This window comes from Emys orbicularis, chromosome 19, assembly GCF_028017835.1.
Source record: "Emys orbicularis isolate rEmyOrb1 chromosome 19, rEmyOrb1.hap1, whole genome shotgun sequence".
NCBI classification, from domain to species: Eukaryota; Metazoa; Chordata; order Testudines; family Emydidae; genus Emys; species Emys orbicularis.
In genome coordinates, this window is record NC_088701.1 from 3,085,470 (window position 1) to 3,221,547 (window position 136,078).

The 136,078-nt window shown below is 61.6% G+C and overlaps 8 protein-coding genes across 9 annotated transcripts; 4 read left to right on the plus strand and 4 right to left on the minus strand.

Annotated features, from left to right (window-relative positions):
* Positions 1–1,028: 1,028 nt before the first annotated feature.
* Positions 1,029–9,752, minus strand: TRIR (telomerase RNA component interacting RNase). The gene is made up of 3 exons (XM_065419421.1): positions 9,474–9,752; positions 4,459–4,536; positions 1,029–3,050 (listed from the first exon to the last, which is right to left on the minus strand). The coding sequence occupies exons 1-3, from the start codon at positions 9,750–9,752 to the stop codon at positions 2,943–2,945; spliced, it is 465 nt and encodes a 154-aa protein (XP_065275493.1). The 3' UTR covers positions 1,029–2,942.
* Positions 9,753–10,334: 582 nt separating this feature from the next.
* Positions 10,335–19,149, plus strand: GET3 (guided entry of tail-anchored proteins factor 3, ATPase). Its single transcript, XM_065419506.1, has 7 exons — positions 10,335–10,513; positions 11,354–11,501; positions 12,074–12,222; positions 14,037–14,187; positions 14,571–14,678; positions 18,228–18,425; positions 18,930–19,149. Exons 1-7 carry the CDS (start codon positions 10,350–10,352, stop codon positions 19,059–19,061), a joined length of 1,050 nt encoding a protein of 349 aa, XP_065275578.1. The 5' UTR covers positions 10,335–10,349; the 3' UTR covers positions 19,062–19,149.
* A 7,460-nt stretch (positions 19,150–26,609) lies between these two features.
* BEST2 (bestrophin 2) lies at positions 26,610–31,523 on the plus strand. Its single transcript, XM_065419619.1, is given in 10 exon segments — positions 26,610–26,761; positions 27,055–27,149; positions 27,597–27,830; positions 28,701–28,855; positions 29,377–29,454; positions 29,805–29,957; positions 30,216–30,296; positions 30,474–30,628; positions 30,943–31,456; positions 31,458–31,523. Coding segments are annotated over 10 exon segments (1,683 nt in total).
* A 6,944-nt stretch (positions 31,524–38,467) lies between these two features.
* HOOK2 (hook microtubule tethering protein 2) lies at positions 38,468–58,793 on the minus strand. Of its 2 annotated transcripts, XM_065419305.1 has the most exons (23): positions 58,718–58,793; positions 54,908–54,993; positions 54,427–54,499; positions 53,919–53,969; positions 53,268–53,400; positions 52,703–52,770; positions 52,363–52,425; positions 52,104–52,184; positions 49,178–49,326; positions 48,533–48,673; positions 47,507–47,708; positions 47,203–47,313; positions 46,908–46,995; positions 44,773–44,842; positions 43,857–43,994; positions 43,576–43,663; positions 42,766–42,771; positions 41,308–41,342; positions 41,037–41,119; positions 40,640–40,743; positions 40,023–40,130; positions 38,859–38,930; positions 38,468–38,635 (listed from the first exon to the last, which is right to left on the minus strand). In XM_065419305.1, exons 1-23 carry the CDS (start codon positions 58,760–58,762, stop codon positions 38,468–38,470), a joined length of 2,163 nt encoding a protein of 720 aa, XP_065275377.1. In that variant the 5' UTR covers positions 58,763–58,793. The 2 variants fall into 2 exon arrangements, with proteins under 2 accessions (XP_065275377.1, XP_065275376.1); XM_065419304.1 differs by lacking the exons at positions 42,766–42,771; positions 58,718–58,793 and having other exon boundaries at positions 54,908–55,155.
* Positions 58,794–84,729: 25,936 nt separating this feature from the next.
* Positions 84,730–86,319, plus strand: JUNB (JunB proto-oncogene, AP-1 transcription factor subunit). The gene has a single exon (XM_065419273.1). The coding sequence runs from the start codon at positions 84,730–84,732 to the stop codon at positions 85,684–85,686; it is 957 nt and encodes a 318-aa protein (XP_065275345.1). The 3' UTR covers positions 85,687–86,319.
* A 6,723-nt stretch (positions 86,320–93,042) lies between these two features.
* PRDX2 (peroxiredoxin 2) lies at positions 93,043–100,066 on the minus strand. The gene is made up of 6 exons (XM_065419274.1): positions 99,950–100,066; positions 97,385–97,490; positions 95,937–96,090; positions 94,528–94,650; positions 93,762–93,892; positions 93,043–93,266 (listed from the first exon to the last, which is right to left on the minus strand). The coding sequence occupies exons 1-6, from the start codon at positions 100,058–100,060 to the stop codon at positions 93,181–93,183; spliced, it is 711 nt and encodes a 236-aa protein (XP_065275346.1). The 5' UTR covers positions 100,061–100,066; the 3' UTR covers positions 93,043–93,180.
* Positions 100,067–101,321: 1,255 nt separating this feature from the next.
* Positions 101,322–106,016, plus strand: RNASEH2A (ribonuclease H2 subunit A). The gene is made up of 8 exons (XM_065419276.1): positions 101,322–101,451; positions 102,000–102,071; positions 102,452–102,578; positions 102,868–102,955; positions 103,262–103,399; positions 103,798–103,885; positions 104,548–104,671; positions 105,593–106,016. The coding sequence occupies exons 1-8, from the start codon at positions 101,325–101,327 to the stop codon at positions 105,726–105,728; spliced, it is 900 nt and encodes a 299-aa protein (XP_065275348.1). The 5' UTR covers positions 101,322–101,324; the 3' UTR covers positions 105,729–106,016.
* A 1,745-nt stretch (positions 106,017–107,761) lies between these two features.
* RTBDN (retbindin) lies at positions 107,762–112,401 on the minus strand. The gene is made up of 5 exons (XM_065419275.1): positions 112,239–112,401; positions 111,720–111,819; positions 110,824–110,952; positions 108,817–108,925; positions 107,762–108,022 (listed from the first exon to the last, which is right to left on the minus strand). Exons 1-5 carry the CDS (start codon positions 112,399–112,401, stop codon positions 107,762–107,764), a joined length of 762 nt encoding a protein of 253 aa, XP_065275347.1.
* Positions 112,402–136,078: the final 23,677 nt, after the last annotated feature.

Below are 136,078 nucleotides of genomic sequence, written 5' to 3' on the forward strand. Positions count from 1 at the left end.
TTCCTCTAGCACTTGCTGATCCTTAGTTTGCTGAGTGTGGTTTGAGGGCTGGCCAGCACTCACCGTTCCTGGGACCATACTGATTTACATGTCCCTGGAGAAGGTAAAGGAGAGTGAATTTACCCTGACTCCCCTCTTGAGTCAAACTCTCCATATTTAGCTCCTTTCCCCCTTGCAAGACAGGCACTATGGGCCAGGAGCTAGAGCACGAGACGAGCAGTCAGGAAACCGGTTCAAACCCTAGCTCTGCTAGTGCCATTGGACAAGTCCTTTCCCAGCCCACGCCGAGGTTCAGTCGTAAGTTCTTCAGGGCCAGGACTGTCTGGCCATGTACAAACAGGGCCCTTGGTCTTGGTTGAGGTCTCAAGGCTACATGTCTACACTGCTGTTAACCTGGGGGAGCGGAGCCTGGGTGTGTCCCCCCCAGCACTGAACCACATCCTCACGGTTTCTGCACGCGCCTGTGTGTCTAGGGGCATAGCCCTGCGTTCTCTGGGCTGAGATGCTCTGGGATTCCTTCCCAGTCGGTTATGGGAGAAACGCCCTTTTCAGGGCAGAGAATTGGGGCAAGAGCACTGGAGGACAAGCAGCACCTGAGTACTTCAGCCTACCTCCTCACTGCAAAGCCTGTGGGTTCCTGTCTGGGTTCTAATCCCCCTCCCCAGCTGAGTTAGCTAACCTGGCCTTAAAACACCCTCAAACCCACCTCAGACACTCCTATGGGACAGAAATGGGGTTTGGGAGGATTCTAGGTTAATGGTGCAGTGTAGACATAACCCCTGGTTACTTCCATAGCTCCTTCTACCCAATGAGCTCAAAGCACTTACCTCAGCCCTCCCCCAGGAGGTAGGTACCACCCTCTTTCTCCAGCTAGGGAAGCCATGCTGTAGTCAACAGCTTACAGTGCTCCATTTACAGCAGCTCTACGTGTTAATGGCTTTATTGGCAGCAGACAGCTAATTACACAGGCAAAAGAGACAGAAAACAGAGCGACACTTCCTGGGAAACAGACCTACCGACACGGCAGTATGTACAACAGGAGTTTATTTTAAAAAGCCAGTCTTAAGAAAAAATTGTCAGTGGTTCTGAGCTTGGCCCGTAAGATTGTTACAAAGAGTGATGAATCGGGTGGACAGCCACAGAGGACAGGTCACAGCAGCTCCAAGGCCCAGCTGTCTACTTAAAGCCTTACCTAGGTAGGATATCCGCTACAAGCCACAAGAGTCATGTCATTCATCTCTACTGATTAGGGGATCCAGCTTCCCCCTCCCACGCTGACAGAGAGAAGATACGGGAAACCACACCCTTCCCCCAGCTCCTCATGGCAAGGGCCATCCATGGGGAAAATCTGGCTCCCAAAATATTCCAGGATTAATTGGCAGCTGCACCTCTCTCTCCTCAAAGCTGCTGCTAGGTCAGAGCATCTCCAGGTGCTCACTGTGAACAGGTGAGAAGAGCCACCTGAAGGCAAGTGGTTGAAAATGGCACAATGGGCCTGAGATTTAAACCCAACTTGATGCCCCACTTGCTGGGGAAATAAAGGCCAAAAGCAGAGGTCCTCAGGCTAAAGCAGTGGGTTACAAGCTGCAGGCCCTGCCTTTAAGCCATCACTTCATTACAGGTGGGTATTTAGTTTGAGATGGCCTCCACCTGCAGCCTTCACCACTGCCAACAGCTGGAGTTTAAGACTTCACAGCACCATAGAAACTCTCCTGCCCCCCAACTTTGAAGTAAGGATCTTATGAGTAGGGAGAAAGGCAGAGTTGAAATGACTTGGTCACAGCTGCAGTGAGCCAGGGGTTTGACTTCCAGCCAGGCCTACGGCTCATGTCACTCAGCCACTCTGATTTAGTGCAAGCCCCACCAGGAGGACATGGCCCAGTTGTGATCAGGCTGCTGTAAGAGGCCTTGCCACAGTTGATTTGAGTCTTCAGGAGCAAGTTTTTAACGCTTCAGTCTGTTTCCCCTCCCCGGGCACTCCCTGACCCTCATGAGACCACCCGCTGGTGCAAAGTTTCAAGCTGCTTAGCTTACAGGAGCAACCAGAGGCCTCCCTTTCACTTGGATAGTTCTGAGAAACACCCCTCCCATTACACAGGTAGCAATTGCGGGGTTGCAGTCGCAGGAGTTTGTTAGGCAGGCAGTGATCGGGCTGCCTGAAACCGCTGGAAGTTGTGTGAAGGAACTGGGGAGAGAAACCAGCATCGCAGAATAAATGCATGGAAACCCAGTAACGCTTGATTGGTCCTGAAAACGCTGAGAAGGGTAACAGAGCAAAGGTATTGCGAGGAACCAACTGGGAACCCTCCAACAAGGCTGCAGGGAATGTAGCACTGGCATCAAAGACACCCAACAAAGCAGGAGCAGCTTAAAAATATCCAAGGTCTTTAATGAGTAAATGCATCTGCGGCATCCACATTTACCTTTAATAATGGAGTTTGACGCCCGCCATCTACTGCCTACGGTTTCTACTCAAAGAAGTTAGCTAGTATGAAGCTCAACTTGCTGAGACGGCTGGAGTCCTCAGTGGGTGAGAGGGAAGAGCAGGGGTGGTGGGACAGGTTCTTGGTTGTGTACGGATGTGGAAGCGAGTTGTATCTCACACGCGAGAGCTGGTGGTTAGATTTTGCTTTGACAGCCGCGGAAATACACAACATTGTCGGGATTCCACTAGTTTGGATTCTTTTAAAAAAATAAAAGCTACAACTAATTCAGAGTCCGTACTTCCCAGAAGGAACCAACGAAAACAAAACTAAGTAAACGACAGACTAATGAAAGTCTCGGTGCGCCTGGGTATATAAAAAAACGTCTGTGGGAACCATCCATTGGAGCCAATGCTAGAAACAGCGGTGTTAAGTTCGCAGTGACTAGCTACCCTCCTTCGCTGTTTTAAATAAGTATGTACAACAGAGCGTCCTCACGGAAGTCAGCAGAAAGAAGGGCTATTTAACAAGGGGTCTCGTTTTGTCATCATCGCTACACTGGTGGGCTTTGTATTTTTTCACTTCTGCCATGTATTTGGCCCAGGCATCTCCTTTACTTGTCAAAACCTGCAGAGAGAGAGAAGGGGGGGGGGGGAGGGGGGCTTCAAAGGCTGTAACCAAGACACATGCACTGAGTGGATTTCATTTTCAAAGTGCTTTACACTAATTAGCTACCTGCCAACACCCTCGCCAGATAAAGCAGCCGGACACGGACAGGAAGACTTTTGCCCAAGGCCACAGCAAGTCAGTGGCAGGACTAGAACCCAGGAATCTTGACTCCCAACTCTGATCGCTAGGCCCCACCCACCCTGCCCAGAGCTGGGGACAGACCCCAAGAACGCTGATTCCCTGCCCCACCTCTGCTCTGAGCACCAGAGCCCCCTTCTCATGCCAGGAGTAGAACCCAGGAGACCTGGCACCAAACTTCTGTTCTAATCCCATACATCGCATGACTCTGTTATACTGAAGCCCCTTTCACCACTGATGGCTTAAAGGGCACACAAGTGACTCCCTGCAAATCTCCGCTGCGTAGGACATTGGTGTACAATTACCACAAGGGCTCTACAATGGCCCATCTGCCCTCAGCCGAGGGGTGGGATGGGAGCATGGCTACGTAGCACTGCAGATACTCTCTGCTTCCTAGGGCCCCAGGAAACAGTGTAACTTGGAGCGGCTCAGAGGCTCTTCTAACTGAGGGCTTGTCTGCACAGGGAAATAGCCCAGAACTGCCACGTTGGAAGTGGATTAATCTAAACACAAGCAGGCCCACTTGGAGTGTCCACATGGACAGAACGGCTTCGATACATGGGCAAATAACCCAGAATAGGTTCACGTAGACACTCTTATTCAGTGTCCCTTAACCCAGCCCCAGAATAGGGGAGCATAAAGGTGGCTCGAAGTCTCCTCCAAGCACAGGACCTGGGTCACTCAGAATTCATTTCACTCCAGAACCCGCTGCCCAGAAACGCGCCTTGATTGATCTTTCAAGAACGTTTACAATCTCTAATAATAAATATTATAGTAGAACCTGCATTTTACAACACCAATCTTACAAACAACCAGTTACACAAATCATCCCCCCCAACGTGGGATGGGGAAATCACGTAATGAAAGCGATGTCGACGAAGAACAAAGTGCTGTCAATGCACTGGAAACCGTTTTGCAGCAGTTTGAAGGACAAGGAAGCAAGCTATGCAGGGCACAATACTGCAACTTATGCATTAGAAACTACTGTCATTTTGAGATCATCAAATTTATGAACTCTTTGGTTCCCAGTTGGTTTGTAAAATAGAGGTTCTACGGTCATCCCTAGCTCTTCCCTCCAGAGATCTCAAAGCGCTTAAAGATCAGTATCACCCCATGTTACAGATGATGAAATGGAGGCACAAAGGGTCAACGCCAGGAACAGAAACCAGGTCTCCCAAGTTCCAGTCCAGTGCGCTATCCACTAGGCAACCCTGCCTCTGCCACTTACCTCCTCCTCGGTCTTTTGCTTCTTTGCTACCACTCCTGTCTTCAGGGCTAGTTTGTTGCCACCTCTCCGCTTGCCCACCTGGGTGAAGGGACAGAAGACTGCAACCGTTATACGAGCCCTGGCAGCTGCAAGGGTAATGTTGCCCACTATATAATGGAATAGGGAGTCCTTCAATTAGATCATCTTAACGCGTCACGCCTGTTCTTCAGAATAAAGCTGCCAAGCGTTACCTACAGCTTGCACTCCCCAACACAGCCACAGATGCCAGGAGAAGACAAACGCACTTCCAACAGCTGGCTACCGACACACCGTTTGGTTTAATCCAAATGCAAACAGATGGCAAGGGAATCGGAATCCTAACCCAGAGTTCCTCCCCATCCCAATACAACCCATTACAGCAGGGCTGTCCCTCAAGGAAACTTTCATTTTTCGAGCCTCATGCATCCCCTTCCACCACCTCAAATACGCCTTAAGTGGTTTCGCCTACAGACGTCGGCAGGCATCAATAGGGGACACTGAGCATTGCAAGCCTATCACACGAAGCTCTCTAAACCAATCTGCTGTTAAACTGCTGCCCCATGTGTAGTAGCAATGTGGATTTTCACAGACTTGAGGAAGTGCTCCGGGCACTCTAGAAATCTCTGCATTGAGTTTCTAAAGCTAGTGGGGTATTATTTTTATGCAATGATGTAAGTCGAGATTATGTGCATTCAGTAATTAGCTAAGTAGGAATCAGGGGAAGACAAACATTTTGCATAAGAATAATTCTCTCCAAGAGTCAGTCATTCCTTCATGGCCAACATCCAGGCAGTCAGGTTTCTGGGACTCCCAACCACAGCCTTGGGGAAACCCTGCTCCTGTTCCTGCTCACCGAAGTCTGAACCTGACTATTCAAAGGACTTTCGAGCAAGGCAAGATGCCAGGAAATCCCTGCTTCCTCCTACCCCAAAAAAGGAGATCCCAGCTCCCCGTTCCAGCCAAGCTGCAATAGCACTGCAAGCCTTGAGTGACACCCATCTCCCTCACTGCCAGTCCCAACATTGCTAGGAATGGGAGGCAGGGCTCGATAGCACAATGTGTGCGATTGGTGCTTCATAGCCAATTAATACACAAAAAAGTAAAGGTCAGGAAACCCTCCTCCACGGCCTTCGCACTTGGATTTTCAGTCTCTAAAATCCCTGTTGATCCTGAGCTGGAGCAGGCCGAGGGAAAATGGGTTTTTGCTGCTCAGTGCATACAGCTACCTGGCACACGGAAACTGAAGACCGTTTTTCTATGAAGGAAAGTGCCGTTAGCGCCACATAAGGGAGATCAGATTTGTGCCTCTATCATCATCCAGGTCTAGTTTTCAGAGATCTACTGTACTATGTTTGGACACTCACTGGCCTGCTCATGAAATCCCAAAATAGGGTTTAGTACCAGTAAATGTGCAAAATTCATCCCACGGGGTGGCTATATTCTATAAGGCAGTTAAACAGCTCTCGCTAACAGCCCTACAGTAAGGTGGCATTCAACATGAAGGGAATAGAAAAACATAGTACCACTGTAGGCTGTGGTGGCCGGGAGCTGCAGGGTCCCCCCACAGCTCCTTAACTGCTGCGGGCGGTGGGGGGACACCACAGCTGAGTGCCCCATTTTGTCATGGGTATTTTTGGTAGAAGTCATAGGTCACGGCTTCCGTGAATCTCTTTATTGCCCGTGATCTGTCTGTGACTTTTACTAAAAATGTCGGACACAAAAATCTTAGTCTTACTGCCTAGTCAATGTACTCTACTAGGGGGTTTCAAAGGGGCTGTGAGTGACCAGTACTGCAGGAAGGAAGGGGAGTATTAATAGCTGTGGAGGCCAGTTCTGAACGCTGGAGCCCAAAGAAGTTGAGGCTCTGCACCTGTTTAACATTTGCAAACACCACTGCAGTTTTCACCCACACCTATCACCACTTGTACAGCTGGTGCCAGAGACAACTGGGAAAGGCAATGGTTATTCTTTGCATTATTTTATCTCACCCAGTTTATTGTCCCCATCCAGCTCCCGACAACTGTTTCTGACCTTTGCTGTAGCTAGCATAGTTCAAACTCTTGTGGGGACAGGGCCTAAGGTGTATTTAGCCCCATCATAGTTTGATAAGTGACCTAGATATTGTAATGGAAGGGCAGGGGATTGGCTTTAGTATCATTGCAATCTTCAGAAGTTGCAGCTAATGCGCTCCCAAGCACAACAGGGGAACAGCGCCAATAATGGTTAATGAAGCACACTATTCAGTGCAAACCGGGATGCAAAAGAGTTCCTTTGACACATTACATCTTAATTGACTACTCTTCAGAGTAAAGATCCAGGGGTTTAAAAATATATATATCAGCAAGACTTCTCTATGAGATAATTCCACCTGCACGCCAGGAAGTGAAAACGTCATTGCTGGAGTAAGTTTCTTCTGTAGCCCTAAAAAACTCTCCTTGGAAAGCAGCTTCGTCCAGAGCCTCTATTTTATAAATACCGCAAGTATCGGCAATAGCTCATAGCATTTGTGGGCCCTTTACCGCTTCATTCTCACTCAGATCTGTGAAGCAAGAGTAAGGGACTTGCCCAAGGCCACAGAGTCGGCAGGGGAGCGGAGATTAGAACTCAGGAGCGCCTGGTTCCCAGTCCCACGCTGACAAACCTGCCACAACGTTCCATTCCGCAGCAGTGACTGTTGCGCACAAAACTCTAACTTCTCCAAGATCAACTGGCTTTCAAGGCAGTGAGGGGCAGCTATTACAGCAAGGGGCAGGTAACCAAGAACGACAGGTTTGCCCTCCAGGTCTAAAGGGGGTATGATCTAGTGGTTAGAGCAGAGGGCAGCAACTCTGGACTGGGGGGAGTGGGAGTCATGCCTACCAGGTTCTAATCCAGCTTTGCTACTAGCCCAGCAGTAGCTCTTCTGTTTCCCTAGCTCAAAATCAGGGATCATACTTACCTCTAAGGAGCGCTCAGAATTAGCTCCTTAGCACTGCAATGTTCTGAAGCACTATATAAACTCCAAGGATTTATTAGCCATCTGATAAGGGGGCAGCCTTGATGAAGTACAAGCTCTAGTAATTACTTCATTCCTTAATGGGCACTCAGAGCACACACCAGATCAGCTTGAGCCCAGCATTGGCCATTCAAGTTCTACAGAAGGAACTTTTTGAGGACTCCAGCAATTAACATTTTCCCCTCTGGTCCTGGCATGTGCGCACAGCCAACTAGTTGAAATTAATCCATGAAGCTGTGTGTGCGGGGGATGGAAAAGGATAACCTCTGAGAGATGCATCCACAGCTTCTCCAAGAGACATCCCAGAGACAAATCAGGTTCGAGGCACCTACCACCAGGCATTGGAGGGAGGAAGAAATGCCAGGGACAGGGAGAGGAGGAAAGACTTTTCATGTGGGATGGAGAAGTTGCCTTCAGCGAGGGGGTCTTGCCTCCTGGTGGGGGTGGAATAAGGACACCCAGTAAGGGGAAGGAGACCCCCGTTATGGAAAGGGAACAAGGATGGGAAATATGGGTTTCCTCACGTGCAGAGGGTTCTAAAGCAGCAGGGGGATCAGGAGCATGAGTGGGGGGAGAATACCACCCCACAAAGAGGGACAAGGGAGGGAAGGCTGCAGGCTCAGAGAATAAGGATGGGGAGGCTAGCAGGATAGGTGGTCCAGGGAGTAGATAAATATCCAGGGGAAAAGATGTGCTAGAGAAAGGGAAGAAGAGTGGAACCTCCAGTGATGGGGCAGGTGTCCTGGGAAGGAGGGGAGGGGGGTGAGGAAGGAATTATACAATAAAAGGAGATGCCTGGGATTTGGGCACAGACCCCCATGGGACGGGAAAGTTTGAGGTCCACAGGGCTGATAAAAGAGAGGGGGAGGGGGATGAGGCCCTGGAGGAGAAAGAAGGTAAAGGCCTGGGGTGGGGAGAGAGGAGGGAAGGCCCTGGGAATGAGAGGAGAGAGATGGAAGCAAGAGAACAGGTGCAAAGCCCCATAGTGGGTAAGAGAGGAAGATGAAAAGGAAGGAAAAAGGGGGTCGGGGTCTCCCAGGGAACACAGTGGGATTGGGAGTTTGAGGCCCCGGGGGAGACAGGAAGAATAAAAGTGGGGTGTAAGGGGGAGAGAATGGGGAGTTGGTGGGAGGTAGGGGGAGTAGTGGGGTGAGGCCCCAGGGAACATGGGGCAGCAGGATGGGGGTGTTGATATTAGGGAGAGGAGGGGGTGGGATTGGGAGGCGCTAGAGGAAGATAAGATTGTGGCTGGAGAGCGGAGTAAGAGGAAGGCCCCAGGGGGAGGGGAGCACAGTGTGGGAGAGACTCCAGAAGTGTGTGTGTGGGGGGGGATCGCGCTGAGGCCAGGGAGCGACGTGAGGGAGGCAGCGGCGGGGGGAGGGGGGGGCGCGGCGGAGGTGGATGGGATGGGAGAGGCCCCAGGGGGTGGAGGACGGAGACTGTGGAGCGGGGGGGGGGGGGGGCGCGGAGCCCAGAGAGGGGGGGGCGGAGGACGGAGACGGCGGAGCGGGGGGGGGGCGGAGGCCAGGGAGGGGGGACGGGGGTAGATGGGATGGGAGAGGCCCCAGGGGGTGGAGGACGGAGACTGTGGAGCGGGGGGGGGGGGGGCGGAGCCCAGGGAGGGGGGGGGCGGAGGACGGAGACGGTGGAGCGGGGGGGGGGCGGGGGGGGGGCGCGGCGGAGGTGGATGGGATGGGAGAGGCCCCAGGGGGTGGAGGACGGAGACTGTGGAGCGGGGGGGGGGGGGCGCGGAGCCCAGGGAGGGGGGGGCGGAGGACGGAGACGGCGGATCGGGAGGGGGGCGGAGGCCAGGGAGGGGGGACGGGGGTAGATGGGATGGGAGAGGCCCCAGGGGGTGGAGGACGGAGACTGTGGAGCGGGGGGGGGGGGGGGCGGAGCCCAGGGAGGGGGGGCGGAGGACGGAGACTGTGGAGCGGGGAGGGGCGGAGGCCGGGGGGGAGGCGGGGGGGCGAGGGGGGGAAGCGGGGCCCCGGGTCCTTACGAAGCTGAGCGCGCTCCCGCTCCTCTTCTTCCCCTCCGGCGGCCGCTGCTGCTCAGTCCCGGAGTCCCCCGGGGCCGCCCCTGCCGCCGGCTCCTCCCCAGGCCCCACCGTCCCGGCGGCCGCTGCCTCCTGCCCCCCCTGGGCCGGTGCCTCCCGCCCCCGCTGCTCCGCCTCCATCTTGCGCTTGAAGAGCTCCAGGAAGCTGCCGTCGTTGGCGAAGATGTTGACGCCGCCCGGGCCCTGCGGAGCCGCCGCCGCCCGTCCCCCTCGGGCCGCCATCTTGTCCGCGGAGACCGCCGCCGCGCCCCGGGGGGTGTCGGGAAAAGCCAGCGCCGGCCGCGGGGCACGACGGGACGAACCCCAGCCCCGGGGGGTGTCGGGAGAGCGAGCGCTTTGCTGGTGCAAGGCACGCTGGGAGTGCGAGAGCATCCCCGTAAGGGACGCTGGTCCCGCACGCGCTCAAGAGGAATGGCAGGCACCGGGACCAATGGGCGGCCAGATCGTGAACCTCGACTCCAATCAGGGGCCCTTTGGATGGAAGTGAGGCTGTCTGCGTCCCATAATCCAACGAACCAATCAGAGCCCCTCTCTTTAGCCCAATCACGTAAGGCGGATGTCGTAGGGACCAATCAGATGAGGCGAAGGGGCGGAACTTTTCAGGGCCAAATCAGGGTGGGCGGGCTTCTTGAGTGACCCAGTCAGATGATGAGGGGGCGTGGTCGGACTGTACCATTGGTGTGGATTACGGGGATAGTACAGAGAGTGTGACGGGGTAGGGCAGCACAGCTCCGTCTTCTCTAAGTGCGTGTTCATTCTGTGCTTCCTCCCTCCGCGAATGGTCTGGCCCAGTACCGAGTCACGTGAGTCGGTTCCAAGATGGCGGCGGCGGCGGGGTCCGGCTGGGGGCCGGAGGCGGACGAGTTCGAGGACGCCCCCGATGTGGAACCGCTAGAGCCGACGCTGAGTAACATCATCGAGCAGCGGAGCCTCAAGTGGATCTTCGTGGGGGGGAAGGGAGGAGTGGGCAAAACCACCTGCAGGTGAGGGGGTGGGTTAGACTGTTACAGCGGGGCGGAGGGCCTGAGAGCGTGCGTGGCTGTACCACTATGGGGGAAGAAGGGGTGGCAAGGCCATCTGGAGGGGTTGGGATGTACCATTATGTGGGGGGAAGAGGAGCGGTTGGGGGAGTGGCAAGGCCACCTGAAGGGGTTGGGAAGTACCATTATGTAGGGAGAAGGGGGAGTGGTTGGGATCTACCATTACTTTGGAGAGGGAGGGATGACGGTTGGGAGTGGCGAGGCCACTTGGAGGGGTTGGATGTACCATCATGCGGGGGGGGGGGGTTTGAGGCTGCCTGTAGACGAGGCCCCATTAGACTGTACCATGGTAGTATATAGGGAGAATTGACACCATCTGTAGGCTAGAAGGGTTGGGATGTACCATTGTGTACGGGAGGGGTGTGGGATTTACCACTAGTAAGGGGAGCAAGTGGTGAGATCATTTGTAGGGGTTGGGATGTACTATTATAGTGAGGTTGGATGTGCTGTTACTGTGGGGTGGGAGGAGAGTGTGGCCACCTGTAGATAAGGTTGGGTGGGATGTACCATATTTGCGGATGGGGGGACAACTTGTGAAGAGTGCTCGGGATATACCATTGCACCAAGGAACAGGTGGCTTCTACTGGTGCACCTGGTATGTACCATTATGCTGGGGGGGAGAATAGAAGAACAGACTATTTGTAGGGGAGCTGGAATCTACCATTGCACCTGTGGGGAAGAGGTGAGCACCCCCTGCCCCCATATCTCACGCCTCACCCCTCCAGCCCCATGGATTTTCCATAGCTGTTTCCCTTCTCATATCCATTGATTTGTCACCCACAGCTGCAGCCTGGCCGTGCAGCTGTCGAAGGTGCGTGAGAGCGTCCTCATCATCTCCACCGACCCAGCCCACAACATCTCCGATGCCTTCGACCAGAAATTCTCCAAGGTCCCCACAAAAGTCAAGGGCTATGACAACCTGTTTGCAATGGTGAGTTAGGGCTGGGGGAGGAGAGGAAGGGGTAAGAGGATGGGTTTCCAATGGCTCATTCTGCCGTGTGCAGGGCTGGAGCTGAGTCTCTCAGTGCTTGCAGTGACAGACCCAGGAGTCCTGCTTCCAAGTTGCCTGTTTTAACCACGCAATCAAGCTTCTTCTTAGAACTGGGAAGAGAGGGGAAGAGTCCTGACTCAGTTTCCCTTGGTCCAGCCTTTAGCCCCCACTTCCCTTCCAGAGCCAAGAGTTAGAGTCCTGGAGTCCTGACTCCTAGCGCCCCACCACCACCACTGGACCCCACTCCCAAAGCAGGGACTAAAACCCAGGAGTCCTGGCTCCCAGTCCTCCCTGCTTTAATCACCAGACCCCACTCCCCTTCCAGAGCAGAGAATAGAATCCAGCAGCCCCTGTTCTAACCCATCAGGCATTCTGAAATGTGTCTATCTCCCCTCTGTCATGCTCTCGTGTCGAAGGCAAGAGCTGGTGCTGAGCCAACGAGTCTCCTATCATTTGGACAGTGATGGCCACTCTTCCCTAAACCGTTGCCCCCTTCTCCTCCCTTTCCCCAGGAGATTGACCCCAGCCTGGGGGTGGCTGAGCTCCCGGATGAGTTCTTTGAGGAGGACAACATGCTGAGCATGGGGAAGAAGATGATGCAGGAGGCCATGAGCGCCTTCCCCGGCATCGATGAGGCCATGAGCTATGCGGAGGTGATGAGGTGAGCTCGGCAGCCTGGCACTGGCCCATGATACTTGCCTGAAGCGATCGGGACGCTTAGTTGATGTTGGGATAGCTCTGATAAAAAGGTGACAAGGGCAGGCCACCTATCATAGGGAAGGAGAGATTGGGATGTACCAGTACTATGGCAGGGGGAGGAGAAGGGCAGACCACCTGTTGTAGGGGAGGAGGGGTTGGGATGTACCATTAGGGGGGGAAAGGAGAAGGGGTTGGATATGCTGTAAAGGCAGGGGATGAGACCACCTATAGAGGAGGCTCACTAGAATGTACCATTACAGCACCGTGGGTGAGAATGAGACCATCTGTAGGTGAAAGAGGACTGTTTTCTGTATAGGTTCTCATACTCCACTTGTCACTGGTCCGAGCACCTTCCTGTAGTGCGTTAAGCAATGGGGCTGCACATCTGTCACATGGGGATGGGACGGGCGGGTAAGACCATCAGCAAGGAGGTGGGTGGGGTGTACCATTATAGTCAGAAGGTGGCTACCGGTCTTCAGGGTGGGTACGTTTCCCCACCACCACCCCCATGGCGTTGTGCTCGGGCCTGTGAGATCTGGGTTCAGCTGTTGGCAGGGTCAGAGGCACGACCTAATGGACAGGGCCTAAACTCAAGACCTCTGTTTGGTTCCCAGCTCTGCCCGAGGCGTCTGGGACTGTGGGCTAGTGGCTGTGGCTGACAGGGCCTCGGTTCCCCAGCTGTAAAGCGGAGCTAAGAGCATTTCCCTTGTCTGTCTCTTCTGTTTGCCCTGTGAGTTCTTCAGGGCACGGCTTGTCACACCGTACAGCGCCCGGCGCAGTGGGACCCCGATCTCTGCTGGGGCCTCTAGGCTCGATTATAATATCACAGTTATCGAGAACAATCCCAAAGATTTCTCAGCGAAGCATTTGGAAACGTAAACCGAGCAGAAGCAGAACCCGTTCCCTCCACAGCACATAGGTCACCTGGGACTCTTGAGTATGGGAGTGAAATTCTAGGTAGCCAATCCCAGTCCAGATCCACCCCCATCTGACAGCTGATTGGCCACGGGAGACAGGAGTTGGGTGGCTCATAGTTCTGGGAACAGGTGTCACAAAATCCACCCACTGCACTTGACACCACTGTGCCAATTTGTGCCAAGCATGGAATGGACCACAGAGGGTAGGGTGACCAGACAGCAAGTGTGAAAAATCAGGATGGGGGGGGGGGGGGGTAGGTAGGTAATGGGACCCTATATAAGAAAAAGACCCAAAAATCGGGACTGTCCCTATAAAATCGGGACATCTCATCACCCTAACAGAGGGTGAACTCCCCTCTAGGGCAGGGGTGCCACTGCTCTGCCTGTGGGGGGGCTATCTAGGGGACTTAGTTATCCAGGTGTGAGTTCATTACTGTGTGTGTGTGTGTGTGTGTGTGTGTGTGTGTGTGTGTGTGTTTGTTGAGAACGAGCCCCTCCCCTGCACGTGGAAGAGCACTCTAGGCTGTACCATTACAGTCAGAGAGGGGAACAAGACCAGTTTCAGGCAAGAGGGAGCTTTGGGATATACCATTTCAACAGGAGGCCTCTGGGATGTACCATTACCACCTCCAATGGTGTAGGGGGGAGGAAGGAGCCCTCTGGTATATACCACTACAGCCAGCCAGGGAGGGGGGAGACTGGTTTGGGTCATGTGTAGTCTGGTACCTTTCACCAGCAGTAGGGAGAAGGGACGGGGGGTACTCCAGATTATTGTGGGAATGAGATGAGGGGGGTTACGCTTCTGAGGCTAAGCCCCTGGCTCCCGGCCCTGGTGCTCATGTCTGTCTGGCACATACAGGCTGGTGAAGGGGATGAATTTCTCCGTGGTGGTGTTCGACACAGCCCCCACTGGGCACACGCTGCGACTGCTCAACTTCCCCACTATCGTGGAGCGGGGCCTGGGCCGCCTGATGCAGATTAAGAACCAGATCAGCCCCTTCATATCTCAGGTAAGTGGGGAAGGGAGCTGGGGAGCCAGTCGCTGGCTTGGGCTATTGCGTGGTTCTTCTCTGCAAGTAGCTTTCTTTCTAGATCTGGGTGGGGTTGGGCTAGACCGTGGACTGGGTGTGCAGCACTCGAGCGCGCTGGCCTGGGTCATGGTGTGTCACACTCAGCGGCTCTGATCTGGCCTGGGTCCTCATGGGTAAGGCTCTGTATCCCTCTGGCGTAAGTCAGGTTGGGCTTGGCTGGGGCTATGGGACACCCCGTCCTGGGGTCCAGGTGGCAGAGCGTGCCGTGGGACTGCATCCAGCCCAGGGTGTTGGGCTCAGAGCGCTAGCTACTGTCCGGTTCTCTTCGCTGAGCTGTGGCGTTGCATCCCATCCCTCTCCAGATGTGTAACATGCTTGGCCTGGGGGACATGAATGCCGACCAGCTGGCCTCCAAGCTGGAGGAGACCCTCCCCGTCATTCGGTCAGTGAGCGAGCAATTCAAAGACCCGGTAAGAACTCAACATGGGGGTAAGTGGCGGGTCCATCGTTGCCTCTTTTGGCTGAGGCCAGCCCCCACGCAGAATGCAGTGAAGACTGGAGGCACATCGTGCTTAGACACTGTCACAATTAGTATCTGTCTGTATTCCAGTAGCACCCAGAGGCCCCGAACCGGGCCCCATTGTGCTGGGACCTACACTTATAGATCCGAAGGCTAGAAGGAGCAGTGTGATCATCTAGGCCAGGGGGTCTCAAACTTCATTGCTCTATGACCCCCTTCTGACAACAAAAATTACTACCCGACCCCAGGAGGGGGGACTGAAGCCTGAGCCCGCCAGCCCGGGGAGGAGGGGGCCAAAGCTGAAGCCCTTGGGCTTGGGCTTTGACCCTGGGCCCCAGCAAATCTAAGCGAGCCCTGGGGACCCCATTAAAATGCGGTCTCGACCCACAGTTTGAGAACCGCTGATTAGTCTGACTTCTTGTAGGGCACCGGCCTGAATTCATTCCTGTCTGAACTAGAGCAGAAAAACAGCCAGTCAGGAGTTAAAAATTGCCAGTGACGGAGGATGCCCCAGAGCTCTTATTAAGTTCTTCCAATGGTAAATTACCCTCCATGCCCCCACCTTTCCATCTGAATTGGTCTAGCTTTAGCGACCAGCTGTTGGAGTTTGTTGGGCGGTTCAGTCTAGAAGACAAAGCTCTATTATCTGTTCCCCATGGAGGTACTTGCAGACTGTGATCAGGTCACCCCTTAAGCTAGCCACGTGAATTTAAAGCACACCAGCTGTTCCTGATGAACGCCATGTTTCTTGTTCCTGTGTAGCTGACCCCACTTTGAAATCTGTTGTGATGGGCTCAGATCCAATCTTCACAGCACCTGTGTGAGGAAGGGGGGAAGCACCCGCCCCATTTTCACATGAGGCCTGGAGAGGGTTAAATGATTTGCCCGGGGCTCTGTGGCAAAGCCGGGGGGAGGGAGTCTAGTTTCTGGAGTCCCAGGCCAGTCTACACCCAAAACTTAGACCTAGCTATGTCACACAAGGCTATGAAAACGTCACGCCCTGAGCATCGGAGTGAGATCAACATGGCCAGCCCAAGGGAAGGATTCTTCCATTGACCTAGCTACTGCCTCTCAGAGGTGGATTCCCTACGTCCAGGGGGGAAAACTCCTTCAAGTGTTAGTAGCCAGGGTTGGGTAGGGAGGGGAGGGATCTGACACCCAGACATCTCAGCAGGCCATTGGTGCTCTTGATGTTGGTTTTCCCCTCCCTTTGGACAGTGAAACTGGACGGGTCAGTTTGACCCTCTCGGTTGGTCAATTTCTAGCTCTCTGGCACTAGCCCAAGGCTGTTTGTGTTGCAAACAGGCTTTGGAGAAAGGTATTTGATACAAACTGGAGTCCGACAGAGTTGAAATGTTAATTGACAAGAAGCCCTGGGAGAAGACTCCGGGCCTGATTCCTGGTCCCTTGGTTCTTGCACATGGGGCAGGGATGAAGGACACGGCTTCCGGTCACTTTTGTGCTCCCTGCGTTCTTGGGCGCCCTGCTGGTGCAAGTTAGAGTGGCCTTGAGGCTGCTCTAGTTTGTGCTGTGATTCCTATGGGCCCTGGGAAGCAGAGAATAGTTATAGGGCATAGGGTTGCCAATTTTGGTTGGATGTATTCCTGGAGATTTCATCACATGACATAATCGTTAATTAAAGACTAATCTTAATTCCTGGAGACTCCCGGCCAATCCTGGAGGGTTGGCAACCCTATTAAGGCAGCGTACTTCATCCAGCCCCCCCAACTTACACAGATGTGCATGGGCGGGGGGGAGGAGTTTCTACCTTTTTTAAGGCCCCCTTTGGGCTGCTCCAGCAGTGTCAGGCCTGGTATTGCTAACGCCCTCGAGCTACAGTGAACCCAGCCCCACCAGTCCCTTTGCATTCCTGCAAGACTGCTGTGGAATTCGCTGCCACAGGGGGGACCCTCCTGTCTGCCACCATCTGTCTGCCTTGAAAAGAAAAGGGCTGGGGGCAGGCCGGGCCCGGGTGACTTCTCGCCCATTAACACTGCTGCTCCCAGCTCTGGATGCTGCAGGGCAGACCTGATTGCCTGCTGGGGACAGGCAGGAATTCCCTTTCCCACCCCCACATGTGCACCCTTCTCTGATTTAACCTCTTCACATGGCTCAGGCCTTGGCTACACTCGGGAATTCACAGAGCTCTCTCGCAGCGCTGTATGTACTCCACCTCTCCGAGGGGAGTAGCTTGCAGCGCTGCGAGCGAGCGTGCAGCGCTGCAGGCTCTGATCACACTGGCGCTTTACAGCGCTGTACTCACTGTGCTCGTGGGGGGGGCGTTTTCACACCCCTGAATGCAGCAAGTTGCAGCGCTGTACAGCGCCAGTGTAGCCAAGGCCTCAGTGGCAGGGGAGGGGGCAGGGCGGTTAGGACCCCCCCACACACACAGGTGAGGATCCGGTGAACCATTGGTGGAATCTAGCGCAGCAGCAGTGATCCTGGGCTAGAGGAACTGGTGGGTCCCTGCCTGGGAGCGGGGATGGGACAGGGGGCTGGGTGGGCCCGTTGATCTAATCCTCCCTGGGAAAGCTCTTTTCTTTTAAAAGGTTTCAGAGTAGCAGCCGTGTTAGTCTGTATCCGCAAAAATAACAGGAGTACTTGTGGCACCTTAGAGACTAACAAATTTATTAGCGCATAAGCTTTCATGGGCTACAACCCACTTCTTCGGATGCATATAGAATGCTATATGCATGCTCCCTTCCCAAGGGAGACAAAGGACAATGCTATATGCATCCGAAGAAGTGGGTTGTAGCCCACGAAAGCTTATGCTCTAATAAATTTGTTAGTCTCTAAGGTGCCACAAGTACTCCTGTTATTTCTTTTAAAAGTGACTGAGTGTATTTATTTGGCGTTGCACCCTAGCGCCCAGGGTGCTGCTGCTGGACAGACACAGGACAGACGGCCGGCCCCCACCCCAAAGAACTTCCCAGCCGAGCATAAGAAAAGATCCTTTGAGATCTGCTCTTAGGCTCCGCTGTCCTTGGCTTGGGAGCCTGCCTGGCTTTTAAGTTCCCTTAACAAACACCTCACTTCCTGTGCGTTGTTTCCTGCCCAGGCTCCATCAGTGACATGGGTTTGGGGAGAAGGTTGCATACAGAGGTGAGAGCCTCATTAGCATTGTCCTTTGTCTCCCTTGGGAAGGGAGCATGGTCTAGTGGATAGAGCAGTGGGGACTCCTGGGTTCTGTCCCCAGCTCTGAGAGGGGAATAGGGCCAGTAGGTTAGAGCTGGGAGCCAGGACTTCTGGGTTCTGTTCCCAGCTCTGGGAGGTGAGTGGGGTTCAGTGGTTAGAGCAGGAGAGCTGGGAGCCAGGACTCCTGGGTTCTATCCCCAGCTCTGCCATTGATGTGCTGTGTGATCCTAGGCAGATCTCTTCCATTCTTGGTTTCTCATTTTCCCCCCTCTGTCAAATGGGGGGGCGCACGCGCACTGGGCTGGGCTGGGGGTCCTGGAAGGGCCCTGAGAGCAGAGTAACGGTGTCACCCCCCGCCCGGCAGGAGCAGACCACCTTCATCTGCGTCTGCATCGCTGAGTTCCTGTCGCTCTACGAGACGGAACGGCTCATCCAGGAGCTGGCCAAGTGCAAGATCGACACCCACAACATCATCGTCAACCAGCTGGTGTTCCCGGACCCCGAGAAGCCCTGCAAGATGTGCGAGGCCCGGCACAAGATCCAGTCCAAATATCTCGACCAGGTAGGGAGGGGGCTGGGCAGCTGCCCCCTGGACCCACCCCTCTGGGTTCCCCCTTCCCCTGCCCCTGAGCTGGGCTCCTCCTGGCCTTCTTTACCCCCACCCCCGGGGCTGGACTAGGCTCCTCTGGCATGGGGAGCTGAGATCAGTGGGTACAGACGTGTTCCAGTGGGCCGGAACCCCCCTTTGTTACGGCTTCCGGTGGCTCCTGGAACCCAGGCGTCTGCCAGCCCAGCCCTGGGGGCCTTAACCTGCCCTGCTGCCACGTGAGACCCGGCACTGGCCGAGCAGCGTGGCCCCCTACCCTGATCCAGCCTCCGGCTCTGCTGCCCAGGGCCAGCGTGTGACACAGCTTGTCAGGCCTCAGCCCAGCCACGGAGCCCCTCGAGCAGAGAGACCAACGGCCGAATGGGCCCCCGGAGCCTGCGCCCCCTCTGGGGTGGAGGAGGAGGCGGTGCTCCCCGGGAGGCTGGTTCTCTCTCACCTCTCCCCACCCCTCCCCCGCAGATGGAGGACCTGTACGAAGACTTCCACATCGTCAAGCTGCCGCTGCTGCCCCACGAGGTGCGAGGAGCCGACAAAGTCAACACCTTCTCCAGCCTCCTCCTGGAGCCCTACAAGCCGCCCAGCGCCAAATAGGGACGCGCGGCCGCTGCTCCGGGCTGGATCATTCCACTTTGTCAGTTACACACCCAGACCCCGCCTGCCCCCCACCCCGCAGCGCACAATCCTTCCTGCCCTGTCTGTTACATGATAGGGAGGCTTGCAGTCAGCAGGGGTGGGGGTTGTATTTATTTCCCCTTCCAAGGAGGGGCAGGATCTCTCTGCTGCAGGCAGAATACTGGATTCCCTCCCCCCCACTTAACACAGTCCCCCCCCCCCCCCCCCCCCCCCCCCAGGTAGTCTCAAGGCTGCATTAAAAACCAGCAATCACCACGTCCTTCTCCCCCTTCCCTTCCGTAGGGGGCTGCACCACTACAGGTCACTTGATGGGTCCCTCGTCTCTCCCCTCCCCTCTTTCTCCCAGCGTGCTCTGCTGCTCCCCCCCCTCGGTGGAGGGGGTTCTCCGGACGCTGGGAGGCAGAGGGGGCTCGGCCAGGTGTTGTACAAAGCCGAGGCCCCAAAGCTTAAGGAAAAACGTGTAAATAATAATAAAAAAAAAGGAGAGGAAAGTTCGGCTGTGGGGTGTTCTTGGGTGGAGGGGCTGGGACTTCCCGTGGGTGGGCGAGGGGCTGCAGATGGGAGTGGGGTGCCCCTTGGCCCAGCTCAAAGCAGAGGCGGGGGGCAGCAGGGAGCCTCTCCATGGCAGAGCCCACGTGGCGTCCTGCAGGGTAGTCGCTGTGCTGTGTGGGGAACTCAAGCTGTGTTTCGGAGGCGGTACCGTGTAGGGGTTAGAGCAGGGGATGGGGCGAGGGCTCCCTGGTTCTGGTCCCAGCGTGGAGAGGCATGGGGTCTAGCGCGTGGTTAGAGCAGGAGCACGGGGAGTCAGGACTCCTGGGTTCTGTCGCTCCCCTCTCTGCGCCAGCCGATGTAGTGCAGGGGGGCTGGGGAAGGACAGTCATCCCTATGTGGGTGCGCTTGCTCTATTGACAAGGGGGCTGGCGGGGAGAAAACCAACCCATGGGACTGCTGGGGGAGCAGGGCCGGATTCTCAGTCACTCCATCCTTGCATGTGGGCTGAGGGGGCGGGGCCTCCTTGGTGTTTCCTGTATTCTGGGCCCCAGCATCACTTAGAGCAGCCTCGGGGCTGCTCTAGCTCTCGCTCTGCACTTCCTGTGGTGCAGAGTCGGCCATACTCTTCCCCCATGCTGGCTGGGGATGGGGGGTTCATAGGGGGCGATTCGCACCTACTTTATGACCCCTGCAGTGTCCTGGACAGTACTCGGAGCTGCCAGCTTCTGGGCTCAGGCCCTGGGACGTGAATCCTTCGCCCAGCCTGGGGCGGCTTCCTCCAGCGTGGAGGGGGATGCAGCTTCCCATTCAAGCCTGGCGAAGGCAGGTTGGCCCCCTCAAACGTGTGGCCCCCAAGCTCCAGTCCTCAGTGGGGGAGCCTCTCTACCCACTCGAGAGCTGTAAGGATGTTCGTACAGCGAGGTGGACAATGATTTCAAGTGCCAGTCAGGAGGCCAGACCCTCCGACAGGATCCCCCTGCAAGGGCTGGGAACGGGGAGCAAGCCACGGTGCCGCTGGGCCCCTCAGGGCTCTGGGGTTCCCTGCTACCCTCTGCACTGCAGCCTGAGCCCACATCAGTCTTCATGGCTGGGGGCTGCCTGGAGCCCCCAGATCTCTTGTGGGGGCTGCCCCCAGAAAATCCCTGCCCCCTCCATGGATTTGGTGACCTGGTTCCTTCCCTGACCGCAAAGGGAGCAAAACCCCTGCTGAGGGGGGCTGTCAGACTGGGGTGACCCCTGGCTTGAATCCAGCCCCCTGGCCATTGCCTCTGCTTGGTGGAATTGGGCCTGGGGGGTGCTGGAGGCTGGTATTAAACTGTGCTTGGCAGGGGGCTGGGGGCCTCCCCCATGTCCCATCTCTGCTCTCCTGCCCTACCTGGGCACTGGGAGAAGGGGATCAAGCGCCTGGCTCTCAGATTCCTTCCCAGCCACTTGAGGCTCTGCCGGGAAGCTGGAGGGGAGATTGCACCAGCCTTATCTCGAGGGGCTTCAAAGCAGGGTCCCTAACGAGAGGGTGGGTCTTGTGGATCAAAGCCAACAGTAGGAGGCAGGACTCCTGGATTCTATCACCAGCTGAGTGGGGTCTAGGGGTTAGAGCAGGGGGGCTGGGAGCCAGGACTCCTGGGTTCTATCACCAGCTGAGTGGGGTCTAGTGGTTAGAGCAGGGGGGCTGGGAGCCAGGACTCCTGGGTTCTATCACCAGCTGAGTGGGGTCTAGTGGTTAGAGCAGGGGGCTGGGAGCCAGGACTCCTGGGTTCTATCACCAGCTGAGTGGGGTCTAGTGGTTAGAGCAGGGGGCTGGGAGCCAGGACTCCTGGGTTCTCTTCTTAGGTGGGGCCGCGGCTGGGCTCAATGGCCGTGTCCGAGCCTCCCAGACTCTGGCTGTGCCACTGCCATCTCTGTGAGGCGTGAGCGATGTGCTTATGAAACACGAGGGGCCCCGTGTGCGCCCAGGAGGGGGGTTATGTAAGTCGCTCTGCGCCCGTGTCTGGAACTTGCGTCTGCCCCAGCGAGGGGCTGGGGGGCTCATTAGCGCTGACCCGCTCAGCCGTGTGTCTCCAAGCTGCCCAGTATGGCGGTGGGCACCGGCGCTGATCTTAAAGGGCCAGTGCCCTGCTCCATGGCTGTTTCCTGTTAGTGCATGAAGGGGGGGGGGGGGATTTCAGAGCTGGGGTGTTGACTCTGCCCATTAGGGGCTGCTCCAGGAGGAGAGTGGGGTCTAGTGGTTGGGGGGGGGGGCAGGACTCCTGGGTTCTATCCCAGGCTCTGGGAGGAGAGTGGGGTCTAGTGGTTGCGGGGGGGGGGGGGCGCAGGACTCCTGGGTTCTACAGCCATCACTTGCAGGGGTGCTCGGGCTGCTAGAGCAGTATCACACCTCCCTCCCCCCCCCCCCCACTCCCGCTGCCCAGCACGGCACAAGCTGCCACCTCCTCCCTTCCCAGCCCATGGCTTTGCAGACAAACAGCGGGGGGGGGGGGACTGCAGGCAGGTCCACGTGCCAGGGAGGAGCTGGAAGAGGAGATGATGGGGGAAGGGGGGGTTCATGCCTGGTTGGGGGCTTGCATCAGCCTCCGGACAGGTGCTGCCCTGGGGAGCCCCAGGGACCCCTGCCAGCCCCAGCGGGGGGAGGGGTTGATGTGTGTTGCTCTGGGGCAGGGCTGAGCTCACCTCGCCCTAGGCCATCAGCAGGGAGCCCCCAGCCCGCATTGTTCCCAGCGGGCAGGGCTGATTGGGAGGCGGGGGGGGGGGGGGGCGCAGATGGTGCTTAGCCAGGTATGTGCTGGGTTCCCTCCACAGCCCAGCCCCGGCCCACAGGCCTCGCAGCTGCCTGCTCATGATCACCTCGCTTAGCACTGCCCCGGGGCCCTGCTCGCTTGGGTCACACCTGGCCAGGGGCAAAGGGGAAGGCCCGGCACCTCCCTCCCAGGAGTCCCTGCTCCCAACTCCCGCCCCCCGCTCCAACCACTAGACCCCACTCCCCGAGCCGGGGAGAGAACCCAGGAGTCCCGGCTGCCCTGCATTTCTGGGAAGGGGGGTTGCGTAACTCTGGAGAATGTGCTGGGGGCTTTGGAGACTCCGGGCTGGAGCAAGTGCATTGTCTGAGGTGTTTGCCCTGCCGGCCTCCCCCCGCAGGAATCAAACCTTGGGGGTGTTGACTCGACAAACAGAGCTAGGGAAGAAGCCAATAGCAGGAGGGAGCCGGTTGCCTCAGGTCCCCTGCGGGAGGGGGGGAGAGACACACACACACACTCCAGCACCTCCCATGCTCAGCTACTGGGGGGAGGCAGGACACCTGGGTTCTCTTCCCAGCTCTGGGAGGGGAGGAGTTGGATCTAGTGGTTAGAGCAGGTGAGGTAGGGGGCTGGAGATGGGAATAGGAACAAGGAGTCCAGCCCCCTACTCTAACTCTTACCCCGCTCCCTTCTCAGAGCAGGACCTGACTCCCAGCCCCCCTCCTTACTCGCCCCACTAGCCCCCAGAGCCAGGGATAGAACCCAGGAGTCCTGACTCCCAGCCCCCTCCTTACTCGCCCCACTAGCCCCCAGAGCCAGGGACGAACCCAGGAGTCCTGGCTCCCAGCCCCCTCCTTACTCGCCCCACTAGCCCCCAGAGCCAGGAATAGAACCCAGGAGTCCTGGCTCCCAGCCCCCACCTTGATCATTTCTCAGCACCCTGGATCGGACCCTCTGTGTTCCCTGGGGAACTGGTGCCAGTACAACCCAGCCACCCCCTCCAGTGGTGGGAAAGGAAGCTACGCCCCCCGCCCCAGGGCCCTTCCCTCTAATCCCCCCGCCCCCATGCAATCAAAGGTTCTGGGAGGACAAAGGTCAGAGGGGTGGGCACGGAGGTATTTAAACAGCAGCCCAGGGGAGTGGGGGCTCTTTAAGCAGCTGCAATAGCTCCTTGGTGTCCCCCTGGCTGCTCCTGGAGGTCCCTGGGTGTCTTCACCTGCTTAGCAGCCAGTTCCTTCCTGGGCTCCGGCTCCTTTGGCCCCCCAGGAGGAGAGTGGGGGGGGGGGTAGATTTGCTGCTCGGCTGCCTTCAGTTCAACTTCTCCTCCACCAGTGTCTGATTGCAAAGAGACCCGGCAGATCCAGGCCAGGTGAGTGCAAAGCTCCCCCCCCCTACAGTGGTGGGAATGGGGGGTGGGAGTGTGAGGGGCTGAGCAGACAGTGGGGACCTTGGGGTGGGGGGGAGTGGCCCTGGGCTGAGCTCCTTTCCAGACTGGAGCCTTCAGCTCTGTCTTTAAAGTCCCAATCCTGCCAGTGGATTAGGTGTTATTACGGCAGCGCCCGGGATCAGAACCCCATTGTGCTGGGGGCTGAACAGTATTAGGTGTATTACGGTAGCACCTCAGCACCCCAGTCGTGCTGCACAACCGCAGGGGGCGGGTGTAAGTGATGTCAGTAACCCCCCCCCCCAGCCCACCCCAGCAGTCACAAAATCATGAGACAGGCGCCTACAAACATTCATGGTCACCTGGGGGCTGGTTTTATTGGCCATCAGTCACAACTGCCAGAGCTGGACACTTTTCTGTAGCTAGCAGGGCGAGAAGCCCCGGGGAGCGTCTCCCAATCACATGACTCTGGGAGCTGAAGCTTGAAAGACCAAAAGACCCAAGATCAGAAGAATTGTGGTTAAAACAAGGAGTCTCGGAGCAGTTTGGCGGGTTTGAAATGAGCTCCAATAAAATCAAGTCAGAGCCGACTATGAAAATCATCCAGGGGCTCAGAGAGATGACAGGCCTGGCAGGACAGTGAGATCAGGAATCTGACGGCCTGGCGCTCACAGCTAGACCACTTCTAGGTGTCACAGGTGAATGCCACTGTCTGGAGGATAATAGTTCAGTTAATAGCAGGCCAGGCCTCAAGCGCTGTCCTCTGGGTGGCCAGTGACTCGCTAGCGTTGTAGTTAACAATAGCAGCTGTTGGAATATTTGGGGAATATTTTTCATCATTGCGCTTTAACTATTGAAATGTGCTAGTTTCTAATGACAGGTTACAAAGGAACCTGTTTCTAATAGTTCTCAGACGGGGCTGAGCTGGGAATATGATGTTCATGGACTGGTTTAGTGGTGACTCTTGGCGAGCTTGGGAATATTATGGGAATAGTGACGATCGAATTATTGGAAAGTTTAGTTCAGGGGTTCTCAAACCGGGGGGTCGGGACCCCTCAGGGGGTCGTGAGGTTATTACATGGGGGGTTGCAAGCCGGCAACCTTCACCCCCAACCCGACTTTGCCTCCAGCATTTATAATGGTGTTAAATAGATACAAAAGTGTTTTTAATGTATAAGGGGGGGGTCGCACTCAGACTTGCTATGTGAAAGGGGTCACCAGTACAAAAGTTTTGAGAGCCACTGGTTTAGTTAGTTGAAGCTTTAAAATGTTACCACTTTAAACCCCCTCCCCCAGCTGGATGCATTTTGTAACGTCCCTTTGTGGAAAAGGGGTTAAACTGGGAGCCAGGACTCCTGGGTTCTATCCCCGCGCTGGGAGGGAGTGGGGTGTAGTGGTTAGGGCTGGGAGTCAGGATTCCGTTCCCAGCTCTGGGAAGGTGAGTGGGGTCACCTGGGGGTTAGAGTTGGGAGCTGTGAATAGGAGTGTTGGCTCCCAGCTGCCATGTGCCCCCCGCCCCGAACTGGGAATGGAGCCCAGCTCTGCAAGTCTTCTCTAGAGCTCAGAGCGGGGTGACTGGAGGCTGGGCTCCCCGCTTTCCCCTAACGAAATCATCGCAGGTGCCTTTTAATAGTCATGCAGCTGAGGCTGGGATGACATGGGAGATAAGAGCCCAGACTTGCTGCCTCACTTGTATTTTCCCCAGCCTGTTTTCATGCCACTGGCCTGCCTCGGTTGCTCTCTGCCGGCTATTTCTCCCACGGTCTCCGTTGCAATTAGAGTCCCGATCTCAGAGGCAACTGGAATCTCCCAGCCTAGGAAAGCGACCCGCCCCCATTGCCGTACCCCAAATGTTGACAGAGGGGCGTTAAGAAGGCAAAAGTGCTGCTCTCCCCTCACACTCCCTTGGCTCAAGCTTGCCTCTGCGTTTTTCTCCGTGTAACTCTCCCTCTCGTCGGCCCTGTCTTAACCCAAACCCTCCGATAACAGCGTTGGCTTTTTCAGGGCCAACTTGGCTAAAAATAGGGCCTGGCCTTAAAATCTCCATCAGCGAAAGGCCAAGCAAATAGGAGGAGCGGGTGGCGTCGTGTGAGTGGAATTTCTTTCTGCAAAGGGCTTTCAAATCTTGGGGGGGCAAAGCAGGCTGGGGACATTTATAATGAATTAGCCGAAACGGGCCTGGGTCTGAGAGACTGGTGGGAATGGACAGATTTGCCATGGGCTGAGTTTCTTCTTTCTTTTATTTTCTCCCCAATTTGGGGAAAACATCTGTGGGGGAGGGGGAATTTACGAGGTGGGAATGTTGGCTCTGAGTTTACGGCGGGTGGGGGGGGTCTCTTTCACTGAGGACTGGTTAACATGCAATGACTTACTAGTGGGTTATGTGAAGACCCAGCGACTCCACATCCCCCCACCAGCAAGCTCCTTGGGCAGCGCCCCCCCCCCCCATCCCCCTCTATGTCAGGGACTCCCTGCCTCTCATGCCTGGTGCTCTGTGCCCCCTTCCCCCAGGCCAGGGGCTGTGTGCTCCCCCATTATCCACTTCCACCCTTATTGGGGTCCACATTCTGCCCTGCCCTCATTCCAGGGGTTCTCCGTGCTCCCCTGTTCCCTCCTTATTTGGATTACGGGAGCCCCAGTCCCGGCCCAGGACCGCACCGTGCCAGGCGCTGTACAGACAGTGCCAACAGACAGGGTGTGTGGGGCTACACCTGGCGTGCAGGTGGGTAGCACCCGACTTCCCCTCCCAAAGCGAGGAGGAGGGACGGCCCCCCCTGGTCCTGCCCCAGTGCACAGGGCGGCCCCCGTGACCTCCTGACGTCCCTTCCGGCCTTTCCCGTCTCTGATTTCTCTGACCGCGTGTCTCTGCAGGGCCCGTGTCCCCCTCGCCGCCCCGCCATGACCGTCACCTACACGGCCCGCGTGGCCAACGCCCGTTTCGGGGGCTTCTACAAACTGCTGCTGCTCTGGCGTGGGAGCATCTACAAGCTGCTGTACAAGGAGTTCCTGGCCTTCTTCGTCACCTACCTGGGGCTCAGCCTGACCTACCGGTGAGGGGGGGCCCCTTTGCACGCGCGTGTGCCCCTGGGCCTGTGCACGGCTGTGGTGAGCGTGCCCCTTGCACATGTGCTTGTGGCTCTTTGCACGCGGGTGGGGGGAGAACATGCCCCCAGCCCCTCGCACGTCTGTGTGCCTGTGCTCTCATGAGGGGGGAGGGGCATGCAGCACTTTGCACACGTGTGTGGATGCCCCATCCCCGTGCACGGTCTGGGTGGAAAACCCCCGAGCAAGGGCACCAACCTCCTTGCATTTCTCTCCCCCCCGGCCCAATTCCCACCCGCAGCTTTGTCCTGGCCGAGGATCAGAAACGCTACTTTGAGAAACTGGTGATTTACTGCGACAACTACGCCAACCTGATCCCCGTCTCCTTCGTGCTGGGTAAGAGCTGGGACCCCCCCACATTCCCCGCCCAGCCCCTCGTGTGAGAGACATGCCCTCCTCCCCCAGGCCCCTTTGCCCTCTCCTAGGGCGGGCAGGCACTATAGGGTGTATGGGCCCCACTGGCTCCCCCCCCCGGGGGGCAGAATACCCCTCTGGGCTGTTTGTAGCACCATGAGGGGGCGATGGGGGGGCTTGGGCTGTGGGTGTGGGCTCAGCTCTCCCACCAGGGCGGAACCAGCCCTGGGTTCGAATCCTGCTAGGCCCCTCAAGCCAGGGGGAATGGGGTGAGAGCGAGCGACTCATCCCAGCCCCACTGGACCCCACTGACCTCCCTGTGTTTGGGGCTTGTTTTCTGTCCCCCGCCGGGCAGTGCTGGGGTCCAGGACGCCGGGGTTCTGTGGCCGGCTCGGTCCCTGACTCCTGTGTTTGTCCCTTTGCCCGCAGGCTTCTACGTCACGCTGGTGGTGAACCGGTGGTGGAGCCAGTACAGCTGCATGCCCATGCCCGACCGCCTGATGTGCGCCATCTCCGGCTCCGTGCACGGCGGGGACGAGCGAGGCCGGCTCTACCGCCGCACCCTGATGCGCTACAGCAGCCTCTCGGCCGTGCTCATCCTGCGCTCCGTCAGCACCGCCGTCTTCAAGCGCTTCCCCACCATCGACCACGTGGTGGAGGCAGGTAGGTGCCGGGGGGCGCTGGGCTGCAGAGAGCCGGGTGGGGGCTCAGCAGGGGGCGCTCTGCCCTCCCAGTCAGGGCTGACCCCAATGCGGCACTAGGGGGAGCTGTGCTGCAGGGAGCGGGGCGGGGGCTCAACAGGGGGCTCTCTCCTATCCCGATTCGAGCTGCAATCCGTTGGGAGACAAAAATCAAGGGCCCAGGCCCTCGCGGCCAGTAAAACTCCACTGTCACTTCGCATTTGTGTTTGGGGGGGGGGGGGGGGTTGAACCCCGGCGGCCTGGCCGGTGTCCAGCACCGGGAATTCCTTTCCACCTCCCTAACTCCCTCCCGCTGCTTCAGCTGTATCCAGAGCTCACTTCACAGCCTGATCAAAACCTTGGCATGGCTGTTCAACAGCCTCTGTGCCAAAAGCAGCTGCATCTCAGCGCCGGGCCAGGGCTCTCTGGATAAACAGCCCCTGGCCCCACCCCAGAGGCGGCTGCATCTCAGCGCCGGGCCAGGGGTCTCTGGATAAACAGCCCCCCTGCCCCACCCCAGAAGTGGCTGCATCTCAGCGCCGGGTGAGGGGTCCCAGTGTAGAGTCTGTTTAAAGGGGGGAGGGGGGACTGTCCAGGGAGGCTGATGAAAGGGGTGTCTAAAGGGGCGGAGGGGCAGGTAGTAACAATGCCCCCCTCCTGCACTGGGGTCCGGGTTGCTCATGCTCGAGGCGAACCCCATGTGCCTCTCCTGCTCCCCCTGGTGGCCAGACCCCGCGGAGACGTGTGAGTCCCTGTAGTGGGGGCTGGAGGGGCTGCGGGACGCAGAGGCCACAGGTTTGGTCCCCGGCCTGGGCTGGGGGGCAGCTGGGTGACCCCTTCCCCTCGCCCGCAGGCTTCATGACCCGGGAGGAGAGGAAGAAATACGAGAACCTGAGCTCGTCCTACAACAAATACTGGATCCCCTGCGTCTGGTTCACCAACCTGGCGGCCCAGGCTCGCAAGGAGGGGCGCGTCCGGGACAACTGTGCCCTCAAGATGCTGATGGAGGTGGGTGGAAACCCGGGGGGGGAGTGTCTGACTGGGGATGCCTGGGTTCGGTGTCCGGCTCGGGGTGTGGGAGCCCCGGATGCCTGGGTTCTGTGTCCGGCTGGGGGGGGGGAGCCCCAACCACCTGGGTTCTGGGCCCAGCTCTGGGTTGGGGAGTAGAAGGCCCGGATGCCTGGGTTCTACCTCTTGTCCCAGCTGGTTTGAATCCAGCCCCTGGTGGTGGCTGGCAAATCCGGTGCCTCATCTGCCAGGTGATGAGTTTGCTGGGTCTCTGCTCAGTTCCCAGCCAGCTGCGTCCTATCAGCACTAACTGGGGGCTGATGGGGACAACTGAGCCCCCCCCCCAAGCTCTAGAGGGGACCCCAGTGAGGGGAGCCACCTTGGCAGTGGTGGGGGCTCTGTGCTGGGCAGGGGGCATTTCCTGGGGATGCCCTGAGTCTGTCCCTGGGGGACTGTCAAGCTGCCCCCCTCAGCAGGGATCTGCCCCCTCCCTGGTTCTGAAATGCCCCCCCCCTTTCCAGGAGCTGAATCAGTTCCGTGCGAACTGCAGCATGTTGTTCCACTACGACTGGATCAGCGTCCCCCTGGTCTACACGCAGGTGAGCGCCGACCCCGTGGAGTGGAGGCTGGCGGAGCCCGGACGCCGGGGTTCCGGACCTGGCGCTGGGATAGGGAGGGGAGGGGCAGGGCTGGGGGAGCCCAGATGCTGGGGTTCCGGGCCTGGCACTGGGATGGAGAGGAGGGGGGAGGGGAGGGACAGGGCTGGGGAGCCCGGACGCCAGGGTTCTGGGAATGAGATGGGGAGGAGAGGGAAGGGGCAGGGCTGGGGAGCCCGGACGCCGGGGTTCTGGGGATGGGATGGGGAGGAGAGGGGAGGGGCAGGGCTGGGGAGCCCGAACGCCGGGGTTCCGGGCCCAGCGCTGCCCTGACTCTCTGCCCTCGCCCCCAGGTGGTGACCATCGCCGTGTACAGCTTCTTCGTGGCCTGTCTGATCGGGCGTCAGTTCCTGGACCCAGTCCAGGGCTACGAGGGCCACGACCTGGACCTGTGTGTGCCGGTCTTCACCCTGCTGCAGTTCTTCTTCTACGTGGGCTGGCTCAAGGTGCGCGCGCGGGGGGGGGGGGGGGGGGAGAGCAAGACGGGGATGGGGCAGGGTACTGGGGGAGGGGGAAGACTCCCAGAAGGGGGTTGGGGGGCAGAAAGCTGGGGGAGGGGCCTACCTCCCAGCTGAGCCGTGCTCCACACAGGTGTCTGAGCAGCTGATCAATGCTGGGGGAGGGGCAGGCCTGGAAGGGGCATTAGGGGTCAGGGCGCTGGGGGAGGCTCTGCCCCCCCCCAGCTGAGCCGTGCTCCCCCCCAGGTGGCCGAGCAGCTGATCAACCCCTTTGGGGAGGACGACGACGACTTCGAAACCAACCTGCTGATTGACCGCAACTTCCAGGTACCTCCCCCCACCCTGCCCCCCACCCCCCTGCCAGCCCCACAGACTGTGGGGTCCTGACGAACAGGCAGCAGGGACCCTCCCCACAACTTAGTGTCTGGCTCCCGCTCCCACAGCCAGTCTGGGGCAGAGCCGGGGCTAGACCCCAGGAGTCCTGACCCCTGCCCTGCCCCCCAGGTCTCCATGATGGCGGTGGACGAGATGTACGACGACCTGCCCCTGCTGGAGAAGGACCGTTACTGGGACGCCTCCAACCCCCGCGCCCCCTACACGGCGGCCACCGTCTTCCTGCTGCACCAGCCGTCGTTCCAGGGCTCCACCTTCGACATGACGTGAGCCTGGGCCGGGGGGTGCTGGGGGCTCCCTTGGTTGGCCCCTGGACCACAGGGATCCCAGGGGCACTTGGGCCTCTCTACTGAGGGCTCACCCAGAGGTGGCTGCAGCTCAGCGCCGGGTGAGGGACCCGTGTATAACGAGGGGCCGTGCCCCACCCCAGAGGTGGCTGCAGCTCAGCGTATGTCTAATGAGCAGTGCTCCACCCCAGAGGTGGCTACAGCTTAGCACTGGGTGAGGGACCATGTATAACGAGGGGCCGTGCCCCACCCCAGAGGTGGCTGCATTCCAATCCCTGGTCTCTCCGGTGCAGGCTGCCCAAGGAGGACATGCAGTTCCAGCCGCTGGAGGAAATCGAGGAGGGGCTGGAGCCAAGCCGGCACGTCCCCCTGCACCTCCTGAACCGGCTGCTGGCCACGGGGCCCACCCCAGGCAGCTTCGGCCGGCGCCTCTCCCTGCTGCGCCGGAAGAATAGCTGCGTCTCCGAGGCTTCCACCTCCTACAGCTGCCTGTGCCAGGACACGCAGAGCACGGACTGCAGCTGTGGGCCCCCCGCCCGCCGCCTGCCCCTCAGCGAGGTCCCCTTCGCCCCGGAGCAGCGGGGCTGGGAGGGGGGTGAGGAAGCCGGGCCCCGGGCCCCAGGCAGCCACGAGGAGGCCTTGGCCGAGGAGTCGGACCTTGCCCGGCGGTCCCAGGTCTCCTTGCTTCACCCCGACGGCGCCGCCCCTGTGGCCGGCGGCTTCCCTTCGCCACAGGACGTGGGGCCCCTTGTGGACACGTCCTTCCTCCCGCAGCCAGGAGCCGCCCAGGAGCCCCCCGCCCGCAGCGGCCCCCCCCAGTGCCGGCTACCGCCCCTGGCTGCAGAACCGCATCGAGGAGGAGACGATGGCGTGAGCCGGGCTGGGCCGAGACTCGGAGATGCCCTGCGCCCGGGGGAAGCGGGGACCCAACCCCAGTGACGGCTGGGGGCCGACCCCTAGATGTGACGGCAGAGACGCCTGGTTCTGGGCCAGAGGCAGCTAAGCCCAGATCTGATGCCACCAGATGAACTGTTCAAAGGGGGGGCATTAATTGGGGGGCCATCAACCCCTCCCCCCTCCCCCAGCCACCCAGACCCCTGTGCTCCCTGGCTCACCAGCTACGTGCTGGGCCCTGGTGATGCAGCGCCCCCTGCTGGCTGACCCGGCCTGGTCCCAGCTCCGGTCCCCTCAACTCTCCTCCACGACAGAGCGGGACCCTGCTGCAAATGCCCCCATCTTCGAGGCATCGTTTCATTAGCCCTGGGCTGCCCCGGCCTCGCCCCTCGCTCGCCCGCCGGGATTGGACGTGGGGGGGGGGGCTGAGCTGGGGGGGCAGCTTCACCCCTCTGGGGCTGGGGGGAAATGGCTCAATCCCTTTTCTTTCACAGTCTGGTTCCTGCCTTTTTAAATATAATTGTATTAAGCTGCTCTTGTGTGGGGTCTTGGGCAGAGGGTGGTGGGGGAGGTTGCTGGGAAGGCTGGCTGCAGTTCTGTGCCTCAGTTTCCCCCTCTGCCACCAGGAACTACTGTCAGGCAGCTCTCGTGTGCTCTGCTGGAAACATGCGATGGGGCCAGTCCCACCTCCAGAAACTTGGGTCACGTTTAAAATAAAATGGGCTGGGGAGGGGGGCGGGGTAGCCAGGGCCCCTTGCCCCAGGTGTTCCTGTCTCCGTCTCCTCAGGGGCAGGTGGCCCCTCTGACCAGCTTGGTGCCTCTGGCTCAGGTCACACAGTGGCGGAAGGAGCCTCGGCAAGGACCCTGCTGGAGAAGTGCTGTCGGCCTGTGGCGGGACCAGGGGTGGGACCTGCCCCTGGGGGTGGATGAGGGAAAGGTCCTAATCATGAACTACGGCACTGCTGCAGCTCAGCGGGGGAACCCCAGTGTTCTCACTTTCATGCCACAGGGGGTGGCAGCAGGGAGCTGGTATTTGGCCCCTGGGGGCAGGAGTAGAAGCCTATGGGACCCCTGGATGGGGGGCAGGTTCAGAGCCTGAGCCTACTTTGAACAGCTGCATCTTCTGCTCGGAGTTGCATCTCGGTGCTGGGCGAGGGACCTGCAGATAATAAGCGGCTGTGTCCCACCCCCGAGGTGGCTGCATCTGCGTATAATAAGCAGCAACTCTCACAGGTGGGCCCCCACCCCGGTGCTCAGGGCTTGAAAGGCACTCCCAGCTGGCAGTACTGTCTGCGCTGCCTTGGGGCGAAGCCGGCCGCACGCGAGCAGCAAACCTACCCCTCCGGAGAGCCGCTGCAGTGAGCCCCTGGCTCTTAGCAGCCAGACAGGTCCTGAGCTCAGATGAGCGCTAGTTGGTGTGATGGCTCTGCCCAGCCCAGGGGGAGGCGATTTCTGCTGGCCCCCATGGGCCCTGAGCTTGCCGCCTGAGGCGGAGAGCCAGCAGCTGGACTGGCCAGAACCAGGGCTGAGGGATGGCCCGTTGAGGCGGTTTTTAAGCCCAGACTGGCCCCTGGCCGAAGCAGCCGTGGGCCCGTGTCAGCCAGAATCTGTGCTTGATGGGGGGGGGGGGGTTTGTGGGCTGATGGCTGGAGATGGTCCGAATTCACCCATCTGGTCTCAACCCAAAAACACCTCGAGGGGGTGTAGCTGCTTCAGGGCCCCCCGCCCGGGGCTGGAAAGCCAGGCAGAGCTGGAGCCGAGCCAGCATTGATGGCTCATGCCCCAGCTGTTTGATCTACACCCCAATGCTGTCACCCTGGGGGGGCTGGGCTCAAGGGCCAGCTGCTGTGATTAAGAGCAGCAAGGTGGGGGTGTCGCCTCCTTTGCGGGAGGGGGAAAGCGAGGCCCAGCCGCTCAGCGCCTGCTTTCAAAGCCCCCGAGTTCAGGGGGAGTTGGGGCAGCTGGACTGAGACCAGGACAGAGCTGGCTCAGGGCCTTCACCGGCCCGGCAGGGAATGGAGTCCTGGGTTTATCGCTGCCCTCGAACTCCAGCCTGACCCACCTTCAGCCAAACGGGGCAAAAACTCCAGGCCCCTTAACTCACAAGCAGGTTTCCAACTGAACCAACCCCCCATCGTTTGGCTCCAGTTGAAATTGGCTTAAAAACCAGCTTGAATTAAACCAGAGCCACTGCTGTTTATCCAGGCCCAGGGGTGCGAGTGGAGACCCCCTGCTCTCCTGCATGGACGGCTGGTTTTAAACCTCTCCCCCTCTCAGGGCTCACTACGAGGAAGCCTGTGAGGGCCTGGGGTTGATCCTGCCGCAACTCTGAACCACCCCCGCTGCTACCTTGCAAAGGTTCATGTGTGGGGAAACCCAGCGGGGTGGGGGGGGATATAGGGGAGACGGGGAGCCCCAAACAGCAGTTTAGGACCAGTCCTGCATCTATCAAAAAGTCTGGTGGCACCTTATGAGATCCACTTCCTGGACACTACAGTGCAAATAAGTGATGGTCACATAAACACCACCCTATACCGGAAACCTACTGACCGCTATACGTACCTACATGCCTCCAGCTTCCATCCAAGACACATCACACGATCCATTGTCTACAGCCAAGCCCTAAGATATAACCGAATTTGCTCCAACCCCTCAGACAGAGACAAACACCTACAAGATCTTTATCAAGCATTCGTAAAACTACAATACCCACCTGGGGAAGTGAGGAAACAGATTGACAGAGCCAGACGGGTACCCAGAAATCACCTACTACAGGACAGGCCCAACAAGGACAATAACAGAACACCACTGGCCATCACATACAGCCCCCAGCTAAAAGCTCTCCAGCGCATTATCCACGATCTACAACCTATCCTGGAAAATGATCCCTCACTCTCACAGACCTTGGGAGGCAGGCCAGTCCTTGCTTACAGACAACCCCCCAACCTGAAGCAAATACTCACCAGCAACTACACACCACACCACAGAAACACCAACCCAGGAACCAATCCCTGTAGCAAACCTCGTTGCCTACTCTGTCCCCATATCTACTCTGGCGACACCATCAGAGGACCCAACCACATCAGCCACACCATCAAGGGCTCATTCACCTGCACATCCACTAATGTTATATATGCCATCATGTGCCAGCAATGCCCCTCTGCCATGTACATTGGCCAAACCGGACAGTCCCTCCGCAAAAGAATAAATGGACACAAATCGGACATCAGGAATGGTAACATACAAAAGCCAGTAAGTGAACACTTCAATCTCCCTGGTCATTCTATTACAGATTTAAAAGTCACTATCATTGAACAAAAAAACTTCAGAAACAGAGTTCAAAGAGAAACAGCAGAACTAAAATTCATTTGCAAATTTAACACCATTAATCTGGGCTTGAATAAGGACTGGGAGTGGCTGGCTCATTACAGAAGCAGCTTTTCCTCTCCTGGAATTAACACCTCCTCATCTATTATTGGGAGTGGACTACATCCACCCTGATTGAATTGGCCCTGTCAACACTGGTTCTCCACTTGCGAAGTAACTCCCTGCTCTCCATGTGTCAGTATATAATGCCTGCATCTGTAACTTTCACTCTATGCATCTGAAGAAGTGAGGTTTTTACCCACGAAAGCTTATGCCCAAATAAATCGGTTAGTCTTTAAGGTGCCACCAGACTCCTTGTTGTTTTTGTGGATACAGACTAACACGGCTATCCCCGATACCTGCATCTAGCATGTGCACCGCTGGCTATAGGGCACAGAGCTGCTGGAGGGGAGGCACTGACACCCCCCCTCCCCCAGGGCTAAGAGCTTGGCACGTTCATGCCCAGATTTAGCTCCCAGCCAGAAAGAGAAGAAATTGGGACGGGGGGGGCACACTGGGACGGGGGGAGGGCAGAGCCTGTGGGACAATCCCAGAGCAGCCCCAGCCCCAGGGAAGAAGGGGGGGGGGAAATCTATGCCACAAGGTGGAAGGAGCAAATAGGGGCAGAGAAGGCCTGGCGTGGGGGAGTCCATGCGATGGTGGGAGGGGGGCAGCCAGGGGCCTGGGGGAGAAGTGGAGGAACACACAGGCCCTGCTCCAGGCAACGCCCCCCACAGCCTCTCACAGCGCAGGAGAGAATCGGGCAGCTGGCCACGGGCCGGAGGATCTGCTCAGAGCCTGGCAGCTGCTGCCTCCAGCCCTGCTGTTCTCCACCAGCACGTGGGGCCGGCCTGGCAGGCACCAGCAGCCCGTGACACTATATGCCAGCTCCCTCCGAGGGGACGTTTGTCTTCTCTTGGCCCTGGGAGATCACCCACTTCCCTCTGGCACTCCCTGCTGCAAGGTGCTGGGGGAGCTGTACTCGTTAAGTCCCAGGGGTAGCGCCCAGCCCAATGGGCAGGAGGGGTGGGGGGCTGCTATTCTCTTCTGGAGGCTGGAAACTGGAAGCCACAGGGCGGATCAATTCCCAGCTCTGCCCTGGGCCTGCTGGCACCTCAGTTTCCCCATCTGCTAAGTGGGGCTAACAATACCGACCTTGTCTGGGGACCAGGGCGCTCTGCAGCTGAACAGTGCTGGAGAAGAGCTCAGGCTCTGCCCTGGCCGCGTGCTGATCCGCCAGGGCCGCTGGAGATCCTGCGCTGGGATGGGTGAGACAGGCCCCAATCGGGCATTGCCTGAGGCAGAGGGCAGGGCTCCCTGGGGAGAGGTGACTGGAGGGTTAATGCTCCCTGGGCACAGCACACCCTCCCCCCCCAGTGCCACACTGGGGGCAGCATTGACCGGGGGGGCGATTGCCCTCTGCTGAGCCCCACCTGCCTGCAGCACCGCTGCCCCTGTGACCAGCTGGGCTGTGGGCAGGGAGAGGAGCTCAGGCTGATGCCCTGTTCCAAGCCAGGCCGAGCTAACAGCAGCCAAGAGCCTGCCCCAGAGATGAGTTTGGGGGGGGGGGGTGTCTCAGCCCAGCCCCCAACCGGGCAGGGAAACATGCTTCAGCTGCCCCTGTACAGCGCCACACACCATGGGCCCGGCTCTATGACTGGGGCTCCTACGCGCCAGACACTAGTTATTAGGTAGATTATGGTAGCCCCTAGCACTATGGGGGCGTGCGCTCTACCGTAGTACACCCAATAACCCGTGGAGACCTGCTCTCAGACCCTAGGCACTACCTTAATACAGCTAATACACAGCCCCCAGAAAAACGGGGTCCTCATCCAAATCAGGGATGCCTCCGCACTACCGTAATACACCTAATAATCCATGGAAATGGGCTCCCAGCCCCTAGGTGCTACCATAATACACCTAGTTATAGCATCCAGAAAAATCCATACGGCTACCGTAATACACCTAATAATCCATAGAGACCTGCTCCCAGACACTAGGGGTCAGAACAGCCAGATGCTTATTGTGTCTCAGGAGACCGATCAGCACATCTTTATTGGTAGTGTTAAGATTCCGGACAGGAGCCAAGGTGCCCCCGTGCCCCATTGCAGGCTGCCCTAGAGTAGAAAAATAAAAGACCCACAGAACCCCTCCCCCGTCACAGTTTTACAAAATATACAGTTTGCGTCTTAAAACCCCAGCAGCGTTTGACTAAAATCACATTCTAAAATGAAAAGAAGAAGAGTAGGGGGAGCTCAGGGCAATCTGGACCCCCCCCCCCCCCCACAACATTTAAAAATAAAACTCAATCCACTTCAACCCACACCGAGCAGAGGTAAAAGGACAGATCACTTTACAACCAAAAGACGCCGCTCGACCCAGCCTCGGAGAACGGACACAGAACCGCCCCCGCGCCGGAGAACGAGGGGGGGTTGGGTTTGTAGTGACCGACTCTGGGACCTGCCTGGCTCCCAGCGGCCGGGAGAGGCGTTTAGTGTTGAAGGAGAGGTTTGAAGCGGCTCCTTGCCGGTAGCTTTAGCGTCTCAGCCCAGGCCCCGGCTGGCGGGTTCTGTTGGAGGGCAGGGAACAGAGCAGAACCCGGGCAACAGGGATCCTGGATCCCCACGGTGAAGCCTGGGACCAGGTGGCACCTGATGCCACAGCAGCTAGGAACTGACAAGGAAGCGGGGAAGTCACGGTGCGTGAAGTTGCCGGGACGGGGGTGGCTGGTACAGCTGCTAATCAGGTAAGATTTTGGTCAACAGCAAGTCAGAGGCTCCGGCAGGGAATTGTGAAGGGGGCAGGCCCCAGCCCAGAGGCTGTGAGCCATCTCCCCTCACCCACAGGCACTGGCTGGGTGGCATCAAGCAGCAGAACCTGCCCAGCTCCTGACGCCCACAGGGGATGGGACCGACCCTGAGCGCAGGAGCTGTGGTGCTGGCAGAGACCACCCTGGCGTTCAATGCCCTGGTGTTCGGCTGTCTCACCACGTACGCCCCGAACACGAGCCAGCGCCCCCGCCAGCTGCCACGGCCACTGACTGCCGGGTGCCTCGGCAGAGGGGCTCGCGGCGCTGCGCTTGGGAGAGTGGCCAAGAAGGGGTTAAAATTCAGGGGGGGGGTCTTTCAGAGGAGGGAGGGAAGGGATCAGCTCACACGCTAGTGCTCAAAGGGACCAGCCCAGGGAGTGTGTGTGGGGGGGGTCAGGGGCACTGGCTAGGGGCTGAGGCTGGGGGGGAGGGAGGGTCCTGGCTGATCCTCCCTGTTCACTCCCCCCCCATTCTAGTAGTGCAAAGCAAGGGGGCTCACAGCAGGGTCCATCTCCAGTCCCCCGAGATCATGGGCAGATCCACTCCCCCCAGCACCCCCCTGGCAGCGCAAGCCGTTCTAGCCCATCTCTGGGGGAGGGCAGAGTTAGCCCCTTGCTGCCTGCATTTCCCCCTGCCCCCCGTAAGAGACAGATGGCACCACAGGGGGTGGATGCCACAGGGCGGCAATGGGCAAGACCCCCCCCACCCCACGCAGCCCTGGAGGAAGGTAGGAGTGGGAGGGGCTCCGGTCAGTGCAGCTGGGGGGGCTTGTCTCCATACTTGGCCAGCAGGGGCTGGGTCCGGCCCAGATGCCCCCTGCGGGCGTTGGTGGCCTGGCGCTGCTGGGCCAGGAAGGACTGGGCACTGCTGGAGGAGGCCGATCGCTGCTCCGTGGCTTGCTGGTGGAGCGCCATGCCCTGCAACGGGAGGGGGGAGGTCAGCGAGGGGGGCAGAGGGACAGCCCCTGGGCACTGCCTGGCACAGAGCTCAGCTCCCACCAGCAGGAGCCATGGGTTGCTGGGCACCGACCCGGCGCCAGCGCTCACCTCAGCGGGTCTGGGCCAGCCAAGGTGCTGTGGGATTAGGCTGGCACCAGCCCCCCCACCCCTCCCGGCAGCCTGGCACGCCCCCTGCGCTCACCGTGTTGTACCAGGCACTGATGATCAGCTTCTCTTCCTGCTCCCGCTGGGATCTCGTTTTCTCCAAGTTGGTCTGGGGGGGGGGGGGGGGGCGGGCGGGGAAGAAATGGGGGGAGGTTAGTGGGGGAGGCAGAGCCAGGCTGGCCCCTGGGGCTCAGGCTGGGCATATGGGGCACCCCCCCCGGCTTTGGGTCCCAGAGGCCACATGGGGGCCTCCTGCAGCCTTCGGCTCAGGGCCAGGCCTGGGGGAAGCTCAGACCTTGGGAGGGCAGGAAGCTGCAATGGGGGCGGGGGGGGGGGGGGTCCCTTGGCTTCCCCTTCTAGTCCCTAACCCAGGCTGCCTGAATAATCCAGCAGCTGGTTCAAGGCACTTGGTCACGGCCACAGGTACCCCCCTGCCTGGGACTGGGTCCCTCCCTCCGGCCAGGCGGGCTCAGCCCAGCTACTAGTGGGCCGGGGAGTGCACCCCCCCCCCCCCAACTTGCTGGCTGCCTCTCTCGCCAACGGAGCCCCGCGCTGCCCCACCCAGGCTCCAGAGGGTCCTTCCAGGGCAGCGGGCTGGGGCCAGCAGCTGGCACGACCCAGACCCTCCACACATCATCCAGTCTGACCTCCTGGCTGGCCCAGCGAGCCCAGCAACTGGGATGAGACCAAAGTAACCCAGCCTCAGCAGCCGGAATGGGGGGTGCCACGGGCAGGTGCCACCAGTGCCAGGGAACAGATTAGACACGCCCAGATGACCCCCGCAGGTGCCCCGTGCTGCAGAGAGGGTGACCCCACACCCAGGCAGTGGATTTTCTGGCCCCTTCGGACCGGTGACCAGTCTCCAACTGTGGCCAAACCCTGATGCTTCAGAGGAAGGCAACCCTTCTCCCCCCCCACCCCCCCACAAACAACACAGATGTGCCTGGCAGGGGTGGGGGTTTCCTTCCTGACCCCTGCAGATGACCGCTGAAGCCCTGAAGCATGAGACTGGATTCCAGCCATCATCGCGATACAGAGCTACAGGAGTGGTGAGGGCAGCGGAGGCAGTTCTGTCCTCCCCTGTCCCAGGAAGGAAGGCAACTAACCCCACAGTGCAGCACCCTCCGGCACAGCCAAGAAGGGCTCCGGGGCAGGGGGCCCCCAGGTTAGTTACTCCCCCACCCTGGTGGCAAGGCCTCACCTCCAGGTGATGGATCTTCACCTCCTTCTCCTGCAGCTGGTTCTTTAAGGCCTGGATCTCAGGGGGTGTCTTGGATGGCGGCTGCTTGGGGTGCAATGTCTTAATGACCTGGAATGGAGGGGATACAGTCGGGGGTGTTACCGGGGACATCCCCCTGCCCCCATCCCATGGGAGACCCCTCCCCCCCGGGGCAGGACACCTGCTGTGGGTGTCAGTGCTACTCAGAGGGCCCCCCCCCCCCCAGAGCAACACCCCTTGTGGGGAGGTACAGGGAGCCTGGCCCCAGTGGCTGTGGGGTGACAGGGCCCAGCCCTGCAGCCCGTCCATGGCTTGGGCCACTCGGGAGCAACCCAAGGAATGGAGCTGCCGCAGCCCGTCCCCAGCCCAGGGCTCCACCCCTCTCCAGCCCACTAGCCCTGCCCCAGCCCAGCCCACTAGCCCCACCCCAGACACTAGCCTGTTAGCCCCGCCCCAGCCCATTAGCCCCGCCGCTCCCCACCCCACTAGCCTCGCCCCAGCCCATTAGCCCTGCCGCTCCCCACCCCACTAGCCCCTGCCCCAGCCCGGGGCTCTGCCCCGCCCCAGCCCACTAGCCCCCGCCCCAGCCCGGGGCTCACCGTGCAGGCCTTGTCCATGTAGCGCTTGTAGCGCTCCTCCATGGCCCTCATGTCCTCGTCCTTCTTCTTCAGACACTGCTGCAGCTCGTTGATCTTCCTGGCGGCTGGGGGAAGGGAGGGGCGGCGTCAGGAGGGGGCCCAGAGGAGCATCCTTCCACCCCCACGCGGGGAAACAGAGGCACAGAGCCCCCCCCGGAGCGCCTGGCTCCCAGTCCCGCGCTGCTGCCAGGAGCTTCACCCGCTAGGGACACGCCGCAGACAGGGCGCGGGGTGGGCGGGGGAGCGTCCGAGGGGCCAGCCCGACCAGATCCCCCTCTCCACCCCCCAGTCTGTACCGGAGCCTCCGCCTCCCCCTCCCCCTCCCCGTGCGTCCGCCCCTCCCCCCCAGCCCCCATACTCGTGCTGTCCACTTTGGGCTCCAAGTCCTCGATGTCCTCCCGCTTCTTCTGCAGTTCTGAGTGGGCCTGGTGCAGCTTCTCCCTGGGGCGGGGAGGAGACATGGGCTGTCAGGTGCCCAGCGCCCCCCTCCCCCCAGATCCGCCTCTCAGCCCGGATACCTTGCCCCTGCTAGACCCCCCCCACCCACCCCCGGGACACCCACCCCAGCCCCCCCCTGTGGACAGCTCACCATCCCGACACCCTGAAGGCCCCGCCCCCCAGGTACTCACAGATGCTCTTCCAGCTTCCTCTTCAGCAGGCAAGACTAGGGAGGAAGAGGAGGGGAGGGTGAAGATCGAGAGCCCAGACCGCGCAACTTCCGAGGGGGCTGCCACGGCCGCCGGGCCCTAGCGTTCACGGCCCCTCCCTCCTCCGGAGAGCTTCAGGGGGGGCTGAGCCGGAGACGGCGCCTCCAGCGTCTCGGGGTCACCAGCTGGGCCCTCCCCCACCCCTGCTCAGCTCTCCCAGACCAGGGGCGGGGGCGGCTCCATCGGCACCAGAGGACGTGGGCCAGCCGACACCACCCGGGGGGAAAATCCGGCCCTTCCTGCTCTGAACCCCAGCATCCCGGCGCTGCGGACGCCCGCGGGGCTCCTGGAGTGACTGGGATCAGCCTCTGACGCTCCACGCTGCAGGGGAAGCCAGGGCCACGCATAGCCACCGTCACAAGCCAGGATCAAGCCCCTCGACGCTGTCCCCACCCCGGGCCTGACAGAGCAGAAGCGATTTTACGTTGATTGAGCCAGCGCAAAAAAACAGGGGTTTAGATGCCAACCGTCGAAAGAGCATCTTAAAGCCAGTTTGCAGCAGCCGGCAGCCAGACGTAACCAGGGGGGCGGCTGTGACGGAGCTAGGACCTGGCTGTTCAAATCACGAGCTTAGCTCCGTCTAGACAAGACACAAGCTGCGATTTTCTGGGCTGCTGTTTACAACAAGTGTCTCCATTTATAGCTAGGCCTGGAAGGAGTCGATTTTGTGCCGGTCAACGTCAAATTCACCGTACATCCCGCCCCCAACGAGGAAATCCCGCCAGAGATCATCCCCAATGTACTGACAGGCCAAGCACGAGAAACGCGGCGTGAGAGCTTGTCAGACTGGGATTGGAGGAGATTTACTGGGGGATCTGTGGACAAGTTGTGTTCTCGAGCTTTCGCTTTGCGAATCACAACGTCCGCAATCGGTCCGACCCCTCGCCGCGTTTCCCGCAACTGCGAAAAGTGAAATGGATAAAAAAAAAATTGAAATTAATAAAAAAGGAGGAGAGAGTTCTGCCCAGCCTATGTCTAAATCCAGGGCTTGTAATACGGCTCCCTGCGGAGGCCGCTGGGTAGCCAAACGGGCTGGAGGCAGAGGATATTCTGCACTCTCTCTTTCGATATACAGCTCGGTGCAATACACGAATCTCTCCCAGGGAGGTTAATAAGCCAGGAAGCGAATTAAGCAGCAGTAACAGGCTATGAGTAACAGCCAAGATTTCCAACAGCAACTAGCAGTATTTTTGGGAGTCCCCCAACTCAAGACCCCTTCTAAACCGCCCAGTCCCCCACTCTCAGGAAGGGCTGGGTATCCACCCCGGAGAGCAGGTGTCGTGGGTTGGGCCCCCAAACTCGCCATCCCCTCACCCAAGCCATAGGAAAGGAGCACGGAGAAGCAAGGTGGATTTGAACGAGGGGCCGGTCGGTACTTACAATGGCCTGGAGGGGTAGGGGGACAATCAGCCAGTGAGACAGAGAGGGGTGGGGGAAGAGAGAGAGGTGTTAGCGTGATCACGGCACAGAGTTGGGGTGCGGGGGGCACACGAGATTGCTTGGACGATTTCACACACAGAGGCAGCAGCACCTGGGGAGGAGGCGGCCGGAGGATAGCAGCGAGTGGGCTCCCATCCCCCCCACAGGGGATCCCGAGTACAGGGAGTTCCCTTCCCAAGAACGAGAAATCAGGGGAGACTGGACCCCATTCCAGCCGCCTCCTCCCCCATCATGCACAGATCTCCAGCCCCCCCTCCCCCCCCCCAAACAGTGCTGTGGGGCTGACCACGCCCAGCCGCTCAAACCCAAGGGCAGCCCTTCCCCCACCCCCCAAAGCCAATGCATCGGGTGGCAAAGCTACCGCAGGTGCACTCGGCCACCCGGCAGCCTCTCGCCAGGGTGGAAGAAACGCAGGAGACCTTATTCCAAGTTCTCATGTTCAGCTGGGCGCCCGCGGGGGAGGGGTGTAGCCCCAGGGGCCCTGCCACGGTGCCCGTGCCATGCCCGCATACGCCAGGCTGAGCAGAACGAGCCGTTAGCCGCTCTTGTGGCTTCGGCATGGGAAAGGGATGGATCAAGGGGGACAAAAACCGATCAGTCACAGGAGAGGGAATCTTTCTGCTCTGCGGCACGGTGCGTGGCCTGGCACTGCCAGTCCAGAATCTGCTCCCAGGAGCCGGCTCAGGGCTGCAGGGCGACGGGGCAGAGGTCGGGGAAAACCATGTACAGCCCGTCCTCGGCCAGACTCACATCCTCCGCCTTGGTGCCCTGCTCCTGCAGGGCCTTCTGAAGCTCCTCCACCTGGGCCTTCAGCTCCAAGATCTGCTGCTGGTGCAACCTGGAAAGGGAGGAAGAAGGGAGGGGAGGCTAGCGGAGCAGGGGCAGTGGATGGCATGACCGGGACCCTCCATGGGCTGAGGTTCCCACCCCTTTAGCTGGCTGGGGGCAGCCGGGGCCTCTCAGGTGAGAAGTTTAGGGGAGGTCTCAGCCTCCCTAGATCAGCAGCTCCCCCTTGCCCCCCTGCCTGTTACCTCTGCTGGGTCTCCAGCCGGTTCTTGGTGCGCTTGGATTCCTCCAGCTGCCCCTGCAGCTCGGCCAGCTGCTCCCGGTACGTCGCCTCCTGCACACACAGCATCTTGTTCTCGTGCTGCAGGCGCACGATGGTCTCCCTGGGGTTGGGGAGAGGGGGGAGGTCAGACGGCCTAGGGGCCCCCCAGCCAGCCTTCCAGCCAATGCCCCTGCCGCAGCCTGGGGTGCGGGTGCCGTCCCTGGGGGACCACAAGTCCCAGCATGCAACACTGGGTCTCAACCCAAGAACCAATCAGCGGCTTGGCTTGAGCTGCAGCATTGCATGCTGGAACCTGTAGTCCCCCAGGGGCTGCGGCTTGTCATTGGGGCATCTACAAGCCACCCTTTGGCTACTCACAGGCCTCTGCAGCAGCTAATTCAGCCAGCCCGGGCAGAGGCTTGGGGACGCCCCAGCAACCAGGGGGGCGGCAGATGGCCCGGGTGGGGGATGCACGTGGCTCTTCACAGCCGGCCCTGGGGCAGGCTGGGAGACCCCTCGCTAAGGTGGGAGGTGCAGCCGTGCTAAGAGCCAACGCTTGCCCCCCTGCCGGGGCGCTAGGAGTTACCCTCCCTGCTGCAGGGCACCAGGCAGCCCGGCTGTGCAGCTACCTGCCCGGGATCGTGCCCCCCTCCAGCCCAAAAAGTCACCGCCCCGAGGAATTTAACCCCTTCGCTCCCGGCTGCGCAGACAGCTGGGAACAGCTCATGCGCCTGAAGGTCGGCAGCAGAGACCCTCCCCCCAAAGGGGACAAGCGAGATTCTGCAAACAACACACCAAGGGCTTGACAGGAACCCCCCATCCTCCCCCGGGTACGGTGGCCTAGAAGTGCCAACACAACCACACCCCTCTAGCCCGACAGTTGCAGAGTGGGAGCCTACTTGAGTTCAGTCGGCAAGATCTCAGCGGCCAGGTTGTCCATGGGAGAAGAGGCTCCATCCAGCAAGGCATCTGCAAGAGGAAGGGTATGTGTGTGTGGGGGTTATATGGAGGAGCAGGGACCAGCCCTGACTTGGCAGATCTCTACTAGCCCCAAGCACGGGGGTGGGGGGAAATTCTCCTCTGCCCCCGGCCAGGACTAGGAACGCGGAGATCCCAGGCTAGGGTCACAACCGGCAGCCTCCTGCTCTGGGCTCGTGGCATAGGCAGAGATTTCTGACGGCGTTCACGCCATTGACGGAGCTGGAACAACGCCCCCCGTTCAGTGGGAGAAAGTTGAGCCCAGGTCATGGCCGACCATTATCTGCAACAGCGGCCAGGGAGGAAAGGAACTCCCCCAGCGGAGAGCTATGAATATCTTGCTTATGTGGGGCGGGGTCTCTTTCCTAGTGTCCCCCCTCCCCCAAGTTAGTTTATGTGCAGTAGCATGGGTGGGGGCTCGCTTAGGAACGGGATACAGTTTGTGTAATAGCCTATAAGGGTGCATGCTCTCTTCCCCACACTACCCAAGTTCTTGGATTCAATATCTTGTGGCAATGAGTTCCACAGATTCTGCATCAGTTAAAAAATAACCAATGAATTAGAGTTGGTCAGAAAATGGGGGGGGGGGCGGGGGGAGAGTTTTAACTAAAATAGATTAAAGATTTCAGGGGTTTTGGCCAAAATATTTCAGATTGAGAAGTGCCACTGCAATGCCTCATGGGAGTTGTAGTTCAGGTGTCTTGTTCTACCATTCAGGCCAGGCTCCCTGATGGGACTGCATGTCCCCCACCTGCCCCCATGAGGTGAGGCCGTGGTGCATCATGGGAGAAGTAGGCTGCCTGGGGAGCCCAGCCCATGGAGGAAAATAAGGAAACAGAACTATACCTACAGGTCCTCATTCTTCAGTTTGGGCCAGGTTCCACAGCTGGCCCACTCTCCCATGATGCACCTTGATCTTGCCTCACGGAGAGGGCAGGTGGGTGCATCATGGGAAATGTAGTGCCACCAAGGAGCTCGGCCCATAGAGGATATGAGGACCTGAGGAAACCAAACTTCAACTCCCACAAGGCACCATGGCGGTGGCACAGCCAATCCACCTCTTTTGGCTGAAAAACAATTTTCCCACGGAAAGCAGGTGCATGTCCGCCCAAACTCCCCTTCTCCACCAAAAAAAAAAAAAAAAAAAAAAAAAAAAAAATTGTGACCAGCCCCACAACAGACACTTCCAACAAGGAGCCGGATCGAATTCCATTCTCCAGGCCCTCACACCCAGCCGACGAACTGGCAGTTCCCAGCGCGAACAGGCCATGCTAAGGCGAATGGAGGTGGATGTGCCCTGCTGGTTACCGCCCACCTTCCATCAGCTGATAAGTTGCTGTGAGATTGTGGCTGACAATGCAGCTTGTAGTCAAGGAGGAAGAAAAACCAAACCAAACCACGAGGTTCTCGGCTTGTTGGAGGTGCAGATTCCTGGCCTAGGGTGTGGAGCTGAGTCACGTGGAAACGCAGCTTCTAATCAAGGCCTTGACTGTCCTTGGCTTTATTCCTGATCTCAGCTAATTGCCTGAGGCTAGACCAGCCCGGTGCTGGTAGCTGCGTCTCCAGCTCTGGGCCTGTTTGTAAGGGCTCTGAATTACAGCGAGTCCCTGGGACAGCGGGTTCGGTTTGAGCTGCAGTTAGAGCAAGAGGTTTTACAGCTTTTTAAGCATCACGTGGTTGTGGGCGCTCAGCACCTCGGAAAAGTCAAACCCATGGTGGCATGAGTCAGATCCCCAAAAGTCTGAGCCCCCCCCCCCCCCAAACAGAGGCGACTTCCCAGCACTTATGGCTTCAAGGGAAGCCTGAAGACGCCCCAGTGCAGGGATGGCTGCCTGAGTCTGCAGAGAGCCTGAACCAGCCCCGAGAGGCGCGAACCGACATCTCGTTAAGGTGTTGGCGCTAACCGTCGTTACGTTTCAGCGCTGAAGTCTGTCCTCTCCCTGCTTCAGGCCAGGCAGGAGAGGGGCAATTGCAGCAGCAGATGCAGCTGCTACTCCCGCCTCCAAGTCCCCCCCACAGCCCCAGATGGTTCCTATTCCAACATGGCTGCACCCACCTGCTTGGCTCAGGCACGTCTGCTGCACTTGGGCGCATCTCAGCTCCTCGTTGGCCTCGCGGAGGGAGTGCCGCTCCTCAATCAGGCGCTGCGGGGGGGAGCAGCTGGGGGTCAGCAGAACCCTTCACCCAGGTGGAGAGCAGGATCGCCTCGCTCCCAAACCTAGGACTCGCCCTGCCCGGGCGGCTCTAACCACTATGTACCACTCCCCCCCCGGAGCTGGGGATACCCGGGAATTCCAACTCCCAGCCCCCCGCCCCCGGTCTCCCCCTTTAGCCACTAGATCCCGCCTCACTTCCTTCTCCTTCACCAGCGCCTCGAACTTCTCCTTGAGGTTCCTGAACTCAAACTGCCACTTCTCAGCCTTCAAGGCCTCCTCCGAGTGTTTGCCGTGCAGCTCGCGCACCTGTGGGGCGACAGGGACGGGGTTCGATGCAGCCGCTGCTCCTGGGTGCAGACCAAGGCGCCCCCCCGGATGGGACGCCAGCAGATGAGGGAAGCCCCCTCGCACCCCGCAGAGAAGTGGGGAAGGGGAGAACCTCTGCTGGAGACACCAGGCCCCCCCACTCCACCCAGGGGACCCCAGCCGCGCCACCCACCTGTCTCTTGTGGGTCTCCAGCTGGGAGCGGACGGCGTTGGCTTTGCGCAACTCCTCCTCCAGCTCGCAGGTGCGCTGCATATAGACCGTGTTCCGCTCCTCCAGCAGCCGCACCTGCCGCCGCAGGTCGCCCAGGTCCTCCAGCTTCTTCTTGTAGGCGTCCACCGCGGCCTCCAGCTTGCCCACCTTGTCCGAGGAGTGCCTGCCAGGGGCGGGAGGAGCTCGGCCGTCAGCCGGGGGCCCGGCACGCAGTGTACATGCAAGTTCTAGCCCCTCTGTGGCTGCCGCAGATCACCGGGTTATTGGGAGTGGGCCAGGGGAAGAATCCGCTGAGCCCTGGCTCCCAGCTCAGCCCCCCACTGTAACCCACTGGACCCCAGCCCCCCTCCCCTAGCGCCAGGAGTCCTGGAAGGACCCCGACACGCTCTCCACTCCAGGGAGAAGGGCCACACTGGGTCAGACCAATGGCCCATCTAGCCCGGTAGCCTGTCTCCCGACAACGGCCGGCACCAGACGCTTTAGAGGGAATGAAGAGAGCAGAGCGATTCTGAGGTGCTGTGCTCCGTCCCCTGTCCCAGAGATTTAGGGACACCCAGAGCGTGGGTGGTTTGAACAGCTGCTGGGCCCAAGGCCAGCAAACCCAACCCGAGGGCACAGAGTCCTGCCTTGCTCAGTGGGCCAGCCGTGCCTCTATCCCCATCTGGTGAGCGGGGAATCCAACCAAGACTCCCTGGCACCAGAAACCCAGCTGCTCCCACCGGAGTTAGAGGAGTTCCTCCGGTAGCTAGCAGTAGTAGGCTCTTATCCTCAACGTGGAGTGCTCTGTACACACACAGGGAGTAGAAGAGGAGAGAACAACATGCCCTTAACCAGTGCGATTGCGTCAGAATCCCGCCGGGGGAGACTTCCTGCCTGACCCTTGCGCTGGGGCATGAGGGTTACCCCCCACCCCGTCTTAGGGTGCTCTGGTTACCCATCTGCTGGGCAGGTGGGGGGGTGGGAATCCCATCAGACCAGGGCTCTCACCTCAGCACGTCCATCTCGTCCTTCAGGGCCTGGGCCTCCTCGGCCAGGCTGCTCAGCTCCTCGTTCCGATGCTGCAGCTCCTGCACCGCCCTCTCCAGCTCCTCGCAGCGCGTGCGGAAGTCCTCCTTCCCGCTCTCCAGCCTGCACGGGGTGGGCAGCCCCAGCTGAGACGCCAAACCTAGCCCCCCTGCTCTAACCCCTAGGCCCCACTCCCCCCCCCCCCTCCGAACCGGGAACCGAACCCAGGAGTCCTGGCTCCCAGCTCTAACCCCTAGGCCCCACTCCCCTCCCAGAGCCAGGAACAGAACTCAGGAGTCCTGGCTCCCAGCCCCCCTGCTCTAACCACTAGACCCCACTCCCCCCCCCCCCCCCGAGCCGGGAACCAAACCCAGGAGTCCTGGCTCCCAGCTCTAACCCCTAGGCCCCACTCCCCCCCCCCCCGAGCCGGGAACCAAACCCAGGAGTCCTGGCTCCCAGCTCTAACCCCTAGGCCCCACTCCCCTCCCAGAGCCGGGAACCAAACCCAGGAGTCCTGGCTCCCAGCTCTAACCCCTAGGCCCCACTCCCCTCCCAGAGCCAGGAACCAAACCCAGGAGTCCTGGCTCCCAGCTCTAACCCCTAGGCCCCACTCCCCTCCACCCCCACCTGAAGGTCTCCTCCTGCAGCTGCGTGATCTGAGCCTGCAGCAGCAGCAGCTTCTTGCTGCCGGTATCTGACTCCAGCCGGTTCTTCTGCTCCTTCAGGGTCTTGTTCTCCAGGGTCAGGGTGTTCTTCTCTTCCACCAGCATGGAGATCTGCGGGCCGGGAGAGGGAGTCAGAACCCCCGGGCGGTGGGGACAGGCAGGGACCAGGAGATACCCGTTGGCCCCCCTCAGCACACTAACCTTTGGATTCGGTGTGTCCCGGAGCCAGCTGCTTCTGCCCACCCCATGCTCGGTGCACTAGTGCGAGCGGGGCTACACAAAGGGCTCCTCCGAGACCAGTCAGAGCTGGGGAGGGAACCCAGGAGTCCTGGCTCCCAGCCCTAACCCCTAGGCCCCACTCCCCCTCCCAGAGCCGGGAATCGAACCCAGGAGTCCTGGCTCCCCAGCTCTAACCCCTAGGCCCCACTCTGAGCAGTGCAGAATTGGCCTTTGCAATGCAGAATTGGTGAATTCCGGGCAGCTTCCACTCCACAGTGGGGCCCTCGGACCCACTCCGATGCACCCAGAAGCGTCATACCTGCCAGCGCGGGGGGATGGCTCGGGACTCGGCTGCGTGCCCCCGCACTTCCTGGTATCCTGGATTCAGGCTGTCTATGGCCACACTTACACCACAGCCTCCCACCCACAGGAGTAGACTCCGGGGGGGGGGGGGGGGGGGGGGGGGGGGGGGGGAGAGAGATAAGGTTCCCCGTTACCGGCTCTCCCAAGGGGGTCAGAGCTCCCCTAAGCCTGGCATCTGAGTTAGGTCTTTGACTCTAGGCGTCGGGGTGGGCTGTACCCCTTTGTGAAAATAATGGATGGGGATACAAAATCAAGGCACTCCCACCCTTTTAGGGCAGGGTCACCGCTCCCCAGGGGATCAAGCCCAGGGCAGAGGACGTGGCAGGCTGCCTGGCACACGCCTTGAGTAGGTGAACCCCAGATACTGGATGTCCTCTACAGCTAGGGAGCAGTGGCACTAGCTGGTCTAACCCTGGCTACCCTTGTTAGACACGCAAGCATCCAGTCCCCTCTTCTGAATAGCTCGTGGCCTCAACGCCGTCATGTGGCAGTGAGTTCCACAGGCCGACGACTGGGAAAGAGCATCTTTCTGTTGATCTGCGAAACTGGAAGGCCATCAATTCAAACCTGAGCATCCCATCACTCTGGTGCTGCTGGAGAAGGGAGAACAGACGCTCTCCACCTCACTACTCTACCCCAGTCATTTTAGATTCGATTTATCACGGCGCCCCCTTACTGCAGCTCATCACTGAGGAGCAGCCCCCTCTTTCCACAGAGTTTTCCCAGGCCTCAGATAATTCTAGTCCCCTTCCTTGGAACCCCCATAATTCAGCAATACGCTTGTAGAGCCGTCGACCCCCCAGGGAGCCCCCCAGGCTTTGCGGAGAGGGGCAGACAGTCTGGAGAACAGAGAGCTGATCAGGAGCTCTGTAAGAACGTGAGTAGGTCAGTGAGCCGGGCCAGGGCCGTGTTAAGCAGCTGACATTCAGCAGTTCCATGACACACATGCTCATGCAGAGGAAACGAACGCGACGGGCTGCACAGCTTGGTCAGTAGCTCTGTTATTGCAGGGAGGGGGGGGGGGGGCGAACGGCGAACTCACCTTCCCGCAGGGGAACCGTGTCTCCGGGGCTACGTTAGCACCTTACGGGAGCAAAGGGGGCGGTTTATGGAGAGCGGGCGGTTGGGGGACCACTGTGCTTCACACCGCAAGGTGGGGGGGGGCTCTTGCTACATGGACATCTGAAGCGGAAACCCACCCTGACCCCCTGCAACCGGGGAGCGAGGATTCCCCCATCTATCCTGGTGTCGCGTCTCCACCTGGTCAGTGTCAGGGGCTTTAGAGCCACCCAGGAGCCCTCTTCGTTCTGGAGTCAGACTCTTCCCGCCCCCTCCATGCGCACACCCAGCTGAGGAATCGCTAGGATGGCTACAGAGGCTCAGCTACCTGGGGAACTCCTTGCTGCAGGAGGCATACACAGCACAGAGCTGGGTTTCCTTCTCCGCCCCCCGTTCAGTTTGCTGCCTTCATATCACTGCGGATCCGTTCTCACATTAGGGGGTGGAGGTAAACAGGAGCCCGATCGCTGTATTGCTGCTAATACTGGGTCTCTCCAGCCACTTGCTACGCCTCGCCTAGCTCTGGGGTAGCCATGTTGGACCCCCGAGGGGCAGGGAGATGGCCAGGGTTGCACGGCCGCTCAGCGGCAGAGCCAAACAACAGGACCCAGCCGGGCAATCTGTGCTGAGGGCACCCCACCAGAAGGCCTGGGTTCGATTCCTGGCTCTGCTACCGCCTCCCTATTGGAGTCGCTTCATCTCTACCTCAGTTTCCCCCCTCCGAAGCAGGGGGAACAGTCCTTCCGTTCCCCCCCCACCCTTTGCTCGGCTACGTAGATTGAGCAGGGACAGCTGCTCAATGCACGTACAGCACCAAACACAACAGGGCCCCAGCCGTACAGAGAACGCAGGGGTCCTGACTGAATCCCTCACCAGACTAATAACCCGCCCCACCCCTCCCAAAACATACCCAGCAGCAGAGCTACACCACTGGGAAGGGGTGGGGGGTGGAAGATGCAGAGGCCCACACACCACGCAGCCCCGGAGCGGACACGCTGCAACCACAAGCCAGCCGGGGAGGGGACACCCAGAGAGCGCAGACGGGACCATCAGGGGGTGGGCGGGTTCCTCGGACCCACACGACAGCTGCTGCAGCAGGGATCGAACCGGGGATGTCCGGAGCCCCTACAGCTTGAGCTGGAGACTCAAGGCTCTGGGCCGGGCCGAGACACAGCTGCGTTGCCTGGGGTCCTTTGGAAGCCGGCTAGTCACCCCCCAGCCCCGAGCCAGGCCGGCGAGGAGCCCACCTGTTGCTCCAGTTCCTGGCAGCGCTGCCGCATGTCGTCCGGTTCCTCCAGGTCCTCGCTGAGGAAATAGTACTTCCGGGACTGCAGGACAGAGGGGCCACGTCAGAGAAGGGGGATCACACAGACAGATCCCAGCCCGGCACCTTTCCCACCCTGCGGGGGATCAGCCAGAGACGCTCCACACCTCCCCTCCTGGCAAGTCACGCCACAGCCCAGAATTCTCCGTTCTTTTACAGGTGGGGAAACTGAGGCACGGTACCTGGCTATCGAAGCTGCCGTATGTCTCGGAGGCCAACGTGTCCAATGGGTCCTTGGTCATCAGCTGCAAGAGAGAAAAGGTTACGGCTGTTCAGGAGGTGGCTGACAGATGGGCCAGCACAGAGCCAGGCGGCGGCTCCATGGTGCTGGTTTGCACTGGGGGTGTGTGAGAGAGAGAGTAAGGGGCTGCGGGTCGGGAGTGTGGCGCACCAAAGGCATCAGTCTCATTCCCATGAGCGCCAGCCCCAGAGAGCCTCCCCCCCCCCCCCCCCGAACCCAGCCGGCCCCAGAGAGCCCCACTGTGCCCCCCCCCCCCCCAACCCCAGCCGGCCCCAGCTCACCTCCTGTATGGCCGCCATAACCACGTGCTGGACAGACTCCTCCAAGGTCATGATCTGTTGGATGTGCTCTGGGACGGAGGGAGGGCAGCCGCTGAGTCCCTGCCCCTCTTCCACCTGCCCCCCCTTCAGCATGAACCCCCCTACCCCCGCACAGCATGGGGGCCAACCCCCATCCCGGGGGTGCGGATGCCAGCCCCCGACCCATGCAGCATGGGCACCCAACCCACACAGCACAGATGCCCACATCAGAGCCCTCTGTGCCAGGCGCCGTGGGGCTGAGGGCAGGAGGCACAGAGCAGTAGCCCCCAGGGTAATTCCATAGAGGGATCCCCTGTGCTGCGGGGCGGGGAGGAAGGATTTTTTTTGGGGGGGGGGAGGGGGGGAGCTGGGATTCGATCCCCTCCCCTGCACTAGCCACGCTTTTTGGGGACCCCAGAATGCCACCTTCCAAAAATCACATGCAACAGAGCACATGGAGAGACACCCCCCCCGGGCAGGGAGTAACCGCCTGCCTCTCCCCCGCACTGAGCCGAGCCAAGCCCCCCCCCGCCCCCCAGTCTCACACCTTGCTTCTTCTCACAGCTGATGGCACACCCCAGCACCAGCTGCAGCAGCTTGCCCAGCTCCGAGGTGTCCGAGAACTCCCCGATCAGGTTGACGTCGGGCAGGTGGCACTCTGAGATCTGGTGACCCAAGACCTGGGGGAGAGATGGAGGGTTCTGGGGAGGCAGGGGGGGGAGCCCAGAGACACCCCCTGCCCCCCACACAGACACCCCCTGCCCCTCCTCCCTACCTGCTCGAGCTGGCGCCCAAGGGGGTCAGGGCACAGACCCACCGGACTGTGGCTTCCAGGCTGACCTACCTGAGCCCCCCCGGGCCAGGCCTATTGGGGTAACATCCAGGGAGAGTGAGGGCACCATCCAGGGGTCGTTGGAACGGGGCCGTCTCCCCCCACCCCCTCAGAAAGGGCAGTGTGGTCTAGTGCACAGGGCATGGGCTAGGAATCAGGACACCTGGGTTCTAGTCCCGGCTCTGCCATGGACCTTGGGCAAGTCGCTGTCCCTGTGTGCCTCAGTTTCCCCTCCCGTCCTGTGGGACTCTAGACCATGAGCTCTGCAGGGCAGGGGGCTGATCTCAGCTGGGGCCCTCTAGGTGCTACCGTAGGACACCTAATAGCCGCCACCCCCCTTCCCTCTCCGGAGAGGGGGACACTCACATCTTGGCAGTACTCCAGCACGCTCTGCAGGATCTTTTTCAGGTTGCTCACCTGGAAGAGAGCGTTGCAGGGTTCTATTGCCGCACGCACCGGATCCAGACAGGACCCCCCCACCCCCATCCCCCGGCTGGACTGACGCCGATCTCACCGGGGGCAGCGCTGAGAACCCACCACCCTGCTCAGGCAGCTCCCAGAGCACACCGGCGCTCGGCCTGGGGAGGGCACCACAGCTGGCTCGTAAGCAGGGTGGGGGGCAGTCAAGCCCCCAAAGAGGATGGGACCACTCAGCTGGGAAGTTGCAGAGTGGGGAGGGGCTTCAGCTCCCCCACCCCATGGCAACTTCCTGCCCCCCAGATCCTACAGTCCTGGGGGAATGTGAACAGACTGGGACTGTCCACACCCAGCCCTACCTGAGAGGACACCAGGGCCTTCGCAATTGGGTGTGTGTGTGGGGGTGAAGAGATGGTTTAAAACTCCCCCCCCTCCCCATTTTAAGGGAGCCGGTTACCTTGAGCCTCCAGTTGTCGCTGGTGTCATCTTTGATCCGCAGCAGCCAGGCCTCGTTGAACCAAGAGGAGTCTCTGAAAGGGAGGAAGGGGCAGGGCAGGGTGGAATTGGGGGGGGCGTGGAATGGGGGGGGAATTCCTGGCCCGACTGGAGCAGCTGCCACCTCGGGGCAGGATCCAGTTTCCCTGCTGGCCGCCCACGCCCAGGGCGGGGATCTGGAATCTTGCTGGGACAAGGGGCAGGAGGTGGGGGCGGACGTGGGGGCAGGCTTCCCATCAGCTCCACTGTCCTCCCTACAGGACCCTTGCTCCGAAATCCTCGCCCCCTCCCTCCCCCCTGCCCCGGGAGCCCAAAGCACCAGAGAGCCAAGCCCAGTCGCTTCCGAGGCTGGTCAGAGAGGGATGAGCCCCAGTCAAGCACCTCCCCCACCCACTCTAGCTTTAGACGCCTCCCGTCTCTGGGGGCTGCAAGCCGGTACTTACATCCTGTGCAGGACCTGGGCAATGGGGACCCCGCTGGTCAGATCCTGGTAGGTATGGCACGGAGACGGGACGCCGAAGGTCTGCAGCTGGGGAGGGGGACACAGAGGCGGCTCAGTGAGATTTGGGGGGACAGGAAAAGCCGCCCAGAGACCCAGCAGGGGTAACCCCGCACGCCAGGCAAGCGGCCAGCACAGAGGATCGAACCTGGGACCTCTGGATTCATACTGCCAGAGCCAGCTTGTCACCATCCCTCCCTCCCACCGGGGAACACTCCAGAGCAGGGGCAGTCTATGGGGCTGACAGTTCGGGACGTCCAACCCCAGCAGAAGCTGGAGGGAGACACAAGGAACTCCCCCACTCCCAGGGCAGCCAGCCAGCACCCCCGCCCTCGGGCAGGTTCAGAGCCAGTGCCCCCTAGAGGGGAAAGGCCCCATAGCCCGGCTCAGGTGTCACCCAGAGACGAACCCAGATCCTAGTCGCTCACCCTCTCCGCGGGCCGGTCGTGCCCACATCCTACCCCCCAGAACCGGCCTTCCCGGCCATGGGGGCACAGACCCACCCTCTCCGGCACACTGCACAAGACAGGCAAGGAGGATCCCAGAGTTACAGCCTCCCCCAGATCACGCTGGGCCAAGGGATGGGACCAGCCACCCTCCCCCACTAACCCAGGCGCTGTAATCCTCCCCTCCATCCGCCCCCTGCCCCCCAGAAAGCCAGCACCCCAAACCAAGAAGGAACCAGCCGCTCCCCCAGCAGCCGAGTAGGATTTCCCATCTGGGCGGCGACAGGACGCTCAATCCAGCCAGCGCCTGCCTCCCTCTGCATGTGGCAGGTTCCCCCTTAAACCTACCCCCAACCCCCAAGAGAGACCCCACTCCGGCCTGGGACCCGGCTTCAGTTTCTAGCCACCTGTTCCAGATGCTTCCCTGAGACCCCCTCCCGCTTTGGGGTGGTGCTGGAGGGATCTAACTTCCAGTGTCTCCCCCCCCCCCGAAGCTCCCAGCCAGCCCCACAGCTGAGCCCGCTGGCTGAGTCACCGCACTCAGCTGCCAAGCAGGGGCCCAGAGGGCAGATCAGGCTACAAAGCCACAGGGCAAACGGGGGCAGGGCCCCTTCATTCCCCGCCACTTCGGAAAGGGGTAAAAAACACCCCCTCCCCAGCTGGCTGGCTACAGACTTAACCAGGCAGCATCGGGGCTCCTGTGATCTCCAGGGGGCCAGACTAGATAATCTAACAGTCCTTTGCAGGCTCCCCCTCGCCCCTGCCCCCACACCCCAGCCCGTCCCCAGAGGACCCCCCCACTCCCACTCCTCCAGCCCAGGGGCAGTTATAGGTCTCTGGTGCCCCCACGGCCTCACAACGGTGGCCTATGCAGCTCCCGCCCCCATGAACTTCAGCCACGCTGGGGGGTTCTCAGCGTGCGTTCCTGTCTCACCTGGAGACAGGCTGAGACCCAGCAACTCGTTTCATAGAGGGGCCACTGAGCGGTCATCGGCTGGAGTGATTTTCTGTCGTCTCCCCACCCCCAACAGTTCAGAATCAATGCCCCGGAGGGGGACGGCCCCGTGTCCCATTCCGGACCCCGTGAGCCAGCCAGCCCCCTTGCCCTGGGGCCAGATCAGAGCCTAGAGGGCACAGGCACCATACCCCCCACCCCCTGAGCCATACCCCATTCCCCAACCCAGCACTACAGCCAGACTCCCCCCAGCCCCAGGCATATTAGCTGCCCTGCTGCTGCGGCGCGGTCATTAGTTAACGGGGTTATTATGGCGGCCGAGATCAGGGCGTGATGTGTACAGCTCCTAGCACACCGCCAGGAGCAGACCCCCCCTGCGCCGAGGAGCTAACCATCGACAGGACATTTCTGCAGTGGTTTATGACCGAGGTGCAGGGCAGTGACTGGCTCGCCCGGGGAGTGCTACCGGGGAGGGCCGTTAAAAGGCTGCTTCCAGGGCAGAGCCGGAGGCACTGGTGCTGTGTAACTGCCCGGGACGGTACCAGGGGGTTGGGAAGGGTCTGGCTGGAGCCGCCCCAGCTCAGGGGAGGACCCGGTAAGACGACCGAACTGGCAGGTGGAACGTGTTATCTCGGCACAGGTCTGCAGGAGGGCTGCAGCCCAGGCCCCCTGGCACGCCCTGAAGGAAGCGTGGGACCCCTTGGGGGCCTGGCCCACTGACAGGGGTGCGCCAAGGGACCGTTTAAAAGTACTGCCCTGACCCCTGGATCCGTGACTCCAAGGTGGGGGAGAAGCGCAGAACACACAAGCCCCAGCGGCAGAGTCCCCATGGCCGGATCTCCCAGCGCCCCAGCAGGTCTGGCCGGGTTTTCCCAAAACATAGGACTTGACCGGGGCAGCTTTGATCTCCCAGCTCCATAATCCTCCCTGGCAGGGCTGGGCAGAGACACGGGAACGGCGTAATCATAGTCAGGCTGGGCCGCCTTGTCCCCCCCCCCCCATTTCTCTCTGGTACAAGTCACCCTGCTTGTCGTGCCACCAGAGGTATTAGCCAGGGCACCGCTGCGGGGGGGAAGCTCACAGCGCCAGAGTCCGTGGCTTCCTGCAGACCTGTGCTGAGTTCCCCGTTCCGCCCGCTGGGGGGTGGGACGGGAGGGATCAGTTGTTGGGGCCTTGGGCTGTTTTCAGCCAGACCTCTCAGCCTGTTCACCCCACCCCACCCCATAACCCCTCCCCTCCCGGATCTGCCCCAACAGAGCTTCCTAGCCCACTGCGCTCCCTGGGTAGCAATCTCCGGACGAGCCAGTTGCTGCCCTGCGCTCCAGAAAATGCCCCGTAGTCCTGGGGGTGAGCCTGAGTCACACGGTGGGGGGCAGTCCCTGCTTGGGTCAGTGCTCCCTTCGCAGCTCCTGCTCCAGCGAGGTGCACACGAGGCTGTGAACATCAGCAGGCAGTGCCCCAGGGTGCTGGGGGGAGAGGGGCATGGGGGGAAACTGATGGGTCTGGAGCACTGTAACGGGGCCTGATGTAACACAGCCGCTCGGGTTGTGGGCGCGGTACAGTAGGGCTTGAAGGGAGGAATGGGATGTGTGGGTCTGGAGGGATTGGGGGGAGGGGTGTTGAGCATACAGACTCCCCCCTCACCCTACACGGGGGGGGGGGCACCCCACAGGACTGGAACTTGGCTGTGACACTCAGAGGGGCAAGGTGGATGGGGGGGGGGAAACAGGAGTATAACCTGTGCACAAGAGGGGGCCTGCGTAGGGGGGCATTGCCCATAGCAGAGAGCAGGGGGCTGGAGGAGACCCAGCTCATGGAGGCAGCCAGTACAGACCCACAGCACCCAGGGCAGGGGAAAAGGGGGGAATGGGGGGTGCAACTGCCCAGGGTTAGCCCCCCCCAACTGATGGAAAGGACACAGCCATAACCAGGGGCAGCCCCCCATTCCCAGCTCCTACCCCCCCACAGCCCAGTCGCCTCGCACGCCGCCCCCCCCCACAGCCTGGGGCCAACACCCTCCTCCCCCCCCACCCAGGGGTCCCCCCCACAGCCTGGGGGCAACACCCTCCTCTCCCCCCCCCCGCCCAAGGGTCCCCCCCGCCTGGGGGCAACACCCTCCTCCCCCCCCCCCCCGCCCAAGGGTCCCCCCCCGCCTGGGGGCAACATCCTCCTCCCCCCCCCGCCCAAGGGTCCCCCCCCGCCTGGGGGCAACATCCTCCTCCCCCCCCCCGCCCAAGGGTCCCCCCCCGCCTGGGGGCAACATCCTCCTCTCCCCCCCCCCCAAGGGTCCCCCCCCGCCTGGGGGCAACACCCTCCTCCTCCTCCGCCCGCCCAGGGAGCAGCGCCCCCTCACCCAGGTGAGCAGGGAGCCGCACAGCTCGGCCTTGTCCACGCTCATGGCTCCGGCCGCCCCCCGGGGCCAGGCACGATCCGGCCGCCGAGCGCCTCGGTCCGCCAGCACCATAGACACCGGGACCCTTCCCGCCTAGAGCGACCGCGCCTGGCACACGTCGTCCCCTCCGCCCACAGCCGACATCTTTAGCCCGGGCAGGCGGCGCTCTAGCGTAGCGCTGGGCTGGGAGTCTCTATGGCGAAAGGACGTTCTAGGGACGTGGAGGGTTGTTCTCTATGGTCTCTTTGCTGGACATTAGAGGGGACTATTTATCATAGAATCATAGAAGATTAGGGCTGGACGGGACCTCAGGAGGTATCTAGTCCAACCCCCTGCTCAAAGCAGGACCAATCCCCAACTAAATCATCCCAGCCAGGGCTTTGTCAAGCCGGGCCTTAAAAACCTCCAAAGAAGGAGACTCCACCACCTCCCTAGGGAACCCATTCCAGTGCTTCACCACCCTCCTAGTGAAAAAGTTTTTCCTAATATCCAGCCTAAACCTCCCCCACTGCAACTTGAGGCCATTGCTCCTTGTTCTGTCATCTGCCACCACTGAGAACAGCCGAGCTCCATCCTCTTTGGAACCCCCTTTCAGGTAGTTGAAAGCAGCTATTAAATCCCACCTCATTCTTCTCTTCTGCAGACTAAACAGTCCCAGTTCCCTCAGCCTCTTCTCATAAGTCATGTGCTCCAGACCCCTAATCATTTTTGTTGCCCTCCGCTGGACTCTTTCCAATTTTTCCACATCCTTCTTGTAGTGTGGGGCCCAAAACTGGACACAGTACTCCAGATGAAGCCTCACCAATGTCAAATAGAGGGGAATGATCCCGTCCCTCGATCTGCTGGCAATGCTCCTACTAATACAGCCCAAAATGCCGTTAGCCTTCTTGGCAACAAGGGCACACTGCTGACTCATATCCAGCTTCTCATCCACTGTAACCCCTAGGTCCTTTTCTGCAGAACTGCTTCCTAGCCATTCGGTCCCTAGTCTGTAACAGTGAATGGGTTTCTTCCGTCCTAAGTGCAGGACTCTGCACTTGTCCTTGCTAAACCTCATCAGGTTTCTTTTGGCCCAATCCTCTAATTTGTCTAGGTCCCTCTGTATCCTATCCCTACCCTCCAGCGTATCTACCACTCCTCCCAGTTTAGTGTCATCTGCAAACTTGCTGAGAGTGCAGTCCACGCCATCCTCCAGATCATTAATGAAGATATTGAACAAAACCGGCCCCAGGACCGACCCCTGGGGCACTCCACTTGAAACCGGCTGCCAACTAGACATGGAGCCATTGATCACTACCCATTGAGCCCGACGATCTAGCCAGCTTTCTATCCACCTTATAGTCCATTCATCCAGCCAGGGCCGGCTCCAGACACCAGCCCAGCAAGCAGGTGCTTGGGGCGGCCAAGGGGAAGGGGCGGCACGTTGGGCTGTTCGGTGGCAATTCGGCGGCGGGTCCCTCTCGGAGAGAAGCACCTGCCGCCGAATTCCCACCAAAGAAGAAAGCGGCGCGGTGGAGCTGCCGCTGGAGTGCCACCGATCGCGATCGCGGCTTTTTTTCCCCCCCCCCGCCGCTTGGGGCGGCAAAAACCCTGGAGCCGGTCCTGCATCCAGCCCATACTTCTTTAACTTGCTGGCAAGAATACTGTGGGAGACCGTATCAAAAGCTTTGCTAAAGTCAAGGAATAACACATCCACTGCTTTCCCCTCATCCACAGACCCAGTTATCTCCTCATAGAAGGCAATTAGGTTAGTGTGGCCTCACCAATGCCAAATAGAGGGGAATGATCATGTCCCTCGATCTGCTGGCAATGCTCCTACTAATACAGCAAAAATGCTGTTAGCCTTCTTGGCAACGAAATGACACTCCTGATTCATATCCAGCTTCTCGTCCACTGTAACCCCTTGGTACTTTTCTGCAGAACTGCTGCCTAGCCACTCGGTCCCTAGTCTGTAGCAGTGCCTGGGATCTTCCGTCCTAAGTGCAGGACTCTGCACTTGTCCTTGTTGAACCACATCAGATTTCTTTTGGCCCAATCCTCTAATTTCTAGTTCCCCCTGTATCCTATCCCTACCCTCCAGCGTATCTACCACTCCTCCCAGTTTAGTGTCATCGGCAGACTTGCTGAGGGTGCAGTCCATGCCATCCTCCAGATCATTAATGAAGATATTGGACAAAACCGGCCCCAGGACTGACCCTTGGGGCACTTCACTTGAAACCGGCTGCCAACTAGACATGGAGCCCTACACACATCATCTATCTATCTATCTATCTATCTATCTATCTATCTATCTATCTATCTATCTATCTATCCCCATTCACCCCATCTATCTATCTATCTATCTATCTATCTATCTATCTATCTATCTATCTATCTATCCCCATTCACCCCATCTATCTATCTATCTATCTATCTATCTATCTATCTATCTATCTATCTATCTATCCCCATACACCCCAGCTATCTATCTATCTATCTATCTATCTATCTATCTATCTATCTATCTATCTATCCCCATTCACCCCATCTATCTATCTATCTATCTATCTATCTATCTATCTATCTATCTATCTATCCCCGTACACCCCATCTATCTATCTATCTATCTATCTATCTATCTATCTATCTATCTATCTATCTATCCCCATTCACCCCATCTATCTATCTATCTATCTATCTATCTATCTATCTATCTATCTATCTATCTATCTATCCCACCTTTTCAGAATCCAAAGACTCTCATACCCAGCAATGAGCGTTAGAGGCAGCATTTGGGTTGTTGTTGTCGTCCCCCCCCCCCCCCCCCCCCCGGACAATACCCCCCACTGACACACCCAGCCCCTAAGGGTGCGTCCACACCGCATTGTAAACCTGGGTTTCCAATTGCTGGCCCTGGGTCTCACAGTCACACTGACACGTTCGCACTGCGCTCCGCAGCCTGGCTCGGGTCTGCGGCTCGACCTGCATCCACACTGCGTAACAACAGGGCTTGCTCTGAGACACACACTCCCCCAGCAGGGTCCTAGGACCAGGGTCCGAGCGCTCGATGACTCCTCGTGGGCTGACTTGTGTGTGGACAGAACCTGAGTCAGAGCCCGGGTTTAGTGTGAGGTGTAGACAAACCCCCAAGGGTCTCATGGTGCCTTGTGGAGTTTGCAGCCCAAGCACGGGGCTGGGGGACGGAAGGGGGTGGACACTTCACAGCCTGTTGGTGCAGGGGGCTGTGGGCCCATTGCAGCACCAGGGGGCGCCAGGTGCCTTAAAAACTGCCCCAGACAGCAGAGGGCAGGAATGTGGAGGCCAAAAAGAGGCTGGTGCTGTGGGGAGAATAGAGTGATACAACGGGGGGGGGGGGGGGGCGCTTCTCTGGAGGCCCCCAGCACCCATCCCCTTCCTGCCCCCCTTTGGTGCCAGCAGAACTAGCCAAGTTTCCGAGGGGGGTGGGGTGGGGTGGGGGAAGCCGTGGTTCTGCTGCACTGTTCGCCCCATGGCAGCGCCCTGCCATCAGCCATGGGGGGGGGGGGGGGTGAGGGGAGAGGGACACGGCTGAGGGAGCTCCTCCCAGAGGGGTATCCCCCCATTGCACCCCACTGCACCCCCCATTGCCCCATCGCACCCCACAGCCCCACTGCACTGCCCCATTACCTCACTGCTCCCACTCCTAGGCCATTTTCCCAACTGTGCATCACCCCAGAGGTGGGTGCATTGCTCTGGCACTCGCTGCCCCAGCCACAGAGCAAAGGCCCCGTTGCCTGCAGCCACAGCAGTGGGTCCGAACAGTCTGCTGAGACCAAGTGGGGGGAGTACATGGGGTCAGGATGGGGCAAGCGACGCTTGCCTAGAGCAGGGGGGTCGTTGGGGGGAGGATTCCCAGGAGAGGCTGATGGTTTTGGGGAAGTGGCAGCCCTGGGACTCCCCAGCCTCCTCTGATTTGCATAGCTGGAGGGGTGGGTCCAGGTTGGGGGGCTTCCCCCAGGGAGCTGCTTTGGGGAAGTTGAACTGCAGGAGTTCCCCCGCAGATGAATCAGAACCAGATTGGGACGGGCCCTTCGCAGCCTCGTCCAGCTGCCCAGTGGGGGCTGGGGTGTGTTCTGTTCTCCAGTGCCAGGGGTGTTTGCGAAGGACAGAGCGGCAGGGAGCGGGGTGCGGCGGCTACAAATATTCTGTGTGCTGGGACTGACAGATGGGAAAAGCAGGTGGTGTTAGCCAAGGCACTGCTGCGGGGAAGCTCACAGCAATGGGATCTGGACTGGTGTTAGCCAGGGCACTGCTGCGGGGAAGTTCACAACTGGATAGAGAGACACCCCCCCCCCCTTTATCCTGGGCATTCAGGGGTCCCTATAACCCCCCGCCCCCTTCACTTCCCCCGCAACGCGGCCGGGGGCGGCTGCGGCCCCACGGAGGCCGGTGCGCAGCCTTGGCGCCCTGCAGGGGGCGCTGTTGGGCAGCCCAAGGCTCCGCGCAGAGACGGGCAGTGCTGCGCACTGGCCGCCAGAGGGCAGCACAGCACGGGAGATCGCGTCACTGCGGGTTAGGACCCCGTTAACCCTTCACACACCAGGGTGGGCCACCGCGGCTGGTAGAGACAATTCTCCGTTACAGCCCTGCCCTCCCCTCCCCGGCGCTGTGAGCTTCCACACAGCAGTGCCCTAGCTAACACCAACCGAGATTCCAGGGCTGTGAGCTTCCCCACAGCAGTGCCCTGGCTAATACCAGCCCAATCCCGGTGCTGTGAGCTTCCCCACAGCAGTGCCCTGGCTAATACCAGCCCAATCCCGGTGCTGTGAGCTTCCCCACAGCAGTGCCCTGGCTAACACCAACCGAGATCCCAGGGCTGTGAGCTTCCCTGCAGCAGTGCCCTGGTTAACACCAACTGAGATCCCAGTGCTGTGAGCTTCCCCGCAGCAGTGCCCTGGCTAATACCAGCCCAATCCCAGTGCTGTGAGCTTCCCCACCGCAGTGCCCTGGCTAACACCAGCCCAGATCCCATTGCTGGGAGCTTCCCCGCAGCAGTGCCCTGGCTAACACCAGCCAAGATCCCAGTGCTGGGAGTTTCCCTGTAACATCCCTCTCCACTTGCAGGAATGGGGGGGGGGGGGGGGATTGTCTCTGTATTAGGATCCCCACCCTGGGGTACAGGGGACTCCAGCTTCGCCTGCCTGCATGGGGGGGGAGCTCTGCAGAGCTGGGGTGAAGTGGGGCCTTGGTGCCTGTGGTCTGCATGGACCTGGGCCTGGGGGATTTTTAGTGACATAGGGGCCTCTGTCCCACAGGGGACCGAGCTGAGACCCACTGACCTGGTGCCGGTTTGGAGCCGGTGCCCCCTAGAGGGGAAAGGCCCCATGTCCCGTTCCTTGACACCCCCCACCTGATTCTGTGCTCGCCAGGCCGGGGCGTAGGTGGAAGGGAGAGGTGGCCCATCCTGGCTGGGCTGGTTCCCTTTGGCTCTGGACAGATTCAAATAAAGCCTGGCTGAGGCAGAAACCGTGTCAGACCCCACCCCGTCCTGCTACCCCACCCCCGGGCTTCCCTGCACCCCAGCTCTGCCGGTGCCCCTCACTCCCGACCCGCAGCCCTCTCCTCCCAGCTCTGCCAAAGCCCCTCAGGCCTAACCTCCAGCCCCCCAAATGGGAACATTAGATACGCCCCTGCCCCAGTTCTCAGGATGGAAAACAAACTCCATGGGGGAGCGTTGGTTCCCAGGGCGGAACATGTTATCGGGTGCCGTGACTCACGGGCGACTCAGCGACCGTCTGCTTCCAGCTTCCCCTTCCCTGCTCAGGCAATGCAGCGTTAGCCATTCCAGGCTGCGTCCGTCGTCCCCCCCCCCACCGCAGTGGGGCTCAGCACAGGGTGGGCTGTAAGGGTGGGCTATGGACCGGGCCTGGTAAGGGATAAATCAGCAGCCCTATGCGACTGGCCCCCTCTCAGCCCTGGAGCAGATCCCTGTAGGGCTGAGATAGGGTGACCAGATGTCCCGATTTTATAGGGACAGTCCCGATTTTGGGGGCTTTTTCTTATATAGGCTCCTATTACCCTCCCACCCCCGTCCCGATTTTTTACACTTGCTGTCTGGTCACTCTAGGCCAGGGGTAGGCAACCTGGCACGCGTGCCGAAGGCGGCACGCAAGCTGATTTTCAGTGGCCCTCACACTGCCCAGGTCCTGGCCACCGGTCCGGGGGGGCTCTGCATTTTAATTTAATTTTAAATGAAGCTTCTTAAACATTTTAAAAACCTTATTTACTTTACATACAACAATAGTTTAGAAATATATTATAGACTTATAGAAAGAGATCTTCTAAAAATGTTAAAATGTATTACTGGCACGCGAAACCTTAAATTAGAGTGAATAAATGAAGACTCGGCACAGCACTTCTGAAAGGTTGCCGACCCCTGCCCTAGGCTGAGGCCACCTCACATCCTACAGGGCCCTATCACCCAGCACTGAGAGGCAGCCACCTCTGGGGCGGGGCACAGCAACTGTTGACAGAAGCGTGGCAACCACACGCGACAGTTGAGGACAGGAAGTGAATAACCCTGGGTCCAGTTCGAAGCCCAGGCAGGAATTTCAGGGAACAGGAAGAATGGAATTAGCCCAGTTGGCGTGCGGCCAGGACAGCGGGGTTCACACCCCAGTACTTACAAAATGGGCTTCAAAGACCTGCAGCGTCAGGCCCTCAGGTTCACCTCCACAGCGCCGCCTGGTGCCATGCTGGGGCATTGGCGGTTAGCATTGACGGCTAGGGGAGAGGAACCCCTAGTGCCCGAGTGGCGGGTATGCAAGGGGAGAGCACCCCCTGCTGCACAGCGCCCCCTAGTGCCGCAGAGGGGTATGCACTGACTGCAAGGGGAGCGTGCCCCCTGATGAGCCCCTGCCCCGCTCCGTGTAGCAGGTCTCCCTTGGGCCGGCCCAGCCAGTCTGTGCTGAGGGGCGGAGGCCAGGTTGGCAGGCGTTGGGGCAGCGGGTGCTGCAGTCACGGGAGCCCCAGGCGGCCAACGCCCGGGTGATGCCGCCAGGGAGCCGGACGGGGCTGTCGGGGCGGCTGGGCTCCTACCTGCTCATTAGCTCTGGCTCCATAATGACCTTGAATTGCCTCTAATTACAGCCCAGGCTGGGGCGAGAACCAGGCAGGGATCCAGCAGTTCACATGATCCCCACATGGGAAATCTGGTGGGGCCGGGGGGGAATCTGGGGGGGGACTCAGAGACTGGGGGGGGGGGGGGGGGGCGACCAGCCTAGGGCAGGGCCAGACTCGGGGGATGTAGCTGCCCGCGGGCGCATGCACCCACAGAGACTCATACACCTCCCCTGCCCCCACCTGGGCATTTCCAGCCCAGCTGGCAGCCAGCCACCCTCCCAGCAGGGCCCAGCTGGCCTGAGACCCCAGCACCAACTCCCAGACCCAGGGGGCGGGGGTGATCCCCCCCCCCCAAGTCAGGGGGAGCTGCTTATGCCCTGGAGGGCTGGGGGGATTGGGCCCTGTACCCGGCTGCTGCTCTGGGATGAGTCCCCTGCTCCCCATAAGCCCCCCCTCCATCCCCCTGCACCCTCCCTGCTCCCTCTTCATCCCCCGAGTGCCTGCATGTGGAATGAGTTTGCTGGGCCTCAGCCCAGCGGCCAGCAGGATACCCAGGGGGACGCTGACAACCACACCAGGGGTGGGGAGACCCGTTGGCCTTGCCCCTTGCCCAGGGGTGGGGCTGCAGGACCACAGCCAGGTATCCCAGCATCCTCTCTCCTGAGCGGCAGGGAGCAGGGTGGGGGTGGCTGCGGAGACGCCCGGCTGGGGAAGTGGCTGCACTTTGCCCCATGTGTCGGGACCAACCTCTGGGCGAGCTGCCGGCGCGGGCAGATCCTCTGGGCTCGTGGGCCCATCAGCCTCCCTGAACTCCGCAGGCCTCACACCCCACGGGCCTTGGGAGAGGGCCAGGAATGGGGGGGACTGGGGAGATAGAGTGGGTGTCTGGGATAGATAGATAGATAGATAGATAGATAGATAGATAGATAGATAGATAGATAGATGTGTCTGCGGACTGACAGTCAGAGGGCTGTGCATGGGGATGGACAGACAGACACGGGGTTTGTGTGGGGATGGACAGACAGACAGACACGGGGTTTATGTGGGGATGGATGGACAGAAAGAGGGGTTTGTATGGGGATGGATGGACAGACAGAGGGGTTTGTGTGGGGATGGACAGACAGACAGGGGGGTTTGTATGGGGATGGACAGACAGACAGACACGGGGTTTGTGTGGGGATGGACGGACAGACAGAGGGGTTTGTATGGGGATGGACAGACAGACAGAAGGGTTTGTGTGGGGATGGACAGACAGACACGGGGTTTGTGTGGGGATGGACGGACAGACAGACAGAGGGGTTTGTGTGGGGATGGACAGACAGACAGAAGGGTTTGTGTGGGGATGGACAGACAGACACGGGGTTTGTGTGGGGATGGACAGACAGACAGACAGAGGGGTTTGTATGGGGATGGACGGACAGACAGAAGGGTTTGTATGGGGATAGTCAGACAGACAGAGGGGTTTGTAAGTTGGATGGACAGACAGACAGACAGAGGGTTTGTATGGGGATGGACAGACAGACATGGGGTTTGTGTGGGGATGGACGGACAGACAGAGGGGTTTGTATGGGGATGGACAGACAGACACGGGGTTTGTTTGGGGATGGACAGACAGACAGACAGAGGGGTTTGTATGGGGATGGACAGACAGAAGGGTTTGTGTGGGGATGGACAGACAGACAGACAGAGGGGTTTGTATGGGGACGGACAGACAGACAGAGGGGTTTGTGTGGGGACGGACAGACAGACAGAGGGGTTTGTGTGGGGAGGGACAGACAGACAGAGGGGTTTGTATGGGGATGGACGGACAGACATGGGGTTTGTATGGGGATGGACGGACAGACAGAGGGGTGCCTGGCCTGTCTGGCTAGATGGTCATGTCTGCAGCAGAGGGGGCTAGCTGACTGGAGCCCAAGGCCCTTCCCCGTGTCTGGCTGCGGGGGTGGGGGGGATGTTTTGGGGATCCAGGCCCAGGGGTTAAAGCCCCCTGTCAGGGAGTGGGGGGTGTTTCTCCCTCCTCCCCCCAGACTCACAGCTGTTTCTCCTGGAAATTCCCACCCTGGGATAATGCCTCCCCAGCAGGCCGAGGCCACTGGAGAAGCCGCAGCGACCCGGTGCTGCCCCGTCCCAGCCGGCGGATTCCAGGAAGGCAGCTGGGCCTCCCGCCCCGGCTGCTGGGAAGTCTGGGAGCCGTGACTCACACGCTGCCCCCCCCAGCCTTGTTCCGTCCCCCAGAGACTGGGGGGAGGGGGTTCAAAGCTGCTTCCCCCCAGACCCAGCCGCAGCCGGGCAGCTGCCCAGGCCCGGGCTGCCTTTGAAGTGGTGGCAATGGGAGCTGGTTAGCGTGTGCGTGTGTGCGTGTGTGTGTGTTTACATCATCTGGGCAGGAGGCCAGGAGGCCAGATGCGGGGGGACCAATGGGGGGGGGTTATGGGGATGATGGGGAGCAGGACTTGTAGGGGGGCTGGAGATAAGCAGGATGGGGGGGTATGGGGCTGGAGGTTAAACCAGTGGGGGAGTTAAGGGTGTGGGGGCAGCGGGACCTGTTGGGGGGCTGGGGGGGAGCAGCACCAGTGGGGGGGTTATGGGGCCAGCTGGACTCAGCCCCGGCTCTCCAGAGTGGACCCGGAAGGACCCACTTCCAATCCCAGCCCCACCCCTGGGTAAGCCCCAGCTGGACGCCCCGTCCTACCCAGTTGGTTCCCTGGCCCGGGGGGGGGGGGGCACGTGTCCAAGGGGGGCTGTGGCTGGAGGGGGGTGGGTGGGAGCCAGGGCAGGCTGGGGGTGGGGGGTTGTGCTCATGGTGAGGGATGGGGGAACATGTGCTGCTGGCATGGGGAGGGGTGTTGCTGATGTGTTGTCAGTGTGTGCACTGCCATTGTGTGTGCATGGTGGGGGGTGGGTGGCATGCATGCATGTGTTATGCGGGTCTGCAGGGCCGGTGTGTGTGAGTGTGTATGTTGTGCCCCATGCATACGTGTGCGTCTGTTGTCAGGCCAGGTTGCTGGTGCGTGTGTGTTGCCTGTGTGCTTTGCATTACACACACGGGTGGCAGTGTGTGTGCACTGCCTGTATATGTGTTGCTAGTGTGTACTGTGTTACAGTAGGTGTGTGTGTTGGCGTGTGGGTCTGCACGTGCAGTGTCCGTGTCTGTGTGTTGATCTATGTGTGCATGTGGCTCTGCATGTGTGTGTCGGGTGTGAAGGGTGTGGTCTGTGTCAGCGGCGTGTGGGTCTGCGTGTCAGCGTGTGTGTCAGCGTATGGGTCTGCACATGCGTCTGTGTCTATGTCTGGATCTGTGAGTGCCAGAGCATCCATATCTGTGTGTGGATCCGTGTGTGCATGTGGGTCTGCGTGTGTGTCGGGTGTGGTCTGTGTCGGCGGCGTGTGTGTCTGCGTGTCAGCGTGTGGGTCTGTGTCAGCGTGTGTGTCGGTGTGTGTGTCTGCGTGAGGATCCATGTCTGTGAGTGCATGTGGCTCTGTGTGTGTGTGTGTCAGGTGTGGATCCGTGTCGGCAGCATGTGGGTCTGTGTGTCGGTGTGTGGGTCCGTGTCGGTGTGTGTGTCAGGGTCTGTGTCAATGTGTGTGTCGGTGTCAATGTGTGTGTCACTGTATGTGTCGGTGTGTGGGTCTGTGTTAGTGTGTGTGTCGGTGTGTGGGTCCGTGTCCGTGCGCGGCCCCGTGTGTGCCTGTGGCTCTGCGCGTGCCCGCGTGTGCGCGTGTGGCTCCGTGCGTGCGTGTCAGCGGGGGGGGGGGTCTCCCCCCTCGGGGCTGGGATTGGTGCACGAACCTGCAGTGACGTAGGCAACAACCCCAGTGACTCCTGTTGCTTAACCCTTCGCTGCCCGGGGCCGGGGCGCCTCCCCCGCGGGGGCTGCGCAATCCCGGGCTGACGCGCCTCCCAGGGGGGGGTCCCCCTAGGGCTCCCCCCAGCACCCCTGCCCCCCACATCCATGCATTTATCACCCCCCCGCCAGCCCCAGGGCTGCCACGGCGACTTGGGAACCCAGGCGTCCGGGGCGGGGAGACCCCACCCCGTGATGGCGCAAGGGGTGTCACGCGCCGTCACCATGGCAGCAGCTGCTTCCTGCTTTGTCTGGCAGCTCCCAAGAGCTTCCGCCCACATGGAACAAAGACACTTCCCGTTCCCTGCAAGGGGGGTGGCGGGACCCCTCCAGCCCCAGGGCTTGGGGGGGGGTCCCCTGGCTTTCACTCCCATTCAGTGCCCCCCCCAGTGTGTGACCCGAGTTTGCCAGGACTCAGCCCAGGTCAGGGGTTGGAGGGGCCAGCGACCCCCCCTCCCTTCTCCCCATGTGGGGGGACCCCCTCTGGGGCTGCATGTCCCTGGGCTGGCCCCTGCCGTCTGTCTGGCCAGCCCCTTGGGGGCTGACTCAGCCCCGGCCCATTGCTGGCCAAGCCGGACACCAGGGCTGGGGAAGTCCCGAGAGCCCCTTGCTGCCCCCCGCCCCCCCGTGACTCAGGCGGTGTGTGGGGGGGGGGACAAAGGGGGAAGAGCCCTTTCACGTGTGACCCATAACTCTCAGCTTCCCCCAGGTCGGGGTGACTCAGGGGGAGGGATGGGGTCACCCCACACCCCCCTCTACCCTTCCCCACTGCTAAACTGGGGTCAGCTCCCCCCCCAGCCTAAGAACATAGCAGCAGCTACAGAGAAGTCCAATGGGTCCATCCAGCCCCATATCCCCCCCCCCCCACATCAGACCATTGGCCCCAGCCAACCCTGTATACCCCCCCCCATCAGACCCAGGTGCCCATCCAGCCTGGTACCCCTCTGCCCTCCCAGATTACCCCCTTCAGCCTGGTAACCCTGGCTCCAGGCAGGAGTCCTGCAGGGCTGTAGGATTGGGGGACAAGTCTGGGGTGGGGGGAGCAGCGTGTGTATGTGCTGGGGGGGGGAGGGAGTTGGCCCAGCGTCCCAGTTCCCCCCACCCCCGCCTGGATCCACTTCCCTGCTGCGGTCAGCCGACAGGATGCGCCGGCTCCCAGCGCTGGGGGCTGAACTCGGAGAACCCTGTGCGCCCCCCTCCCTGCTTTCGCCCCCCCCCCCCCCTTCCCGGGCTCGGCAACTGCTGCTGGGAAAGGGAGCGGAGCTGACGCTGCCAGAGGCTGGCCTTGGCCCTGGGCCCACGCGTAACTCTTCCCTGGGCAAGATGCTGCCTGGCCTCTGTGATCCACACCCTAGGCAGGGCCTGCTGCCCAGAGGACCCCAGCTGGGGGGCAGCTGGGCGTCTCTGGGCCTGGAGCCCCACTCCGCTGGGCAGGGCCAGCCCCACAGCGCCCGGCCTCCCCCTGCCCCACATGTACACCCTGTGGAGGGCCGGGACCCTTTCAGCCCCGGGCCTCAGGGTCTGGGGCTGGAGCAGAGGTGACGCCCCCTAGAGGGGAAGGGGAGTGGGGTAGAGGGCTCAGCAGAGAGCACCCGCCCTGCGCAGTGGGGCTGACCCCAATGCTCCACTGCACACTCGGGGGGTTCTCTCGGCTCCAGCCCAGCTCGGTGTCTGTTACACTCGTTTTCGTAAGCGCTGGGGTGTGACCCCGTGTCCCGGCCAAGTGGCAGGTTGGGAAATTCCAGACCCCTTCCTAAATCCTTCCTGTGGTTTCAATTGGACGCGGGTGGCTGCTTCACTTCCTGTCCTAAACTGTTGTGTCTTGTTGCTGGGCAACTAGCAAACAGCTGGCCACGCCCCACCCCAGAGGCGGCTGCATCGCCCTGCATTGGGGGCGGGGGCCGGTATCATCAGCCCTCCTGCCCTACCTCAGAAGCAGCTGGACCCCAGGGCCGGGCGAGGGAGCCTTTTCTAGTTACCCAACTTTGAGACGGGAGGGGCTGGAGTTAGGCCCAGTCTTGTCAATGCTGACGTCAATCCCAGGGACCAACCCCGGTGCCTCAGTTTCCTCCTTCCGCGCTCGCAGATCCTCCCCCCACCCGCCGCCTTCCAAACCGTCCCCATCTGCCTCTTTCTGTTCCTCTTTCTACCCAGCGGGAGATTTCATCAGGGCCTGTTCGGGGGAGCCTGTCCCGTACATTCCCGAGGCTAGTGGTTAGAGCGGTGGGGGCGGGGGGAGTCAGGACTCTTGGGTTCTCTCCCCAGCTCAATCACTGGCACAGCCCTGGGCCCCATCAGTGCCCCATAGGGTGGGGTGGGGGGACGCCCTGTCCTTTCAGCAGCGTCTGCTCCTTCCCAGTCACGCTGGCCCGCTGGGGCGCGGGGGGGATGGCCAATGTGGGGTGAAACCCTGTGCGGGAGAGGGAGAGAAGCTAGCTGGGGGGCGGGGGGAGGTGCACACAGCCTGGGATCTGAGCGAAGGCTCGAAACCCGCAAAGGCAGCCTGACCTCAGCCATTCATAGCTGCCTTCCTGTGCCCCGAGCCTCAGCCGCATTCAGAGAAAGACCCAGCTTCCAGGAGACGCCACGGGGCCCAGCCCTCCCCCCAACCTGGCCTTGTGTCGCATGCCGCCCCCACCAGCGCTAGGGGGCGCCGGGCTGTGGGGAGCGGGGCGGTGGGGGCTCGACAGGTGGTGCCGGGTTGTGGAGGTGGGGGGCTCGGCAGGGGGTTCCGGGCTGCAGGAAGCAGGGAGGTGGGGGCTCAGCAGGGGGTGCTGAGATGCGAGGAGTGGGGCGGGGGGCTCGGCGGGGGGGCTCAGGCCCAGTGCTGGTGGAGTGGTGTGCTGCAGGGTGCTCCATGCCCCCAAACACAGGGGAGGCAGCTGTATTTTTGGGGTGTGAGATATTCCCACAATGCACCACTTCTGAAGCACTTTCCCACCCCCAGCTCCCATCCCTGCCTTGTTCCAGAAACCTGGGCTGCTCCCAGCTCTGCCCATCAGGAGGCGCCGCTGCAGGATCCCAGGAGGCTTGTCTGGCAGGCAGGCAGGAGAGCCAGGTTCGCCCCAGGTCGGCCACCTCCTGTCCTGGGAGCCGGCGGGGTGCGTGACTCAGCCGGGAGCAGTGGGGTAAGGGGTGAGGCCAGGACATGGAGCAGAGGCCTGGCTGGCCGGTGTACGGGGAGGCGGGGAGGCACCGGAGGCCCTGAATTCCTGGGAGGGTGGGGGGCAAAGGCAGACCCCCCGTAGGTGATCCTGATGCAGTTCTGCACCCACAGTACCCATCCGTAGGACCCACGTGCAGGGATGCCAGTACACACGCATGTGACACGCAGTGCACACGCAGAGCATGCCCCGGGGAAAAGTGCCGGTGATGATACACAGCTACAGGCATGTAATGCAATGAACATGCACGTAGCATGCATGTGGGTGGCGTGCCAAAGATTCATGCAACATGCGTGCAATGCAGATCATGTTGACACACACGCATAGCCATGCAAGAAAAGAAGTAGAAAGCAGTGCAACACACACGCTGTGCCTGGCTCACAATTCAGCCACGCCAAGAAGCACAGAGCCTCTGGTACAGACCTTTGCAACATGCAATGCACATGTATGCAGTCCACATTCAGGGCATGTAACAGACATGCACATACCATACATGCAAAACATGCAATGCACATGCATGCAACACGCACAGGGCATGCAACGGACATGCATGCAGCACACATATATACAGCGGACATGCAAGACATGCAATGCACATACAAGCAGCACACGTGCAAGGCACACCCAATCCTATAGCTTCCCCCTCTCTGGCAGGGATCCCCCATGCTCCCCAAGGGCCGTGGCTGTCTGACTCTCCTCCCTGTCTCGGGGATCCCCCCCAGCCTCCATCCCCACATGTCCCCAGGGGCCGGAAGTTTGTGCATCGAAAGCCCGGGTGGCGCCCGAACGGTTAAATCCGTTTTCTCGCCCGCCGCGGGTGACACGAAGCGAGAGGCGCAGGGGGGGCTGCGGCTGCCGGGCCCTGCTCCCCGTTCCCTGGATGAGTCAGCCTGGCCCCAGCGAAGGCCGCTCGGGGTTCAGTTGAGGTCAAGAGCGAGAGGAGGGTTGGGAGGAAAAAGATTCCTGCGGGGGGCTGGGGGTTACCCCTAAAAGCGACGGATGAGTGAAAGAAAGAGAGCCCTGGCACCAGCACTTCTGGGGTGACTGGGCGGGTGGACCCAGGGGGGCGTGGGACAGGAGCAGTGGAGGTCGGCCCCCAATGTCACTACACTGAGCACCCCACTGCCCCCAATATCACTGCACTGAGCACCCCCCACTGCCCCTTCTCACTGCACTGAGCACCCTCACTGCCCCTTCTCACTGCACTGAGCACCCCCATTGCCCCCAATATCACTGCACTGAGCACCCCCCACTGCCCCTTCTCACTGCACTGAGCACCCCCACTGCCCCCAATATCACTGCACTGAGCACCCCTCACTGCCCCCAATGTCACTGCACTGAGCACCCTTCACTGCCCCTTCTCACTGCACTGAGCTCCCCCCACTGCCCCTTCTCACTGCACTGAACACCCCCACTGCCCCCAATATCACTGCACTGAGCACCCCCACTGCCCCTTCTCACTGCACTGAGCACCCCACTGCCCCCAATACCACTGCACTGAGCACCCCTCACTGCCCCTTCTCACTGCACTGAGCACCCCTCACTGCCCCTTCTCACTGCACTGAACACCCGCACTGCCACCAATGTCACTGCACTGAGCACCTCCCACTGCCCCATCTCACTGCACTGATCACCCCCCACTGCCACCAATGTCACTGCACTGAGTACCCCCACTGCCCCTTCTCACTGCACTGAGCACCCCCACTGCCCCCAATGTCACTGCACTGAGCGCCCCCCCCCCGCCCAGCAGTTCCCCGTTGCTGATTCAGCACCTTAGCGAGTCTCCCTGCCACGCACCCCGCGACCCGCCCCGTGACTCCTTTCCCTGCCGAGGGCAGCGGGTTCACCTGGGCTGGCTCCCAGCATGGGGAGTCCTGGGCTCCACCCCCAGCTCCCCCCCCCCCGCGGATGTGAGTGGAACCCCAGGAATGAGGCTGAACCCGTCGGGCCGGTCCCTGCCTCCGGGCCCCGGAACTTCATTCCCAGGTTCTGAGCCGGCTGGGGCCGAGCCCGGGACATTGGGGTGGGGGATCCCCAGAGGATGGGGGGATGGGGCAGGGGGCAGCCAGCCTGGAGTGGGGTCCTGGCCTTGGGGGGACCCCTGCCTCTGGCTGTATGGGTCAGTGGGAGGGCACAGCCCCCCAGCAGGGATCCGCCAAGGCCCTTCGATCTCAGACCCCCAGGGGAACTGAGCCCACCACACCAGGGCTGAGACTCTCGGGGGCTCGGACTCCTGGGTTCCATCCTGGCTCAGGGAGGGGAGTGGGGTCTAATGGTCAGAGCAGTGGCAGGGTGGGATCCAGGCATCCTCACCAGCCTGGCCCCAGCACTGCATCGGGGGGGGGGGGGGGGGAATCCAGGTCTGCTCTGGGAGCCTCCTGGGGCTCCCCGGGGGTGCGGGAGGGATGTCTCGGGGGCATCATGAGAGGGGAGGGGGCCGGACAGTAACCCGGCCTCATGTTTCAGTAGCTGGGCTCCAGGTGGGGCAGGGATCGGGGTGCAGGGGAGGGGGAAACCCGGTGGAGCAGGAGGGGTTAAGAGAAGTGATGTGATTGGGTCAATCAGTTCAGATTTAGAGGAGTCCAGGCCTGGGCTAGCAGGGGCTGCGGGTCGGGAGTGAGGGGCACCGGCAGGGCTGTGAGGTGGGGGCCCCAGGGCTGGGCTAGCAGGGGGCTGCGGGTCGAGAGTGAGGGGCACCAGCAGGGCTGTTGGGGGGAGCCCAGGGCTAGGCTAGCAGGGGCTGCGGGTCGGGAGTGAGGGGCCCTGACCTTGAGTTTGAGCCATGAGGTGACTCCCCCCCTCCCCCAACTTCCTCTTGGTTCCAGTCACTATTTGACCCCGGTGCAAGCGGGGGGGGGGGGCGTTCCTCATCTGGGGGGGGCGGAAGCTGGGCCGGGGCAGCCAGGGAGACCAACCACCTCCCCCGCCCATTGGCTCTGAACCAGCTGCCTCTGCCCCTGCTCGCCAGCCCGGGCGCTTCCCGGGAAATGACTCCGTCACCCACCCCTGGCACTTCCTGGGCACGGGCTGGCAGGGCGGGGGTGGAGGTGGGGGCGACAGCAGGGGGCAGCGTGGCAGGCTGTGAGCCTGCGGAGTCAGGGAGAGAACCCCGGAGTCCTGACGCTTCCCCCTCCCCCCCACCCCGCTCTAACCACTAAACCCCACTGCCCCGCCTCCCACCTCCAACCACAAGACCCCACCTCCCTCCCAGGGCTGGGGAGAGAACCCAGGAGTCCTGACTCTGGTCCCTGCCCCTCCCCCCTACCACTAGACCCCACTTCCCACCCAGGGCTGGGGAGCGAACCCGGGAGTCCTGGCTCCCAGCCCCCCTTCCCACTCTAACCAATAGACCCCACTCCCTTGCCAGAGACGAATGAGTCTCTGTCCCCCTCAACAGCACACTCCAGTCAGCCTCTGGCCCCTCCACTGGGGCTGTCTGATGGGCTGGTCCCCCCAGGGGCTGGGCTGAGACCCAGTAACTCCTTTCACACAGGGGCCACCCCACAGGCTGCCGTATATGAGGGGGGGTGCAGGCTAGTGGTTAAAGTGGGGGGGGGGGAAGAGCCAGGACTCCTGGGTTCTATCCCCAGCTCTGACTCTGACTCCCTGTGTGACTTCATTCCTGTCCGTCCCCCTCTCAGTGCCTCAGTTTCCCTAGCCCCAGGATGAGGCGGAAGGGACCAGCCCCCTGGCTGGGCGATTGAACGTAGTGATGTCTGTGTAAAGGGGACAGAGCTGAGGGGGGTGGGGATGGGAGGAGTAAATACCTCAGGGAGGAAGGCAGAGGCGCTTCTGGCCAGCTCTGGGGTGGGGTGGGGGGGACCCTGGGCACCCCATGGCAAAGCAGCAGGTGGACCCAGCCCCACAGGGAGGCACACGGGATGGGTCCCCCAATTCCCAGGTCCTCCCCCCCAAATCCAGGAGCACGTCCTGCCCGGCCACCCAGGCTTTGACCCCTGCGCCTCATGGTGGGGGGAGACACCCCATGAACCCTGATGCCTCGAAGGCCCCTCGCCCGGACTCCCCAGCCCATCGGCCCAGCACAGACAGGGGAGTGATCATGAACCCCATGGGGGAGGGGCTCTGACTGCAGGCTTCCCCTGGCCAGGGCCCCCCCAGGGGCATTGGGGCTTTGGCCAGATGGGAGCGGCGCTGGGTCAAATCCAACAGGGCTCCCCAGCCAGCCCCCTTGCTATCAGTTATGGTGTCCCAGGACGCCTGGGTTCTATCCCCAGCTCTGGGAGGGGAGTGGTGTCTAGTGGTTACAGCCTGGGGGGGGGGGGGGAGCCAGGACTCCTGGGTTCTCTCCCCAGCCCCGCCCCGACTCACTGTGTTGTCTTGTCCCAGCTCCCTGCCTCAGTTTCCCCCAGTTATAACAAACCCAACTCCCCTCCTTGAAATGACGTTAGCCCAAAGCAAAGCCCTGTCCCTGGGCCCCCCAGGGTCGCTACGAGCCCGGAGCCCCTCCCTGCCCCACCCCACCCCCACAAGGCTGAGATCCTGGCTCCCGGCGCTGAGTCACGGGATATTTATAGGGAAGGAGAAGTCGGGCGGGAGGGAAAAACACAGGGCCCAAAAGCCCCTAGAATCCAGGGTGGGGGGAGGGGCAGGGAGTGTGATCGGGGGGGGGGCTGAAACTCCACGGCCATGGGCAGCTGTGACCCCCCCCATCCTAGCCCAGGGCCGGCTGCAGGGACCCCCAGTTGGAGCAGGGTGGGTGCCACATTCCCCCTCCCCCCATGTCCTATGCCTGCTGGGGGAGGAGACGCCTGGATAGCTGTGAGATCCCATCAGCACAAGCTTGGTAGAGTGACCAGATGTCCTGATTTTATAGGGACAGTCCCGATTTTTGAGTCTTTTTCTTATATAGGCTCCTATTACCCCCCACCCCCGTCCCGATTGTTCACACTTGCTGTCTGGTCACCCTACAGCTTGGGGGGAGGGAGCCCAGGGCTGGGCTGGCAAGGGGCTGCGGGTCGGGAGTGAGGGGCACCGGCAGAGCCGTGGGAGGAGGGAGGGGGCTGCGGGTCGGGAGTGAGGGGCACCGGCAGAGCCGTGGGGGCAGGGAGGGGGCTGCGGGTCGGGAGTGAGGGGCACCGGCAGAGCCAGGGGGGCAGGGAGGGGGCTGCGGGTCGGGAGTGAGGGGCACCGGCAGAGCCGTGGGGGCAGGGAGGGGGCTGCGGGTCGGGAGTGAGGGGCACCGGCAGAGCCGTGGGGGCAGGGAGGGGGCTGCGGGTCGGGAGTGAGGGGCACCGGCAGAGTCGGGGGGGCAGGGAGGGGGCTGCGGGTCGGGAGTGAGGTGCACCGGCAGAGCCAGGGGGGCAGGGAGGGGGCTGCGGGTCGGGAGTGAGGGGCAATGGCAGAGCCGGGGGGGCAGGGAGGGGGCTGCGGGTCGGGAGTGAGGGGCACCGGCAGAGCCGGGGGGGCAGGGAGGGGGCTGCGGGTCGGGAGTGAGGGGCGTCGGCGGAGCCGGGGGGACAGGGAGGGGGCTGCAGACAGCCGTGTGGTTTCCCACTGGCACCAGGCCATGAGATCTTCCCCGCTGGGTGCCAGGCCAAGCCCTGGCGAGAACCTGCCCATGCAGAGGGCCCAGGCCGGGACGCTGCTTGGCCGGGCTGGGCCCAGCGTGGTGCCAGCCTGGCGCTGCCGCCTGCCACACCGGGCAGGGGGCCCCCAAACTGACCGGGCTGGTGCCACACGGGACGCAGGGGAAAGAGCCTAAGTCAGTGCGTTAAACCTGGCGCTGCTGAGCCAGCAACAGCCCTCAGCCCCGGGGCCGTGCCAGCGCCCCTGTGCCCCTCACTCCCGACCCGCAGCCCCCTGCTAGCCCAGCCTGGGCTCCCCTCCCCCGAGCTCTGCCGGTGCCCCTCACTCCCGACCCGCAGCCCCCCGCGATCCCAGCCCCGCTGTACAGGGCTGTCCCTGGCCCAGTGAGCTGGAACGTCTGGGCCTCCCCACCCAGGTGCTCCTCTGCTGGGAAAGTCCCCCCCCCCCCCGCCACCCCCCCAGGGCCTGGGCCAGGTGCCGACTCATCCCCTCATTAGCATGGGGAGACAGTGCCGCTGGGCCCAGCTCCCGCCAGACGCCAGGCCCTGCTGCTGCCCTGATGGGGGGGGGAAGGAATATTAGTGGGGGCGCAGGGGGGGCAGAAGTAGGGACGTACTGGGGGGCTGTAGAGGGCAAGGGGGTTGGTGGGGGGAGGGGCTCAGGGGGGGATGGTGTTCTGGGGGGCTTGGGAGAAGGGTTGATGGGGGGGAGGGGGAGGAGTGGGGGGGCGTTGAGAGATGGGTGAGTGGGGGGAAGGCGACTCAGTAGGGGGAGGGGGAATTAATCTCATTGGCGCTTGGTTCCAATGTGGGGTCAGTCGGGGGCCTGTGGGGCCATGACCCCCGAGTCCCCCCCCCCCACACTGTTCCTCACGCCCCCTGCCCTCCCCCACCATCCGGCCCCAGCGCTGGGACGTGCCCTGGCCTGGCGGGCGGGGGAGGGGCGCGGGGACCCCGTGAGCTGGGGTGTGTCTGGGAGCCGGGGCTGGGTGCCCTGCCCACAGCAGGTAGCGACATGCCCGGGCGTGCGGGGGAGGTGTGGGCGGGGGGGGACACCGGCTCCTTCCGCTGCCTTATATGGGCCTGAGTTACCCGCAGAGCAGCTCCGGGACGAGCGTGTGCATGCGAGTGGCCTTGTGCAAGCAGGGGTGTGTGTGTGAGTACACAAGTGTCGCTGTGGATGGCTGGGCACAGCACACGGGAGCGGCTCCGTGTGCACGTGGGGGTGTCCCCAAGCATGCACCGGTGCGTGTGGATGTACACGGGAGTGTGTGTTGGTGTGCACATGCGTGTGCACGGGGCGTGTAAGTGCGTACGTGAAGGTGATCACGGGCACACGCGTGTATCTGTGCATTTCCATATGGGTGGCTGTGGTGGGGGCCCCAGCCCCTCCCCTTTCCCTTCGGAGGTGTACAGGACCCCGGGCAGGGGCAGGAGGGGGCCGCCCCGCCTTGCCCGGGGAAAAGTGGAGACAGGAAGCGTCTGATCTTGATCGTAAAGCTCCTCCCTGTGGCTTCAATATCACTCCTGCCCTGTGACCCCGAACCCACCTGCCCTGGCCCCTTCTCCGCAGACCCTCCCGACAGGGCCAGAGGAGGGAGTCCGGGGGGGGGGGGGATTTGAGGCACTGGGGGAGGGCGGGGAGAAAAAAAATCAGGCCATGTCTGACACCAGAAGCAGCAAATAAACCCAGGGCTCTGTCCCTGGCTCTGGGAGGCTGGGCGGGAGTCAGGACTCCTGGGTTCTATCCCCAGCTCGGCCTCTCCTGCCTCAGTTTCCCCTCTGTAACATGGGGATAATAAAACATGCAGCCTGGTGGGGGGAACCGGCCTGAGACTTGGACCGGAGCCCCCGGCTGTGTCACCTGTTCCTTCGCCCCGGCTCCGGCCCGCCCCTGCGCTGGGTTGGGGCCTTGTCCTGGCAGAGCTCCCAGCTGGGCGCGGGCGTGTGTGTGTCTGTCAGACTCTGCTCCCTGCTCCGTGCCTGGCTCTGCTATCGCCACTCCCTGATAACGGCCCAGCCTGGCCTGCCACTCGGGGCTGGCTGCAAACCAAACCCGCCCGGGCTGGTTACTTCCTGGCCAAACAATCCCAGCAGCGAGGCCTCCTCTGGGCCGTCCCGTCCTGAGAGGGCACAGCCCAGGCGAGTGGATCCCCTGCATGAAGAGCACCAAAGTGGATCCTCGGTAACATGAGCCTCGTGGGAGAAGCCAGAGTAGATCCCCTGGCAGAGCTGGGCCAGAGAGGATCATAATACTGTGTGGAGCTCCTGCAGAGCAGATTTCCCTACTAGCCTTAAACCTACACAAGCCCCACCCCAGAGGTGGCTGCATCCCAGCTCCAGAGGAGGGATTCCTGTATAAACAGCCCCCGCGCTCCACCCCAGAGGTGGCTGCATTGCAGTGGCTGTGATACAGACGGTACACCGCTTGCAGCAGAGAGGAGCGTGGGAGTGAGCAGGTTTTAAGGAGAAGGTTTACCAGCCCCTGGGGGACCCGGCAGTGTCAGGGCTGTTTCCGTCCCCCACGAGCCCAGAGCACTTCCCAAACGAAGGCAGCAAAGGCCCTTTCCCACATGGGGAAGCTGAGGCCCAGAGTGGGGAAGTGACTCACCGCACTTCACACCGTGAGTCAGTGGCAGAGCCAGGAATAGAACCCAGGAATCCTGGCTCCCGGCCCCACCTCCGTGCTCTAATCCCCTAGACCCCACCACCCGCCTCCCAGAGCTGGGGATAGAACCCAGGAGTCCTGGCTCCCAGCCCCCCCTGCTCTAACCCACTAGACCCCATCCCCCCTCAGAGACAGGGATAGAACCCAGGAGTCCTGGCTCCCATGCTCTAACCCCTAGACCCCACTCTCTTCCCAAAACTGGGATGAGAAGCCAGGATCCTGCCCCCACAGCATTACATCCTGTCAGGTCCTGCAGTAGTGTTTGAGCTATCGAATACAACAGTATAGTACTTTATTAGAATGCTGCACTTACACACTCAAATCCTGTAGTATTGTGTAACCAGACAGGAGTGTATATTATCAACAATACCCCAGCATGTAGGTAAAGCCCCCCAGAGTACTCCAGTGTATAGCATAGAGGAGAGTAATCAACTGCAGAGGGCTTGATTAGATCATTCTGCAGTACTGTAGTATATACTGAAGAATATTGGTGCACATGAAAGTATCAGGTACTGTAGTATGTTCTTAGCATGCGGCAAAGTACTAGAGTATGCATGGATTGGGTCCTGTAGTATGTTCTCAGCATGCTGCAGAGTACTAGAGTATGCACAGATCGGTCCCTGTAGTATGTTCTTAGCATGCTGCAGAGTACTAGAGTATGCACAGATCGGTCCCTGTAGTATGTTCTTAGCATGCTGCAGAGTACTAGAGTATGCACGGATCGGTCCCTGTAGCATGTTCTTAGCATGCGGCAAAGTACTAGAGTATGCACGGATCAGGCCCTGTGGTATGTTCTTAGCGTGCTGCAGAGTACTAGCGTCTGCACGGATCAGGCCCTGTGGTATGTTCTTAGCGTGCTGCAGAGTACTAGCGTCTGCACGGATCAGGCCCTGTGGTATGTTCTTAGCGTGCTGCAGAGTACTAGCGTCTGCACGGATCAGGCCCTGTGGTATGTTCTTAGCGTGCTGCAGAGTACTAGCGTCTGCACGGATCAGGCCCTGTGGTATGTTCTTAGCGTGCTGCAGAGTACTAGCGTCTGCACGGATCAGGCCCTGTGGTATGTTCTTAGCGTGCTGCAGAGTACTAGCGTCTGCACGGATCAGGCCCTGTGTATGTTCTTAGCGTGCTGCTGGGTGCTGGAGCGTCGCTGGCAGGGTACTGCAGCGCACACTGCTGAGAGGCTGCACACTGCAGAGTTCTGCCCCCCGACCTGCAGGTGAGCGTGGTACCTACTGACCAGACACTGCAGCATTTAATCAGCCAACGGTCCAGCCATGGAGTAAGTGGCCCCTGCGGTCCTCAGGGGCCCGGTGCGGGAGGAGGAGTCCCAGCATGCGGCACAGACGGGCTGCTGCCGGATCTCCCGTGACTGCGTGGCCCCCACCTCACCCTACCTGCACCCCGCCCCGTCCGGAGGGGCGGCTTCCGGCCCTGCTGGTTGAGCTGGGCGATGGGCTCTTCCTGGGCTGGAGAGATGGATCAGCTCCCCCGCCCCCTCCAGCTGGAGGGGGGGGGGATCCAGTGTAGCCACCTTCCCTACAGCTCCAGCTGCCCCCCAGCCCATAGGGCCTTGATCCCCCTCCCCAAGGACCCCTATCCCCAGCCCCCCAGCCCATCCCAAGGTCCCAGTCCAGGTTCTGTACCCCCTTCCCCCCCAATCATGGCTGAATTCACACGGGGGGCACAGGGAGCCGTCTGGGCTAGCAGGGAGGTCTTGGGTGAGTGTGTGCGGAGGGAGGCCTGCAGGCGTGCGAGTATTCACGAGTGTGTTTTGTCAGTGAGTTCATGTATGTGCCCATGTGTGTGGGGGGGGGATGTGTGTGTGGTGTGTCTCTGTGTATGGCAGTGTGTGCGTCTCTGTGTGTTTCGACATGTGTGCCTTGCTGTGTGTCTGGCCATGTTTCTGTGTGGTTGTGTGTTGCTGTGTGTCTGTATGTTTGTGTGTGTCTCTTCTTGTGTGTGGTTGCGTGTCTATGTGTTGCTGTGTGTCTGTCTCTGTGAGCGGCTGTGTGTCTCTGTATGTTTGTGTGCTGCTGCTGTGTGGCTGTGTGTCTCTGTGTGTCTGTCTCTGTGGTTGTGTGGCTGTCTGTGTGTGGCTGTTTGGCTGTCTCTATGGCCGTGTGTGTGTGTGTGTGTGTGTGTGCTGCTGTGTGTGGCTGTCTCTCTGGCTGTGTGTCTCTGTGTCCATATGTTTGGGTGTGTTGTTGTGTCTCTGTGTGTCTGTCTCTGTGTGTAGTTGTGTGTCCCTGTCCCTCTGTGCGTGGTTGTGTGTCCCTGCATGTCTGTCTGTCTCTATGAACGTGTTTCTGTGTCTGTCTAGGGCTGCGTGTCCATCTCTGTGTGTGGTTGTGTGTCCGTACGTTTGGGTGTCTGTCTCTGTGTCTGTAGGTTTGGGTGTGTTGTTGTGTCTCTGTGTGTGTGTCTTTCTCTATGGCCGTGTCTCTATGTCTGGCTGGGGCTGTGTGTCCATCAATGTGTATGGTTGTGAGTCTGTCTCTGTGTGTGATTGTGTGTCCCTGTCTCTCTGTGTTTGGTTGTGTGTGTCTCTCTGGCCGTGTCTCTGTGTCTGTCTAGGGCTGCGTGTCCATCTCTGTGTGTGGTTGTGTGTCCGTATGTTTGGGTGTGTGTGTGTGTCTCTAGGGACGTATCTCTATGTCTGTGTGTGGTTGTGTGTCTGTACGTTTGGGTGTCTGTAGGTTTGGGTGTCTTGTTGTGTGTCTGTCTCTGTGTCTGTCTGGGGCTGCGGGCCCATCAGCGTGTGTGGTTGTGTCTCTGTGTGTATGTGTGGTTGTGTGTCTGTACGTTTGGGTGTCTGTAGGTTTGGGTGTGTTGTTGTGTGTCTGTCTCTGTGTCTGTCTGGGGCTGCGGGCCCATCAGCGTGTGTGGTTGTGTCTCTGTGTGTATGTGTGGTTGTGTGTCTGTCTCTGTGTGTGGTTGTGTGTCTGTGTGTGTGTGGTTGTGTGTCTGTCTCTGTGTGTGGTTGTGTGTCTGTGTGTGTGTGGTTGTGTGTCTGTCTCTGTGTGTGGTTGTGCGTCTCTCGCTGTCAGTCTCTCTGGCCCCGCCCCTGTGACGCGCGGCCCGGCCCCGCGCGGGCCCTTCCCAGCACACACGGGGCTGCCCGGCAGGCGGCGTCCGCGGCCCCACCCCGCGCGTGGGGCTCCGGCGCGGCCCAATGGCTGCGCGTTTCCGCCCGCCGGGCGCTATAAAGGCTCCGCGCGGCGCCGCCAGCAGCTGACTCAGAAGCGGACAGAGCCCGGAGCCCGATCGGAGCCGCTAGCTGCGCCCAGCCCCGCCGCGGAGCCCCCGCCCGGTACGGTACCCGCCGCCTGTCGCTTCCCAGGGGGCTAGAGAGCAGGGAGCCGGGCCGATCGCCCGCCACGCGTGGGGGCTGCGCTCGGGGAGAAGAACCCGGCCGGGGACCCCCCCCGACACAGCCAGGAGGAAGAGGAGCGAGGGGGCGAGGAAGAGGGAGCGTTTCTGGAAGTGAAACCGAGCCGTGGACTGGTCTCGGGGGCGCCCTGGGAGGGGAGCCCGGAAGATCTGCCTTAACCCCCCCTTCACCGTAACCAGCTTTGCTGCCTCTGCTACCGGGATCTGCAGCGCCCCCCCCCCCGCCCCCTCTATCTGTGTAGGCCGGGTCGCCGCGTGCTGATCTGGGGTCGCGTGGCTGATGTGTACTAAAATGGAACAGCCGTTCTATGACGACTCCTTTTTTTCCGGCTACGGGCGTGCAGAGCTGAGCGGGCCCCTGGACTACAAGGCGCTGAAGCAGAATATGGCCGTCAACCTCTCGGAGCCCTACCGGGGCCTCAAGGCGCAGCTGCACCTCCGGGGCCAGGCGGCGGAGGAAGGAGGTGCCTTCTACGCCCCCGCCGGCCTGCCCGAGGCAGGCGCCAACTCTTCGCTCAAGCTGGCCTCGCCGGAGCTGGAGCGGCTCATCATCCAGAACAGCAACGGGGTGATCACCACCACGCCCACCCCGGGCCCCTATTTCTACCCCCGGGGGGCCACGGAGGAGCAGGAGGGTTTTGCCGACGGCTTTGTGAAGGCCCTGGACGACTTGCACAAGATGAACCACATGCCCCCGCCCAACGTCTCCATCGGTGCGGCCGCCTCGGTGGCCAGTAGCGTCTACGGGGCCTCCCTCCATCAAGAGCCGCCCCCCGTCTACACCAACCTGACCAGCTACAACCCCAGCACCATGACCACCTCCTCCAGCTACCCCACCGCCAACCTCAGCTACTTGCCCCAGACCCACGCCTACGGGGGTCACTCCTTGGCCCCCTCCCTCCCGTCTAGGGTGCAGGTCTTCAAGGAAGAGCCTCAGACCGTGCCGGATGTCCAGTCACCTCCTGTGTCTCCCATCAACATGGAAGATCAGGAGAGGATCAAGGTGGAAAGGAAGCGGCTGAGGAACCGGCTGGCGGCTACCAAGTGCCGGAAGAGGAAGCTGGAAAGGATAGCCCGGCTGGAGGACAAAGTCAAGACGCTGAAGACTGAGAACGCGGGACTGTCCAACACGGCTAGCGTCTTGAGAGATCAGGTGGCCCAACTCAAGCAGAAAGTCATGAATCACGTGAACAATGGTTGCCAGTTGCTTTTGACTGTTAAAATGCAATCCTTCTGAAACCCCCCCCCCCATGTTATTTAAGAGACTTGTGTGTAACTGGACTCCCTGTTGGAAAGTTTACATGAACTTTATCTGGACTTCTGTAGTGTTCTCACACGTTGGACCAACCTGTGCATGCAACTTTGAAGACGATTCTCGGCCTCCTCCTGTTTGCTGATGGTTGTATTATTATTATTTTTTGGATGGGAGGGGGTTGTATTTTGCTCTCTGCTGGATTCAGAATATGTGCGTATTGCCTAAAATTGATGTGTATGTGTGAGTGTATTTAAAAATGGAACAAACCAACAAACTTGTTGCATAGCTGGATAGTGCGGCAAGAGGTACTTCAGCAAGGGACGTGTGTCTGAATTAAGGGGCCAGGACTTTCCTGAACTTAAAACAGAACGAACAAAAACCAAATCTGTTACTTGACATTGACAGATAAGAGAAACGGATTGATTGCCACACCATAGAACTGCCTAACCCATGAAAGGAAATACAGCTTCTTTACTTTACTTTTTTGTGGTGGTTTTTTGTTTTGTTTTTTAAACAAAAGTCCTTGAATTTATTTTGTTTTGTGTGTTTAAAAAAAGTTGATTGTATTTGTGTTTTTTGACCTTTTATTTAAGTAAAAAAACCAATGTTCTCTAAGTGCCTGTCTGAGGCTTTGGTTTTGTTTCAAATCCCTTTTAGCCCTTAAATTATTTCAGTCGGGGTGGGGGGGGTCTATGTTTGATCATAAAACAGGATCTGTTCTGTATTTTTAAGTGAGTTTTTTTTATAGTGCTGTCCACTTCCTTCACATCTTTCAACAGGACTCCATATGTGTGGGTATATATATTTATTGTTCACTGATTATTCATTACCACGTTTTGTTTTTTGAGGTGGGACTCTATGGGCTAGGACCTCAGGGTGCTGTACGAAATCTCTACCCCCTCCCCCCACCCCAGCTTGTAGGAGGCATTTCTGGCAACTTCTCCCAGCCTGAGTGGATGTGATAGTTCTCAGCTGATCTGTGCTGTTTTCCTCCCACTCAGGCTCCCGGGCCTGTGTTATCCAAGAGCTCAGCCTGGCTGATCACAACTGGTCCCTGGGGCTTCCACATCTGGGCATCTCTCCCTAGCTGGTCCTCTCCTGTAGCCCCACCCCCGCTGCCTGGCGCTTTCCCAGTAGGTCTGATTTTTTTGGGGGGGGGGGAGTCTTGTTTTTTCTCCCCGCAGTTCTGATGTCAGACCGCAGCGCCCTGGAGCCCCTGCGCGGCTGTTTGCGCCCAAGGACAGGGTTAAAAATTCCCCCTGCGCTACGCCGCTTTCCCCGCCCCGCTCCGGCGCACGGGAAGGGGGCGGGCGGGGGGAAGGGTTTTCCCAGTGACGCAGGGGAAGATGCCCATATATGGGCACGGGCTGGCTAGTGACGTGCCCGGGCTCGGGCCCCCGTTCCGGGAACCCCCGCCCACGCCGCCTGCCGGGCAGAGGGGGCTTGGCCTGGCTTCGTTTCCAGCCAGCGGGGAGGGGTTTTTCCCAGGGGCCGCGGGGGAGCGGAGCTGGGGGCAGCTGGCTCGAAACCAGCCCGTTCATTTCCAGGCCGGGGCTTTTGAGAAATCCCCCCCTTGGTGGGGAGGGGGCAGGAAGAGTCTTTGCCAGGCCCCCCCCCCCATCTTAAAAAAGAGAGATTCCCGTCCCCCACGGGTGAATTGGACATTTCTGTCAGCTGAGACAGGAAAGATCCAGCCAAGATCCCACAGCTCAGATCAAAGGCAAAGAAAAGGTTTTCCTAACTCTGGAAGTTGCGGGGGGGGTGTTTTTAGGGGTGTCAAGGGAGCAGCTAGAAGCACCCACCTTTAGAGATGGGGAAATATTAGGTGCATTACAGTAGCACCCTGCTTTGAGGGGGGGGGGATATTAGGTGTATAATGGTAGCTCCCCAAGGTGAGAGTGGGGTCCCACCAGAACACTGCATGGGATCAGAGGAAAAACGTTTCCAGGTGCTGTGGCATCAGCCTGTGGAACTCACTGCCACAGGAAGTTGTTGGGGCCAAGAGCTGAGCAAGAGTCGAAGAGGGGCTGGATGAGGAATTAGTGCTGGGGGAGGGTATAGGCCCCTGTCTAGCAGGCATGAGGAGATCTTCATGGGCGGGCTGTTTCCCCCACATCTGTCTGCTGAGGGGTTCTCAACCCTCTCTCCAAAGCAGCTGCTGCTCCCCTGTTGGCAATGGGACGGCAGGGGAGATGTGTAGGGGAGTGAGAGGCAGCCCCCTCCCACTGATAATAGACAAGGTAGACGCAGGAAGGGATTGTCACCTCCCCTTCCACAGAGAGGGGGAACTGAGGCACGGGCTGGTGAAATGACTGAACCAAGGTCACCGAGGGACACGGTGGCAGAGCTGGGAGTTGACCCCCCAAGTGTCCTGAGCGACGCCCGACCGAGTCCCCGTGAGCCCCCAGTGGCCTGGGCCCTGGCTGATCACTTGGAGGCGGGGGTCTGTTCATCCTTGGGGGGAGCAGATGCTCACAAGCTGGGCAAGCCCTGTTCCAGGCAAACCCCCAGAGCCAGGCCAGAGCTGGCCCCCGTTGGCCTTAAGGGATCGTTCAGGACCCAGTGACCAAGCCTGGTAATTCCATGTGCCACCAGCCTGATAGAAATCCCCCACCCACACGGGGCTGGCAGGATGTGACAGCAAAGGGGCGCACTCAGAATACACCAAGGGGTGGGGGTGCAGGGGGGGTGCCAGCTGACCCAGCCTGCTGCACACAGGGGTGTGAAGAGGGATCAAGGTAGAGGCGGTGGCAGGTGGCTTCGGGGTGGATCCGGTTGGGTGTGGTCCCTCTGTCTCCAGCTCTGGGGTGGGGGTGGTCTGGGGGACATTAACCCTTCATTTCCCAGTTTGGGCTGTTCCCAGGGTAGCCCCCTGCTGCGTGACGGCGCGAGGCAGCTTCAAAGCGGTTCCTTGGCAGCGGCTGGTCCCCAGGGCCCGCGCAGCGAGCTGGCGGCTGTGTGAACGCGAGGGGGATCAATAGGGCTGGCGTGAGTCACGGATGACACAGGCAGCTGCTGCACCAGCTTCCCTAGGGTGACCAGACAGCAAATGTGAAAAATTGGGACAGGGGGTGGGGGGTAATAGGAGCCTATATAAGAAAAAGACCCCAAAATCAGGACTGTCCCTATAAAATCGGGACATCTGGTCACCCTAAGCTTCCCCCACACAGCAAACCTCAACAGCAATCCCCACCCGCAGCCCCCCAGCTCTGCCAGTGCCCCTCACTCCCGACCCACAACCCCCTTCTGCTGTGCCAGCCCTGGGCTCCCCCCCGAGCTCTGCCTGTGCCCCTCACTCCCGACCCGCAGCCCCCTCTGCTGTGCCAGCCCTGGGCTCCCCCCGCTCTGCCGGTACCCCTCACTCCCGACCCGCAGCCCCCTCTGCTGTGCCAGCCCTGGGCTCCCCCCGCTCTGCCGGTGCCCCTCACTCCTGACCCGCAGCCCCCTCTGCTGTGCCAGCCCTGGGCTCCCCCCGCTCTGCCGGTGCCCCTCACTCCCGACCCGCAGTCACCTGCTAGCCCAACCCTGCCCCCACCCCCACTCCACCGGTGCCCCTCACTCCCTCTGCTGCGCCAGCCCTGGGCTCCCCCAGCTGATGCCCCTTGAATCACCGACACAACCTGCCCCCCCCACCCCGCGCGCACTAGCCCAGCCCTGGCTGCCTGCAGACGCGCTGGGTGGGACGCGGAGGCTCCAGGGCCGAGCTGGGCGTGCCGGGAACGGGAACAGCCTGTGCCGGGAGCTCCGGCCAGCGCGGGGGTGGGAACAGCGCCCAGGGACGTGAGCAGAAACACACAGCAGCTGCAGGCGCCCCTCCCCCAGCATCCACCCCCTGTACCCCCCCCATCCGCCTCTCCCGCCCCGCATCCACCCCCTGTACCCCCCCACATCCAACACTCCCTCTGTACCCCCCTGTGTACACACCCTCCTCCCGCATCCACCCCCTGTACCCTCCTGCATCCACCCCTCCCCCTGTACACCCCCCCGTACCTCCCCCTGTACACCCCCCCTGTACACACCCTGCTCCTGCATCCACCCCCCATAAACACCCTTCCCCCGCGTCCATCTCCCCCACCCCACATCCACCCCCTGTACCCCCCATCCGCCTCTCCCGCCCCGCATCCACCCCCTGTACCCCCCCACATCCAACACTCCCTCTGTACCCCCCTGTATACACACCCTCCTCCCGCATCCACCCCCCCGCCCCACATCCACCCCCTGTACCCTCCTGCATCCACCCCTCCCCCTGTACACCCCCCCGTACCTCCCCCTGTACACCCTCCCTGTACCCCCCCCATCCGCCTCTCCTGCCCCGCATCCACCCCCTGTACCCCCCCACATCCAACACTCCCTCTGTACCCCCCTGTGTACACACCCTCCTCCCGCATCCACCCCCCACCCCACATCCACCCCCTGTACCCTCCTGCATCCACCCCTCCCCCTGTACACCCCCCCCGTACCTCCCCCTGTACACCCCCTGTACACACCCTGCTCCCGCATCCACCCCCCATAAACACCCTTCCCCCGCATCCATCTCCCCCACCCCACATCCACCCCCTGTACCCCCATCCGCCTCTCCCGCCCCGCATCCACCCCCTGTACCCCCCCACATCCAACACTCCCTCTGTACCCCCCTGTGTACACACCCTCCTCCCGCATCCACCTCCCCGCCCCACATCCACCCCCTGTACCCTCCTGCATCCACCCCTCCCCCTGTACACCCCCCCGTACCTCCCCCTGTACACACCCTGCTCCCGCATCCACCCCCTGTACCTCCCTCCCCCCCTCCCCCTGTACAACCCCCATGTACACACCCTGCTCCTGTATCCACCCCCGTAAACACCCCTCCCCTGCATCCACCTCCTGTACCCCCATCCACCCCTCCCCCTGTAACCTCCCCATGTCCACCCCCTGTACCTTCCTCCTCCCACATCCACACCCCCATCCTCCTCCCTCATCCACCCCGTACCTCCCATCCACCTGCTCCCCCATCCACCACTCCCCCATGTACACCCCCTTTTCCCACATCCACCTCCCCTGCTCCCACATCCACCCATCTCCCTGCATCCACCCCCCTCCCCATCCACCCTCTGCTCCTACATCCACCCCTCATCGCTCCCCCAAACCCCCTGCATCCACCCCACCCACACCTGTCTTCCCCCTCCCCCTGTACACGCCCCTGCATACCCCATCCACCCCTCTCCCTGTACCCACCCTTCTCCCTGCATCCACACCCCCCACATACCCCACCTTCTCCTGTGTACACACTCCTCCCCCATACACCCCATCCTGTACCCAGCCCCTGTACCCACCATCCACACACCCCTCTCCCATACATCCCTCCTGTACACACTGCAACACCCTTCCTGCCCCCCCACCCCTCCTGTACAATCACCAGCTGCACACACCCCTCCCCCCCACGTAAACCCTTTCTGTAACTACACTGCAACATCCCTTGCCCCCCCCCCCCACGTGCAAGCTCCTCCCCCCCACATGCCAGACCAGCCCCGGCCAAGGGCTGGCTTCTGACTGGCCCCAGGAGAAGGGTGAGGGGGTTAAGGGCCGCGTGTGCACCAGGACTGTGGGTGGAGGGAGGTGAGTGTGCAGGGCACCCAAGGGGGCTGGGCGCAAAGGCCGGGGCCGGCACCCGGGGTGGTGGGCAGAGGTGGAGCTGCACCCGGGTGCAGGCAGGGCTGGGTGCATGCGTGCCAGGGGTGGCTGTGTACACAGCTGGGTGCAATGACTGCACCGCCCTGTCCGGGCACGCAGGCAGCTTCCCAGCCCTCTGGCCCGGGGGGCAGCCCAGCCCTCGGCCTCAGGCCAAGACTGCAGCCAGCCGAATCCCAGCCTGGGGAGCAGAGCAGGGGCCGGGCCCAGCCTCGGCGAGGGAAGCAGGAGCACAGCGAGCTTGGCGAGTGGTGGAGCAGCTGGGGAACAGGGTGTCCCCGCCAGGAGAGCACACCCAGCTCCGCCTGAGCCCCTGCAGTGCCAACCCCCCCCCCCCCTGCTAGGACCAGCAGTGACCTAGAGACAAGAGCCCCCCCTCCCCTTCAGCACAGCCCTCTGAGCTCATACCCCCTCCCCAGCCATCGCTCCTATGAGAGGTGCTGCCTACACCCCACCCCCCCGGCTCTGAGCTAGTGTCCTAGGCTCCCTGGCCCCCTTAAACTGTTCAGCCCCTAGGAAGGCCAGCTCAGGGGGGCAGGAAATGGGGCCTTGCCCCTGCAAGCAGCGCTGGCTCCCCTCCGGCCCCAGGCACTGCCCGCAGTGGGTGACGAAATCACAGGCAGATCCCAGCTTGTCTCCTCCAGGCCCAGCACTGGCTGGTGTGGGAGGGGAACTGACGTGCCCGGTTCATCCACCTCTCCCCGCAGGGCCGATGCCAACACAGTGTCTGGGGTGACCAGGGCAAGGTGCCCCCCCATGCTGGGTACCAGGGCAGGCTGCAGCCCCCAGCACTGGCTGTCAGAGGAAAGGGGTGGGGGTGTCAGGACTCCTGGGTCCCCCCTGGGGTAGTCAGAGCTCTGTGGGGCAGGGACCAGCATATGCAGCAGCTGGAGGCCAGGCTCTTGGGGGCAGATGGCACCCCCCTGCTGGCACAGCACCAACCCGGCCAGCCACAGCCTGAATGATGCCTGGGTAGATGAGGTGCAGAGGCTGGACATGCCTGTAGAACGCCACCCCTCCCCCCCCCCCAAAAAAGCAGCAGGGGGCAGGTGGCTGGGTTTAAGGGGGGCAGATGAGCACAGCTCATAGCAGGAGCTGGGCCCAGCTCAATGCCCTGCCCCCCCCCCCCCCCAAGTCCAACACTCCTCAATGCCCCATCCAGCTGGCCCTGCCCCCCCTGCCAGATCCCAGCCCCCCGCCCCCCCAGAACCTGGCAACACTGAGCCAGGACCCTCTGGGACCAGGAATCCCTGTTCCTTCCAGCCTGGGGGCAGCTGTGCTGCAATTGGGGGAGGGAGGGAAGCCAAGAGCCCTCAGGGGGTTCATCCCCCAAGCAGAGAATCCCAGGCCCTGCAACCGGCTCCCCCCCTAGAGCAGGCTGACCCTGATGTTCTAGGAGACCGGGATTTGCCTCCCCAGAGCTGGCTGCACACCAGGGAGCTAGCAAGATGCAGCCGACAGCACCACCTAGTGGTGTGAGGTGCTACAGCACCCACCAGGACAGACGCACACCTGGGCTCCATCCGAGGTTGAACTGATCCACAGGGCGTCAGCACCAGGGCTTGGATGGGCCCCCGCTCACGAGCTGGATGGGACCCTCCGCCCCCCAGCAGGGTCACCCAGCCTCTCCCCCCCCCCCGCCCCCAAATTAAGGATCAGACACAAGCCAGCTCCTTTTCAAACAAACCCTTTTATTTTAGTCACAAGCTTCTTCTTGGATTCCCCCCCCCCCCGCCAAATATCCCCTTCCAATGGGGGGCGGGGGGGGCCCTTCACAGTAGACGGGATCCTCCATCAGCTGCCCCGAGCTCAGTGCTGCTTGGCGAAGTATTCCTTGCTCTCCTTCACTGTGGGCTTGATGGTGTCGCTGCCGGGTTGCCAGCCTGCCGGGCACACTGGAGAAAGCAGGGGAGGGGGGTTAGGAGACCAGAGGAGGGAGCAGGACATCCCTGCTTCGTATCCCCCACACTTTGCAGATGGGGAAACTGAGGCAGAGCAAGGAAAACCTGGGTTTGATGGCAAGTCCTAGGTTAGTGCTCTAACCGCTAGGCAACCTTTCCTCTCCAGCTTGGAGGTCTGCCCAGGGCTGCAAGCACCGTAGGTCCATGCATGGGGCTCTAGCCCACCCCTCCTGCCCAGGGTGGGGGGTGGGGGGGGGTCTCTCTAACCCTTAGAGAGTACAGCCAGCTTGAAACAGCTGGGTTGAGAGCCCCCCCACTTTGCCCCCCCAGGGAACAAACTCAGACCTGCTGCCCCACCCCCCAGCTGTGGGGCACCCACCCCATCTAGATACACTGCTGCAGCTGGGCCCTGCATTCCCCTAACCGGGCCTTGGCCTTCACCCCAGGGCCCCGAGAGCTCCCCCCAGCACAGGCTGGGCCCAGCCTCACCTTCCCCGTGCGTGTCCGTGTACTGGAATGCCTGCACCAGACGCAGCACCTCCTCCACCGAGCGCCCCACCGGCAGGTCGTTGACCGTGATCTGCCGCAGGACGCCCTTGTCGTCAATGATAAACAGGCCCCTGCGGTGGAGGAGGGAGAGGGATCATACCCCAATAGAAGCAAAGGATGGGGGTGCACAAGCCCCCCCCAGATAACATCCCAGATCTGTCACGGTGGGGATCCAATGGGATCTGGGAGCCTGCAGCCTCCCCCCAATGGATGTGGGGCACCCCCACCTGCATGGTCAGTACTAAGCAACAGCCCCCCAGGGAGCAGGGACCCCACCCCACCAAATCTCTGGGTGCACGTCAGCACCAGAGACGGGAGATCTCTATCCTCAGTCAGAGCAAGACCAGCTCTAGGGTGGTGATACCCAAGTGACCCACCCAGCCTGGCATCCCATGGGGCTCCTTCCATCTCTCCCCGACCCCCCATATACCCACCCTGGTGTTCACTGTTCCCACACACTCCCCTGGCTCCCCAATCAGCATCCCGCTTGCCAGACGCGCCCACCCTTCGCCGGCCGTGGGGCGTCCTTCGACATTAGCTGGCGCTGCTGTGACATTGGGGAGCAGAGCTCCAGTGGGGCCCCAAAACCGCCACAGGGAGACCAGAGCGGGCCCTCAGCACAAGTGACCTCCGTGCTGCCCCCCCACCCTATCCAGAGCAGCCCCCAGAAACTCAGCCACAAGGGCTGTCAGTCACCCCCACACACCTGTAGGTGATTCCCTCATCCTCCTTCAGCACCCCATAGTCGGCGGCCATGCTGCGGGTGAGATCCGACAGCAGAGGGATGTTTATGGTGCCCAGACCCCCCTCTTTCCGTGGGGTGTCGACCCTACCAGGAGACAAGGGGGTTAGTCCCATGCTGTGGTACACCCCCAATCCCAGCCACAGGGACCCCCAAATCTAGATCTGCCCCCAGCTCCGGCTACCCAGCAGAGGCGACCCCAGGGAATGAGGCCACCTGGCCCCAGTGCGTCGGCCACCATCTCCCCCTCGGGTCACAGCCCAGCCTGCAGCAGGTCAGTGGGCTCCGGCACCACCCGACCCTTTGCCAGCCACGGGCCAGACGTCTCCTGGCTCGCAGCATCGGGGGCTGGGGGGGCAGCTGGTCCTGCCAGACTCCCCCAGAGCCGCTGGTGATGGGGCATCTCCCCTCCCTCCCACCCACCCCCAACTACCAAAAGACAGACATCCAGGTTAGACACAATCAAAGGAGCTGAGACAGCGTTCAGACTGGGGGGGGGGGGGGGGGGCAAGCTGATGAGCTCCCTATTGCCCCATGCTGGGGGGGAGGGGGAAGAAGATACATGCCAGATTAGGCAGCCACTCCCCACCCCCCATTACAGGCCCGTCTCTGGCTGGCCCCGGTCCCCAGTGGCTAGGGGTGATAAGGCTGCTCTCACAGAGGGTGCCCCAGATAAAGCCAGTAGGGGCCCACCCTGCCCCACCCCTCTGGGCCGGCTGTTAACGGCTGCTGGATTCTAGCCCAGTGTCTCCCCCACAGCAAGGAGGGATGGACAGACCCCACCCCAGCCCCCCATCTGACCAGGGAGCAAGGGGCTTTTTGGTAGCTTGTGAGGCATTTGAACTGGTCTGTGGGGCGGTTTCAACCCCTGGCACCCAGGGGCTCTGACCCCTCTGGCCCTTCCCCATCCCTAGGGGCCTGGTACCAGCTCCAGACAGGTTAAGGAACTGGACAGGCAGTGTCCCCCCCCCCCCCCCCCCCCCCCAGCCAGTGGTGCCAGGCCCGTTGTGCAGGGCTGGCAAGGTCCTGACCTCACACCCATCGTGAATGGAGAGGGGTGTCTAGGGGGCATTTCGGTCACCGGCCTGGGACACTTCGGAAGGAGACAGACACCCACAGCATGTGACAGGTGGAAACCATGTTTCCTGCTGCATTAGTCTGGGTCACGATCATAGCCAGCCCCTCCCAGAGGGGAAGACCCCCACCCCATCATGTCTCATTCCCTCCCCCCCCCCCCCCCCCAGCCAGCTACTCCCCACCATCCCCCTAGGGACAGATCAGAGATGGGCCCCCCTGACCCGGCCAGTCCCCCAGCCTGGGGCTGGCACCCCCTAGAGGGCAGGGAAGACCTTGCCCATGTTCCCCCCACGCACCAGGCCAGGTGGGTGAAGTGCGAGTCCACGGAGGCCCCCAGGACCTCACAGCGCAGCTTGCGGAAATCCTCGGCGCGCTCGCTGAAGGCGATGATCTCGGTGGGGCAGACGAAGGTGAAGTCCAGCGGGTAGAAGAACAGCACCACGTACTTGCCTGGGGGGGCAGAGGAATAACAGGTCAGCGGGGGCGCTGTGATGGGAGGGGGTGTCAGGCGCTGGAGCCATTGGCAGAGACCCTGTGTCCCCCCCCCCCCCCCAATTGTATCCCTGGAGGCCTTGTTTGCAAGCCAGCTGATCTGGTTACAGGGTCTCCCCCAGGAGGTGCTGGGATTGGTCCCCCTCAAGCCCAGGCTCAGCCAATCACAAGCCAGCTGATTGGATTATACACAGGGTCCCCCTCCCCGATTTATCTCTTAAAGAGACAGCGCTGCACACTTGCCTGCCCAGAGGCAGGTTGTCAAAACTGCAAGGTCCCCCCTCCCCACAGGACTTTAATTCTGCCCCACCGGGGACCCCACCCCTCCCTTTAGGGCAGGGGTGGGCAAACTTTTTGGCCTGAGGGCCACATCTGGGTATGGAAATTGTAAGGCGGGCCACGAATGCTCATGAAATTGGGGATTGGGGCCAGAAACCAGGAGTTCAGGGTGTGGGAGGGGGCTCCAGACTGGGGCGGGGGGGGGGGTGAGGGCTCCAGCTGGGGGTGCACACTGTGGGGCTGGGGGATGAGGGGTTGGGGTGCAGGATGGTGCCCTGGGCTGGGACCAAGGGGCTCAGAGGACAGGAGGTGGGATCAGGGCTGGGGCAGGGGGTTGGGGTGCAGGAGGGGGTCGGGGTGCAGGAGGGGGTCGGGGTGCAGGAGGTACCTCAAGCAGCTCCCAGAAGCTGCAGAGTGCTGCCTGGTCCACAGGAGCCGCCTCTGCAGCTCCCATTGGCTGCAGTTCCTGGCCAATAGGTGCTGCAGAGCCAGCGCTTGGGGCAGCATACAGAGTCCCCGGCTGCCCCTACGCGTAGGAGCCAGAGTGGGGACATGCCACTGCTCCTGGGAGTCACGCGGTGCCACAGCATGCGCGGAGCAGGGCAAGCCCTGGACCCCGCTCCCTGGCGGGAGCTCGAGGGCCAGATGAAAACGTCTGAAGGGCCAGATGTGGCCCCCGGGCTGTAGTTTGCTCGCCCCTGGTCTAGAGGCTGTGACCCTGTTCCCCATCGCCATGCAGGCAGACAGAGATTCTGGCAGGATCCCCTGTAGAGTGCCCCAGTATTCATGGATGCAGAATGTCCTGCTAATCCTGTACCAGCAGGGGGCGCTGCAAGGAGCAGGGCAGGAGCGCTGGCTGTGGGGGGAGCTTCCCGCAGCCCCACTCCCAGTGCCTTGTGTCAGGGGAGCAGCCAGGCCCCCCCCCCCCCGTTAGCAGGGGCTCAGGGCAGAGCCTTCAGGTGGTTTCTCTCACCTCTGTAGTCGGAGAGTTTGATCTCTTTGAAGGCGCCGTCCACCACGGCCGTGGCGTGGAAGCCGGGGGCTGGCTTGCCGACGTGAGCCTTACCAGAAGCCATGTCCTGCAAGAGAAGCCGGGGCTCAGGACGGGTGGCACCGGTCAGTGGGCCTGGCCAGCAACTGTGGAGATTCTCCCTTTCTCTGCAGCAATGGGGGTAGCTTGGAGATGGACCGGAGGGGCCCAGACTTCCAGGAGGTCTCACAGCACCAGCGCCTGGATTTCTGAGCCGATACCAGCTCCCAGACCAGCCCCAATATCATCTCCCTCCCAGCTCCGATCTGGGTGATCAGACAACCCCAGCACCGAGCCCCCAGTCACACGAGAGTCACTCACATCCCACTAGCTGTTCTGGGTTGGCACGGAGAATGGTAGACCCAGTGGGCATCCCCCCACCCCAGCACAGGTACAATCCAAGGACTGTCAAGCTAATGCAGGGTAGAGATCTTTTGGGGGAGGGCAGAAGGATGGTGGTATCTCCTCCCCAGGTGCAGACAGGTACAGCTGTGCCGGTGTGAACCCACCCAGCCCACCACGATCACCATTACCCAGCTCACCCCTCTTAGCCTCCTGTATGCGAGCGGCACTTTATACATACAAAGCACTTTTCATCCCCAAAATCGTGCAAAGCAACGACACTAATTGGTGATTTGGCAAACCGGGTCAGTGCAAGCCTAGGGATAGAGAACCCAGGAGTTCTGACTCCCAGCACTCCACACTGACAGCATTGAAAGTGACAGCCCTGCTCTCAGTCCATTCTATTGGAGCGGACAGAGAAAAGGACACCCCCAAGCTCCCATTATTTTAAACAGGACCTTGTTAATTTCAGCTCAGAGACCTGGAAATGTATGGCTTCGCTGCGGGATGAGGCCGGCAAAGCCAGTGGGGAAGAGATACGGGCTGGCAAGAATTTTACTGGGTTTTCCTTCTGTGGCCGTACAGCACCAAGCCCAGCGGGGCCCTGCTCACTACCATGACAGAACAGACACCGCAAGCAAGAGCACAGAGCCATCGCAGGACACACAGCTCTGCTTGGGGGTCTTTTCGGACAAGAGCCGCCCTACTCGGCATGGGCAGAATTCCCCCAAAGGACTCCAAGCAATCAGGAGTTTTGTCCTAGTGTCACTGGGGGAAAGCGTTTTCTCCCTGCAGTGTTAGCCTCCACCCCAGAGGCAGCTGCACTCCAAGGTAGTTTGCACCGCACCCAGGATTCGTCATCATGGTGCAAGCTAAGTGTCGGCACAAGAGTCTTTAGAGCTGAAAGCAGGTTATGGTCTAAGGACCTGGGTTCTGTGCCTGGCCGGCCCGGTGAGTTACCTTCGGCAAGTCACTTTCAGCTTCATGCCTCAGTTCCAGCTCCTGCCCTTTGTCCTGTAAACACCTCAGGGCAGGGACCACTTCTCACAGGTGTCCCTGGAGCACCTGACACTGCAGGGTCTCTGCTACCAGCACAGCGATCTTCAACTCCGCTCAGCTGTTATGAGGCCACCTTGGCAGGCGTGGGACCACCTCCCAGCAAAGGGGCATGTAAAGATGCTATGCCTCCAGCTGCAATGTGTTTACTAGCCACCTGAAGTCGCTCGGTTCCCTGCCCCCTTAGAAGTTGCACTAAACTGCCTTCGCCGAACAGTACGGCAGCAGGACACGGAGGAAACTCACTGGACAAAACCCAAGTGCGAATTAAGACCCACAAGCCAAATCGCCTCTATGCTACTGTCTGGAAAGTCCTGACCAGCACAAAGAAAAGGTGAAATGCTCCCAGCGCAGGAAGGCAGCGGTTCACAGCAGGGCATGTGCCAGGACAGCAGGGAATTAGACAGCAGCCTAGAATTCACCTTGCTAGGGCCCCACTCACAGATCAGCCTCTCTTCCAGCCCCACAACTGTTTCCAGGGGTGCAAAATGGAGATACACCCCCCATAACAGTTTCTTCCCTATCCAGCCACGTGAGAAAGTTACACACACACCCCCCCCCCGCCAGGCCCCAGGGGTCAATGTTAACCCACTAGCCCCACCCAGGAAACCCCTGATGCACCATTACAGTGGTTGGCACCTGCTGGAAGAAGTCAGGAGCTGGCACGTGACAAGGCAAGAGAGGCCCAGGACGATTCAGGATCCACGCCTCGCCTCGCCCCCCCGTGCTTTCAAAGCCACAAAGGATGGAGCTGCTGGGACAAGCGAGGCAGCGAAGCATGGAGGCTGCAGCCTAGCTCAGGGCCCACCAAAAATAGCAGCAGCTTTGAAAGCAAAACTAGGTGCAGAGACCTGGGGGAGGACAAAAGGCCCCTTTAGCATTGCCAAGCCCTGGTATGAAACAATCCCCTGCGTGGCTCCTCCTTGCAAGAGAGAAAGCAGCCCCTGGAGGGGGAGAAGCCATGTAACCTTCCCCACCCCAGGTCTGCTTCAGAGCAGTCCCTTTGCAAGAGAGAAGCGCCAGGCCCGGGGGTTAGAAATGCCCCCAGCCCACAACGCAAACCCGGCCTTGCAAGGCACAGCCAGGCGCACACAACACAAAAGCACCCACCTTGTCGCTGCACGCTCCCACCACAAAACCAGCCTCTCGCTCCGCGGCGCGTGCACAGCTCGCCTGCAGCCGGGTCTTATAGCCGCCCCCCTCCGGGCTGGGCTGGTCCATTTGGAGCAGAGAGAGGGGGGAGGTGAAGACTAGATAAAGCTAGGGGTGTGGGGCGGGGATTAGACCTCCAAGGGGACTCCTCGCATTGCACGTGGAGGGCGAGGTTCTGGGGGACCCCCAGCATTGCACGGGGGGGCAGGGCTACGGGGCCCCCCTGCATTGCACAGAGGGGGGCGGGGTTATGGGCTCTCCCTGCATTGCACAGAGGGGGGACAGTCAGGGCCATGTATGGGGCCCCCTGCGTTGCAGACGGGGGCGGGGCTATGGGCCCCCCCAGCATTGCACAGAGGGGGGTGGGGCCAGCAGTCCCGTGCTCCCCGCTACAGTGCAGGCGGGGGGGGGGGGGGGGGGTTGCAATGCTGCCCTGCAGGAACCCCACAGCCCATGAGGGGGAGGCTCCCTAGGGGACTTGGGGCCAAGCTCTGGACTGAGCTGGGTGACTCTGCGGAGTCCGTTGATGTTTTATTCCCTTGCCTGCCGTGGCGGGGAGTTTCACCCCAGCCCCATGTGCCTCAGTTTCCCCACTGGTGCAATGATCCCGAGCCTCTGAGGCTTCCGGAGGGTCGGCGGAGCTGGGGAATTAGGGCATAGTTATTAGGACTGTTCCTTAGGGTTTGTTTATGGCTTTATGAATGGCCTTGTGAATGGCACTGTATTTTACCCACGTACATGCCCCCCCCCCAGAGCGCACAGAACCCCCAGCAAAGGCCCCCTAACCACCACATACAGCCCCCCCCCGGCTTCACTCCTAAATGCTACCCCGTGCCATGCACAACCACAGGTGGGGGATGTGGGAATGGGAGGGACATGGATGGGGCCTTTCCCCTCCAAGGGACATGGGCTGCGATCCAATCCCAGGAACTTCAGAGCCTGGTCCTTAGAGGTTTCTAATAGGATCTGTGGAACTCGCGGGGGAGGGGGCCCAATTTGGGCCCCACAATCAGTGGCGGCTCTTAGAAAGTGGCAATGAATGACTCATTCCAAGGTGATTCAATGAATCTGGTGTAAATGGACCCAGGAGTCCTGACACACACACGCCCAAGCCAGGGATAGAACCCAGGAGTCCCGCCCCCAGCCCCCTCCTGCTCTAACCACTCGACCCCACTCCCCTCCCAGAGCTGGGATAGAACCCAGGAGTCCTGATCTCTGACCTCAGAGCTCAGCGCGGGGCTTCCCCTCCCCTAGAACTACAACTCCCAGGCGTCTGTGCGAGGCCGGCTCCGCCCCTGGGCCGGGCTCGGGGCCTCGCGCCCGCCCGCGGAACATGGAGCTGGCGGAGTTCGAGCGGGACAACGCGGGCAGCTGCCGCCTGGGCTCCCCCGTGCCCGAGCTGTGCAGGGCCGGGCCCTGCTGCCTGGGCATCGATGAGGCCGGCAGGGGGCCCGTGCTGGGTACGGAGGGGCCGGGGAAACCCCCAGCATTGCACGGGGGGCTGGGCAGGGCGACCCCCTAGCATTGCACGGGGGGAACCCCCACATTGTATGGGGGGAGGGGCCGGGGAGAGCCCCCATTATTGCATAGAGTAGGGACCCCCCAGCGTTGCATAGGGATGGGGATAGGGGGCCCCCATACTGAGCGATAGGGGAGGGGCCCTCCCTATCTGTGCTCCTGAAGGGGGAGCCCCGGTACAGTGAGGAGGGGGGGATGGGTGGGGGAGCGCAAGGCATCTCACAGGATTTCCCCCCACACCACTCCCTGCCGGGGAGGTGGGTCCACCCGCCCTGGGAGAGAAGAGCTTGGAGTCCCATAGCTGGCAGGGGCGTTAGACGAGCCCGGCCCAGTTACCCCTCTCCCCATAGCGTGGTCAGGGCTGATTCCCCCTCCCCCAGTGCTGTGGGAGTTGCGGAGGAGGAAGCTCTTGCACCGGCTGGATTGGGTTCGGCCTCCCCCCCATCCGTGCCCCTGCCCCCCCCATCTGTGCCTCTGTTTCCCCTCCCAGGTCCCATGGTCTATGGTGTTTGCTACTGCCCATTGGCCAAGCAGGAGGAGCTGGGAGCTCTGAAGATGGCGGGTAAGGACAAGGGCATTCTGGGGGGGGAGGGGATCTCAACTTCCACCGCGGCCTCCTGTGATTCCCCCCCCCGGGGGAGGGGCCCAGGGATCTCAGTGGGGGGAGATCGGGGGGGGGGGAATTCCGGTTCCTGGTACAGCACTGACAGAGCGGGGGGGGGGGTCTGGAGAGCTGAGGCTGGGGGGATGGGGCTGCAATGGGGTGGAGAGGGGGCAGGGGGGATATGGATCTGAGTGGGGGGAGGAGAGCGGGGGCAGGGGATGGGGACAGCAGGGGGGGGTAAGGGCCCCATAGAGGGAATGTTGGATCATGAGGGTGTTCCCCCCTCCCCAGATCTCGCGGAAGCCGACCCTAGTGTCCCCCCTTCCTCCCCCCCTCAGACTCGAAGACGCTGACAGAGGCCGAGCGGGAGCAGCTGTTTGGGACGCTGGACGGGGCCAGGGACTTCGTGGGCTGGGCCCTGCACATCCTCTCGCCCAACCTCATCAGCACCAGCATGCAGCAGCGGTGAGAGCCCCGGGTCACCGGCGCCCCCTAGTGGGGACAGGCCCCGTGTCCCATTTCCTCCCTGAGCCAGCCAGGCCCTCTGCCTGGGGCTAAATCAGCCAGTGCCCCCCAAAGGGAAAAGGCCCCGTGTCCCCCTTCCCCGTTCCTATTAACCCTAGGAGCCGGATCCCTGGGTGGGTGAGGCAGCTGGAGAGTCGCGAGGGGGTTGCTCTGTGTCTGTGCAGCGCCTGGCGCAGTGAGGCCTGGGTCTCTGGCTGGTAAATACTAACCCCTCTCCTCTCCCGGCCAGGGCGAAATACAACCTCAACGCCCTGTCCCACGACACGGCCATCGGGCTGATACAGCACGTGCTGGATGCGGGAGTGCAGGTGGCAGAGGTGAGCCGGCCGCAGTCTTCCCCCCCGCCTCAGTTTCCCCATGGGGCAGATTTCTGTCCGCAGGGTGCCCCGATCACAGGCTTAGCCAGGGTTGGCAAAGGGGACCGCTGTGGGCATAGCGCTGACATGCACCCTTGCTCCCCCCACTTCCTGCCAGCCTCCCCGTGCCTCAGTTTCTCTATACGGCAACAGGGCAGCCGCTTCCCCACGTTGTGCCCTGATCCCAGCACAAGTTGTAGCGGGGGCGGGAGGGGACCTGACACCACCGCCCTCACATCTCTTGCGGGGTCCCCCCATGCCTGGCAGGTCTTCGTGGACACGGTGGGGCCGGCAGAGAAGTACCAGGAGAAGCTGAAGCGGCACTTTCCGGAGCTCGAGGTGACCGTGAGGCCGAAGGCTGATTCCCTCTTCCCCATCGTCAGCGCAGCCAGCATCTGTGCCAAGGTGAGGCGTTGGGGTCCCCCCTCTTCAGGGGGCCCGGTGGGGAATGGGCTGGATCTTGCTGTGTGCTTAGGAGTCACCAGGCCCCCTGCCCTCCTCGGGGCACTGGACCTGGGCAGGTTATGGAATATGGAGACACCCAGCTCCACTTACCGGGGTGTTATTGGGATCTCCGGGGCGAATTAATGAGGGTGTTCCATTGGGCCTCCCTCAATGGGCGCCACACTGGGGGATTCATCCTCACTTCCTGTCCCAAATGCTGCATGGCCGTTCAACAGCCATTGCGCCCCTCCCCAGAGGCGGCTGCATCTCCGCGCCAGGCGACGGATCCCTGTAGAAACAGCTAGGGGGTGATGTTCCTAGCGGCGCTGCCCTGAGCTCACTCCTGTCTGTGTTGGCAGGTGGCGCGGGATCGTGCTGTGAAGAACTGGACGTTCCCGGAGGATCTGGGGGACGTGCGGATGGAGTATGGGTCTGGGTACCCCAATGGTAAATGACCCCCCTCCCCGCCCCCTGTGAAATCTCAGGGTCAGTGATAGGTCTGACCACAAGGTGGAGCTATTTGCTTATCTAGGAGCTGATGATAAACTGATGCTGCCCCATGGGCCCATCTAGCCTGGTATCCTGCCCCCTTCCTAGATTACACCAGCCCTGTCTCTCTCACCCGGCTCCTACTGGCCAGTTGTGTTCACTTTCTCTCACCAGAGGGCGCCTGTAACCTGGGATCTTATCCCGTCTTTCCCTGGATCCTTCCGTCCTGGCTGTTGCATTGCCTAGGGGTGGGGGCTGCGCTGCCAGGCTCTGAGCCCCCTGGGCCTTGGCCTGCCTTTAACCCCCTCGGCTGCATCGGGCTGGATTTCTGCTCTGCCTTCCAGAGACCGAGACGGAAGCTGAGGGACGTGCTGAGGTTGTGGGGGACGGCAGTGGTGGAAATGGGGGTAGAAGCCAGGAGTCCTGGCTTCCAGGCCCCCTGCTCTAATCACTAGACCCCCCCCCCTCCCAGAGCCAGGGATAGAACCCAGGAGTCCTGACTGGTTGGAAAGCTGTCAGGTACCCTGTTTGCAGTCAGGGACATGGGGTGGGGAGAGCGTCCGTGGCTGGTGCATCCCCCCCCCCAACTCTCATCTCCCCCCCGGCTCCCCATCCCCCAGATCCCAAGACCAAGCAGTGGCTGGCGCAGTGCCTGGACCCTGTGTTCGGGTACCCCCAGTTTGTGCGTTTCAGCTGGAACACGGCCCAGACCATCCTGGAGAGCAAGGCTGTGCCTGTGCGCTGGTAGGTGATTTGGGGGCGGCGGTGGGGGGGGACTGAGGGTACCAATCTGTTAGATCCCTACTGGGGGCCTGACCTCAGACTGACCCCTCCCCCCCATGGTTGGGTCCCTGCCCCCCACCTGACAGCGATGGGCTCTAACAAGCTCCCGGGCCCGCGGGCACCGTCCATAGCAGCTCAGAGGAGCTGGCTCCAATGCCAAGCGACGGCCCTGCCACCCCCGATTACGCCCCTGCTGCCCACTGGGCCCTGCCAGCACTGACTCGCCATGGGGGGAAGGGCAGCACGGCATGCTGCTGTCGGGGGCCTTCCACTGCCGTCCCCCCTGGCATGCGTAGGGGTGCTGGGCGCAGCTCCCTTCCCGCTCTGGGGTCCCCTCACCACCCACCGGCTCGTCCTACATCCATGTGTGGGATAGGGGAACCCCGGGGGCTGCACAGTTCAGTGCCTCCCATGCCTGGCGCCTCCCCTTCCCAGGCACGACCTTGGCAGCTGCCCGGATGCTGAAGCAGCTGGGTGTGGATCCCGCCCGAGGAGAGAGAAGGCAGATGAGATGGGGGTTATGGGACTCTGCACCCCCTCAGACTCCGCATAGAGGGGCCCTGCCCCATGCGGTTTCATTATCGTCCTGTGCAGGCTCACAGCCCCCACGCCCCACCCCAGAGGTGGCTGCATCTCAGCGCTGGGCAAGGGATCCCCCGCGCCCCTCCCCAGAGGTGGTCACCTCTCGGCGCCTTGCAAGGGGTCCCTGTATACACAGGACCAGAGTAGACACCAACTGAGCCCAGCACCCCTGGCCGGCTCTGCCCATCTCATCCCTCCCCTCCCAGCCCACCCTGGCACCCTGTCTATGTGTGTGGGAGAGAGCTGAGCGTTAACGGGTGTGGCTGCCAGGGCCCCGTTCATTTCTTATTCCCTCCCCAGGGATGACAGTGAGGATGACCCCGCTCAGAAGGGCACCCGCTCCGTCCTGTCCTTCTTTGCCCGCAAAGAATCTTCCAAACGCCAGCCCCACCGCTTCTTCCACGAGCGCAAGCTGGAGACAGTGACGGGGCTGTAGCGGGCACCAGGGGGCGGAGGGCTGGCCCCATGCCCCCCCCAGCTAGCCCCATGGCCCCCTCAAGTCAGCCCAGCTTGACTTAGAGCCAGAACTTTTGACGCGCAGCGTCTGGGGTTGTGTTTAATTGTGATGCCAGCTGATCTGAGCCACCCTCTCCAGGGGCTGGGAGGAGCCCAGCTGTAAAGGGGGCTTTTAGGAACCAGATGCCCCAGTCTCACTGGCGCCTCCTTGCTGTGGATTCCCCTCCCCCCCCCCAAATTTCCCCACTTTTGTTTTAGTTAATAAAACATTTTGAAAAGTCTCTGAGGTTTGTAACAGGTCCGTCCCCTGCCCCCCATGGGGCGTGTCCTGCTGTGTCCCTGAGCCCTGCAGCCATCTCTGGGGTGGGAGCTGATTATACAGGGACTCCTTGTCTGGGGCTGAGATGCAGCCACCTCTGGGGTGGGGCTGACTGGGAAAAAAGGGGAGGGGCCAAAACAAATCCCATGGACCAAATTTTAAAGGTTTTTATTTTCATTTATTTCTTTCCACGGTATCATCTGCTTTTCGAACAGCGTTTTCCCCCTTGTCATCCCAAATGGGCACGTGACGGGCGGGGTGGCCCCATGGGAACTGACGCTCGGAGCAAGGGGGTTGAATAGAGGGGCAGGGTACACTTCAGAAGTTTGGGGGCTGCTTTGAGGGGTGCTGGCTTGAAACACTGGCACGATCTTCCCCCTACGCCTCTGATTCCCCTTCTCCCCCTGCCGGGGGGCAAATCCTTGCTTTGAGTCCCGGGGCTCTTGCAGTGTGGAATCAGTGTCCATTGTTTGCCCTGCCGATCTGTCTCCTGTGCTGCACGGCGCCCCCTACTGCCAGGCTGGGGCCCGGAGGCCAGCCCAGACTGCTCGGGGAGAGAGCCCCCGCCTTGCAGCCCAGCGTCCCCTGGGTGGGCGTGCCATCGCCCTGCACAGCTCAATTCCTGCCCGCTAGATGCCGCTAAGACATGGTGGGTTCTTTCTACACTAGCTTGAGAGGGGTTGCAACCAGCTTTAGCGTGCGGGCTACGTGCAAAGGCTGTTGCTTGGGCTGGGTTGAATTGACAGTGTCCCCGAGCCCGGCATTGGGGTCAGCAGTGACTCGTGGGGAGAGTGCCCCCTGTTGCCCCGGTGGTGCCAGTGTGCTCTGTCCCCCCCTGCTGTCTGACCCGCGTAGGGCAGTTTTGGAGTCGGCCCAGCATGAAGCAAATGGACCTGGCTTATCATCAGCTCCTCGACCCCGTCGGTGGGGGGGAACAGGGCTGCGCGGGGTCAGCTGGCGCAGCATCCTCCCCTGCCCCGAGCCTTTGGCCAGCAGCCACTCCGGGTCCTGGCCTGCAGGGCCTCCAGGTGGCTTAGCCGTTGTCTGCGCCAGAGAGCCCACGCCTGGGGGTGGGGCTCTCGCTGGGGCAGTATTGGCTAGTGGTTAGAGCAGGGAGGCAAGATTCCTGGGTTCTGTCCCAGGCTGTGGGAATGGAGTGGGGGTCTGGTGTGCTGGGGTGGGGGTGTTGGGAGGCAGGACTCCTGGGTTCCATCCCTGGCTAGTCAGGTAAACTAGTGGTTAGAGCAGGGGAGGATTTAGAGCCGAGCTACTACACTAAGCGTCTCTCAGGTGTTGCCTCTCTGTGCCTCAGTTTCCCCCTCTGCAGTATAGCAAGAGGATGATACAGCTGCATCCCTGCAGGCCTATGTGACTGGGGCGGGAGGGGGGAGCTGGTTGCGAGCAGGGACTCCCTCCCTGGGAAGCTGGGTGCTAGGGGAGGGGGAAGCTAACACTCCTTTGAGCTGGGCCCTATGGCTGTGGGGGGAGGAGGGCTGTGTGGGTGTCCCCCCCCGGTAGGTGGCTGGATGGGGTGCAGGAGGGGCCAGAGAAGCAGTCACGGTGTGCATGGGGGGGGGACGATCACAGGGGTGGGGGGTTTGCATAGATTACAAGCGTTCCCCGGCCCCTGGGGCAAGCGGTGTGGGAGGGACTCTCCTAGGGAGCGGGGGAGCTGGCGGGAGGGGCCAGCGGGTTTAGAACCCACTCCCGCTCCCCTCCACGTCCTCCATGAAGATGGAGCGCTTGCGCAGGCCGCGCCGGAGGAGGCCGCTGGCCGGGCAGGGCCCCCGGGGGCTGCCGGCTTTGGTGGAGTCCGGCTCCTCCGAGCTGTCCCCGTCCTCGGGCAGTGGGTTGGCGTCGGAGCCTGTCAGGCTCAGGCACGGGCAGGGCTCCCGGGCGGCCACAAAGGAGTCACCCCAGATGTTCTCGCAGAGCTCCCTGCTGTCCCGGTACATCTGGGGGGCAGAGCGAGGGGAGAGGTTGGGGGTGAGATCTGGGGCCTTTCTCCTCTAGGGAGTGCCGGCTTGGATGGGAATGGGACATGGGGCCTTTCTCCTCTAGGGGGCGCTGGATCCTATCCAGCCCTGGGGCAGGGGGACCGGCTGGCTCAGGGGGTGGGGAATGGGACACGGGGAGATGACTGGGATATGGGGAGGAGAAGTTGAGTCTCAGACCAAACCCCTCTGCCAGTCTCGGAGCACAGAGAGGGAGGGAAGCTCATGCTCCATCTCCAGGTATGGGCTCGGCCGGATGGGCACCCCTTGGTGGTGGGGGCCCTATGGCGATGGCTGGGCGGTGCCAGCTGCTGGCAGCTCCCCCCACCCCAGCCCCCTGACCTGCTGCCCAGGCTGTGGGCACATGGGGATTAGGTGCCCTCAGGAGTGGGGATCTCTATCCCCTTCAATTCACCCAGCCCCCTCTATCCATCCCGCTTAGGACAGCACCCTGCGGGTTTATCCCTCTGAGCCAGCCAGCCCCCCGCCCTGGGGCTGGATCGGAGCTGGCGCCCTCTGGAGGGGACAGGCCCTGTGTCCCATTCCACCCCCGCGTGCCATGAGTTGGACGGGTCTCAGCCCAGCTCTGAGGTGCCTGTACCACAGAATCCGCCCGTCCCTGTTGGTGCCAACCCAGGGGCCTGAGCAGGGCCGCTGAGCCCGAGCCCGAGTCCACCACTTCCCCCCGTCCCTGTAGGGAGGCCCCCCTGGCAGGGCTGAGCCAACCCCCTCCCCCGGCAGCAGAGCCCCCTCACCTGGCTGTAGGGCACACAGTCCCGGCTGCAGTTGTTCCCCTGGGGACCCCACTGCCAGTCACTCACCCAGTTGCGGGCACAAGTCAGGTCATCCTTGCAGGCTTCATACCTGGGGGAGGGGTGAGAAGGGGGAACAGGCTGGGATGGAGACAGACTAGGGGGCTGTTCAGCTGGGGTGTTACAGGGCAAATCTCTCCCCATATTGCCCCACATCAGACCCCTGGGTCCATCCAGCCCAGTAGCCCAGCTTTGCTGCTGCACTCCAGCTCCCTGCAGCAGGGAGTTCCACCAGTCCACCATGCTGCATTAAAGGGGCAGTTCCCCACAGGTGGGAGAGACCTTCAGACTGACCCATCCTGGAGTTTGTCGTGGGGACTGGATTCTCTTTTCCCCTTGGCCATTGCTGCCTGGAGTCACAGGTGAACTCACACCCTCCCTAGGAATAGCCTGGCTCCCAGCACACCCCCCCCCACTCTAACCACTAGACCCTGCTTCCCTCCCAGAGCCAGGGATAGAACCCAGGAGTCCTGGCTCCCCCTCCCCCAACCACTGGACCCCATTCCCCTCCCAGAGCCAGGGATAGAACCCAGGAGTCCTGGCTCCACCCCCCCCAACCACTAGACCCTGCTTCCCTCCCAGAGCCAGGGATAGAACCCAGGAGTCCTGGCTCCCCCTCCCCCAACCACTGGACCTCACTCCCCTCCCAGAGCCAGAGGTAGAACCCAGGAGTCCTGGCTCCCCCTCCCCCAACCACTGGACCCCACTCCCCTCCCAGAGCCAGGGGTAGAACCCAGGAGTCCTGGCTCCCCCTCCCCAACCACGGGACCCCACTCCCCTCCCAGAGCCAGGGATAGAACCCAGGAGTCCTGGCTCCCCCTCCCCAACCACGGGACCCCACTCCCCTCCCAGAGCCAGGGATAGAACCCAGGAGTCCTGGCTCCCCCTCCCCCAACCACTGGACCTCACTCCCCTCCCAGAGCCAGGGGTAGAACCCAGGAGTCCTGGCTCCCCCTCCCCAACCACTGGACCCCACTCCCCTCCCAGAGCCAGGGGTAGAACCCAGGAGTCCTGGCTCCCCCTCCCCCAACCACTGGACCCCACTCCCCTCCCAGAGCCAGGGGTAGAACCCAGGAGTCCTGGCTCCTCCCCCCCAACCACTGGACCCCACTCCCCTCCCAGAGCCAGGGGTAGAACCCAGGAGTCCTGGCTCCACCCCCCCAACCACTGGACCCCACTCCCCTGCCAGAGCCAGGGGTAGAACCCAGGAGTCCTGGCTCCCCCTCCCCCAACCACTGGACCCCACTCCCCTCCCAGAGCCAGGGATAGAACCCAGGAGTCCTGGCTCCCCCTCCCCAACCACTGGACCCCACTCCCCTCCCAGAGCCAGGGGTAGAACCCAGGAGTCCTGGCTCCCCCTCCCCCAACCACTGGACCCCACTCCCCTCCCAGAGCCAGGGGTAGAACCCAGGAGTCCTGGCTCCTCCCCCCCAACCACTGGACCCCACTCCCCTCCCAGAGCCAGGGGTAGAACCCAGGAGTCCTGGCTCCACCCCCCCAACCACTGGACCCCACTCCCCTGCCAGAGCCAGGGGTAGAACCCAGGAGTCCTGGCTCCCCCTCCCCCAACCACTGGACCCCACTCCCCTCCCAGAGCCAGGGGTAGAACCCAGGAGTCCTGGCTCCTCCCCCCCAACCACTGGACCCCACTCCCCTGCCAGAGCCAGGGGTAGAACCCAGGAGTCCTGGCTCCCCCTCCCCCAACCACTGGACCCCACTCCCCTGCCAGAGCCAGGGGTAGAACCCAGGAGTCCTGGCTCCCCCTCCCCCAACCACTGGACCCCACTCCCCTCCCAGAGCCAGGGGTAGAACCCAGGGGTCCTGGCTCCCCCTCCCCCAACCACTGGACCCCACTCCCCTGCCAGAGCCAGGGGTAGAACCCAGGAGTCCTGGCTCCCAGCCCGCTGCTCTCACCCAGCCAGGAAGGTGGGGGAAGGCGCACTGACTTACCACGCCTCACAGAAGCTCAGGCACAGGGGCACCTCCAGGACGGCTGTGGGGCGCTGGGGGTGGGGCCAGCGGGCGGCGCTGGGGGAGCAGCGGTAGAAGCATTCAACCCGCTGCAGGTAGTGCTCGCACCTGGGGGCGGAGAGCGGGGATTAGAGGGGGAGCCCCACAGGCTGCCTCTGGGGCACAGTGGCTGCGCCTTGAGCCGTGCAGTGGCGGGGTGCTGCAGGGAGTGGGGCGGAGGCTTAGCAGGGGGCGCTATCCCCCAGCAGGCAGTGCTGGCCTCAATGCCCCAGGGCGACACTAGGGGGCGCTGTGGGGCGGGGCCTCAGCCGGCAGTGCTCCCTCTCAGTGCTGACCCCAGGGTGGCACTAGGGGGCGCTCTGCTGCTGGTGGTCCCATCTGTTTAGGTTGGGCTATAACTTAGGTCTTTGTGCAACCCTTGGCTTCTAGGCTAGAATTTCAAATTGAGACTGTGACGACATCCACCACCAGGGCACTGCTGCGGGGAAGCTCACAGCCGGGGGTAGCTGGGTGCTAGCAGGGCACTGCTGCGGGGAAGCTCACAGCCGGGGTTTGCTGGGTGCTAGCAGGGCACTGCTGCGGGGAAGCTCACAGCCGGGGGTAGCTGGGTGCTAGCAGGGCACTGCTGCGGGGAAGCTCACAGCCGGGGGTAGCTGGGTGCTAGCAGGGCACTGCTGCGGGGAAGCTCACAGCCGGGGGTAGCTGGGTGCTAGCAGGGCACTGCTGCGGGGAAGCTCACAGCCAGGGGTAGCTGGGTGCTAGCAGGGCTCTGCTGCGGGGAAGCTCACAGCCAGGGGTAGCTGGGTGCTAGCAGGGCACTGCTGCGGGGAAGCTCACAGCCGAGGCAGGCAGAGGGAGGGGTCAGGCTGTCTTACCTGGGGCTGAGGTTCCCGCAGCGATCCCAGTAGATGTCGTTGACCTTGGCGAGTGGGGCGCTGGAGATCTCCCGGGCCACCCTGGGGGAGCAGCAGGCGTCTGGGAAGAGAACCCGGCCGTCCATCAGCACCACCCTTGACTCCTCCCCCAGGGCCCAACCCCCACCACGGACCTGGCCCACCCTGTGCCCAGGGGCTCCCCGGGACAGGGCCTGGCATGTGAGGGGGGCTGGGCCCCTCTCGTTCTTCAGAGCACAGGGATCCCCAGCAACATGGGGGCAAAGCCTCTGCTCACAGGGGTCTAGTGGGGGGGGAGGGATAGGAGCCAGGACTCCTGGGTTCTATCCCCAGCTCTGGGAGGGGAGTGGGGTCTAGTGGGTAGAGCAGGGGGCTGGGACTGGAGAAAGCCCTTGAAACTACCTGCTCTGACCCAGTTTCGTCCTCCCGAAACCTCTGATTTTGTGCCCCCCCCGCTGCACGCCCCACCTCGTCCCGGGCCACCCCATGTCCATCACTCACTGGCGGCATAGAGCTGGCAAACGCCCAGCTGCTCCTCGGGGCTAGGGGCCGCCTTGTGCTTCCCTCCAGCCAGGCAGCGGCTGTCCAGGCGCCCGGCGCCTCCGCACAGCACGGCCAGCGCCCAGCCGATGGCCAGAGCCCACACGCTGCCCCCGTCACTCATTGCACCTGGGAACAGAACCAAAGGAGGGGGTTGGTCAGAAGGGAAAGGTTGGGGGCTCCCCCAGTCGCCTGCCCTGGGGGTGGGGATGGGATGGGGAGCATGGGGGGGACAGTAAGACTGGCTTTGGGGGTTGGGAGGCCCCCACTCTGGGACCAGCTTGGCGTGGGGAAGGGCAGGGGTGATGCTGAGTCCGGGGAGGGGGAAGGCAGTGTACGGTGATGTCTCTCTCTACCTCCCCCACCAGCTGGGTCTCTCTCTGACAGCCCAAGTCCCAGCTGGCACGGCTCCTTTGGTCATTATTCAGCTCCCGCAGGGCTGGAGATTGGGGGCTGTTGACACTCATAAGGGAAGGTCGATTGTTGACCCCCAGCCGCTTTGCCCCTCTGGTACTGGGCTGGCTGGGAAGCTGCACAGTGTCCTTCCTGACCCCTGCAATGATCGATGCCCTGGAGCATCACAGTGACTGACCCAGAATTTCCCAGTAACCTTCCCCGAGGCCAGGAAAGGATCCAACCAGCCTCAGTCCTCACATCCAAGCTCTCACTTGGGACTGGCTGCCCTGGCTCTATCTCCGCTACAATTCCCCCCACGTTGGGTGAACCGCATCTTTCCAGGGTCGACTTGATTTCCAGCCAAGACTGTATCAGCAGGGGAGCTGCGAGCCAGGACTCCTGGGTTCTAGCCTCGGACCCTGCCTTGGTAGAGGGGCTTGTTCCTGTGGGTGATGCAAGACCCTCGTTCCCTGCGAGGAGCTGGGCAGCTCACATGCTGGGGAAGGTGCCTGCGGGGGGCTCAGCCCATCTGATCCGTTCCCCCTAATTGGATTTGAATTAGAGACCTGGCTGTACATTGGACTTGGCAGCTTCTGCTCCCGGGGCCCAAGGTGACTCCTGCTTACAGAGCCAGATCCTGCCTTCCCCAGTGAATTAGGCCGAAATTAGACGCGGCAGGTGGGGGCGGGGGGGGGTACCTGGCTCTGGCAGCATCCTCCCCGCTGGAAGATCAGATTTCCCCCAGTGCTGCTTGCCTAGGAGAAAGCCAACTCCCTGCTCTCCCCAAGGGCAGCTAGGGACCGAACCCAGCCTGGCTTCCAGTCTCCCCCCTGCTCTAACCACTAGACCCCACTCCCCTCCCAGAGCAGGGAATGGAACCCAGGTGTCCTGGCGCCCAGGCTCCCCCGGCTCTAACCACTAGACCCTGCTCCCTTCCTCCCAGAGCTGGGGAAAGAACCCAGGAGTCCTGGCTCTGAGTCGCATCAGAAAGGCCTGGTTTTCCTTCCCAGAAGGACAAATGCTTGCGTGGGTGGGGGAGGGGTGCCGTGTTACCAGCCCCAGCAATGAGTCGCCCCCCCCCAGAAAAAAAAATCACGAGAAATTTAAATAAAACGACTCCCCGTTTTTTCGACCTGGGGGTGTGTTTGAGTCTTTAGGGAGTCACATTTTCCTGCTTTTCGTTGGCAGCATGACAGCTGGATTCTGGCTTTTGAGGAAAACAAACAAGAGCAGAGTCTGTCCCGTCCCATCCCGTGACCCCAGGAGCTGGGGCTTTAAGGAAGAGAACGAGGCTCCGAGCGATACTGCACCATATCCTGGCATCAGCATCTCTGCCCCTGTCTTGACCCCCGGAACTGCCGGCTAATGGGAATTACTGACACACACACCTTGGGCGGCACTTTTTGTTTTGGTTTAACTGAAGCTGCTTTAAAAAAAATATAATTTCAGCCTCTCCAATAGGCTGGGTATGACACAGCAACCAAGGTCAGGGTCCCATTGTGGTGCGTGCAATATTAGCAGCATTACGGTAGCACCTGGAGACACTCCCCCGACCCCCCAGCCGAGATCAGGGCCCCATTGTGCCGGGCGCTGCACAGACACCTCTGAGGCAGTCCCTGCCCCAAGCTGGTCTCATTCTAACTAGACCAAGGAAGGAGCATTATCTCCATTGTCAGATGGGGAAACTGAGGCACGAGGCAATCAAATGATTGATCCCAGGAGCCAGGACTCCTGACTGTTAGTTCCAGTTCTGGGTGGGGAATGGTGTCTAGTGGTTAGAGCAAGGGGTGGGGGGCGGGGCTGAGAGTCAGGACTCCTGGGTTGTATCTCCTGCTCAGGGAGGGGGATAGCCAGCACCCCTCAAAGCAGCCCCCAACCTTCTGAAACGTACCCTGCCCCCGGACTCAACCCCCTTGCTCTGAGCGTCAGTTCCCACGGGGCCACCCCGCCCGTTACGTGCCCATTTGGGATGACAAGGGGGGAAAACGCTGTTCAAAAAGCAGACGATACTGTGGAAAGAAATAAACAAAAATAAAAACCTTTAAAATTTGGTCCATGAGAGATTTTTGGCCCCTCCCCTTTTTCCCCAGTCAGCCCCACCCCAGAGGTGGCTGCATCTCAGCACCAGACCAGGTCTGGGGGCCAGGAGAGCACAGGAGGAGTGCGAGAGCCAGCAGCCTCCCTCCTGCCTGTCTCCCCCACCCCCCAGTTCCTGCCAGGAGCCAGTGGGGGCCGGGTGAGTTGCAGGTGACTATGTGCAGACAATTTCTCCACCTGGGGCTGGATTAGGCAGGTTACTCCAGGATCATCTACTAGGGCATTTCTGGCACCTTCCTCTGAAGCAGCTGGACTTGGGCCCTGCAGGAGATAGGGTAAGAGGCTGGCTGGGCCGAGGGTCTGATCTGGGGCAGCGATCCCAGCTAAGCCGGGGCTCATCTGAGCCCCCCCAGAGGAGCCCCCTGGCCCAGGCAGTGTCATGCTCACACAGCTGCTCTCTTGGCCTCACTCGGCCCCAAGGACTGTAGATCGAACCGCCCAATCTAGAGCAGCCTTTCGATAGGCCCCAGCCGCGGCTTGCACCCCAGCTGCAGCGGGGTGCAAAGAACAGAAGCAGGACTCCTGGGTTCTCTCCCCAGCTCTGGGAGGGGAGTGGGGTCTAGTGGTTAGAGCAGGGGGCTGGGAGTCAGGACTCCTGGGTTCTCTCCCCAGCTCTGGGAGGGGAGTGGGGTCTAGTGGTGAGAGCAGGGAGGGGCTGGGCGCAGGACTCCTGGGTTCTCTCCCCAGCTCTGGGAGGGGAGTGGGATCTGGTGGGTTAGAGCAGGGGGACTGGAAGTCGGGACGCCTGGGTTCCCTTCCTAGCTGTGCTGCATGACTTTGGGGGAGTCATTTCCCTACTCTGTGCCCCCCCTTCCCCATGTGTAAAATGCCTTTCTACAGCCCTGGAAGCTCTCAAACTGCCGCACGCCAGCGGCTCTCAACCGTCCCAGACCCTGAGCACCCCCAGGTTTCACCTCACTTCAAAACCACTTGCTTACAAAGTCAGACACACCAATCCCAGTGTCACAGCCACACTAGTGCTGAGCATTGGCTGGATTTCTCCTTGGAACCACGTCATTATAAAATAACCCCCCCCCCCGGGATGGAAATCTCCTGCTTACATGTCCCCGGATCGTCTATCGAGCAGTAGAAACAAGTCACCGTCGGTATGAAATGGTAGCGTGTCCTGACCTGGCCAGTGCTTTTCATGGGGCCTGTTGTAAAACTAGGCAAATCTCTAGCGGAGCTGACGTCCCCCCTGGCAGCCCTCCCCGGACCCCTGGCTGAGAACCGCTGCACTACCGGGGAGCTGAGTGGTGGTGGTGGTGGTGTTTATAGAGGAGGGAAACTGAGGCAGAGAGAAATTCAAGCGACTGGTCCGAGCTCCCAGGGGCAACCTGTGGCAGAACAGGGCTCTGAACCCAGGAGTCCTGGCACCCCAGCAAGCCCCTTAACTCCCCCCCCCCCCGAAAAAAGTCACGATTTCCATGACCCTGAAATCACGCTCTTCTCTCCCCAATAAAATCAAATAGCCGCCCCCCCTCGGTGGGGCAGGACCCTCGCCCCTGCCCCCCACACTCACCCCAAACTCTCCGCAGCTTTGATTTACCGGGCTGCTCTTCTGCCAGGGGCGAGGTTTTCCTTCTCCTGCTCTGGACTCGTCTGGCTTTGACCCGGGTGGGGAGGGAGCCCGGCTGCCGGGGGGCGGAGTGAATGGGGTGGGGGGCGGGCTGAATAGTTCTTCGGGTGATTTCGAACTAGCGCCCCACGGGAGGGACAAGGTCTGGTTCCTTCTCGTGTCGCTGATTCTCTCCCTCCCTTCCCCCCCCCCAAGCCGTGGGGGGGCCCCAAGTTATAGGGGCGGCCTGCGCTAGCAGGGGGCTGAACTGCTAGCAGGAGCCCCCCTTCCAGCCCCATGTTCTGATGTGATAACCCCCCACCCCTCACAGAGCCGCTGGGATGTCTATGGGGGGGGGGCGTGGTGGAGCCCCCCATCTCCACTTCCCAGCCCCGGCCACGGGCGACTTTCTGGGGCAGAACCGAGCCCGCAGGGTTGGGGGCGTCGGGCTCCTCTGGGTGGATGTGTTACCGCCGGGAGATGGGGGACCCCCCGCACCCCCTTTTCCCTAGTGGCTGCCGGAGGGTGGAACTGGGCCACCAGACCCCCCCCCCCCCGCCTGCTGTAATTAACCAGGAGGGGAACCTCCACCCCCGCCCCTTGTGCCTACCTGCGCAGGCTGCTGGACCGGGGGGGGGTTGTCTGGGTGACCGGGGGGGGGGCGATCTCCCACCCCGCTGGGCTGGGGAGCGGCGCCTCCGTTCGCCGCCTCCTTCTCCGGCTGCTGCAAAGCAAATCCCTCCCCGCCCTGCCGCAGCCACTCGCCAGCCGGAGCGGCGCCGGGGTGAATCCGGAGTCGCCCGCGTCACACTGGTGTAGGCGGGGGGGGGGGCTCTGTCTCTCCCCCTCCTTCCTCCCACATCCCATCGCCTGGGGCCTGCTCTGGGCTGGGCCCAGGGACGGACGTGGTCCGCTGATGTTAATCAACAAGGCAAAGCGGGGAAACTTTAGGTTTTTACCCAGGGCAAAAAAACTCCCCGCCCCGGGTGGGGACGGGACCCAGCGTGTGAGGGAGGGGCCGGGATCTGGGCCTGCGTTTGAAGCTGGGAACGTGGGTTTTGCATCGGTTCTTGCTGTGGGAGACACTTAAAACCAATGTCTTGTGCTCCCGCTGGTGGTCGGGCACGAGGCAGCTTATTCGCCTGGTGCTGAGATGCAGCCACCTCTGGGGTGGGTGCGGGGGCTGTTTATACAGGGATCTCACCTGGTGCTGCAATGCAGCCACCTCTGGGTTAGGGCAAGGGGGCTGCTTATATGGGGGTCTCGCAGGCAGTGCTGAGATGCAGCTGCCTCTGGGGTGGGGCACGGGAGCTATTTAACAGCTGTGTAGCACAACAATTTAATGGCAGCCAGTGCCCAGCTGAACCAGCAGGGGGGGCGGGTTAGGGAGGCATCCTGGAGATAGGCACACAGGGCTTTCTCGCTGCCACAATCTCCTTCCCTGTGTGCCTGGGGCATGGGCCACCCAGGCCATCCCTGGCACAAACAGAAGGGCCTCTACCAATGCACCCAGGGAGGTGGGGGACCCTGAGACCCATCTTCCTCCCCGCCCCCACACACTGCATGGGGTGATCTCTGAGTTCCTTCTGCCCTTTTAATGGTGATCAACTCCCCCCTTGTCTTTTCGGGTCCCCCGTGGATCACTGGGGCGCTGCATGGAGCTGCCTTCCAGCCATGGGGGGGATGTGTCTCCAGGGGGGGCGAGTCAGCAGGGATCAGACAGACAGACAGACACAGCCCCAGCCCCAGGGTGGGACCTTGCAGCCCAAGCTGTGTAACCTGCCCCGGTCCAAGCCATTGGGCCACAATGGTTTGGAAGGAGCCGTTTGGTTCAATGCACCAACCTTCGCCCCACCGCACGGGGACTCCTGGCTCTGGGAGGCGCGTGGGGTCTAGTGGTTACAGTGGGGTGGGGGGTGGGGGTGCTGGGATGAGAGTCAGGACTCCTGGGTCCTGTCTCCAGCTCTGGCTAAAGCCCTGTGTGGGACTCACCTCCGAAAACCCGGCGCCAGAGGCTGAACCAGCCTTGACCCCAGTGGCCTTTCTGGGAGCTGCCCAGCAGTGGGGGGCCCTGGCTGTGGATCACTGCTGCCATCTAGAGGGCTGCGTGCGCTGGTGGGTGCCAGGCTGCGGGGAGCCCATGGGGAGTGCGTTGTGTCCTACACGTGCCATGGGGGCGGAACAATCACGGCCTGCACTTCAGGGGTCCCCAGGGCAGCTCTGGGGACAATGGGCAGGAGCTGCATCCCCCCACGTTGTGGGTGGGTTAAATGGCTCTAGTGTTGGGGGTGAGAGTGGGGCCCAAGAACACATGGGACTGGGAGACAGGACTCCTGGGGTCTGCTCTGAGTGGGGAGCGGGAGTCAGGTCTCCTGGGTTCAATTAACAGATCGGATAAGGGAGGGGAGTCTAGTGGTTAGAGGGGGGGGGCTAGGGGTCAGGACTCCTGGGTTCTGTGCTGAGCTCTGGGAGGGGAGTGGGGTCTAGTGGTTAGAACAGGGGGGACACAAAACCAGGTTTCCCAGGTTCTCTTTAAGGCCTGAATCACAGTGAGGCTGCGTCTCATGCCCTTGCTCCGTGCCTCAGTTTCCCCCAATGGGGTCCATAGCTGGGCAGGGCTAGCAAAGTGCATGGTATTACCAGGCCTTTGCCGACGGCTGTTTGGCATTGGGTGGGGGTGGGGGGAATTGCTCCTTCTGTCCGACTCCTCCATGCCCGCAGCGTTGGCCCGTGCCCTGGGGACCGGGGCGCTGCCTGGCTTAATCGGGACAGGTGGTGTCACTGCTTTGACCTCAGTGCTTCCGGCAGGGAAGTGGCCTCCGCTAAGCGCCGGCTGGGATTAGCAGGTAGGGGTTAGGGGCCGCGGCGAGAAGGGGAATTAGAACAGCTTCTGCCATCTGGCTGGGGCCAGCGCCCGCGGGCGTGGGCCCAAGGTGAGCGCTGGCCCCAAGGCCTTCGCCTGCTCTGGATTGTCGGCGACCAGGCCTTCTCCCATGGGCGGCCCAGGGCACAAGTGGAGGCCCAGCCCCTCCCCTGCTTCAAGCCACTCGACCCCCCCTCCCCTCCCAGAGCCAGAAATAGAACCCAGGAGTCCTGCCTCCCTCCCCGCCCCCCGCCCCTTGCGCTAGGACATAAACCCTTGAAGCGGGAGGGTCAAAGAGCCCCGGGTCCCCCAGGCTGTAGTGCAGGGACTGGCCACTAGAGAGCGACAGAGCCACGCGGCGTTTCTGTGGGACCCACCAATATTTCACGTTTCCCCGGCGATGATTCTTAAAGGGCTTTGTCTGGAAGGGGCCCAGCGGGGGTGGGGGGCGGGTCGGGCTCGGAGCGGCTCCGCTGGTCGGACCCCCGGCCCCAGAAACGCAGCGCGGTGGGGGGTGTTTCCACCCCGGCAGCCCGGGGGAGGCTAGAGAACCCAGGAGTCCGGCCCCTGGAGAGCTCCCAGCCGCAGTCCTTCAGCTCCAGCACCATGGACAGCGCAGGGTGCAGCGCACGGCGTGTCCCGCCGCTGTGACTGGCTGCAGCTGTGTGTGTGTGTGTGTGTGTGTGTGTCTTACACGCCTCTCCTTCCTCTGCCTGTCCCAGTCCGTCCCCCCCCCCCCCACACACACATCACATCACCCCAGGGAGAGATCTGGGCTCTGCTCCTGCACCCAGCCTCCTCCATGCCCGCAGGGGTGGCGCCCTCCTCCCAAGCTCCCGCTGGCACTGCCGGCGTCCGGGTGGGAACACGCATCACCCAGACACGCATGCCAGGCTCACCCACGCTCGCCCGGGCACGCTGGCCCAGGGGCTGGTCTCTGCCCCATCCGGTAACCAGTCTCCTGGGAGTGACTCCGTTCCTGGGCCGGGCACCAAGGACCCATGTGGTTCCGGGGGGCAGGCCCATGGCCTCCAAGACGCTGAGATTGGGCCTTCCGGCACCAGTGACCCAGTCTCTCTCTCTCTCTCTCTCTCTCTCCCTGTGGCTCCCTCACACCGTCCGTTAGCGCACACCCCAGCTACTCACTCATCGCACACCAGTGCACACAACACACAGACACAGGTCAACACACATACTCCCCACCACCAGCCAGACACCTGCCCCCGCAGGCAACACACACACAGACACACACACACAGACACACACACACACACACACAGCTGCCCTCCCCATGCATAAACACACACACAGCTGCCCTCCCCATCCCAGCCTGGCATGCGTGCACACACACACACACACGCACACACACACACAGCTGCCCTCCTCATGCACACACACACCCACAGCTGCCCTCCCCAGCCCAGCCTGGTGTGCGTGCACACACACACGCACACACACACAGCTGCCCCCCTCGTGCACCCCCCCCCACACACACAGAGCTGCCCTCCCCATCCCAGCCTGGTGCGCGCACAGAAACACACACGCACACACACATGCACACACACACAGCTGCCCTCCCCATCCCAGCCTGGCACGCGCACACACACACACACACACACAGAGCTGCCCTCCCCATCCCAGCCTGGTGCGCGCACAGAAACACACACGCACACACACATGCGCACACACACACACAGCTGCCCTCCCCATGCACAAACACACCCACAGCTGCCCTCCCCAGCCCAGCCTGGTGTGTGCGCGCGCGCGCACACACACACACACACACACAGAGCTGCCCTCCCCAGCCCAGCCTGGTGCGCGCACACACACACACACACACACACACACACACACACACACACACACCCCTCCAGGCCCTGCTGTGTCTGCTGGGCCCAGCCCTAGCTATTGATTTCCTTTAACCGCCCCATTAGGCCGCCGATCGCCCTGGCCGCCCATCAAGTGCATTGACGGCGCTGGCCCAGCCTATCGACCCGATGTTGCCTGGCCGTTCGTGCTGAGGCTGGCGCAGGACCGGGACGGGTGCTGGCCGAGGCCACGAACTGCCCTGGAGACCAGACGCCGCCCGTCACCCGACAGCCGCCTGCTCCAATCACCCCGGAGACCAGCGACACCCCGTGCTTGCATCTCCCCAGCACCCAGACCCCCATGTTCATGGATCTGCTTGGCGATGAGAGTCCCATGGGCTCCAACCCCCCTGGCAGCCACCTTTGCAAATCTCCCTGGCTCACGAAAACTACCAGGGGATCATTACGGGCCACGGCCTCCGCTTTACATCTCATCGGAAATGCAGCAACTTCCTGCAGCCCAGCGCCCCCTAGCCCTGCACTGGGGTCAGCCCTGCCTGCCAGGGGAGAGCGCCCCCTGCTGAGCCCCCACCCTGCTCCCTGCAGCACAGCGCCCCCTAGTGTCACCCTGGGGCCAGCCCTGCCTGCCAGGGGAGAGCGCCCCCTGCTGAGCCCCCACCCTGCTCCCTGCAGCACAGCGCCCCCTAGTGCCCCCTGGGGCCAGCCCTGACTGCCAGGGGAGAGCGCCCCCTGCTGAGCCCCCACCCTGCTCCCTGCAGCACAGCGCCCCCTAGTGCCCCCTGGGGCCAGCCCTGACTGCCAGGGGAGAACGCCCCCTGCTGAGCCCCCACCCTGCTCCCTGCAGCACAGCGCCCCCTAGCCCTGCACTGGGGCCAGCCCTGCCTGCCAGGGGAGAACGCCCCCTGCTGAGCCCCCACCCTGCTCCCTGCAGCACAGCGCCCCCTAGTGCCCCCTGGGGCCAGCCCTGCCTGCCAGGGGAGAGCGCCCCCTGCTGAGCCCCCACCCTGCTCCCTGCAGCCCAGCGCCCCCTAGCCCTGCACTGGGGTCAGCCCTGCCTGCCAGGGGAGAGCGTCCCCTACTAACCCCCTGCCCCAATCCCTGCAGCACAGCGCCCCCTAGGGCCAGCCCTGACTGCCAGGGGAGAGTGCCCCCTACTAACCCCCTGCCCCAATCCCTGCAGCACAGCGCCCCCTAGTGCCCCCTGGGGCCGGCCCTGCCTGCCAGGGGAGAGCGCCCCCTACTGAGCCCCATCTTGAAGCAGCAGCCTCATCTGCAGTGGGCTGAGTGAATTCAGAGCATGGGGCGGGGGGCAGGAGGGCAGATCAGAGCCAGACCCCCACTGAGCAGCCCCCCCCTCCCCATCCCTGGGCCATGCGCCGCGGCCTCCCCTGGAGCAGCCCCCACCCCACCGCTCCGGCCTTTAATAATCCATCGGCCCCATCAATATTTCAGCCCCGCTCATTTCCCTGACGTGGCCGCGGACGCGGCTCCATTAGCTCCGGAGCCTGGATTTTTCTAGGTCGCAGAGGAGGTTTGGGGAGGGAGGGGGAATGGAGAAGGGCAGGGGGGGTTGTGCCCCCCTTCCCCACAGAAACTGACCCCCTGGGCATCGCCAGAGCCCAAATTCCCCACTGCCAGATACCAAGGACTTGCCCCCCAGTCCCTTATCCCAGCCCCATAACTGCCCAATGCTGGGGACCCCCAGGCCCTTAGCCCAGCCCCCCAACTGCTCAATGCTGCGGACCCCCAGCCCCTTAGCCCAGCCCCCCAACTGCCCAATGCTGGGGACCCCCAACCCCTTAGCCCAGCCCCCCAACTGCTCAATGCTGCGGACCCCCAGCCCCTTAGCCCAGCCCCTCAACTGCCCAATGCTGGGGACCCCCAGCCCCTTATCCCAGCCCCCCAACTGCCCAATGCTGGGGACCCCCAGCCCCTTATCCCAGCCCCCCAACTGCCCAATGCTGGGATCCCCAGGCCCTTAGCCCAGCCCCCCAACTGCTCAATGCTGCGGACCCCCAGCCCCTTAGCCCGGCCCCCCAACTGCCCAATGCTGGGGACCCCCCAGTCCCTTAGCCCAGGCCCCCTTGCGCCTTCTCCCAGCTCAGAGGAAATTCCTGGACGAGCCCCCAGTTGCGGGGGGGGGGGGCAGAAGCAACAGCTTGGCAGCTCTTCTAAGAGCAACGACAGCCCCCCCCCCCCCGCCCGACCCCCCGGGACCAGACACTGCCTGATCAATAATGTATCCGGCTCTTAACATATGTCAGGGCTGGCGGGGGAGGGGAGGGTCGAGGCAAGTGGAGACGGGGAGGGAGGGGAGAGAGGTGGCGGGAGAGGGGAAGGCTGCAGGAGGGGGAGGGGAGAGAGGTGGGGGAGAGGGGAAGGCTGCAGGGGGGGAAAGGAGGGGAGAGAGGTGGGGGGAGAAGGGAAGGCTGCAGGTGGGGGGAGGGGAGGGGAGAGAGGTGGGGGAGAGGGGAAGGCTGCAGGTGCGGGGGAGGGGAGAGAGGGGAAGGCTGCAGGTTGGGGGGAGGGGTGGGGAGGGGAGGGAGGTGGGGGAGAGGGGAAGGCTGCAGGTGGGGGGGAGGGGAGGGGAGAGGGGAAGTCTGCAGGTGTGGGGGAGGGGAGGAGAGAGAGGTGGGGGGAGAGGGGAAGGCTGCAGGGGGGAAAGGAGGGGAGAGAGGTGGGGGGAGAGGGGAAGGCTGCAGGTGGGGGGGAGGGGAGGGGAGGGAGGTGGGGGAGAGGGGAAGGCTGCAGGAGGGGGGAGGGGAGGGGAGAGAGGAAGTGTGCAGGTGGGGGGGAGGGGAGGGGAGAGAGGTGGGGGAGAGGCGAAGGCTGCAGGAGGGGGAGGGGAGAGAGGTGGGGGGAGAGGGGAAGGCTGCAGGTGGAGGGAGGGGAGAGAGGGGAAGGCTGCAGGTTGGGGGGAGGGGAGGGGAGAGAAGTGGGGGAGAGGGGAAGGCTGCAGGGGGGAGGGGAGAGGGGAAGGCTGCAGGTGGGGGGGAGGGGGGGAGAGAGGTGGGGGAGAGGGGAAGGCTGCAGGAGGGGGAGGGGAGAGAGGGGAAGGCTGCAGGTGGGGGGGAGGGGAGGGGAGAGGGGAAGTCTGCAGGTGGGGGGGAGGGGAGGGGAGAGGGGAAGTCTGCAGGTGTGGGGGAGGGGAGGAGAGAGAGGTGGGGGAGAGGGGAAGGCTGCAGGGGGGAAAGGAGGGGAGAGAGGTGGGGGGAGAGGGGAAGGCTGCAGGTGGGGGAGAGGGGAAGGCTGCAGGAGGGGGGAGGGGAGGGGAGAGAGGAAGTGTGCAGGTGGGGGGGAGGGGAGGGGAGAGAGGTGGGGGAGAGGCGAAGGCTGCAGGAGGGGGAGGGGAGAGAGGTGGGGGGAGAGGGGAAGGCTGCAGGTGGAGGGAGGGGAGAGAGGGGAAGGCTGCAGGTGGGGGGGAGGGGGGGAGAGAGGTGGGGGAGAGAGGAAGTGTGCAGGTGGGGGGGAGGGGAGGGGAGAGAAGTGGGGGAGAGGGGAAGGCTGCAGGGGGGAGGGGAGAGGGGAAGGCTGCAGGGGGGGGGAGGGGGGGAGAGAGGTGGGGGAGAGGGGAAGGCTGCAGGAGGGGGAGGGGAGGCCCCCTCGGGGAAGGACGTAGAGGCAGGGGGAGGAGGCCAGACGGGGGAGGGCTGCAGAGGAAGGGGGGAGGAAGGTGCCAGGGGAGGGGGTCTGGGGAGAGCTGAGCTAGCGTTATAGGCTCCCTGGCTCTGTGTGCCCCCGCCCCCCACACCAGTTCCCTGCGCTGTCAGCTGATGACGCCAGCCCAGCTCAGGCCACCAGATGCTGTGGACTCCGGGAGGGAAAGGGTTAACAATTAATCCTGCCCTTAATCCCAAACCAATTAGCCTTGGGAGGACCTGGCTCCACACCCCCAGCCCCCTGGAGCTTCCTGGGGTCCTATGGGGACCAGTCCTGCACCAGGGGAGGAAGGGGCTGGGAGGCCAGGACTCCATGGGTGAGCCACTTAATCACTCTGTGCCTCAGTTTCCCTTTCTGTATAGCAGGGATAATAATTCTTCCTTTGGCTCCATGGGTTATTGAGCTGTTCAGGGGAGGGACTGTCTCTCATGGGGGAGCCTGATCTCGGGGGGGGGGGTCTGTGCATTGCCCGGCACAAGGGGCCCATATCGATTGGAAACTCCGCAATTCAAATAACAATAACCTCGGGGGCGTCTAGCCCTGCTGGGCCCGAGCTAACACCCCCGGAGTGCTGTCTACACTAGTGCTTGCAACAGTGTCGAGGGAGGGATACAGGCTGGGATGGAGGGAGAGGCCGCAGGATTGCCAGCATACCAGGGTGTGTGTGAAAACTGCATGGAGACAAGGCCAGAGTTAAGGGGACTCTAGGGATAGGGTCTGAGGGAAGTGGGGGAGGGGGCAGTGGGGGGTATGGGAGGCACACGGGCAGGGGGCAGTGAGGGGGGATAACACGGGGGGCAGTAGTGGATGTGATGGAGGCACATGGGTTTGGGGGGCAGCCGCTGGGGGAATGGTGGGAGCATATGGGTTTGGGGGCAGTGCCAGTGGGGCACATTGGGGGAGTGGGTTGATGGGGCAATGGATGGTGGGGGGCACACGGGGTGGGGGCAGTGGGTGATGGGGTAGCAAGGGCACATTGGGGGCACATGGGGTGCGGGCAGTGGGTGGTGGTGGGCACACGGGGTGGGGGCAGTGGGTGATGGGGGGCTGTGAGAGCACATTGGGAGCACACTGGGTTGGGGAATTGGGCGGGGGCACACTGGGTGGGGCAGTGGGTGGTGGGAGGCACACGGGGTGGGGCAATGGGTGGGGGGCACATGGGGTGGGGGCATTGGGTGATGGGGGCAGCGAAGGCACATTGGGGGCACATGGGGTGGGGGCAGTGGGTGGTGGGGGCAGCGAGGGCACATTGGGGCACACGGGGTGGGGCAGTGGGTGGTGGTGGGCACACGGGGTGGGGCAGTGGGTGAGGGGAACACAGGGTGGGGCAGTGGATGGTGGGGGGCACACGGTGGGGCAGTGGATGGTGGAGGGCACACGGGGTGGGGCAGTGGGTATTGTTGGGGCCAGCGAGGGTACATTAGGGGTACACGGGGTAGGGGCAGTGGGGGGGGGGCACACAGGGTGGGGCAATGGATGGTAGGGGCACACGGGGTGGGGCAGTGGGGTGATGGGGGGAACACAGGGTGGGGCAGTGGGTGAGGGGTACACGGGGGGGGGGGCATGGGCGGAGCCGGGCCCTGGGGGCTGCCGGGCTGGAAGGGTTAACTCCCCGGGCCCGAGGGAGGGGGGGGGCGGCCCCGCGGTTGCCGCAGCAGCGGGGAGCCGGGCGGAGCAGCCCCCGTCCCCGGGGGCCAGGGGCTGGAGAGGCCGGGCCGCTCAGCCGGGATCTCGCCCCCCTCCCAGCCGCGCGGGAGCGGAGCCGGCGACGCGCAGAGGCGGCTGCATCCCCGGGAGCCGGGCGGGCGGGGGCAGCATGGGGGGGGCGGGAGGCCCCGGGGCCCCGGGACCCCCCAGCTGAAGCGGGGCGGCGGGAGCTCGCGGGGCCGGGGCCGGGCGGGCGGGAGCAGGCGGCGGCGGGCGAGGATGAAGCCGGACGCGCACCGGGGCTGATCCCCGCGGGGGGCTGCGGCGCGTCTCGGGGGGCTGAGACCCCAGGCGGGGGGGGGGGGGCGCACACACCTGAGCCGCCCCCCCGCGCTGGGCAGCTGGGCCGGGCGCCGCCGCTGCCGGGGGCCTGGTGGCTGCCAAGTTTTGTGGCAGGAGACGCGAGTGAAGGATCCTCGCTCCCCCCCCCCCGCCGCAACCAGCCCCCCCCCCCCCACAGCCACCACCCCTCCCTCGGCTCCATCCATCGCTGGCTCGGGGGCGCCCGGGGCCTGCTGGCTGGGGGGAGATGGACGACTCGGGGATTATCCGCAGGCGCCGGCTCCAGGTAAGGGGGGCTGAGACCCCGCGCCTGGCATGGGGGGGGGCTGTGGTTTTGTGGGTGTCTGGTCCCCCTCCCCTGCTGGCTCACGGACGGGGGAGGAGCCCTGCTCGATCCAGGGTGCCCCCTCCCATAGAGCCTCCCTGCCCCCCCTCGGCTAAGATGGGGACATTGAGCCCCGGGACCACGTTTGGTGGGCGTCCTTGGGGCGGGGGGGCTGTTTGGGGGGCGCCCCACCGATGCATCCCCTCCCGTGGCGCTGCGGTGCCTGGGGCTCCCTCCATCCCGTTTTCCAGGTGTGTCCCCCTTTGAGAGACCCTCCCCCATCCATGGCCATGAACCCCCCCCCCCGGGAAGTGTCTAGGGTGCACAGAGGCTGTGGAGCAGTGGGCGGGGGTTGCAGGGCAGAGGGGTGCGAATGGGGCACTGGGGGGGCGGTGGGGGTCCATTCTGCGGCTGGTGTTTGCCTGGTGGGTTCTGATGCCAGGTCAGGTGGGAGTGTGTGTGTGTGTGTGTGTGTGTGAGTGTGGGGGGGGTTGGCATAGGACAGCCAGATGGCAACATGCGGCAAATGGTCTCCATCTGGCCACTGAGAGGGGAATGGAGCCTAGTGGTTAGTGCTAGGGGTGGGGTGGGGGAGGGTGGGGAGTCAGGACTCCTGAGTTCTATTCCCAGCTCTGCCACTGACTCCCTGGGTAACCCTTTCCCTGCCTCCGTGCCTCAGTTTCCCCCTCTGTACAGTGGGGATAATGACCCCGACGCCCGGGGCTGGGGGAGAGTTGTGGAGCTGATCCGAGTGATGTCTGTAAAGTGCATTGAGCTGGGTGGGGCCAGCGCACCCCCCATCTGTTGTTATATATGTGGGGGGCATGGGGGAGGGGCCACAGCCCGTCCCCCTGCCCCCAGGCCCGATGTGCGACATCAGGATCCTACCCACCCTGCCAGCACCTGTGATGGAAACCTCCCTCCCCCCGCGGGGCTCGCAGGGCCCTCGGGACCCGCCTGTCGGCAGCTCCACCAAGGCGGTAAACATGTTTGTTTCATTTCAGTACCTGTGGATCCCGCCCTGGGCTGTGACACACAGCAGGGATCAGAACTACTGGCCCAGTTTGGCCCTGTCAAGATCCTCCGCAGTCGGGGGTGTGAGGCTTGAGCCCAATTCTGGCTCGATTCCAGAGTGGGGGAGGTCACTCGGGCTCCCCCAAGCCCCCACCCCACTGTGCAGTTGCACTCAGAGCTGGTATTCTTCACTTCCTGTCTAGAACTGTTAAAACAGCCCCCTGCCCTGCCCCACTTTAGGCTCCCTCTTTGCATTCCCCACAGTCCTGGGCCATGTCCCATCCCCTAGTGCAATCCAGAGCAGCCTCAGGGCTGCTCTAACGTCTCCCCCCCTGCTGCTGGGAGGCAGAGAAAAGCCAGAGCAGTGTCAGCTGGACTGCAGGGCTGCCAGCTGGAGATGCCCCCCCCCTGCTCGGGGCTGATCCTTGGGGGGCATTCCCCCCACTTTCAGACTCCTTTGGGCTGCGGGAGCGGCCTAGAAGAGTATAAATGAGAACTGGGCCTAGAGAGAGGGGGGAGTGAGACACAGGGGACAACACCCCCCTGTCTCCCCTGGGGGGCCTGCTTCTGGAATCCTCACAGCCCCCAGAACCACCACCCTGCCCCCTCCCCCCACCAGTTGACAGTGCCGATCCCTCTTGAGATCAGAACCCACAGCACCAACTGCAGTGAGCTGAGCCCTGAGGTGAATGGCAGGGGGTCCAAGACATCCTCTTCCCTCCTCCTCCAGGACTACAATCCCCAGAATGCCTCTGGGCTGAAACTGACCTGTGGGACTCACTGCCACTTGTGCAGCCATGCGAGGAGGAAAATAAAACAAACACCCCCCCCCCCCGCCCCACCCCCCCACCCCGCCCACACGCGGCGGCTTCCGCCGTTTCTTCCCTGGCGGATTCAGGCCCAGAAATTTCCAAAAGCGGCCCCTGGTTTGGGATGTCAGGTTCCCCCCAAAACAGAGCCAGCCCTGGAGAGGAGTAGTAACACTGCTCCCGATGGATTGGTGTCACAGTAGAGCCCAGGAACCCCAGGCCAGGTCAGGGGCTCAGGGTGTGAAGCGCAGGGCAAACCAGTGACAAATGAAACATGGAGCTGCTGGGTAGGATCAGAGGAAGGTGTGAGACCCCTGCCCCCATGACCTCCCCTCCTGACCTCTGATTGCTTTAAGCCCTGCAGCATGATGGTGACCAGCCCTCCTAAAATTGTCGATACTGCGAATGGTGATCATTTCGCTCCTGCGGGATCATGTGACCCTGCTGGATTTAAAAAAAAAAATGTCCCTTCATAACCCATTCCCTCCGCCCTCCGCCCCCCGCCCTCCCCGCTTTCCTCTGGGCCGCCTTCCAGTTCAACAATACTTGAACAGGGAGCGAGCAGTTAAAAGGGGCTCTGCCTTTTGAGATCAGGGCCCTGCCGTGCTTGGCCTAACAATCTGGGGAAACCGAGGCACGGCGCGGCAAAGGGCCTTGCCTAAGGCAGTCTTGGGAACTGAACCCAGGACTCCCAGCCCTTTGCCTTGAGCACCAGCTGATCTTGATCGGCCTCCAGAGTCTCCGAGTGCAAGGTGCAGCTGGGCTGACCAAATCTGGGATGTTGGAAATTTGGATCCATATTGTTTTTTATGATTATTAGGTGTATTACGGTAGCGCCGAGGAGCCCAGTCGTGGACCAGAACCACGTTGGGCTGGGCCCTGCCCTGGGGAGACAAAGAACAACGGGTGGATGCAGCCAGACGGGGGAGCCCCCAGGGAAAAGGATTCTCAGTGCTGAACCCGGGTTCCCAGAGCTCCTGGTGCCGGGAGAGATCCCACATGCATCGCTGGCACCGTTCCATTTCAACGGCTGGCTGCCTTCTGCTGGGGCCGGGGTGGGGGCCGGAGACGAGCGGCACCGGAAATGTGCGGCTGTTAATCTGGCGTGACAGGGCTCTTTAGGTTGGTGCCTCCGTCACCTTTTTGGAGCAGGGCCAAGCTGTGGGGGAGGAGGGGTCCTGCGCCTGTTTGCTGTAGACTGCCCTGCCCCATAGGGCAGGCAGGTCCAGCCATGGGCCTGTGCTTTGGGGGGAATCTGAGGGGTCACCGCCTTAGCTGGGCCTGGCCTTGTTTGTTTTGTGGATGGGTCTCACACACACACACACACACACACACACACACACACACACACACACACACACACACACACACACACACAGGCTGTGGTTTTGGTGATGTAGATCCCTTGGCATTTTTTGTAAGAGAGCAGGGAGGTGTCCGCTCCAGGGTCCTGGCCAGATTGGAACAAGGCAAATGCTCCTCACGATTCCCCCAGTGGTGTGAAGGGTTTTAATACCTTTCCCGTGCTGAACGCCTGTCTTGTGAGGCCGTGAAAAAACTGCCACACTTCGCCTCCAGAGGCGGCTGCATTTCTCCACCGGGCGAGGGATCCCTGTAGAAACAGCTCCTGCACCCCACCCCAAAAGTGTCTGCTTCTCAGCACCGGATCCTAGTATAAACAACCTCTGTCCCCCACCCCAGAGGTGGCTGCATCTCAGTACTGGGCAAGAGATCCCTGTATAAACAGTCCCTGCACCCCACCCCGGAAGCGGCTGCATCTCAGTACTGGGCAAGGGATCACTGTATAACCAAACCTCAGCCCTTACCCCAGAGGTGGCTGGGTTTCCGTGCTGGGTGAGGGATCCCTATATAAACAGCCCCCATGCTCCACCTCAGAGGTGGCTGGGTTTCGGTGCTGGGTGAGGGATCCCTATATAAACAGCCCCATGCTCCACCCCAGAGGTGGCTGGGTTTCCGTGGTGGGTGAGGGATCCCTATATAAACAGCCCCCATGCTCCACCCCAGAGGTGGCTGGGTTTCGGTGCTGGGTGAGGGATCCCTGGGTATGCATATGTATATAGAGCTTGAGTAATAACACTTAGCTCTTAGCATGCATGGATCGCAACGTGCTCTACAAAGGACAGCTGTGTTGTTATTCCCATTTAGTAGATGGGGAAACTGAGGCACAGGGTGGGGTGGGCCCAAGCCTCCCCCACTGGCCAGAGGGGTCAGTTCCATGCCTGAGAAGTTGGAGTGGGGGTTGCAGGACACAGAGTGCCTGGGAGGGGGTGTGTGTGGGTCCACTGGGACGTCAGAGGTGTGAGCCCCATTGCTGGTGCCTGGTGGGGGGGAACGGCAGCCCCATAAGTAGTGGCTTTGGGGACTGGGAGCCCCAAGGCTGCTGGCTGTTGGTGGCACAAGCTGGTTGTATGCAGTCAAAGGGGCTGTGACTTCTGTGGCTCCCACATGTGACATGGGGCCCCGTGGGTCATTGTGCAGGGTATCTGGGGGGTCGTGGGGGCATTTGCGGGTGCTGTGTGTTGTGTTTGGGAGCTGGGGGGCTGTGCCAGGCATTCTGGGGATGGGGGCAGGTGTGGCTGTGGGAGGGGGTTGTGGGGCATTTGAGGGGTGTGGGGACTGTGCAGGGCATGGGGGGCTGTGGGGCATTTGAGGAGGTTGTGGGGGGTGATGTGAGATTTTGAGGGGTACTCGGGGTGTCTGGGGGTGCAGTGCTGGGCAGGGACATTTGGGGGGGTATTATCCCATTGCTGGAGGGTGGGGAATCAGCTGCCAGTGCAGCCCTACCCCCCGCCCACCTGTGGCTCCCGCCCTGGGGGGAGGGATCGGGGAGGCGAGTTCCTGGCAGAGGGGGCGGTTGTGGGCACAGCAGCTGCTGGTGCTGGAGGGAAGCCCAGCCCGGCCCCTCCCTGCTCTGGAGTGGCGGGGGAGGGAGAAATCTGCCCCCATCCCTAGGAAGTCCTGGGGCTCCCAGCAGGGGGCGCTGTGGGGAGCGGGGCAGGAGCCCTGGCTGGGGTGGGGGGATGTCTCCTGGCTACTCCAGTCCTGGCCTCTCCCAGCAGGGGGCGCTGTGGGGGGCTGGATTTAGGGCGGGGGCCCCATATTGCGGATAATGACCAGGTCCCAGCCATGCCCCCACTCCATAGCCGGGGGGAGGCGCCTGTCCCTTTAAGGCCTGTGCGCGCCGCACACTGCGGGGGAGGGGAGCCCACGGGTGCTGCAATGCGACTGGAGGCTCCGGGTGGCAGCGCCGGGGCCCGATCCTGCTGGGGGCTGAGCCTCCTCCTGGAAGCCTGGACCCCAGGGGCGAATTAACCCCTGCGGTGCCGCCTCGGGGTGCTGCGGCTGATGCGCCCCCGAAATGGGCTCCTGGGCCCTGGGGATCAGCGGGGCGGGGGGTCAGAGACTCGGGTCTCCCAGCTGGAGTGGGCTGGTGGGAGGGAGCACCCCGGGGTGGGGGAGCGGTGCACACGTGTCTGGGGGTGTGGAGGTGTTGTACACCCAGAGGGATTTGTTCTGCGCACAGAGAAATGTTACACACACACAGAGAGAATTGTTCTACACACAGATACACTGACATATCTCACACACCCGGACACAGAATTGTTCCAGGCACACACAGCTGCACCCCAGCAGCGGTCACACACACGCTGTGCTGTGCTACACACTCAGGGAAATGTTACACACACACACAAACACACACACAGAATTGTTCTACACACAGATACACTGAAATATCTCACACACCCGGACACAGAATTGTTCCAGGCACACACAGCTGCACCCCAGCAGCGGTCACACACACGCTGTGCTGTGCTACACACTCAGGGAAATGTTACACACACACACACACAAACACACACACAGAATTGTTCTACACACAGATACACTGAAATAACTCACACACCCGGACACAGAATTGTTCCAGGCACACACAGCTGCACCCCAGCAGTGGTCACACACACGCTGGGCTGTGTTACACACCCAGGGAAATGTTACACGCAGACACGAACACACACACACACATAATTGTTCTACACACCGATACACTGAAATATCTCACACACCCGGACATGGAATTGTTCCAGGCACACACAGCTGCACACCAGCAGCGGTCATACACACACGCTGGGCTATGCTACACACCCAGGGAAATGTTACACACAAAGGGAAATGCTGCACACACACCGTTGGAAATATGACCCACCAAGCGTGAGAAAGGAAAGTATATGTGGAATTGTACACAGGACACAGGTGCACACATACCAGGAGGTGTGCCCCACAGACAGACCCACATGGGGTTGTGACACAGATTTCCCACCTCCACCTTGCACGTTCTCACATGTGCACACTGTACACTCCCCCCCCCATCATACCGGCATATTCTCTCCTGCGGCCCCCCCCCCCCAGGAGACTTACACACAACCGCTTCCTCTTCTCAGGCCCTCTCAGCCACACACACGCTCTCACACACCTGTGCCACTCACACCCTCTTGTGTTTACACATCCTCACACCCTCATTCTCACACATCCTCACACTCTCACACACATGGGCAAATGCACAGCCTACCCTCGTTTTCACACTCACAGGCATTATTACACTCACGAAGGCATCCACCCCCACACATGCACACCAACATGTAAACACACACATGAACACACACACACACAGGCACACCAACACACAAATGAACACAAACATACACAGGCACACCAACACACACATGAACAGATACATGTACACACACGTGTGCACACGCACGCAAATGCACACATGCACAGATACATGCACACCCACACAGTCACACACACAAACACGCACATACGCAAACATACACATGCACAAACACACGCACACAGAGTTATTTTCCATCTCCCTGGGGGGCAGAGTGCAGGAAAAGGGCCTGGAGTGGGTCCATCCCCTCTGCCCCACCCCGGGGCCCCCAGCTGGCAGGCAGAGACGCCCCGGCCCTGCCCTTCCCAGAGCCGCACCAATGGCAGCGCTCGCCACTGGAATGGGGTGAATGGTTGCGGGGAGGGTGTTACAGAGAAAGGGGGAGAGAGCTGTTCTTTCAAGTCTTGGCTCGGGGAGGGGAGTAGGGCCTAGTGGTTAGAGTGTGGGAGCTGGGAGCTAGGGCTCCTGGGTTCTATCCCCAGCTCTGGGAGGGAAGTGGAGTGTAGTGGTTAGAGCAGAGGGCTGGGAGCCAGGACGCCTGGGTTCTACCCCCAGCTCTGGGAGGGGAGTGGGGGCTAGTGGTTAGGGCGGGGAGGGGCTCAGCGTCCGGTGCCGTCGGCCACATCAGCCCCCTGCACGTCTGTTGAGCGAGGTGTCCGTCGGTCTCTGATCACACTAGCAATTGAGGCTCTTTGAGAGATTCGATTAATTTTTTCCTGCTGGATCCAAGTTTGAGACGCTTGGGCCCAGATCCTCCAAGGCGCTGCCCGGGGAGCGAGGTGCCGACGTAGCTTTGAGGATCTGGGCCTTAGGGGGTTTGGGGAGGGGGGCATGCAAAATTTGCACTGGGAGCCGGGGGCGGGGGGAGCGGGGAACAGATTCCCGGGTTCCGTCCAGGATGGGAACATCCCTTCCCAGAATGTGTCTCCTGTTGAGCCCCTGGCATGCCGGCTGCTGGGCTCCCAGGACAGACAGTCCTGGCTGCAGCCATGGGGGGGACTCGGACAGACGGGGAGACAGAGTCAGACAGACGGGGAGGGTTGCTGCGGCCTGCTAATGCAATCAGGGCCCTTCGCAGACAGATGCCCCCCTGCATGCTGCAGCAGCTGCTGGCCAAGCGGAGTCCGAGCTTGGAGGCGAGAGTCCAAGGGCGCAGGGTGGGAGGCTCAGCAGGGGGCACTCTCCCCTCTGTCCTTAGCTCAGGGTGGTGCTAGGGGAGGGGGCGCTGCAGGGAGCGGGATGTGGGGGTCCGTGGGTGGCACTTTCCCTCGCAGTCTGCCCAGTGCAGCACTAGGGGGCGCTGTGCTGCAGGGAGCTGGCTGGGGGGACTCAGTGGGGGGCGCTCTCCCCTGCCAGGCAGTGCTGGCCCCCAGCGCCAGGCTAGGGGGCGCTGTGTGGCTGTGGCCTTTGAGATGAGCTGTAACCCCCAGGCCCCGCCTCCATGAGCATCATCAGTCCCGTGGCTTGTTCGCGAGAGGCGGGGTTTTGATACCCAGGTCCTGGATTGGTTCTAAGTGAGTTCACTCTTGCTTGTATCCTACCCTGCCCCCTGCTGGTACAGGAGGACACAGAGTTTTCTTTGTATAAACAGCCCCCTCGCCCCACCCCAGAGGCAGCCGCATCTCAGTACCAGGCCAAGGGTCCCTGTATAAACAACCCCTGTGCCTCACCCCAGAGGTGGCTGCATCGCAGGCCCGGATGAGGGATCTGGGTATAAACAGCCACATGATGCCCCACCCCAGAGGTGGCTGCATCGCAGGCCCGGATGAGGGATCCGGGTATAAACAGCCACACAGTGCCCCACCCCAGAGGTGGCTGCATCTCAGTGCCGGATGCGGGATCCCTGTATAAACAGCCGCCGGGCCCCACCCCAGAGGTGGCTGCATCTCAATGCTGGGTGAGGGATCCCTGTATAAACAGCCGCCGGGCCCCACCCCGGAGGTGGCTGCCTGTTGGTGCCAGGCGAGAGATCCCCATGTGTAGGAATTACTATTAATTATTTGTATTGCGATGGCACCTAGCAACCCCGGGGATGGGCCAGGACCCCATTGTGCCTTGTGCTGCACAGATCAAAATGCTCCAGGCTCATAGAAAAGAGATCAGCCCCAGGACGCCGTCACCTTCTGAAGATGCTCCAGGGGACAAAATCCCCTCTGCCCCCGTTCCCCCCCAGGGGCTAACTTCCCGTCCCCCGTCTTGTTTTGCAGAAAGACCTGCCGTTGCCGCGGAAAAGCAGCAGGTGAGCCCCTTCCGCTGCGGTGTCTGTGTGTCCCGGGATTGGGGTGGTCACCCCGCCCCCCCCAAGAGCTCCCCGCAGCTCATGGCCTGCGACGGTCAGTGTCCCGCTACAGACTGCGCATGGGACCGATCCGGGCGATTCCCACGCTGGCTGGCTGGGGCAGAGGGGAGCTACGACCCAGGCTCATGGTGATGCGGCCGTGGGGCAGGGGTTAATCTGCCCCTCCTAGGTCACCTTGGTGCTTTGCCCGGATCTGGCCTGGCACATCCCAGGGGCCGTGCTGGCTTCCAGACCCCTCAGGCTTCTGCTGGTCTTTCCTCCTCTCCTGT

What these genes read in the sequence shown, in the direction of transcription:
- TRIR (XM_065419421.1), bottom strand. Translation starts at nt 9,752, where the DNA reads ATGGCGGCCCGAGGGGGACGGGCGGCGGCGGCTCCGCAGGGCCCGGGC. An exon ending in GCGGGAGCGCGCTCAGCTTC is followed by an intron (nt 4,537 to 9,473) that starts GTAAGGACCCGG and finishes CCCTTCACCCAG; the next exon opens with GTGGGCAAGCGGAGAGGTGG. An exon ending in AGCAAAAGACCGAGGAGGAG is followed by an intron (nt 3,051 to 4,458) that starts GTAAGTGGCAGA and finishes CTCTCTCTGCAG; the next exon opens with GTTTTGACAAGTAAAGGAGA.
- GET3 (XM_065419506.1), top strand. Translation starts at nt 10,350, where the DNA reads ATGGCGGCGGCGGCGGGGTCCGGCTGGGGGCCGGAGGCGGACGAGTTC. An exon ending in GTGGGCAAAACCACCTGCAG is followed by an intron (nt 10,514 to 11,353) that starts GTGAGGGGGTGG and finishes TGTCACCCACAG; the next exon opens with CTGCAGCCTGGCCGTGCAGC. An exon ending in GCGAGCAATTCAAAGACCCG is followed by an intron (nt 14,679 to 18,227) that starts GTAAGAACTCAA and finishes CCCGCCCGGCAG; the next exon opens with GAGCAGACCACCTTCATCTG.
- HOOK2 (XM_065419304.1), bottom strand. Translation starts at nt 55,155, where the DNA reads ATGGTGACAAGCTGGCTCTGGCAGTATGAATCCAGAGGTCCCAGGTTC. An exon ending in GCCAGGAACTGGAGCAACAG is followed by an intron (nt 49,327 to 52,103) that starts GTGGGCTCCTCG and finishes CCCGGCCCGCAG; the next exon opens with ATCTCCATGCTGGTGGAAGA. An exon ending in AGGAAGCTGGAAGAGCATCT is followed by an intron (nt 41,120 to 41,307) that starts GTGAGTACCTGG and finishes TCCCCGCCCCAG; the next exon opens with GGAGAAGCTGCACCAGGCCC.
- JUNB (XM_065419273.1), top strand. Translation starts at nt 84,730, where the DNA reads ATGTGTACTAAAATGGAACAGCCGTTCTATGACGACTCCTTTTTTTCC.
- PRDX2 (XM_065419274.1), bottom strand. Translation starts at nt 100,060, where the DNA reads ATGGACCAGCCCAGCCCGGAGGGGGGCGGCTATAAGACCCGGCTGCAG. An exon ending in CAAACTCTCCGACTACAGAG is followed by an intron (nt 96,091 to 97,384) that starts GTGAGAGAAACC and finishes CTGCCCCCCCAG; the next exon opens with GCAAGTACGTGGTGCTGTTC. An exon ending in GATGAGGGAATCACCTACAG is followed by an intron (nt 93,893 to 94,527) that starts GTGTGTGGGGGT and finishes CCTCCACCGCAG; the next exon opens with GGGCCTGTTTATCATTGACG.
- RNASEH2A (XM_065419276.1), top strand. Translation starts at nt 101,325, where the DNA reads ATGGAGCTGGCGGAGTTCGAGCGGGACAACGCGGGCAGCTGCCGCCTG. An exon ending in GGGAGCTCTGAAGATGGCGG is followed by an intron (nt 102,072 to 102,451) that starts GTAAGGACAAGG and finishes TCCCCCCCTCAG; the next exon opens with ACTCGAAGACGCTGACAGAG. An exon ending in CAGCCAGCATCTGTGCCAAG is followed by an intron (nt 103,400 to 103,797) that starts GTGAGGCGTTGG and finishes CTGTGTTGGCAG; the next exon opens with GTGGCGCGGGATCGTGCTGT.
- RTBDN (XM_065419275.1), bottom strand. Translation starts at nt 112,401, where the DNA reads ATGAGTGACGGGGGCAGCGTGTGGGCTCTGGCCATCGGCTGGGCGCTG. An exon ending in TGCGGGAACCTCAGCCCCAG is followed by an intron (nt 110,953 to 111,719) that starts GTAAGACAGCCT and finishes CTCCGCCCCCAG; the next exon opens with GTGCGAGCACTACCTGCAGC. An exon ending in CTGAGCTTCTGTGAGGCGTG is followed by an intron (nt 108,926 to 110,823) that starts GTAAGTCAGTGC and finishes CCCCTCCCCCAG; the next exon opens with GTATGAAGCCTGCAAGGATG.